Source organism: Antennarius striatus, chromosome 5 (assembly GCF_040054535.1).
Source record: "Antennarius striatus isolate MH-2024 chromosome 5, ASM4005453v1, whole genome shotgun sequence".
NCBI classification, from domain to species: Eukaryota; Metazoa; Chordata; class Actinopteri; order Lophiiformes; family Antennariidae; genus Antennarius; species Antennarius striatus.
In genome coordinates this window covers 20651181-20794587 of record NC_090780.1, presented here as the reverse complement: position 1 = coordinate 20794587, position 143407 = coordinate 20651181, and the positions used below count along the sequence as shown (strand labels likewise).

The 143407-nt window shown below is 41.9% G+C and overlaps 7 protein-coding genes across 8 annotated transcripts in view; 4 read left to right on the top strand and 3 right to left on the bottom strand.

Moving 5' to 3' along the window:
* Positions 1-76285, top strand: part of cdh4 (cadherin 4, type 1, R-cadherin (retinal)) — a 171966-nt gene extending 95681 nt beyond the window's left edge. Inside the window, exons 4-17 of the mRNA XM_068316285.1 lie at positions 13543-13769; positions 20434-20616; positions 37564-37719; positions 43858-44002; positions 50776-50948; positions 58258-58395; positions 62486-62671; positions 62892-63145; positions 66051-66202; positions 70197-70433; positions 71131-71364; positions 71917-72056; positions 74217-74381; positions 74674-76285. Of these exons, the coding sequence (XP_068172386.1) occupies positions 13543-13769; positions 20434-20616; positions 37564-37719; positions 43858-44002; positions 50776-50948; positions 58258-58395; positions 62486-62671; positions 62892-63145; positions 66051-66202; positions 70197-70433; positions 71131-71364; positions 71917-72056; positions 74217-74381; positions 74674-74880 (2597 nt within the window). The 3' untranslated portion in view covers positions 74881-76285. The remainder of the gene's footprint in view (positions 1-13542; positions 13770-20433; positions 20617-37563; positions 37720-43857; positions 44003-50775; positions 50949-58257; positions 58396-62485; positions 62672-62891; positions 63146-66050; positions 66203-70196; positions 70434-71130; positions 71365-71916; positions 72057-74216; positions 74382-74673) is intronic.
* Positions 76286-83559: 7274 nt separating this feature from the next.
* Positions 83560-92970, bottom strand: LOC137595700 (transcription initiation factor TFIID subunit 4-like). Its single transcript, XM_068315938.1, has 15 exons — positions 91133-92970; positions 90686-90813; positions 90103-90222; positions 89380-89460; positions 88937-89059; positions 88696-88785; positions 88427-88606; positions 88137-88263; positions 87812-87908; positions 87380-87546; positions 87155-87285; positions 86618-86743; positions 85966-86022; positions 85761-85880; positions 83560-84792 (listed from the first exon to the last, which is right to left on the bottom strand). Exons 1-15 carry the CDS (start codon positions 91803-91805, stop codon positions 84628-84630), a joined length of 2385 nt encoding a protein of 794 aa, XP_068172039.1. The 5' UTR covers positions 91806-92970; the 3' UTR covers positions 83560-84627.
* An 834-nt stretch (positions 92971-93804) lies between these two features.
* LOC137595701 (protein LSM14 homolog B-like) lies at positions 93805-96191 on the top strand. Its single transcript, XM_068315939.1, has 8 exons — positions 93805-94207; positions 94302-94465; positions 94556-94685; positions 94763-94948; positions 95023-95100; positions 95236-95376; positions 95460-95586; positions 95665-96191. The coding sequence occupies exons 1-8, from the start codon at positions 94081-94083 to the stop codon at positions 95819-95821; spliced, it is 1110 nt and encodes a 369-aa protein (XP_068172040.1). The 5' UTR covers positions 93805-94080; the 3' UTR covers positions 95822-96191.
* Positions 96192-97229: 1038 nt separating this feature from the next.
* Positions 97230-107018, bottom strand: si:ch211-253b8.5 (dysbindin). Its single transcript, XM_068315940.1, has 4 exons — positions 106700-107018; positions 98230-98382; positions 98008-98151; positions 97230-97932 (listed from the first exon to the last, which is right to left on the bottom strand). Exons 1-4 carry the CDS (start codon positions 106740-106742, stop codon positions 97760-97762), a joined length of 513 nt encoding a protein of 170 aa, XP_068172041.1. The 5' UTR covers positions 106743-107018; the 3' UTR covers positions 97230-97759.
* A 6991-nt stretch (positions 107019-114009) lies between these two features.
* On the bottom strand, positions 114010-123797 carry LOC137595209 (bone morphogenetic protein 7-like). The gene is made up of 7 exons (XM_068315135.1): positions 123277-123797; positions 118250-118439; positions 115917-116065; positions 115368-115574; positions 115221-115294; positions 115020-115130; positions 114010-114935 (listed from the first exon to the last, which is right to left on the bottom strand). Exons 1-7 carry the CDS (start codon positions 123668-123670, stop codon positions 114786-114788), a joined length of 1275 nt encoding a protein of 424 aa, XP_068171236.1. The 5' UTR covers positions 123671-123797; the 3' UTR covers positions 114010-114785.
* A 1948-nt stretch (positions 123798-125745) lies between these two features.
* rae1 (ribonucleic acid export 1) lies at positions 125746-132552 on the top strand. 2 transcript variants are annotated; one of them, XM_068314658.1, is made up of 13 exons: positions 125746-125847; positions 126438-126551; positions 128053-128157; positions 128311-128403; positions 128497-128583; positions 128668-128754; positions 128950-129021; positions 129126-129233; positions 129391-129497; positions 129726-129801; positions 130005-130199; positions 130277-130362; positions 130874-132552. In XM_068314658.1, coding segments are annotated over exons 2-13 (1107 nt in total). In that variant the 5' UTR covers positions 125746-125847; positions 126438-126461; the 3' UTR covers positions 130875-132552. The 2 variants fall into 2 exon arrangements, with proteins under 2 accessions (XP_068170759.1, XP_068170758.1); XM_068314657.1 differs by lacking the exon at positions 130874-132552 and having other exon boundaries at positions 130277-130366.
* Positions 132553-132812: 260 nt separating this feature from the next.
* Positions 132813-141657, top strand: LOC137594950 (RNA-binding protein 38-like). Its single transcript, XM_068314659.1, has 4 exons — positions 132813-133273; positions 135246-135369; positions 135750-135804; positions 139838-141657. The coding sequence occupies exons 1-4, from the start codon at positions 133061-133063 to the stop codon at positions 140178-140180; spliced, it is 735 nt and encodes a 244-aa protein (XP_068170760.1). The 5' UTR covers positions 132813-133060; the 3' UTR covers positions 140181-141657.
* Positions 141658-143407: the final 1750 nt, after the last annotated feature.

Genomic DNA, 143407 nt, shown 5'->3' with positions numbered 1-143407 from the left:
TAGCCACCTTGCAAACATGTGACTTATCAGATGAAGTACTTAAAACAGACTTTTTTTTTTGCGTGTAACTCTAAAGCTAACCACCCTGATTACCAAACTGTGAACCTGTGACTTCTACCCGTTGCCTCTTGGTGCCATTTTAAAAATACAGAGGATTTGAAGTGTTGAACACATGTACTCTTCCTGCCTCTGCACTTCAAGGCCTCTTCAGTGCAGAGGCCTTTGCTTTTAAACTCTGTACATTTTGTGCTTTCAAGTGCTATGACTCAGATCACGAGGAGCAGCTCGGGTGTCTGGTTTGTTCTTGCAGGAAAAATGGAGGAAAATCTGACATTTTTAAATCCCCCCAGTCATACTGTCCGCTGGAAAAAAAAAACATGTTTACACCAAACATGTTTAAATTTCCAACTGCTCGGAGCCGCTGCTTCTCTTCCGATGCCTCAGGAAGCTCCGGTGGAGAGAGCCACCGGTCGAGCTGGGGTTTATGGAGGACTTTACGACCACATTCTGCTCTCCTCTCGAGCTGTTTACTAGTGGGAAGAGAGTTTGCTTTTATAAAGTTTTTGAATTAACTTCAAAATATCTTCCCTCTCATTTCTCAACCTGTCTGCAGCAGCCAGCCCGAGCACTGACTGCAATTAGTCTCCCCTGATCCTGCTGCGTTTGCGTTATTCCTGGAACTATTTTTTTCTAACGGGACCTCTGAACTAGAGGAAATGCTTCAATAAGAAAGGAAGATCAACATTCAGGACCTGACTTGACCTGACCTGATTCTATTCATAATTCCAAAGGACTAGAAAGGGCAAAAAGTCTCTGGGTCCCTCCGACGTGACTTGAGAGATCAACGGCACAAGATATAAAATAGTGTACTTAGCGAATCACCTTAGGAGACAAACACTGGCTGTCTGCAGACAACGGTGCATTGCTCACACTCCCACCTGTGTAAATATATGAGTGGATTAGTAGAATTAAGTTTCCTTGAGGAGCACTTGGCAGGCGGAATAGGATAAACAGGTGCTCGTGTTTAGAGGTCTTTCTGCTTCCCCTGCCTGTCGGTAAACATTAATTTGCCTGAATCTTGACGCAATGAGAAATCTGAGAAGTAGTTCAGGAAATAGCAGGAATTTAGCCAATCTTGCACTCCCTACTTGGCTGCAGATTCATCAGTGTTTTTGCTTACTTTTTCCTGGGTTTTACCTCCTGGGTTTCTGACAGTGATCAGAAAAGTTTCTAGAAATGCACGGCCGAACAATGCTGACGACGTAGGAAGGATTTGCGCTTCAGAATCTTGAGTGGCTGGATCGATCCTGCGGCGTCACCATGGCCATGAGGAATGCCACCATCCTTCATCTCCCACCGGATATCCTCATCTCCTTTGTCACCTCGCTGCCTGCAGCGAGATGGAGGATTATGCATAGCGGACAAGTCAAGTCCAAGCAGAGTTATGGACTAGCGAGTTATAGCGCACAAAACTAGAAATGTAGTTGGCTACCCCTAAAAAGACCATTTTGAACGCCTAAACATCCACTGACAAATTGATGCTGGCAATAGAATCCGATCTCTGCCATGAATTTGGCGTGAAGATAAAACTCAGCAATTAATTGGATATTTTGGAGCCTGAAGCTGTGATTTCATCACAGCTGACTCTGTTGAACACATTTGTTCACCACAGCTTGTGTTTACCATGTTGATTCGCAGTTTCAAATAAAGTTCAGGAATAATAATACCTTTTCACCCTGAATGTTAATTAGCATTTGGAATGAACAGGTATATGAACACTGTAGAAAGTGTATATGTACCGCAATGTGTGTATTAACACATTATTATCGTCATCTGGCTGGCATTGTTGTTCCACCATTTACACTTGTACTCTCTATATATCTGTGTGTGTGTGTGTGTGTGTATATATATATATGTGTATATATGTATATACACACACAAAGACACAATAAAAAATAACACAATATTTATTTAACACTGACATCTCAGTGTGTGCCAGCTTTGTACATTTGCTGTAGATTAACTTGTGTGTTGTGCAGACATTCAGTGGCTTTTGCCTGCATCTGTTAACACTGTTAGACTGAATCTTCATTTTAAAGCTTTGTTTCATCTCCCACAAACACAGTCGATATGTTTTCATTTCACTTTTCGTCGGAATCTGAGCTACCTTAAGAAGTAGGAAAATCAAGTTAGCCAAAGAAAATGTATTAAACAGATATTGGTAGCTAATGGGGCCCAGAGACACCAAGATGGTTTTTTATCTTATTAAAATAAAGTGGGGCTGAGATGTGGCTCTTTTCATTGAGTTTTTATCTTGTTTATTTGTTCTGCCCATACAAGTGCAAAGCTCTTTTCCTTGTTTTATTCACTTTCCTGTGTTTTACTGTTTGCTGTGTAACTTGAATGCATTACACACATTTGTATTGGTCGCAAACATTAGACATTACAGTTGAGTGGACCATGGAGATCATCAGAGAAATAAGAAGATGTGGAGCTACTTTTTCTTCATTACACTCGCCAATAATCATTTAGAAGTGTAGATTTTTTTTTTTAGCATTTACACTCTTTAAAGACTTTTTTCTTTTTAAATTACACCTTGATCTTAAGTACCTGAATTTGTAGGAAGGTTTTTATTGAGATGAATCGTTGCCAGACTTCATTTAATATGAACCAAGATTACCAATCGGACCATAAACAAAACGTATAGAAGAAATTCTCTTGGCACCCATTAATTATCTGAATGTCAGCTGGCTGCAACAACCTGATGTGACGTACCCAACAAAGATCAAACCAAGCACTTATTACCTATTCTAGTCCTCCAGCTCACTCCTCCATTTTCCTATATGCATGTTTGCCCCGGCGGTCATGTCTAGCAAACAACCGCCACAATAAAAATCCAAGTTACCTCCTAAACCAACTCTTTTCCCTGACTACAGATGAGTGCTGAGAGTCTGTCGGAGTTCATTCAGACCTATTCGTCATAAAAGTGGCACTTCATTTAACAGCAGCATTCTTGCTTGCTTAGGCAGAAGATTGGTCGGTCTTTTTCTCGGAAGAGTTTCTGCAGAGACTGTTGAGGCTGAAGACATCATTAAGGAACCCTCACATTAGATGATGTAAACATGGAGCCTGCACTACAGAAGTCTGACATTCAGCTGTGACACAATCATCAGAGGGATCTGGAGCTCCTTGTCGTATCAACAAAGTCAGCGAAATTATTTTCAGTGATGGTAATTAAAGCGCAATACAGGATGAAGGTTTGCTTTATATTTACATAGTTTTTCTATGAGTGGATAAATTGTAAGATGGAGCTGTAAATACAGACAGTCTGTGGGTATCGGTTAAACCCTGCTCTTCATTAAAGCACACCAAACACCCAGCTGCAGTCTGGCCTTTATCTCTCAAACAAGCGGATCCTTCCTGTCCCATACTGGTCAGTCTTAAACCAAGGGCCAAATGTGATTAATTCCATTTTTTTCTCCCAAAGATGACACTTTATATAATGACTTGCTGAAGTGGAGCAATTAAAACCTATTCCCACTACTTTTGCAATAACACCTATACCTCCTTCTCACCCGATAACCTAAACAGCCTCATTCTTTATAAATGAATGGCTTGTCTCCAGCTAATGTATTTTTATCACAAGGTCATGAGTGATGTATTATCAGTTAATGAGAAATACAGAAATGTGTGCTGTGAGAGAGGCAGGAAGGAGGTAAATACACACACTGAGAGACACACTCATTTCACCTTTCAAAAGGCTTTCTTTTTTTCCTGTCCCGTGGTGAGTTGTCCTGCGTTGATAAGAATAATGGTTTTAGTGCCATGGCCCGCAGAGGCCGACCTCCCATTCCATCCCGGTAGATAGTTGAGCAGCCTCTCCTATTGTACCTCCTACATCCATAGCAGACAATGAGGCTTAGCATGGCCACTTAAGGGACAGAGGTACGCTCGTATTAAGGACCAGTGCAGATGTCTCTTATAACTGTCACTAGAGGAGAGTGGGAGGAGGTGGAATGAGACTTGCATTAGGTTATATACAAGTCATCTGATGATGAAAAAAAGTCATTTGAAGGCCTGGAAGACCGATAAAAAATTTAAAGTAAACTCACTTTTGAGCCGTGCGTTATTTCACGCTGTGAAAACATCACAGTCGGAGTTCACTGAAATTCAACGTCATTTCATTTGACTTCGGGTCGGAGCTTTATTTGAAGCAGAAAATAAGTATGAAAGGGTCCTTGTTGAAATTCTCCCATTACTATCTCTGTGATCTCAGCATTTACACAGTGTTCGGCGTTGGGGGAACATCAAACGCTCTAAAGAGGAAAAGTGAAAAATGTTAGGTGCAAAGGTATTAGTCATGTTTTTAATTGATTTTTCTGGAACAGGCAGGAGCGACTTCAAAGCAAACAGTGGTTGAGAGATACCCAGGTTTGTTGCTTTTAACGGAGGGCTGCACTCTGAAAGGCTCAAAGAGTTTCTTTAATACCAATGCATATCCACGCTCAGCCTGGAGGTGGGAAAGGGTAGCTTCACTGGAGGAAATGTTTTAGCTCCAGTATCATGTACTACAGAGATAATGAGAAGTGATCGCTGGTGTTGTCGGTTGTGTGTGTTGCTATTTTACACGGTCGTTGTGTTCTACCCAGAACAGAGCTCCAGAATGTCTTCTCCGTTATCTGTTGTATATAATATGTCTAGGTTAGAGAACCCACTGCTAATAAAAACCACACAGATATATTTTCTCTTTGCAACTTGTGGTCAGACGCTGTCCGAGCACAACAAAATTTTTGCAACCACAATCTTTATTTTTTTCTCTATTCATGCGTCACCATTTAGGCATCACAACAACTTGTCCCAGAAGTCCCTGAAGCTTTGGTCTTCACATCGACCTTATCTCTTTTGTGTTCTTTCCTCTCTGGAGGGAATAACCTATAAGCAACTGGCGTGTGCTGGTTGACAATAATGAGTCCAATTACTCCCATCGCTTGCTTTGCTGCTCAATCAGTAGCGTGACCTTTGCAGCCTCAGACGGCATTAGTCTTAGATCAGATGAGTAGAAAATGATCACCTCAGGGGAAGCCAAAGATCATTCTTGAAACAGCATGTCCATACCCAAATAGAAGCAAAAAAAAAAAAAGAAGCAGTGTTGCATTCTGGGTATGTGATAGCAGTTGGCGCACCTGACCCTTGACATTGCTTTGATCTACTAGTAAAAACATGGGAGAGTTTTGTCCCTAGTCTCAGGGCCTGCAGACTAATGGCTGGTTATGGCCTATCACTTGCCCCAGGGGGGGGCTTTGGAGTTGAGACAGGATTAGGAATAAAATGGATGAGTGCGATGGATAATGAGAGAAATCTGTCTTAAATCTAATCATTGGTTTTAGAAGACATGATCAGGGATGGAGAGGGCAAGAGCAGGGGAAGATAAGAGGTACCTTTCCTGTTGTGATTACACCTTTTATCATGATTGAGCATCCAATACCACACCATTGTCAGACACTGCTGTTTTAGTCAGTTAAAGCAAACAGTCCATTCATTGATTTGCATAAATGTGGAGAAAGTGCAGTTTCAGCAGGCTCAGAAAAGACGTGTTGTCATTGTGATACATCTTTTATCATTCAGATCTAGTGATGCATTTGGCTTCCATTCACTTGAATTACTCTGTTCTGTTTGTATATAAAGTCATACATGTAATACTAATTACAGAAAGAGAGAGAGAAGTTTGGGCTGCTGGTCGCTTCAGTCAACAAACGGGGGAAATGGAGAGTGAGATTTGAGTTGGTGAGAGATAAAATTGGAGAGCGTAAGAAGGGGATTAACAGCTGATGAGTTAGTCTTGTGTTTCTCTGAGGATGAGGAAGATAGATGAGGAGGAAGCCTAATCTAGTCTTATAATATACATAGTATTGTGTGTGCGTGTGTGTGTGTGCGTGCACATATCCATAGGGTCTCAGGTAATCAAGACAATCTAAAAATAACCTGGTAAGATGTGCTGCAGTCATAAACGCTGGACACAGGCTGAGTACTGCCTTATGTTCTAGAACTAAACCCATTTGCTTGCTCAGCCGTAATGTCTCTGCCTTTCAAATGGAAGTCATTTCTGCAGTGTCAGTTATTATTATAAAAGTGTAGCCGTTATCTTAAACCTGAGATTGTTCTCTACTTTGTGCAATATGTGCAGAAGAGGGAATGTGAATCAAACTTGAAAAGAGAAATCCCTTGCGGTCATTAGACGGTTGACTGAGAGTTGCTGTTATTTCCCAAGAGCCCCTTTTCGTCCCCCGATCCTTTGCCCCAGTTTGTTCATACTCCCCCTTTTTTTTTTTTTTTTTTTCATCGCTGGGCCCGGTTGAGGTCCCGCCACCTCACTTTGGACCATGTGAAATTATTACATTGTGCTGGGAGATAACAGACAGCACGCAGCCTTGAGGCAGTTTCTAGACTTCACCTCCTGAAAGAAAATCTGTGATAAAGCGAGGCGCCTTCTCTCCTCTCTGTAAAGTTGAAGGGGTGGCCTTGTAGACAAGGAGTCGGTGAGTGGGAGCCAGATAAAAGAAATGAAAGGAAAGAGTTAATATGTTTGGGCATCTTGTTGTGTATCATGAAGGTATATTTTCTCAGTAGAATTAAGGCTGGAAATGGCCACCAGTTCAACCTGTGGTGTTCGCCGTATTGGTGCAAGTCTCTCTAATGCAAATGATGGATATGGAGTCAGCGCTAACTGCTTCGGAATGTTCTGAAATTAGTTGGTTGCTTCTCATGAGATGATCAGCCGGAAGGCATGTTAAAAAAAAAACGAAGAAAAAAAACCATGGTGGATGGAAGGTAACAGCAGGGAATATTTATGTCGTATTTTAATCTAATCATGAATTACTAATCTCCCGAAGGTTTTGGAGCTGTCTTCCTTTCGTGCTTTTTTCTTATAAATTGGTACAATAAAAAAAAAAAAAAAAACAACTCTTAGATTGAAATTTTCTGACTTCCTTGTTTGATCACCAGAATTCCTGACCACCTTTTTTAAAAAAAAAAAAATCAAGATTCACCTGTAGAGAAAACACATTGAAACACAATGACACCCCCTAGCTGTGCTATGCCCAGAAGATAACACACACACACACACACACACACACACACACACACACACACACACACTGAAGCGGAGACGAGAAAAGCTCCTGGGCTGAATGGTGGTGTATTAATCACGCTGACGCTTAGCACTGCGATCTGTGACCCAGTCTTTTAATTGCATCCGCTCCGCTTTGCTCCCGCTCTCCCTCTTTATCTTGCCTCTTTCCCCTTTCTCATTCCTCAAGCCTCCCCGTGCCAGTGCCCATGAGAGGAGGCTAATGCGGAGATAAGAGCCAGAGCCCGGGATGTACGAAAAAACCCTAACGCCGTACCCAAAATGACATGGCCAAAACTCATGGGACACTGTTTGAAGCAGTAGCTTTTAACACCCTGAGATTTGAGCTATATAATGTGGAGTGAAGCTTACTATGTAATGCGATGATGTGCAGGAGAGGTGGTGCGCAAAGAAAAACAAATATCTGTGAAGGAATTTTCATAATCCATTGAAAAAGTGTGACAACCTTTTGAAAAAAAAAAAAAAAAAATCCCCATAAAGCATGAGGCCCACACGGCATCCAGTGGATGTGCTTTTCATTACAGACAGATCTGCAGTATAGAAACTCCAACGCAGGAAGGCCGCCTTTTAGTTACAGCCATACCTGCAGAACGAGGGAGGTGACGGAGGCAAAACAAAGAGGTGTCGATGAGGGTGGAGGCAGATATCGGCCTCAAGGTGTGACAGTGTGCTTCGAATTTGACAGGGTTTCGTCTCTTTTTTTTCATCCCCATATGCAGTATGTGCCAGATAACAAGAGGAGTTTATAAAGTGAAACATGAACACTGACGCACACAAACGCAAGTTGACAGCAACTTCTGTCCCACACCCACACACACACACACACACACACACGCATGCAAAAGTTCAGTGACTCGATGACACCCGTACCCATTTATCCATCAGCTGTAATAATCGCATATGTAAAGAGCTTGTGTCACACACTCCCACTCCAGCGTCCCTCTTCTCTCTTTCTTTTTTTTTTTAATCTCCATCACACACACACACATGCAATGACACACACACACACACACACACACACACACTTGAGTCACAGTGGTTTCCTTTTGAGAGCGTGAGCTGTCAGAGGGAACTGTGTGGGCTTTTGTTAAAACACAGAACTGCAGAGGCAGAGAAATTCATTTCCAACTGCGGCAAAAAGGGGAGTCTTTTCAGGAAAGTCACATTGTACCTGCAGTGTTTTAAAAATGGCAGCATGTAAATTGAATTAGTTGTAAGCTTTCCCGTGGGAGCAAAGTGGGCTAGATTTCAAAAGAGTTTTTCCAGGGGTTGAGGATGTACGGCACGGGGCGCCTCAGGTTCGACAAGAGCTTCGCTGGATGCTGCACTTCAGTTGATGTCAAACGAGGCATCAGAAAATTGATTTTTTTGCAACTTTACTTGCCAATCGCACCTGATAGATGTCGGATTTCTTCTGTTTATGTTTATTTCTTCTTAGCTTGAAAGAATATCACAAGTAAAATGTCTCTAAAGTAGATTTCCAGATGTCGTCGGGTGAAAGCTTCGTCTTTTTCACTGAAGGAGCACATTTACATTTAGGAATTATCTGAGATCATTCCAACATGCTAAACAGTCCAAGTGAAAAGGAGCTCAAGATGATATTTTGAGTTTTCACAGGTTTTTTTTTATTTGGGGAAGGGGGGGGTTGTTAGCTATTCAGGTTTTATTTTTGTGTTCGATTCAGGAGTTACTTCTTAACAAATTCAGCTTTTCCTATTTTTTGTTGCAGAGACATGTTTGATACAGCAGGTCATTAAAACTCAACCTACAAATTCCATTTTCAATACGTAATTTGTCATTTTGAATGAATGAATTCATTATTCTTTGTTAACTCACTCGAAAAATAAACTTTGACGCTATAATGACAAGCTTTCAGATGACTTTTAACACACACATGAATATACATATATAAAGCACACCGTGGATATTCCAGTGGACTTTGCATCCGTTTTTACCAGCAGTATTTTCTGTACCTTTGCAGTATTATTCTGTGCTGCTGTCTGTCACAGCTTCGGCTTGGCAAAAATCATCCATTTACGAAGTGAGTGGGTGGCGTTGTTTTTCCTGTTGGCTTGAGGAAAGCAGCAGGGTACCAGAGGGAATATTTATGTAGCACAGTGGCACGAGGCTGACGGATAGCACCCGAACAAAAAGAGCTCCATATGCTAAATCTGGATGGATTCACCAGCATCATTTATTCACCAAAAACAGAAAACTTTAAATGTAAACTTTTCTTTATGCATAAAGGATGATTGTACATCCTGCGCTGAGGCGTCAGACACTTTCAGCCATTCTCGATTCAATATTTATAGACCTCATTAAATGAAAATGCATCGGAACTCATTTAGATGAAATGAACAGGAAAGCGATAAACACAAATTGAGGAGTGCAAAAGGAAAGCAAAATATTTAAAGGGAGGCTAATAATAATAATAAAGCACATTTTTAAAAGCTCACCGTTACTCCTTTTCAACACTTGTAAAAACTGTGTGAAAGTTAACGTCAGACCCAAAGCGCTTGACCTTTACGTCTTTAGAGCCATTCTCTCAGCTCACTTTGCAACCGTCCTACAACGGTGTTCCTATTCGTCTCTGGCTGGACCATCAGTTCAGGCTGGCTGGCGTGGTTTGTAACAGGGAGAAACTGACTCAGTCTGCAGGTGACACCAGAGGAGGAAGAGGAGGAGAAGGAGGAGGAGGAGGAGGGATAAACAGGGAGGAAACAAGGACAGGAAGCAGCGTGGAGACCAGGGAGCTGTGAAAAGAGGGAAGTGAATGAGACGGGGAGGAGGAGGTGGTGACAGGGTGAAGAGTCAACACCAGGGAGGAGAGAGGGGGCGTGGACGGTCGACAGGTGAACACGGTGTAGATGGATGTGGTGTGTGTGTGTGTGTGTGGGGGGGGGGGGCAGGGTGTGCAGTTACTCCCAGCCATCTACATTATGCTCATGAAATGTTTCCACATAAGAGCTGTTTTAGCCTCCTCTGGGGTATTGTTTTGGACCTATGAGCAGGAAGAGACAAACAGTGTGTGTGAGTGTTTGTGTGTCTGTGTGTGTGTGTGTGTGTGTGTGTGTGTGTGTGTGTGTGTAGGACTCAGTGGTTGGCAGTCACGCCTGCTTGCCCGCTGTATTTTAGCGGCGTCCGTGCCGCGCTATCCGCTCTGTTGGACAGCATGTTCTCAGCCGTGCGAGTCCAGAGAAACATCCGAGCAGAATTCCATCAGCCTGTCACATGCCAGCGTGGACGGCAGGACACACCAAAATGTACCGGATACCCTCTGATGCACACACACACCCACGATCTTGCGTGTGATGGAGACATGATTGACGCATCAAAGATATCAGATTTTGAAAAAGCTATATCCAGTATAGAACTTGTTGGTTGTTCTCTTTCACCTCACACAATAGAACCAGCCTCTCTCTCTGGTCCACTCTGTCTAATAGTCTAGACAGTAATTCATCTCCAGTCCTCTCGATTTCTTCACTTGAATTAGAAATACCCAGATTGTGCTACAGGGATTTGACGGTCTGATTGCTGTGTCTAGTTATTTCATATTTTAAAGTAATCCTCCACCTACGGAAAAACCACGTCTTCATTCGACAGAGACAGAACTCTGTGACAGCGACGAGGAAAAACTGCCTTTTATCTGGCAGAAACCGCCAGCAGATCCAAGAGTCGAGGTGGGCAGAGATCGGGATGTACCATAACCTTGAAAACCGTTCGTTTTCCCATAATTCCACATCCAGGACATCCTTAATTTACTGTTTTTATTGCATGAGCAGCTCAGTCATTTTATTTTGTGTCAAATCAAGCAACTTCTGTGCATTCAGCAAGTCCTCCGTTTAAATTTTAACACTATAGAGGACTTGGTTCGAAACAGTGATGATTAATTCAGTTGAACTGAGATGCTTTTGTTCAGTTCAGTGAATCACCAACTTCCTTTCTGAGCATATTCTATGTTTTAACATTTCAATAAGCATATTTTCTGTTTGGTCCTGGAGCGTCAGCAGTAGAATCTAGTGTCGGGTATTCATCGAGCACGCTCAAACACTTTTTTCTTGATTGAAGGACTTTGGGTTGGTTTATTGACCTTCATAGCTGCCAGCATGGAAAATGCCCTGAGACCTCGTCTTTATTTATTCAACTTTTCTTACAAAAGAGATGCTGTATTTTTTCAAAGCGTCAGATGACAAAATGAATTACATGCACTGGGGAACAAAGACAACAAATAAGCCCACATGAGTTATCGGCGGTGTTAGTCTTCCTTCGCAGTGCCCGTCTTCGTATTTCACGACTGGAGTGAATAAACCCCATTGACGTATATTCAACGCAAGCACATCTTTTGTTCCGATGGCTGACTAAAAATTGTTCCAATTATATTAAATCTGATAGCGTCATTTAAGCTTTTTCCACCTGCTTGCGACAGAATCTAGAATCTCCTGCCAGCCCCCCTGTTTAGCCCCACATTGTTTCTTCATCAGAATCTAGTCTCAGCTTTCATCTCCATTTAACGGTTTAGCAGATCAGATCCCACCACCTGATTTGACTGCGCTTTGTGAGCTGAATTATTAACGAATAGCTCAGAATTAATGAATATCTTCACACTAAGTTGATGTTGAGAATCAGGGTCATGGTCCCGGCCCCTCATGGGTTTATACTAGTAGGCGGTGAATGTTAAACAGAGAGATACCCTCACAAAGAATCAAAGACGTTCTTCTGACGGCGCCGTACAATGACGACGCCTCGCAAACCACGTGTGTTCCCATGCCAACTGGCACCACCACGGCACACGAGGCAAGAGACGGGATCCTGCGAGACCTAGCTGGCTTTATTGTAGAATTAAGATTGAAATTAATATATGCGCCATCTGTGGACACACTTTCTCTCTCCCTAGCTGAACTCGCTCCTACATAGACGCACACACACACACACACACACACACACACACACACACACAGAACGGAACACGTATGGATTCATAAGCAGTCCTCTGCAGTCCGTGTGGCCTTAAGCCCCGGCTTCTCCCGACTGACATCACCAGAGACCTGTCAAAGTGACAACAATTAGCCGGCTCAGTTCAAGCTAATTGAAGTCATTTACATAATACACGCCCGCCATCACAATTCATCTGCGGACTGTTCAAAAAGGTCTGTGTCATACCGTCACAACCCCCGATGTTAATCCCCCGTCCGTCTTGATAGATGAACCCCAAAGTAAGCCGATCGCTTATCTCTCACACGGGCGTGTCGTCTGCTGGGCTTTGACATGAAGCTACTGTTCACATGTGCCAACACAGACAGACGCACAGGCGTCGTCCAAACTGCGGTTACCATCCGTCCCGTTATGCATTCAATTACCCCAGGTTGGAAACAAGCGGCCTAACGCGTCAGCCGATTGGATCTTTACGCTTTTATTGGCCTGTTGTTTGGAAGCCGCTTTTGACAGGGCGCTGAGCGATTAATTAAATAGATGGCGTGATAAAACGCTTGCAGTGCAGAATTCTTCATGCTGGATTTCTGAAAAATCATGCTGTCATAGCTCATAGCAGGCAATCTGATCCCCGTGTGATTAATGAAACTGGTTTGTCTTGTTATCAGCAGCCGGAGTTGGAGAGATAAGATCAAAGCACATACATTTCGAGTCTTAAGTGTAAGATATGGTGAGTGTGTGTGCATGTGTGTGTGTGTGTATGTTCATAGAACATGTTCTATGTGATGTCATGTCATATCCTTTTCCTTCTACCCTGGAGAATCTGCACTGATGCGCTCAACACGCCGACGACACCCTTCTTCTGTCCTGAACCCACGGTCCCATCAATTCATTCAGGTCTGCAGCAGAACCAGCACCACCCTATGACCACACTCTGCACCAGTACTCTGCATACACCCTGATAGCGTGTGTGTGTGTGTGTGTGTGTGTGTGTGTGTAAACATAATCCTTCTTCTTTTGTCTCAGTCAAGCAGATCCCTCCAAATGTCATTCAACTGTGTGCTTCATGCGTTTGGCAACAGAGCATGGAGCACAATCGACCCGGTCGGCCCTAATGTGCTTGAAAGCTTCTCCTCGTGTTTTCTCCGGAGGAGCCGAGGGGAATGCTGTTTTGACATTCCTATCTGCCTAGTTTGGGAAAAGAATGTTATGAAAAAGAATTACGTTCCCTCCTGTGTATTACGGTTCAATAACGGACGTGCGGTTTGTTTTGTGGACCACGTTGCGGCAGGGAATCAAATGTGACAGCAGGAAAAGTGAGATATTCCGAGATATTTTCTGATGGATACGGGTTAATCTTGAACCTGCCTGATGTGTCAAGGATTTGCGAATGCTCTGTGGAGTAAATGTCAGCGTGCCACCCTCTGATTCCGTGCCTGCTTTCTCCTTTCTGTCCGTCTCTGCAGTGAGGTTTGAGGATTGCCAGCGCAACAGAGAGGTGGGCTTTATCAGCAACGACCCCAACTTCAGCGTGAGGCCTGATGGAACGGTGTACACCGAACAGGAGGTGGCTAACCTGTCAGAGCCTGTCCAGTTCATGGTGACGGCCAAAGGGCTCCATGACCCACACATCTGGGAGACGACCGTCAAGTTGGCCCTGGCTGGACATCCACACGCTTTATCCCTGACAAAAGTAAGGAGGAAGGAACAATTGTGGAATATGAAAAAAGAGGGGCACTGAGAGCAAAGCAGTAAAGGAAACATTTTTTTTAATTAATTTTTGACTTCTAAGCATTTATAATTTGCAGGCTTTGTCCCTGAGTCCATCTTTACCGAGTCAGACTTTGATACACATGCACAATCGAACAGTAACTGAGACAACAATGACCGAAACCAACAAAAGATGGCTATCAAATGACTGCGGTTCTGAGAAACTGAAATATTTACGTTTTCCTTTAAGTGAGATAAGAATAACTTCACAGACGTTCAGCTCATGCAAATCTAAAACAGACCAAAAAGAGATCATTCTGAGCAATTACGACGAAATTAAAATAGATGGTATTGATATTGAGGGTTAAAAATGGCAAAATCAACATAATTCAGTATTTAAAGTTTCTTTAGGTAGCATTTCCTCATCGTATTTTGATGATTTAGCAACAGGTTGTGAAAAGGGATTTAAACAAATGGCGATTTCAGATTTTTGTCTTAATTATTTTCAAAATTCCCCGCATGACTTGCTACACTTGGCGTGTATGACTTTTGTACTTTCGAAGAACTGAGACGTGGTTCTGATTGCTAACAAGTTGTAGTTCATGATAAATATCGTAAAATTTCTACCCCTATAATTTTTACTAGTCCACTTGTTCAACACCAGTGGACTTAATGTTCAGTCATGGCTCTGATCATGAGAAAGAAAGAAAAAAAAATCATGTAACTAAAGCAATTGCAGAGTGGGGATTAAGATTCTGCCCACTCCTGACAGTCCAATAATGGAGAACGGGAAATAATTGACATTGATTGAGCTAATGTTCCACTCTGGCAGAGTCTGCGAGGACCAGGTGATGTCGTTTTAGTCTATAATTATGTTCTCTACATCGTGGAGATTCAATAACCGAACAGGAAATAAGTGTGTTTCCTGTAATCACGTGAAAATTTTAAAACTATTACATGTACAGTACAGAGTGCTTGTTTACAGCAAAAACCATTTACATGCATTCTTGTCACTTTTCCTTTGCTGTAGAAAAGATGCAGGCGCTGCAGTTGAATTTAGTCCAGTAGAATTTGGTCCTGAGGAGAGAGAAGACAAACTCCCAGTCCATTAAGAGCGGAACCATACAATTAGAGTGATTGGAACAATATGGTTAAGTAATATAGAATTGAAAATGTGAAAATGATTTGGTTCAAAAAAAATGTTTTTTTACTTATTTATGAACACAATGGTCAATACTTGGAAAAATTGATAAAATAGAAGAAACTGGGAAATATAGATGAGTAAAATTATGAGTCAGACATTTACCATTCATGACTTAGAGAACAAAACATTTAGTTTGGTTGGTTCATTTTCTGTTACGCTGTGTACCCTCCAGAATTGAAAATCCCTTTAACTGTCTCTATCCATCAAATGCTTTTGAATAATTAGTTTTTAAAACAACTTCCCTAATCATTCAAAAACTATTCAAAAATATTTCTTACTTCATGGATTGGTGGGCCAGGAGTTCCCAGCACGTTAAAAACAGACATGAGCAGGATTCTTCCACGTTGGCAGCATCGCAAGCGATCCGATTATTTTTTTAATCAGTTAATCCATTTTATTTTAGACTTCTAGCCGCTAGCATCTCCTCTCGGCATGGCTGTACTCAGGCTATTAGAAATAGAGAGTCCAAACATTGGGCTGATGCCCCCCCCCGAAAAAATAAACAAAACAAGATCCTTGATTTGCATTCAAAGACATTTGTTGGGCAAAAGTCAGTTAATAACAGCTTTTAAAGTGTGTCAGTGAGCAACAGCATAAATGAAGCAGTAGTGTGTGAGAACATGGTTTAATGTAGCAGAGAATGATCCATTTGTTCTCTCCTTGCCTCTGTTTTCACCTCCTCCTCCTCCTCCTCTTCCTCCTCCTCTTGTCTGTCCTGTCAAACTTTATTAGAAATTATGAAATCACAATTACATGCACCTTATGTATCTCGCCTTTTGTATTTGATCATTTAACTTTCATTTCTGTCTGACACGTGGATGAATGAATCATCGTTAGCTAACAAGTCCATTAATTAACCGGTGCTAACCAGCGGGCATCATGATCGACGGCCGCCGTTAGACGTAGCGCGACCACACAGGAACGCTTCCGTCAGCTCTCTGGAGAGAAACGTGATTGAACTAGCAGTGGACTAGTTCTCTGTGGTTACCTGTGTCACAACGGATTCAGCTACCTGTCAAGTTTGTTGAGCAAAGTCTCTGAGAAATGACAAGATCATTCATTCGGCCCACCGTGACACTCAGCAGCACAAGTCCCCAATCTCGCTAGATGTTATCATGAACTGAAATAAACTTGCAGGTTAGTTGAGACGCTTTCCTACCAGAGGTAAAAACTGAAGAACTGGAGAACTGAACTTTCCCGTATTTGTTCTCCATTGATAGATAACATTATAAACCAGAGAAGGCAGTAATTTGTTTAACGTGCGTGCTGCGTGCAGTTTATTGCAAATACTCTAAGTGATTTCTGACAATTCAAGTGTTATCAGTTCCACGCAGTGTTTTTCAACCGCGTCGTCCAATTTCCTTCACCACTTCAGCAAACACACACACACACACACCTGTTATCTGAACCCATCTCTTTGTTCTGAAAGTCAATAGTTATTTTAGAAAAGAGGTAATCGGGATCACATCACCGCGCCACAGCCTATCACCTTTGTGTAATCAACACGGCAAAAGCGGCATATATCCTCATCTTCTGATTGGTGGTTTAAAACGAGCTCAAATGCGTTAACTTGCATAGATAATGTGTGATTAAAAGATACGTGTTAAAGTGTATGTTTGCTTGAGCTTCCGTCAGGCAACTTCCTCTCTTCACCTGTGATTCTTTTTTTTTGCCGTCTAACATCTGAGAGTCGACTTTGATTCGCTCTAAATAACGGACTCAGTTTCTCACCGCGTTGTGTCAGTAGAAGAAATTAGCATACTTGCAATGTGCTCCCAATGATTAGCCTGCTAATTTTAGTATTTAATTTTCAGGTGTACAATACCACAGCAATTGAAGTGGAGAGCATCTTTGGCCTGAGTGCCTTTTTCTGCTTTGTTTGTGTGTTTGGACTATCACACCTCACGCAGGTAGAGCCTCTCGTTGAGTGCTCTCCAACTCGTGCTGATTTCATGGGACATTGGTTTGCCTTCTCCACCAGCTTAGAGCCCATCAGTTACGCACCACTGGATTTGGAGTCGACTGGTTCCCGGAGCGGGTTTTAGTGCTTACTTGATTTGCATTTTGACCGCACTCTCCCCCAAACAGCCTCACCTGTTCAAGGTAGATTAAAGCGAAGACCGGCAGTTGGGTGGAACGTGGGACCCCCGGGGGTCTGATGGTCATGGAAAAGCATCCCCCTTTGGGAGTGGATGGTGGGATTTTGCTGTGTGCTTTAACTTTGAGATTATATCCTAATCGTGTTTACAATCTGCATTGAAAATCCGCAAGTCTCTACAGGCAAAGAGCAATCAGAATTCAAATTTATACTTTTTATATGAACTGAACCTTTTTTTATTCAGTTTAATTTGCTGGGAGAACATTTTCTAAGAAGGACATTGGTCTAATGTCAGATAACAAAAGGAACTGTTAAATGAATATATCCAAAGACCCAAATCAAATGTCTCAGAGTCCCTCTGAACAATGGCAAGTGAGCACACATTGTCCCTGTTTGCTACGCTGATAACCTCCAGATGTCAGCTCCAGGGCTCGGGGGCTGCGGGCCTGGAAAATGCCCGAGCAATGTGCAAGCTGCCTGGGAGCAGAGGGAGGCCAGCTGGCCTTGGCTGCCTGAGGGTTTCAGAGATGCACTAACTGATTCCTTGTCATGTGTTCATGCACCCACACATATGTTGATGCATTATTTTTACACATTTGTGTGTGCCCACATACTTACAACAAGGAAAGAACACATGAGTTCCCATATGTTAATACAGGCATCGCTGAATACACTCAACATCCCCACACTGCGTTCAAACACTTCAGATCCCACAATCCCCAAACTCTTGTACCCACGTAGCTTCCAAGAGACCCATGGAGAGCCTCTCTTTCTTTCTTTTGCAACTCTCGGATGTACACAAGTCAGGTGTACACAAGTCCGATGTACACAAGTATGCAAATTTTAATTAAACAGTAATTGAACACATTAGCAGTTAATAACTGAAGAAAAATGAATGAGCCAAAACACTCACATTTTTAATTTTCTATTCAAAGGAATCTAACATCACATTACTAATGTGATTAGTTATGCGGTGGTTAGTAACAGAATGTGTGTATTAACATCTCTGTCTGCACAACAGTAAAGCCATTTGCAGGAAACGCAGACATGATGGTTTGTTGGGCCTTCTGTGTCCGTACTTTTCAGATGGAACAACATCGAAGCCGTACTTTAGCTGATTTTAAGACAGCGTCCAGATATTTTCAAATAATGTCCTGTTTTATTGGATGACACGGCGTGACAGAGTGTGGCTTGAGCCATGAAAGAAAAGCATTGGATATTAAATGCTGCTTTGTTGGTTGTTGTTTTTTTTAATATTGGAGTTAGTAAAGATTCCAGTGTGATTCCAAATTCCGGGTGTAAGGATTTATGGTCCTTTAACGACAACTATTAGAACTATAATAATTGATGTCTAAACTCTGCGTCGTCATTGTTGTTGTGATGTTTCCATGTGGATTCCTGATGTTGCAAGATGCTCATTTCTCTACGACCAATCAGATAACTCCGCCTCGTTATCTTCGGGATGCGCTTGCCTTCGTCAACGGGTTGATTTGTGTATAGAGCAACTATTCATTGTGTTTCCATTGTGTTTTTCTGCTGACAGCCAGGAAGGCAGATAAGGACTTTATCATGGTAGGAGCACATTGATTCAGCGTAGATGAGGGAGAACTGTGTTGTGGCATCATGTGTGTTACAAACCGGCCCATTTGCAGTAAAGCATAGACAGCCTGATGATTTATTGTCATCTGGAAGAGACTGCTGCGTGTTCCTTCCTCTGTGGCATGTTGTTTGTTTTTTTTCCCATCTTCTTTTGCTTGTTTTAAATGCTCAAACATTCACACACACTCACAGGCAGAGACTAATTCCTCCAGCTGTGTGTGTGTGTGGGGGGGGTGGGGCAATCCTCCCCCAGCGCCAGTTTGTACCTGTGAGTGTTTTGGATGAGCGGTGCTGGAACGAGGGGTTATCTTATCTGGGAAACACATCTGGTCCCCCTCGTTTGTCTTTCCGTCCTCTAACCATCCTCCCGGTCACGCCGGTCCCTCTACGTCAGCCTCCCGCCTCCCAAACCCCTCCGCCCTCGTCCGTCCAGAGGTCCACAGCCGGCAGCCCAGACCTGTGAGCTGTGAACGTGTGAAGTTAAAACAGAAGTGTGTTCTCAGGTGTAGCTTGCAGGCTGCATATCAATAGGATGAACTATCAGCCTGGCAGCGCGCACGTTGGTTTCCATTGTGTGTCTTTGCCTGCGTGGGGCGCAGCATTGTGTGTTTGGAAGGTGTGATGAGCAGGAGGATTTCCACAACGCTTCAGGTGACAGCTGCACACTGCCAGAGAGTGAACGAGTGTGTGTGTGTGTGTGTGTTTGTTTGTGTGTTCGCGAGGGGAAGGGGGGGGGGGGGCACATCGACAACAACAATAGGATTATGTAGATTACAGCAAAACAACTATTTTACACAGGAGGACACCACAGAGGATCAGGTGAAAAAACAAGTCGTTCACACACCCTTCTAACCCTTGTTTCACCAGGCAAGATGAGTAATAACACAATCTTCTTTCTGCAGCTGTAGCTGGAGGGGTTGTGTGTACACCCACATACAGTCCTGCCTGAGTTACCCCATAATGCTATGGTTTTGAATTATGTTCAAAGATACCACAGCTTCAGAAATAAGATGCGAGCACAAACGTGCTAACAAATCATTGATGGATCCGTTCTTAGGAGTACTTTAATAATTTAAAAAAAAATTGTGTACAATATGTTTTAATGAAAGAATAGCTCAGTTGGGTTGCTTGTCCTCTCAGAGATCGCTGAGTCGACGTAACTCCAGGGCGGATTCCCGTTGCTATCATCTCCTCCCCTGTTATTACACTGATATTTCATCATTATCTGCTTTTTTGATAATAGGCTCCTGTCAAGGCAGAAAGCATTACACCGTTGTCTTCAGCCGGTACAGAGACTGCCTGGATGGGATGATTTTGTCTGTCTGAAAATTCTGTGCAGGAATGCAGACAAAGCACAACACCTCATTGTATTTAAAAAAAAGAAGAAGGAGAAGGAAAAAAAAGCCCAGCCATATATCCCGGTGAGGTCTGGCTTTCTTCGACAGAAGCTAAAGGTTTCTGCAGGATAAGTGTGTTTTGCCAAGGGCCTCATGAAATTTGATGCAGCAGCAGCATTCAGGAAAAGGTTTTCATTTCCTTGTGTTTGCCCCTCTGTCACACTCTCAACGCGGCTTTATTGTGAGCTCGACCCAGTATTTTAGTTTCAATTTTTAGCAGGGGAGAATGCTTGTCATTTCATAGCATTTTGTAGATTCATTTTCCCACCTGATGTGGCAAAACAGCGCTCTTCAAATGATAACGTGAGCAAGTTGTTCAGTATAATGTGTTTTTTTATTCCCTTTTCAGGCTGGTATTGAAGAAATGCTGTCAAGGGTCTGGGACCCCCAACCCAGAGTTATCAGGTTTTCTCGAAAACATCAGAGGAGCTCTTCTGCCAATGGGCTGAGGCGACAGAAGCGAGATTGGGTCATCCCGCCTATCAACGTACCTGAAAACTCCAGGGGACCTTTCCCACACATGCTCGTCAGAGTGAGTCGCATTTTATTTGATTTCTGCAAAACGCAGTGTTTTCCTGATATGTGATGGTGTATACAATTTATACACACACGTACAATAATGATGTCGCTTACAATCACGGTGGGACCAAGGGAGTCAGCACTGTCTACAAAGAATGCCAAGCCTGCATAAAGTGCTGTTAGAAATCATATAAAAATACTCTTTATGCTCAGTTTCAGTGGAATAGATCTAAGAAATGTTTGGGATTGTTCTGTTTCTGTGGTGCTTTTGTTTTTCTTTATGTAGCTAGTGGAATATTTCTCACACTGCGTTACATTTATTTGAAATTACTGCACGTCTAACTGGTGAGTGGTTCTTGTTGTAAGTTAAGGGAGCAAAAAGTAAGTTTTTTTAAAGTACTTTTGAAAGCAAATGAGTTGATTTTGTTACAAATTTTCAAATTGCAAAGGATTTTTTTTTTTTTTTTTGTGGTTATGAGTCTGTTGAGTTCAATCTTGTGTGTAAAGAGAAAATAAACAGGAATAAAGCTTGGCTAGTGATGTTCCAGAATCACAGTGAAAGTAAATGTCACACGACAAGCGTCTTCATCACCCATCCGACAGGGCCTGAGGAATTGTTTTCTGTATATTCATGCTTAAAAAAGTCAGAGATCCTCACCGCTGTCTGCAGATAAATGAAAAAACAACAGAGAAAAAGAACAATTTTGCAAAATAGCATTTACAAGGTGTTACTCTATTCATAGGGCAGAGTCAATATCAATACACACTAAGGGACGAAGCTAAAGATTCAATCAGGCTTCTCCTTCTGAATTTTATAATGAATTATAAACATAATGGAAAAAGGGAAAATGTGAAAACCAAGTTAATGAAAAACCCACAACACTCATTTAAATGCTTATTTGATCACTATAATTAAAAAGAAACGGTTTTCCTGCAAGACTTAACGGCGGTTTTGGCTAAGATGGTAGAATGGTTCGTCCAGTAACCTCAAAGTTGGCGCCCAATCTCAGGCATTCTCCATCGTGTGCTTGGGCAAGACACTTCATCCACCTCCACCTCCACCTCCAGTGTCTCACACTGGTGCATGCATTTTAATGTATAGTGCCTTGCGAAAGCATTGCCCCCCCCCCCCCAAAAAAAAACAAAACTGTTTGACGTATTGCCACATTTCAGGCTTCAAACTTAAAGATAACAAACTGAAAATATTTTTCAAGAATCACCAACATGTGACACACAATTGTGAAGTGGAACCAAATTTATTCAACATTCAAAAAGTTCTTGTGGGGGGCCACTGCATGTTTAGTATTTTTTAGAGAGGCTGTTGGTGAAATTTGTCAACCATGTTGCCGTCAGTCTGCCCCAACATACTGTGATTACAGAAGTAGCTTAGAACAAATGTGGAGTGAAAGAATAATGGTTTCAGTGTGTAGTACTGTGAGTGTTTAAAAAAGCGCTATATAACTCCACTCCATCGTTATTTTTAAAAGAACTGAATATAAATAATTTCTTTTTTTCACCTCTACCCCTCAAAAAAGATTTGAACAAATGGTCAGTAGTTTTGCGTGAGGGGAACACATTTTTCTTTAATAAGAACCCGTTTTTAACATAACCATGGTTTGGTCCACATGCATTATTTATACACCTGACCCCAGCACACGAAGGCTGACATTTTTTCGTGCATCTCAGTTTCACAGTTAAAGAAGCTTTCGAGTCTTCACTCCTAAAATTACAACAATATAAAGAGTAAGCATGAAAGTAAATTGTTTTTAATTGCTACCTTTACAAAATCGAAAACTCAAGTTCTGGTGAAGACTGATAGACACACACACAAACACACACACATATACAGCATATACTGTTTGTATATATGACACGTAAATCCATAAGGGAGGACCACAAGTGGTGCAGCTTTGATGCAATTGATCTACCATTGTGCACGAATGGAATATGTCTCAGAGCTCTCGCTGAGAAATTGCCTGACATGACAGATATAAGTGTAGTGGAAATGTGAATTATCAGAGTTAAATAACTTTGAGGGAAGGCAATAAATGCTTCCTTTCAGAAAGCAGCGAGAGTAGGCGATGGAAAGGTGAGAAAATGGGGATGGGCTGATATTGAAAAATTGGAAAAAATAATAAAAATTGCCAAAATTTGCAAGGGGTGAGAGAGGCCGACATTAGTTTCAGGCCATTTGTGACATTCTCATCTCAAACGTCTCCTGCAGCACCTACACTGTGGCCAATGAGGCAAAACTGAAGGAAAACAATCTGAATATGGGAGAAAAAAAAAGACTCTTCTTTCATTTAACTGGCCCTAAAACACCGAATCCTTCTCTGATACACAGTTGGGACGGCAACACGAACAATATGAGCAGAAAATAATTGAGCACATTGTCGTGGGTTGTTTTAGTATTATGTGATTCTCCAGCCGAGGGAAAGACTTAAGAGAAATGTCCAAGTTAATGGTTCCTTTTCTTCTCTGCATGCATTCGTTTCCATGGAGGCAGTGAAACTGTAATGATATGTAGTCTTTATCACACATTCATGTTCTCGTAGGGGTATGAAGGTCTTAAGGTGAGGAGGTGAACCGGGATATTAGAGTGCACCTCACCATGATTTGTTTCACCTCATTATTTTGAATAGCCCATTAAAGTAGCGATCATAGGTAAAATAATATGGTACACTGAATGTGTCACAGATAGAACGGCTGGGGGCTCCTCATTTACTGGGATTTTTATCAAAAGCAAACAGACGCACACAAACAAAAACAAATTACTATGTTTGCCTAACATTCAACTTAACTTTCTACACTTTGGCAGAAGAAAACTTGATGCTTCCCTTTAGAAATACACAAAATATGTGACTTGTGATATTCTTTTTTTATTCTGTTTACTGTGCCAAAGCAGATGGAATATATGTGATATAGGTGTCCGTGGGGAAGCCAGTTAGCTCGCTGATATTGTAATGTGTGTGTAGCTGTTTGCTCAGTTCCCAAAATGAAAACACGCCGACTTATTTACAAACTCATATTGCACGGCGTATTTCATTACAGCTGGTAATGAGCTCATAATATGCTTTTTGGATACGGTCGCTTTGTTTGCAGTTTTATTACGTCTCTTGTGCGTTGAAATACATTGTGTCCATTGCATCTCATTTGTGTGTGTGTGTGTGTGTGTGTGTTTTCGCCAACAGGGGTTTGTGAGGCAGCGGGAGGAAATGCATACCAGTTCACTAGATTACTCCAGAACAACTTTATCCAAAATTAATACTTAACCAAATGTTTTGTGGAATTAGTTTTCACGTGTGTTCTGCGCTGCCGTCCAGCTGCCAGACGGTTAAAACACTTTTACTCGCATTTATTCTCCTCTGAGACACACGGTGTTCCTCCGTAATCCCTCCAGCATGTTCTTCGGTCGGGTTCTCCGCTCCAGGCTCTCCTCCTTGTTGGACTTGCCCAACAAGATCCCAAAGGTCAACCCTGGAGACTTCCCAACCAGATGCCCGACCCTCCTTTCCACATGATTAAGCAGTGTCTGTTTTACTTTCCACCTTATCTCTAAGGCTGAACCCAGCCGCCCGACTGAGGAGGCTCATTCTGGAGGCTCCACGTTCTGACTCAAAGATGTGATGTTTACAGGTGATGCGTCATATTGTTGTTAGTCTCATTCATATTCCTTGAGGTTGTGACAGTTCAGTAATTGATGATAATGGCCAACGCAGCGTAACATATGTAAAGAGATGTCAGTCTTCATTCTCTACGATATGAACCATGTCATTCCCGCTTGTTATTAACATCAAGTAAAAATTAGAATTTAACTAACCAGAACCATCAAAATGTATGCAATGACAATAATAGTAGAATCTATCATTATTACAGCAGCAGCTGTGATGGAAATACAAAGTTCAACTTTCAGCTTCAAGGAGCAGACAGAATGTGTTGACACATTTTTCAGGTTTAAATCAGGACATCCCTCTCTGCCTTTTCTCATGACACCATCCATGGTCTGTTTCCCAGAATCCCAGAGTTTCTCATTGCCGAGAAATCCACAGTAACAGGAAGGTCTCCAGGAGTAAAGTTCCCTTTAATCCTGTTCTATATATTTCCCCTTTTTCATAATGAAGTCCCATCTCCTCCAGAGGAGATCAGCTGGGTAGTAAACCAGACTCTTCCTTCAGGGTGTGTGACTACATGTTGGGAGTCGTCCAGAAGGCACGATGCAGATTGCACAAGTAGATGAATCAGTGTTGATGAGCAAGACTTTTCTGAATCAGGATCAACTTTATCGGCCGAGTGTGTGAACAGATACAAGGAATTGGACTTGGGAGGCGATCAAGCAGCTTATATCAGGGGTGAAACCAACCTGCAGAAAAGTTTCCTGTCCTTTTCTTTGGTTCCAAACACATACGAGTCCTAAATGGAGGTCAAGCCGGCGCCGATAAGTTTTCCAATGCACTCTGTTCCTATCTCGTTTGGAGTCTGATCTAAACCAGACAGTGATCGATGAGCAGAGAACAGACCGGACGATTGCAGCGTGAAACCGTGTCAGCAGCTCCATAGGCAGGTTGAACCTTCTGAGCTGATGCAGGAAGTATATCCTCCGCTGTGCCCTTTTTTATTATAGAGGCGTTATTGGAAACCCACTTTATGTACTGGAAAATTGAGGATTCTACTAAGGAAACCCATGTTGCTCAGTACGTTGATGTGGAGGTGTTCAAGGCTGTCCGTTTGTTCGTGTTGTCTTTGGTCTGTCAGTGAAGTCTGCCTCTACTTCACGTAAAGCTTTTTATCATGCAGAAGAGCATTATTTGAAGACTAATGATACTTCCGCACCGATTCATCTTTGGTTTATAGATCTGTCATTATCTGTACTTTACCGCTGAAGAATTTTCTATCTGTTTTCTTCTGACTTTATTCCATCCATCCATTTGCTCGAAGAAAATTGAGGTGAATATGCAGTAATTTTAACTAATCCCACTGACGTTTTAGTTTCATTTAATCTCATTAAAATGTGCATTTGGATACATTTGTATCCTTGAACAGTTGATACTTCAATTAAAACTACACACACAAGTACTCAAATGGAAATAATTCCAAATTTACTCCAGTTGTAAACCTTTTTTCCCATTTTCTGAACAGTCTGTGGTTTTTTCCAGATAGTTCAGTTCGTAACTATCCCTGCGGTGCAGTTTAACCTCCAAAACAAAACAGTAGTTTTGCAGAAGCAGTTTTAGTTTCTTTCATTCAAGCTTTCTGCAACCACGAAAACAGACAATTTATAATTTGAAAAAATCTTTTCAGCCGTCACCGGCCATATTTTGTTATATGGCCGGTGGATAAACTCACAAATCCAAAGTTTGCTGTTTGTTAGTTGTATGAACAAAGAAACACGTTTTTTCTAATGATCTTCTGTTAAACACCTTTTTATAACACGGAGGCATGTATGAGGTTCATTCCAGATTCCCTATCACTTAACTCTATTGAATGGTCATTAATTTTCAACATTTACTATCATAAATTTAAAATAAAAAAAAAATTGCTGAATTGACTTCCATTGAACACGTGGGCAAGTGGAGCACAGCTCAGGATACCAATTACAGACATGTAGAATATGAATTCCATTGTTGTATTGTTTATGTAGGAAACTGATATAATGGGGCAGGCTACATTTAAAACTTGAACTTGTGTTCAGCAAGTATCTTCAGGAACGATATATAAAGTAATGAATACGATCTGAACTATAAATTAGCCCCAGGCATTCCGTTACGATACGTAGGTAATTGCAGCTTTGTTATTCCTTCCTCCTTGTTTCCACAAGCACGATTCATTTGAATCATAAAGGAATTGTTTATCTCTAAACATGCATGTTGTCTTTTGTGAGCTGCTCTGTGCCTGTGGGGGCATGTGATTGTGTTGGTCCGTGCCTATCTGTGCTTTTGTGTGCACGTGTGTGTATTCTTTGTCGTTCCCAGCATCCCCAGTTCGACAATTAGAAGGTGACAGTCCCATTAGAGCTGGCCCGGCACTACAAAGGCTGGATCCCGTGGTAACTGACAACGAGCGCTGCCTCTCACTGAATAGCTGTCAGTCTGCCCCCCCTCCCCCCCTGTCCACTGCGACCCCTCTGGCAGCCTCCCCTCTAACCACTTGAACTCCCCTCTGGACTCTCATTGGCAGCCTTAGCAGGTCCCTGAGCCAAGCGCACCCATCCTTTCAAGCCTGGCCTCCACCTGATTGGTAGGACCCCCGCTAGCCTTGGGCATGCCAGAAGGGCTTTCAACTGGCCTCAGGGTGCTGCTGATTGGCCAGGATGTCAGGCCTGCATGTCCCCAATGGGAGCATGTGGCAGCAGCTCGGGTCGGAAGATGCAATTTGACAGTGGTGGTAGATGGATTGGAAAAGTGCAAGAGCAGCAGAAAGCTCTTCATTCCCACCACTACTCCCAACCCCCACCCTCTGTGTATTGCTCTATCTATAGCTATGTCAGTACTCCACCGCGATTTTCCCTTTAGTCAGCCTTCCAGCATCCAACCATGTCTCCTCTTTAATTATCTTGTGGGACATTTCTCTCTGCATGGAAGAACATGTAGTGTAGTTTACCTGTCACCATTGTGTTGGGAAGCCTTGGGATGAGCAGCAGAATGGTGATATTTAATGAATGGAGACTCTCCAGGGGTCTACGGACTGTTTGAAGAAGGAAGGACAAGATCATCAGCCTCTGCTTCCTCCATTCGCATCGCGGAGCCGGAGAATGTATCCCTCTTTTTAAAGAAGACACAATGCCTGTATTTGCTCTATTATTCTCCCCTCAGTGTGAATAACAGGAATTAATGCCATTGCTAATGCAGAGAGAGACCGCTTCTCCACATTTTAACAGGATTCCCAACTCTCGCAGAGCTCATTTAATTTGCATGGTTAATGCTGTAATTGGGTTTGTGAGTCACTTTCTTAAGTTTCATTAATATTTGTTCCCCTTCCAATTCTCTTAACAGCAACTCCTACATTTCATTTCTCAGTCTGGTTTGTAGTCGGAGGTGGAGGCAGTGAAATATCCCGTGAATGCATCTCATCTATGAATGAGCAGACGTAAACTCGTGAAGCCCCTCAGAGTTCTTTTTCTGATCGAGATAACAATGAATGACATTCAGCATCGAAGTCGAAGGATATATACGTTTTAGAGAGAAACATTAGAAAAGGTTTACGGTGAAAATTTGTGAGAATCCATTATCTATATGATCATACAGAAAACTCTTTCTTCCAAAGATGTCATATCAGCTTTAAAAGTGAGCCAAAGTTTTGTTTGAAGGTTATTTATTCAATACGCTGCCAGCATTCACAACACTTTCTGGTGTTGATTAAAAGAAAAAAACACATTGCAGTGCTTTGCTGCTGCTTTCTCAGATGTTTTCTCCTAAGCCACTTCTTTTCACACTCACCTATAACTGGATTGTCTTTTCTTCTGATACATCGCATTAAAACGGCTCTTCGGCGGGAAGAAAAAACATTGCCTGCGAAAGGTCTCTGCTTTGTTTCCTTAAATTGTCAAGAAAAAAAAACCCTCCAGTCTATTATCTTTAAATCCAAATCCACTTCACAGAAACATCACCTCAGGAAACCCAAGAAACTCGAAGGATTCCATTCAAACGATCGTGATAGAAAATGGAGAATAATGCCTGAATAACGGAGTCGGCGCCAGAGCAGGCAAACCTTCCTCGGGTGGTGAATCTTGCTCTTTTGTTTTGATGGGAATTTCATTGCTTCATTCCCACTGGGAGAAATGGGAGGAGAGTGAGCGACGAAAGGAGATATTACTGTAGACAAATTGTAATGGTAACGCAAAAACAGACAGAATGGGAGAAGACTGACAATGAAAAAAGAAGCATGTATGCGACAAAAAAAAACACAAAAAAAAACATATTTTAAAGTGGCATGGAGCTCGGCTCATTTCCCATTCTGTTTCAGATCCATAACGGACTAGCATGTCTACGCGCCAAGGCCCAGATACGACGATGACTGTCAGTGACTCTCATTTGAGATATATTAAATCCTGGCTCTCTGCAGCTTCTAATGGATCTCCTGTGACTGTTTTTAAACCAACCATACAATTCCCGTTTCACTGCAGTGCCAGGCTGACAGGTTTTACCCCTTTTTTCTTTTTTTTTTATCACCACACTTCCATTTAAAGTTGTTATTGTATTTCATGTGATAGAAAGTTTGAAGGCTGGTTTAAAAAAAAAAAAAAAAAAAGTAAGGTTTCACATTTTTCCATAATTGGAAATTTTGTTTCCGTTTAGTCAGCCCATCTCTCTCTTTCATCCTCTGCGTTCCTATTTTCTCCTCTGTCGTTTTGTTGGATGTTTGTGTGGATGGCCTATCAGACTATTTGAGTTCTTCTTCTCCATCAAAAGCAGGGCATATCAGCTTTGAAGAGTGACAGGCACACAGCAGGAGGGATCAAAGCAATGCAAAAATGAAATTTAAGAAGAAGTTAAAAAGCATGTAGTTTTTGCCATTTCCCTCATGTTGAACAAAAAGAAAACAGATACTGTATAACAGCAGGGGAAGATGAGACATTATCAAACACAGAGATTTTCAAGGATGCCAGTGTCATCGAGACGTGTTTGATAAAGCTTTTTACCGTAGCGATACTAGTGTTTGCTGCAACTCCGTCATTCACACAATTGCAAAATTTCTATTGTCAGATCTTAATATTCTAACCTCAGCGGTGACACTGAAGTCAGACTGCTCAAGACGGGAAAATCAATAGTCTATTCTGGAATGACAGTGTTATTTTCTGCCTTGAAAACCATCCTGTAAGGTGGCAAAACCTGCAACCATTCAAAAACCTGAGAACATATTTTAAATCCATTAAACAGCTTGTCAACAATTCCTCATGTGACAGACAGCAGTGTGAGAGACTATCTAAAGCAAACTGATTTTAAAAATAAGAGCTTCAGCTAAAATGACAGGAAAAGTACTATTATTAGATATTTATTTATTAATGGAAACTTTTCCATTTAAAGACAAAGAAGGATAAAAAGCAGTGAAGTACATGCAGAGTGGATTGCTGTTGTTTCAGGTAGGTGTTCATTTGCATAAAGAGTCACGTAGTTATTCGAGTTTTATAACAGTTTTGTGCATGTGAAAGGTGGGCCTGTTGCTATGAAAAAAAATTTGCATTACAGCAATTCTTTGTTATTGTATACAGGGTTATAACTTTATAGCACAAGCATTATGATGATGATCCTTTTTTGTAGTCCTTGGACACCATCATTGCAGTTCAACTTCTTCCAGTATGAAGTCATCAGTAACTGCTGTGTTGTCAAAGTAGTTTAGAGCTAAACCATCAAGAATCTCCTGATTGTTTTCTTCTTGCAATGAATCCACATATCCTTGTCTTGACCCGAAATACTTGACCTGTTTATTTTCATTTGAGCAATTATATTTCAGAGTCAATCCATTTTCTTGTAGACGATCGCAATCATCTTGCTGCAGAAGGGAATCAAACCCAGAATGTTTTTGCTGTGTCGTAACATTACTACCTACTCCACCCTCGTGCCGCCCTCCGTCCAATCCATCCAATGGGGTCTATAAGCAGAGCAGGCTTGTGGGTATGTGAGGTGTCATGTCTGAGCCTTCTATTAAAGGCATCAGATATTTGGCAGATGCTGTCTTAATTATGGTTGACAGCTACGACGGCTCAAGCGAGAAGGGCTCTGTGATCATCTGCTCCTGGAGCGTTTGATATCACTTCCTCCACTTTCATCAGCAAAGGAAATGACATTAACTTTTGATTTTTGTTGATTTTGACAGCTCCGGTGGACAAATATCATTTTATGAAGGTATATAGAGATTCTGATGCAGCAGCCACAACCGGGTGTTTGTGGTTACATAAGGTTAATAACTGGAATGTGATGATGGAGGAACAAAGTATTTTAGTATTGTTCCAATGCTTAGGTTTTATATTAGTTTACAAACTGAAGTATTTTGAGAAAACTGAAGTTGCTACCATTCCCCTGTATTGTATGTGTGCCAAGGACAAAGAGTCCAATATTCAGGATTAGTTTTTAAGCCTTTCAAATCCCCCAATTCTCTCCATTTGTTTAATAACCACAGTTTCTCCTAGTTGTTTTTTCCAAATAAAATGTCTTCCTGCTTCATTTTACCTGGCTGTATTACACGCTGTGAAAATAAAACTGGGGAAATGTGAACACAGTCTCCTCCGGTCTGTTTACCGGAGCTTTTTTTTTTTTTTTTGTGTCTAATTTCACAAAAATGTGACTGTCTGAGGGGTTAAAAATAATAGTGTTATAAAAAATAAAAACCTTCTTCTTGGCAGTCTGGTTTGCTTATGTAGGTTGGATTAAGGTGTCAGTATTAAACTGAGACTTTTTTATAGCCGGTTTAAGACTCCTTGTAGTACATTTACCATCCATCAAATGGGTGTCCTTACACCCCTCAAACCAAGCTGTTAAAAACTGCTGTGTTGTGGAAGTTTTTTAGGACTGGACTCATGGTGCCATCAGGGAAATTTACTTTTTCACTTAGTACAATCTAGATTGCTGACTTCTTCTTCTTTTCACTCTAAACAAATAGTTATTGTGTAAGGATTAAGCAAAAATTGTAATTAAAGCACAATTATATCCGCTAATTCTAATAAGTTAACAATAATAATGAAAGAGATGGAAAGATTTAAGTTACTGTCATCCAATCAGGATTTCATGGTTAAAAATAAAGCTATGACTTCAAAATCTGTCATTAAATTAACAAATTAATTGTTGTTTTATTGTTTTGTTGTGGCAAAGGAATTTTCAACTGGCAAATTACAAAATAACACACTTTTACTGTGAAATTCTTTCTACCAGCACGTTGAAAATCCCTCATGAAAAGCAAGACTTGATTTACGATGCAACCTCATATGCTTTCATTTCATGCCTCTGTTCCCAGGGAATACTCAATATGCAAAACCCACAATAAACCGGACCCAGAGATTACGCCGCTAAACAAATAGATTTTATCAATCATGAAAAATGAAAAACTCCATCCTGCTAAGTAACAGTGAGGGAATAAAAGGCCAAAATGCAGGCCTGAATAAAGAATGGAATGAGTAAAATGTACGGTGTGTACGCACAACAAACAACAATAAATAAACTAGTGAGAAGATAAGCAATGTGGACTAAAACTTAATTATCATAGAGGTATAGGAAAAGAATTGTCTGTAAAAACACGTTTTCGTCACAAAACATGTCAGCAGGCTAAAAGAAGAAGTTTCAGATGCATCTTAATACATTAAAAGATAAACTTTGCATGTAAAAAACATTCTTCCTTTTGCATTAAAGCTAGTGACTTTGTTTTAACAAAGCGTTCAAACTGCAGCTCTTGTCTGTCTGATCGTATGCTTTTTCCCTACAGCTCATGTATTTAATTCTTAATGTTACTGTACATTTATTATTTCCCTCTACTCCTACAGTTTTCATCTACATCTCCTCCAGCAATCGAGAGGAGGTGCTGGGAGACGAAAGTATGAATCAAAACTTTGGAGATGCAGAGGAAATATTTGGGTTTTTGAGCATTTGTAGACAAAAGTACTACAGCGGTTAGTCTCTATCCAGAGATTTTAAACCTTTGCGATGTACTTTAAATAGACAGGTCAAACTTGTTGCTGCTTACTGAGTGTCAAGAATGCTCTGGTATCAAACTAAATTAGCGACCCCAATTTCACATGCAATTCTGACATTTAAAGACGTTAGGTGGCAATAACAAAGAAAGTGTTTGTAAATTCATTCAGTCTTCTTATTGTGTTGTATTGATGTCGAGTATTGATTACCTTGTCCCGTGAGAGGTAGAGGGGGATTGTGTAATCGCCAGTGTTTGTTTGTTTATCTCTAAAACTCATAAATGGACTTTTAGCTGAAGGATAAATGATGGATATAAAACCAACGAAGATTTAATTAAAATTTGATCTTGGTATGGATGCAGTTTCTGACTTTCTTTCACTTTTTTCTTTTCAAATTATTAAGAAAGTATAGCTGGATATAAATTGAACCAGACTTTTCCATACTGACGATAAATAAATTATTACATATGGTAGGAGTAGGTTTCCAGGGTCATGGAATTTTATTTTTTAACTATTACTGATACACTTATGTTAAATAATAGTGACAAGATTAAATAGTTGAGGCTTTGGTGAAGATGGCTTTGGTGTTTCTGCGTTCTCTCTAGTGTCCTGCTGTGGCTCTTGGTCCAATGTAAACTGTGGGTGGGGTGGGTATTTCATGTGCCCTGAAGGCCGTGTGAGGTGACTGTGGCGTCAGAGAACTATAAAAGAAGGAGAGGGTGTGTGTGTGTGTGTGTGTGTGTGTGTGTGTGTGTGTGTGTGTGTGTGTGTGTGTGTGTGTGTGTGTGTGTGTGTGTGTGTGTGTGTGTGTGTGTGTGTGTGTGTGTGTGTGTGCTTGTGCGTCAAGCCAGAGGTCTGTAACACAAGAACCATTAATTGCAGACGAGACACAAAAGAGGCTATCAAAGAGTGTAAACCCCAGATTCCCATTATCATGCGACATTAGCCCATAGCACACAGTAGCCTCTTGTGATCCCATGTGAGCTTGCAGCACGCTGTCCTTTAATGACTTCCTAGTTGAATGATTGTTGTTTCCGACGAGGAAAATCGCTGCCAGGGAAAAGAACTACAGTACATGCTTTCCAACGCGCATAGCAGAACGTTACTTTATTCGCTATGCAGTGTTGCTAAATGAGTCAGACATGAAGTGAAAACGATGAAACATCAAAGTGTTTGTGTAACAGGGTGATCATACAGGGTTGGATCAATTAAAGCACATTTGGACAGACTGAAACTTCACAGTACGCTAATTGGACAGCCCGCCGCTATGCTCAATAAATGAAAATGTATTTGTTTCCATTCCTTTCTGTCTGTTTTGTGCGCCTCGTGTTACACCACGATGAGATTAGCAGAAACACCGATTCCTCATCTAATTTTCCCCCCAATTCCCCACTGCCTTCATTCTGTATGTCTCTCTGGCTCCATCTCTCTCCATCTTTCTTCTCATGCGATAGCTCATCCCACAGGATCCCAGCAGTTGTCAGTAATCAAGGAAATCACTCTCAAACAGCTACAAATAGGTCACTTATCTGATGTCTGATCTGGAAGAGACAGACAGCCAGTTAAGTCCCTTGAATCTGCCTCCCTCTGCTATTTGTAGCGTGATTAGCAGCAATTCTATCTGCCAGGAGGTACTGAAGTAAGAGAGACAAAGAAAGACAGTGAGAAAGAGCGAGAGAGAGAGAAAGAGGGGGAGAGGAGAATTGAAATTCCAGCTTACATCATTAGCATTCTGTCCAAATGGCTCAATTGTGTAGTTGTCATTCATGGGATTCCCAGGACTCGGAGGAACCATGCTTCTTCATTTATCCAATTTATTGATATAAAGGCTCTTCATTAAAAGATCTTGGTAAATGTGGCATCTGGTCTCGAGTGGCCTTAAGCTAGCGTGGAAACAAGAGGCCATGTGACATATAAGAGGCGCCGTCTCCTCGCAAACACGCCGGCTGCTTTAAAAGTTGCACTGAGGAGAGACACACTCAGACACGCAACCACACAGACATCCCAGATGAAGAAGCGCAGACTGTGGTGACAGGACAAACTTTCAAATGCATGCCCCCCCCCCCGCCCCACATGGTGGCTCTGTGAATTATTGATCTGAGATAGTCCTTCTGATCCAAGCTGTGGAGACCTCCTACCTGTCAAAGAACCCCGCTACACACACATGCGTGGTTACTGGCTTTATTTGTGTGTCGCTGCGTCTCCATTCTCAGCGGTGCAGCTCAGTTTGTTTCTTGTTGTCTTTTTTTTTTTTTTTTATGTTGTTGTTTTTTTCAACCGCAAGGCCACAACATGTTTGTCTCCTTCACCGAGACGAGATTTATTCGACACCGTGTCATTCCTGGAATGCGTAAATCCATTAGTCCTGCTACGCATCTGTTATCACAACAATTGACAGTGATGATGGGGCGAATGATCAAATTATGTCATTATTTATGCGATGATTTCCTCGTGCCTTGATTGGCAGATGATAGGCATCATGAATAAATGTAATTTGTCTTACAGGATTATTGTCACGTCACAGCGATTACACGTATAAGAGTGCACTAATTGATGGGAGTTCACACAATACTTTGCATTATATCTGAACCTGCAGGGAACTACAGATCTTTGGCAAAGTGAGCAGTGGAGACAAAAATTGCAGCTGTGAAAGCAGCAGCGTGTTTCACTGTGGATGTGGGAGGACTGGGCTGGAAATTAAGAGAGAGGGTATCATGTTCAAACAGAGAGATGTTTTATGCAGAAACCGCCGTCACTGCTGAACGGATGAAGTAATTTCATTTTCATGCATGATCTGCAACCCCGCAGACCAGGGAAATTGCATTGGAGGGGAAGGGAAAGATAGAGAGAAAAAGAATCAGGCTTTCATTTTTCACCATTGGGCTCTGAGATATTCACATGACTTGAAATCATGGTAATGCTTCAGTCCAAATTAGAATAAAAAAGAATCAGTGGAGTGATGTGTTCAGAGTGATGGTGCGATTATAGAAAAGATATGGTTTTATTTACAGACAAATCAAACTGAACCATAATTGATACCTTAATGAAATCAATCATTATTACAGGGTTTTAAAGTGATATAATGCTGTTTTAAAGAATCTTTACTGTTATTAGATTACAGGTGCAGTGTTGTATTGTGATGTCTCTGAGTAAAGTGGTTCTCAACATAGGGGTGGAGGACCCTTCAAATAGGCACAAAATGAATCACTTTGGTCCTGACATAAAACTGAAAACATAAAAAATCTTGTGTCCACACAAATGAAGAAGTCTGTGGAGAAAATATCACTCCTGCCTTTCAAACAAAAACACAGCGGATCTCAACATTTTTGAAAACCACAAGATTTCATGTTATTTTTTATGCCAGTGTTGCATGAGAATGAGGCCGGTGAGACGGTGATCAGCATATCCATCAGTCTGGAACAAAGGTTCACAGTATTTTAATAAATCTTCATACATGTCTCTCATGTTCTAAGGATGTCCACTGTGGAACGAATAAAGGTTTATCTTATATGCAGAGAATCAAATGTTTTTGTGCAATTGTTACCAATGAACTAAAAATGTACTTTTTTTTTTTTTTTTAATTCCAGGATCAACTAATTTAGACTTGATCCAAACTAAAAACAGGTTTTATTTACCAAACACACACATTGGGAAAACACCCAACGCTGCTGAACTATTAAGTGAGAGATAGTTTTCATTTATAATTACCAGTATCTGAAGGAAACAGACCTGTGGGGTGAAGCTGTTTGTGTCCCTTATGTGCAGGAGTGAGAGTGGAGTATCTCATGTTATATTCTACAGTGAATTAATGTGAGTAATGTAAAGTTTTTGTAGGGAAATCGTCATTTCCAAATAAAAACAATCTGCATTTGGTTCTCAGATCATCACTGAATCATAAATAAATGCTTGGAGCGTTCCCTGTAATTGCAGCCTGAATGCATTAATGCTGGTGTGTAGTAATTAGATGAAACCAGAATATGCTATACTGTTAATTTGTGCTAATGGTTTTGTTATTGGAATATGAGTCTCCACCTTTTTTCGGTTTGTTACATGATTAGAATAACACCACTCATTGGACTAGAAATAACATATAATTTGACCTAATTGTCTCAAGCATCACATTTATACACTGCTGTCCAATGTGACTTAACGTTACGGTTAGATGAGAGAGAATTCATACACTCATTAAATATGGAGCTTCCAACAGCAGGATGTGAACTCACCATAAAGCACGAAAATAAAAATATGTGGCGATGGCTTGCCTGGCATGTTTCAAAGAAATTAAAGCAGCGCCTCTGGTCTCATTTGTTAAGTCGGTCCAAAAATTCACACTTTTTGTTGTCATGCAGGTTTATGTTCAAGACTGCTTCTAGACCAATCTTTAAAAATAGCTCAAGTTTATGAAACCGGGCTTAGCTGTTTTCCCATGTTTCCTGTCTTTTATCTATGCTAAGCTAACTAGCTCTTGGCTAGTTAAAATTTATAGTCATCAGTTCAACTCGTTCAACTTTTTTGGCAACAAAACAAATATTACATTTTTCTTGGACTTTCATGCAAAACTGGTTTTTCTAAAGATATATATTGATATATAAATAATTCCAACTCTTTCTTTCACATATTCGAACCCACTGGTTTGAGTAAATCCCATTAACATGGCTGCATTATTTGATGTGACATTAGAATCCTTGAAGCTTATTGAAAATCAATTTTTACAGATAGAAGAGCTACAGTTCCATTCCCCTTTGTCTTTGCAGTCATCAAGGTGCTGAGCAAAAGTATTGATATTTTTATTGCTGTTGCTGAGGAGACACTCATAGGGAAACTTATTCAAATGTCACATTTTGATTTGTGTGTGTGAAGCAACAACAGAGGTGTTAAAGTCAGAACTGATATGTAAAAGAAGGTAGTCGAGAGAAATGACACGTATGCTTTTCACATCCAGGCTGGTAGCCGCTAGAATATTTATCACAGCAACACAAGGTGTACATAGAAGACAAAGCAAGCCAAAAACTAAAGGATTCAGTCACATTGTTCTAACACTCTGCAGATTGTTGAATTTTCAATGTTCACTTCAGGCTGGAAGTTCAAAGTTTAAATTAAAAGAAAATAAGATGCTTGGAGCGAAATGTTATTATCACTGCATCTATCAACATCCCACGCATTGTGTCTTTCTCACAAACTTTTTGGTTGTAATCCAAAATGTGTTTTTATTTGACAGTCAATGTCACAATGCTTGAAAAATTTTGTGATCTCTGTATGCTGGAAAAGAAAAAGACTGAAAAGCCAAAAGTTAAGAAATAAAACTTGTCCCTCAAATTGAATTTGTTTCTCCCGTTCTATCCACAGATCCGCTCGGATCAGGACAAAGACGTTGGCATCCGTTACAGCATCACGGGAGCGGGCGCCGATCAACCCCCCAGTGGGATCTACAATATAGACCCCGTCAGCGGCAACATGTTTGTCACCCAGCCCCTCGACAGAGAGGAAAGAGCCTCCTTCCATGTAAGGAAGAAATTAGTTTCTGCATTTAATGTGTCCATTTACCAAGAAATTATCCCTAAGAATTGTGTCTAATGTTGTCTGCCAACAACTTGCGAGTCAGAGAGTCGGAGTCAGAGTTTTAGCTGTCGAACAATACCCTCACACCAACCTCTCCAAGCTTGGATTGTTGCTGACAGCAACAGTTAATTGACAAATCCCTTGGCTACCACTTCAGCCGTCATTTAGATTGAAGTGTAGCTGCACAGAGTTGAGCAGGATGGATAGAATAAAGCCAAGCAGAGTGGAGGTAGAGTGCAGGAAAAGTGTTGCATGTGTTATTTCCATCAGGGGTAATGAGCAGGTGCACCTTTAATGTGTCTATGAGTGAATTTACGGAATGCTAATTGATATGACTTGTCTCTCCGAAAAAGACCAGTCTTTTCTTTTCCCTAGCTCATCTCTCTTTCTCTAAGTGGTTCTCACTTCTCCTCTGTGTAATGCCCCCCCATCCCATTTCACCGCCCTCAGACGTTCACCTCCTTCACCTTCCAGATGTGCTGTTCAAAGGTGCAGGCCCACAGCTGCACACTTGTCCTGCATTTGGCACTTAACATTCCCAGTCCTGCCAACCTCAGAAAGTATTATGAGAAGCGCAATAGTGTAACCACAACACTGAGTTCACATATTTTTGCACTGCTTCACTTTACACATGGTTGTTCACCAACGCAGGTATTCAATCCCTTGTTATTCGCAGTTAATGCGTTCCAGGAAACACACACGATAGAGCGACAAACTATTCATCTTATTATTTACGGTAATTTAAATGTTAATGACCCCTCCCCATACTGATATTAAACCACCTTCTATCTGTATTACCTTTTCCCACACTCTTATCCACTGTTTAAAGCACTTTTGTGTCTCCAGGAAGTCCAATACTCACAGAACCGAGCGCACTTCCGGATGACGGTAGCCAATAGAATGCGCGTACTGCATCACGTGACTGTCTACCAAAAAACCATGATGAGATGAAGTCACAAGTGTTAATGCGAGAATGCACGAGGGTGCACTGTACATATATACAGTATGTGTGTGTGTGTGTGTATATATACACACACACACAAAATAAATATACTGTGTATATATATATATATATATATATATATATATATATATATATATTTACATATATACATATATCTCTCATAGTAAACAAGCAAACTAGCTGCATATTACATAATGCCAGGCTAACATTCTGTTATATACGTTATTTTCCAAAAGTCGTCTGGAGGTTAAATCCTCATAATCCTCTTGGTCGTAACAAAGTCAGATAAAACTCGATGTGTGTTGCTGCCAACTAAATAAATGACATAATTTATTTGTCAATGTCGTTCCCCCTTGAAGCCAGCAGCAACCTAAACACTGCTGCCTCTAGAAAAAGAAGCAAGAATAAACTTTAGTTTTGCACATGAACTCTGAAGGCATCACCTTATTTTTTAATGTCAGTATGCGCAGTGGCTAGGAGGTTTGCTTTCCAGACACACACATACACACACAAGGGAAGTTCAGCATTTAATTTGTGAATCGAATGTGCATGTGTTCGGCCATTGCTTGGCATGCGCACATTACAGGTTTTAATGTATCAACAATGACTAACACCTTCACTCAAGGTAAGGTGTGCCTGGTGTCAGACACACGACGCTGCTAGCCTGTCAGCATGATGGATGGACTACGCTGCTGATAGAGCTTATCCAGTGGCATGCTGCTGTCTCACAGGAAAAGTGGAGTAAAGGACAGTCTCTTTCAGCGTGCGCTCTGGCGCATTATAAATTCTGATGCAAACACACACTATGTGCCGTGACAAACAGACACAAAGCTGTAGATGATTGTGTTTTTGATTGGTTTGTCTCCTACCGCTGCAGCTGCATCCCATTTAGTAGTTTCGGATTGACGATGTTACCTCACTTCGTACCTAGAGGAAATGCTGCGTCTCATTTTGTAGCTTTTCACTCCACACCGGCTCTTAAGCTAACCCTACAAATTGGGATCAATAAAGAAGCAAGGTTTCAGGTCCCTGGGATGGAGCAGGCATGCAGTAAACCGTTCACACTTGACACAGCTTGTAGTGAATTAGAGTGACTCGAGGGCACTTCAGATTTAATACGGTTTCTAGTTTGCTTCCCATGGATCCACGCTGCTTGCAATAAAATATATGATTCAGTGTACGTACTGTACTCCATGTTTTACCCAGGTGAAGTCCGTTGTTTCCTTTCTTTCAATTTGCCAGGAAGTTGTCAGCGCCGGTGTTCTCTCCTAGGCTAAACTTTGCTTATTAGTTTGGGCCTCAAGTGAAAATAGAGACGAGGATGCTGTTTCTGACAGTGGCGCCGGGAGGAAGTGATCTGTGAGGTGAGCAGCGTAGGTGATTTTTTGTTTTGTGTCAAACAGATCTATGAGTCAGGAGAGCACAAGGAGAAGTTAGCAAATAAAACAACATAGTGATCGCTTATGTGTCTGTTTACGTGACTGTTGTGTGTGTGTGTTCGACACCAACACACTGATCACCATTACTTGCTACTGTTTTTTGGGATGTTTTTGTGCATTTTGACAGGAAGACAGATTAATTGGACTTAGAGTTTTGGTTGCTTAATGTTGTCACAGAACTATATTCTTAATATGGGTTAACAATCTGGGTTTTATTCTAACATCCCATCAATTTCTCTTCTGTGCACTTGAACCCAGTTGCATCTCTATCCATCCTGAGGCAGACAGCTTTTTATGGGGTAGTATTTCCTGTCTAAATCAAGAGTCTAAGAATAGAGTGTGTCATACATTGTACAGCTTGTAAAGTGCCTTTAGCCAAATGTGTTATATTGGGCTGCGGCCTATATATAACATTGGTTTTACTTGACTTAATGTCAATCAAATCTGCTATTACTGCTAAACTTTAAAATATAGGATCTTGTTTCATTGTGAAACCGGACTGAGGGTCTGTAGCTAATGACTAGAGTAGAGCTGACTGAGCATCAGTTTGCCTGTACGCGTGAAGCATGTTAGCACAGTTAGCGTTAAGATAATATAACCTAAGGCTGAGGTTGATTGGAAAATAATTTGGTCATTAAAGAAGGTAGTGAATCATCAAAGTCATTAATATACTGTACATTGTCAGGGGATGACAAAGTCCTGTGGTAAATTTGATATATACTGATTGATTATTCATTTAATGAGTGAGCTTTCGGCTACTGATCAGACAATTATTTTCCCTAATTACAAATTTAGCCGACCTTTGCCACTTTTAATTCAGCCACTGATATATTTCCGTGTGGACTAGCAGACTGGTGATAGACCGACGATGCAAATGTGGAAACGGAATGATAATAAATAAGATTTGATATTTGTTAGGTTTGTTTGAGTGATGGCAAGAAAATTAATGTCCAGAGTTTAAGATGAATAAAAATAAAAAGAGTGACATTGAGGAAGTGGTCTTTGTGAGTTTTATTAAATGAGCACAAAGGAAAAAATAGAAGTCTGCAGAAAGGTCAAATGCACAGGTAGCTTCTGACCACTAGTGAAGAGTGTGTTCTAAAGTAGACATGTGATATGCTACAGGTACCAGACGCCTTAGAGCCCATAATATAGGGCAGAACACAGTGAGAATGTCAAGGTTTCATGATATTCAGCTGTGATGTCTACATTATTTTAGTCATTCATGCATTCATTCGCTACTGATTCTTCAGCTGTGCGGGTCACAGGGGTTACTGAAGCCTATCTCAGAGGACTTACCATGTACATTATTTTTTATAAATTATTAAATGATTATTTATGGTAAAATAATTAAGAATATTAAGTGGTAGTACCAATCACTAAATATGGAGTATCTGAGAAACGCCTCAAAATTCTGTGCATAAGAAATCACAGAAGGCACATGTCCTGAACCCAACATAGTGATTCCACGACCAGCTCTACTCTGATTGGCTCACCACAATTATGAAGTTCTTTCATTGAACTTTACTAAAAGAGCTTCAGTAGTGATGGCTTCATCACAATCATACCAAACCAGTGGTATGATGGAAGTAACGGCCCCATAGTTAGATTCGTAAATGTAAAAGTGAAGCAACATGCATGTAAAGATTTCCTGCTATCACTGGCGGAGGTAAACATCCACGTAAATATTTATGCATAGTTGGCACAAGCAACAGTAAGCTACGATATTTCAGCAGAGAAAGAAAAGGGCATTATATAAAAGGTTGTCAAGGATTTTTTGAGGTGTTGTTGTGGTTACACTATTGGGTTAGGGTCAAGTGAAACACATACAAATTGTATTTTTTCTCCTTGTTTTGTCCAATCATACTAAAGTTCACCCTTCAGTATACGTAAATGTCAGCTCACACACATGCATTTGCACTCAGTGGGCCACACACACACACACACACACACACACACACACACACACACACACACACACACACACACACACACACACACACTCATTGACTTTAGGGCACATTTTCAACTCCCCCACGCAGACACACCTAAAAAACATAAAGGTGGTAGGATGCATACATACATTACATGTGGAAATAGATATGATGTAGTGCACACATATACACAGTCGTTGAAAAAATTCTAGTTTGACAAAATATACACATAAAAACGCACAAAAATACACAGTTATGATCACACTGCTAAAGCGGTCATGCGTATCGCACATCCCTCTGTGTGCAGTGTTCACAGCTGAGAAAACAGATTGGTTTGGGGGGTTTTTTTCTGTGTTTGTTGGGTCTTTTCTGCATGTTTACTTGGTCTGCTTCAGCCAATGGAAAACCAGCATCTTGACGATCAATAAGTAGCTAAATCAGAGCTCTCTTGATTGGCTGCTTGTGTGTAACTACGGGGTTGTGTCGGGGACTGTGTTTGCATGCCTCAACACACATCCAAATTGGCTGATGCTCCGGCAGGCGTTTGTTTGGATCCTGAACCAGCGGAGACAAAAGCCAACGTGATTAGTTGTCTTTCTGAGTAGGGGAAGCCGCCATTCGATCTTTCATGTCAACCTGCAATACATCACTTCCAGCAAACAGGTTTGCAGACACATCTCCTGAAGTGTGTTGTGGCAGAGACAATATCTCGCATCCAGAGTGCCAACGTAGACAAAAAGAGACTTCATTCCTGCTCTTTACCAGCCAAACTGTGATTGAATAACATTTCTCCAAGGAATATGAGTTTCTGTGTAAGTCACAGAGAACAGTGCTAGTTGGGTTCCAGGGTTATTTCAAAGCTCTGCGTTACGTTAGATATCATTAGTGGGGAGAGTCGAGGGTGTGTAACAGCAGCACTGGAGATTAAGACGTCCCACTGTAGATGATGATTGCTTTTGTCAGTCTTTCCTGTTCAACCCTCCCCCTCCGCAAATACACACACACACACACACACACACACACACACACACACACACACACACACACACACACACACACACACACACACACAGTCTCTCTGTTTTCATCTCTCATTTACATGTACAAGGCTCAGTCACTTTCTTCCTCTCCTTCCCATCTCATTTGCCTTTTCCCCCATGTTGCGTTTCATTTCATTCACTTCATCTTTGCTCTCTCTCTCTCTCTCTCTCTCTCTCTCTCTCTCTCTCTCTCTCTCTCTCTCTCTCTCTCTCTCTCTCTCTCTCTCTCTCTCTCTCTCTCTCTCTCTCACACTGTGCATTGTCAGGGAGCAAGTCATCAGTCAGAGACAACCATCCAAATGGCTGACGTTGTCAAACCAAACCTAGGCAAACAATCTTCCCTCACAAAGAAAAGGCACAGCATGAGCCGCGACACCTCTCTGATATTTTTAGGCCTCTGGCTGTGCTAACAACAAAATAGGTGTTGTTTGTGTGTCTGGAACATTTCACTACACTTTTCCCCTTTCTCTATTGTTGTGGCCCATGCAAAAATACAAAGGGTATACTAATCCCCCAGTTGAAGACACAAACATTTGCTAATATAATGAAGTTTCCAGTTAACAAAGTCAAAGTTATGCTGTGTGAGTTTCTTCCAGTCCAGACAACCTGTATAGTTTCCAATAAATCAAGCCAGTGGCTCAGGTTCACCCAAGCTCACATTCGTAGCTGGCTGTTAATGGATCCTTTTGCTCTTTTACTTCCAGCTGCGAGCGCATGCGGTAGACATGAACGGTAACCAGGTGGAAAATCCAATCGACCTGTACATCTATGTGATCGACATGAACGACAACAGGCCGGAGTTCCAGAACCAAGTCTATAATGGCTCCGTGGCTGAAGGGTCCAAACCAGGTAAGAAGCTCATGGCCTGAAGGTTCTGGGTTCACCTCAGGGTTTGAATGCGTTTACAGGATGATTTCAGTTTGTATGTCGTCTCCGTGGGTTCCCTCCACGTCTTCTGGCTTCCTTTCAAAACCCCAAAAGACTAATTGTTTGTAAATGTGATTGTCTTTTGTTGTTTTTACATTCTGTTTCAAACTGGGGATGTATTGTAATTGATGTTGTTTCTGTTGTGTTGGCCCCGGTACCTCTCCAGGGGTTCTCCAGGGACTCTATCCTGGGATAGAGTCCAGCCCCCCCCCCCCCCTGACCCTACATAGTGGTTACAGAAAATGGATGGAAGAATGAATTGCATTACTAAGCAACAGATCACATACTGAGTTCCATTTTCAGAGAATTAAGGGGCTTTTTTCATGTGCATGATTATCCACTTGATATTCCATTGATAGCTGCCATTACAGCTAATGAACCCAATCAAAATCCACTTGCGTGTCATTTAGTTGGATTTATTGTATTGGTCTGAACAAAATTCCACTTCCATTCTAAGAAAACCTTAAAATTGAAATCATACTTATATTATTTTATGAATAAACATCATCAAAAGTATGAATCATGTGGTGTGAGTTTACTGTGACTCCTCATTTTGGTTGGGTCAGTCCAGGGCAAGTTCACAAATACTTGAGGTCCAGTGTCTTGACTGGATGGATCATTATCAGATTCTGCAGAGCATGGAGAGACGTAGGCTTTACCCCACAAACAGAGAGTTGTGGTCAATGCGAAGCCTGAAAGGAGGGCAGAATGTACAAGTAGCTTTCATGTCTTGACTGCAAGAACTCTTGTTCTAACAATGAGACCCAGAGGACCCATGTTTGTCTTCACAGCATTCAGATATTGTTCTGCTGCAAAAGTTTAATCTCAAGGGGATTTGTAAACAATATAGGAAAGTGTGTGGTGTGTCTGTGCATGGATGAGCAAGTATGGAATTTACTCTGTGTGTGTGTGTGTGTGTGTGTGTGTGTGTGTGTGTGTGTGTGTGTGTGTGTGTGTGTGTCTGTGCGTGCGTGCTTGTGCGTAGGGTTGACTACTGGTTACTCCTCAGTGGAGCATGGGTTTATATACAGAGCTTCTAATTAGTGAGGGCAACCAGACATTCTGAAAGCTGCTTTCTTCTTTTTTATTTTTTATTTTTACTCCGATACTCTCGACTTCATGTAAAATGAGTGTGCGGAATGGTAGTCGGAATTAAATTTTGTTTTGAAAGAAGAGAAATCTCTGATAGCAGTTAACAAAGACCGTACTACACAATGTAAAGTATAATTCAGTGGCGGGCCCTGCATTGCACACCTAGGCCTTCAGTGATGTTGTACTTTGTCAAGCAGAGTCTTGCTGGCCCTGACTGCCCACCACTGGTATAATTGCTCTGTTCTTTAATAAACATTCACAATTAAGGTTTGTTTATGGTGCACATACTGTAATGTTAGGTGCTGAGAGTTTTGTGTTTTAAAAAAGAAAAGCATCTTGCAAAGTGCGGCACTTTTTTTGTCTTCTGTTGCTAAGTCCTCGGTCTCGTAATTGATGAATTTTAAATTAGAAGTATAGGCTGCACAATTTGACTACCATAGCTGCCTGTTTAATCGAAGAAAGAAAGAATGACAGCGATTCATCTCCACTGTAGGTTTAAGAAGACGTTTAATGCTTTTCTGGCCCATTTAAGCTTTTAATATATATTCCACCAGTTACATAAATCTTTTACTCACTAAAAATGGACCCAGTTTAGACCTCAAGTGAAGTGCTGCGCAGTTTTGCTGAAGTCAGTTTTTATACCCAGCAGCATTCCCAAAAAGAGACACAGTAAGATTTAGGTAATGTACATTTATCAGTAACAACTTTGACTAAACTCTTTTGTATGCACTTTTGAAACCTCTGCTGCAGTGAATCAAAAAACCTGAGGCGATAGCCGAAAAAAATGAAGCTTCAACAAAAAAGGTCTCTCAAATATAATAGAAAGACACAGAGGCATGTAAAGCACGAATAGTTTTCTTTTTTTTATTATTAAAGTGTCTCACATTCTTTGTGTTTTTCACCTTCCTTTGAGGGTTCAACCTTCACCAAGCCAGAAAAATGCCTCAGCATCTGATATTTATTACTATTCTGATTCCATGCAGTTCTTCACTTCTCTTCTTTCCGAACCTTTTAGGACGCTGTGTACATGAAGTGGAATGGGAATAAATACTGATCTACTAACATAAGCAAAGAAGATATATTAAATGCTTCTTTTTTTAAATTTAAACTACACTTTTTTTAATGATAGAGAGCTTTCATTTATCTTTAACCTGTATGTCATTGGTCCAAGGAGCTGAGATCCTGAAAACCTTTTTAAAGACGGAAGTAATCTGGTAGGATATCATTAGTGTCTACGTGTAATTTCTTTAATCATCCACAGTTTTGTCAAGGAAAAAAATGTATAACCATTCCAAATTTTCATATCTCCATGCACTAATGGCTTGGGGGTGATTCAGAGCTCATGCTCCCTTATCCTAGGGGAAACTTAATTGAAGATATATTTATCTGCAGCGTCTCAGCATGAAGATGGAGCTAGATACCTAAAACGTAGAAAAGTTTCAGCCCGAAGAATGAATTAGATAGACCCAAGCATAAAGGAGCCCTCATTCTGTTCGTCGTATTCGTTGTGCGTGACAAATAATCCAACAGAGGAATGTGTCAGTTATGTTTGTAATATGCTTAAACATGTAGGGCTTAGCAGAAATAAAGAAAGGGGGATTTGTGTGCGGCTGCAGCAGCATTACAGTTGTATCTACGGATCCAGATATCAAATGTTCTCTGAAGCATGACCACACATCATTGCATCTAGCGCCGAAGAACTGTCATCAAAGAAGGAAAGAACCGCCTTTATCAAGATCATCGCGCGTTGACGTAGGGAGCGATTCGATCAAACCATAAGCTAGGAACTGTTTGAAGCCCCCGTTTCCAGTTTGAGTCACTTTCAGCTCTTGTTAGTGAGGACTGGATGGAATTAAAGCTGGACTCCAGAGATCACCCAAGAAAACCTCATAAACCTGAATGCAAAATGTTCTGGCAATGTTCTTCATTTAATAAAAAACATACTCATTTTTCAACAGAAGTTTTGTCTACATATATTCAGCACTATGATGTACACCTAAGAGTGTCTACAGGTGGTAATACTAGTCCATTTGACAGGATTTTGTCAAAAACTGAAGTTCAGTAGTTCCCTCACCCTTCACACAAACTCTGACAGAAAGTTTCTGGACCGACTTCCACATAAAATCCATCAGAAATGAGAACACAACACCAAAACTAGCGGTTGATGCCTTCTTCCAAGGAGCAATCTTGGTTCCTCTCTCTCTCTCTCTGTCCTCTCTTTGTCTCTTTTGTAGAGCCGGCCGACAGTTTTGAGATAGAAACTTCCTGTCTCAATCTTGCCTGGGGGCAGTAATTAGGCACTAGCAAAGGATGGACGCAGTGATGTTGTTGAGCAGAAGGGGGGGACAAATGAATGATGTTTCAGTCGGTGTTGGAGAAAGACTTTGTGGACATTAAGCACCGCTGTCCTCCTTACTGTTGGTCGAGGTATGTCATAGTGAGAACTCAGGAAACTCAACAAGGCTACAGGAAAAGTTGTCTGTGACACAAAAGGTCGGCGGACAACACGACTGCCTCAGTGTAAAGGATTGGTGGTTTTTAATGGTGTGTTTCTGTAGGAAAGCAGTGTCAGACAGAGGCTCTATCATACTTGTAGGTATGATAGAGACTTGTCACCGCTTCATTCTAGTACTATTCTGCACTGCTTTTCTGCATTGAAATACTGTCAAAACCTCATCAGTGCCTTTGTAGCCTCACCGCTAATAAAATAATCTTTACATGAAATTATAAGGTACTTAATTTTCCATATCAAACACATTAGCACATACCAATTTAGCTCCGAGTATAGACTTCAAAGCCTTTCTGAATAAATATACTGCAGATGCATAAGTAATGGAAAAGAGGACACGAACAGAAGGAAGGGCAGCACTTGGTTTTCTTTTGTGCTCTCAAGTTAGATTACCTGCCTTTTCTGGTTCTCTCTTTTAAATTGTGTCCTAATATTATAATACAGTATAACTTTAAGGTTAATCACAGTGTAAATATTTATACCTACTTCTCAGCTGGAGTTGGATCGTGGAGATGCTTGTTTTCATTAGATCAGTTGGATGGTCATTTTTGATGCCTTGGTACATTTGATAACTGAGTTTAACTTTCATTTGGTCTTGTTCACAAGTAATGCGAGGATTGTAGTAAAAGTGACCTTTGCATCAAATTTTGAACACTACCAATATCTCCCTCACACCTTCTGCTCGTAATTGAAAGGGTAAGTCAATGTACCTGTGTCAGCAGAAAGTTGATGGCTCCATTAGAGCGTTTCTTTGTTTGTTTGTTTGTTTGCTTGTTTGTGTGAATGATACTGTATGTGTCCTCTTAATAATTGGCCCCAAGATTCACCAGGTTTCAACCTTTTTTCCGAATCCCCTTTCCTCTCAACCTCTGTCTCCTCCCACATGTCTATTTCCTTCACCCCGGCCACTATTTCCACCTCTCTCTTCCCTCTATTGATGAAAGCTATCATCCAATTACACTGTCCATTCCATCTCACTCCCTACCTTCTCTTTATTGTTGCTGTCATGCAATCTTCGTAAACTTTTCTACCTCAGTCTTCACTTTTTTTTTTTGCTTTTTTTTTTTTTGCTTTTCAGTCTTCCTCTTTTACATATATTTGCATCACTCTATCTCACCACTTCGTGTCTTCTCCATCTTCAGTCTAATTTGAGGGCACATGTTGGCTCTGAGTTGCTAATATTTGGGCAGCGGATAGACCTCACCGGTGATCTCGAGTCACGTGAGCAAAATGGCCAACAATATGTCCGCCTGCCACCAGTTAGATTTTCAGCTCCAGCAATTTTGGCGGAAAAGCAATTAGGCTTTGGAATTAGTGTTCAAATTAAAGAGGAATTAATCAGGCTCAGAGATTAACCCTTTCAGGCATGGCTACCACCCTTTGGATCTCTAGCTGCAATCAACTTCACTGAATCCCCCTTACTGAAGGGAAAGGTAGCAGCACCGACTATGATTGAACACAGTCGGTATCTCCCTCCGTACTGGAACGAAATGGTTGATTATATATTGACGTTGCCCTCGGTGGAATAGCGGTAATTGTTTTTCTTCCTCTGTCTTTCCTTGGAGTCGTTTCATTTCCTTTATGGACAAAGTGACGAATCCTGCTTTGAAACTTAATGATGTTTGAAATAGAATCTGAGGCTACAATTATCCTGTCCATACAGGCTGTCACAGAAATTATGATGTCATCCTGTCTGGGCTATGGCAATACAAACTCCTGGAACTGCTCAAACCCACAAAAGCACACCGACCTGCCATTGGTGAAGTGGCTGTTTTGGCTTGGCTAAAATGTTAACATTGGTAATGCGGAAAGTCGTGAAACAAAAATTGACATTCATATTCTAGACTGATTTTGATTGCTTTTGATGTGATAATGAACATCGCTGGTTTATTGCCTGCCCTGCATGGCACCCACCACCCACCATCATTCCCACCGCATGACTAATTCAGAAGACTAATTCATTAGTCGTTAAGTCACGTTTTGGTCCCCACTGACTTGAAAACATGTCTCTTTTTTTTTTTTTAATCATCACAAATTTTAAGGTGTCCAATTATTTTTTAGCTTGAAATGAAGGCATTAAAAAATTGCTGCCATCTCCGTTTTCTACTTCAGGACCCATGTCCTTGTCTCCCTCATTATTTTTTTTTTTCACTCCACTTACAGTGTCTTCTCTTCCTGGCATGTTGGTGCTTCCGCCATCCCTTTCCTCTTCGTTCCCACTCCGGGGAGCTGCTGGTCTTTTTCACTCGGCAGCAGCAGCTGCCTGTAAACAGCTGTCTGATTGAAAGTGACATTTTCAGAGAACCCTGTGAGAGAGGTGATCTCTCCTCTTTCCAGAACAAAGTGCTCCTAATTGCCTGGTTGCATTTGCGAGCGTCAGCTGACAAAGTCGTGCAAATCAATAATTCTGCTGCCTGTATATGCAGGGACACAGGGCCTCTCACCATGAATCGTACTGTGAGGACACACACGCACACGCGTGTTCAGATGCACGCATGTAATGCCTCCAAGTCGCAGACATGCACACACTCTTCAGCCGCAGTCCAGCCGTCTCTGCTGTCTGCCTTAAATGGCGGTGTTTATCCGTGATTCTAAGACAAATAGGGAGAAAGCATCGGAGCATTAAGGGCAGTCACGGTGATACTGAAGGCTGAACTAATGGATGGTGGAAATCGCAGAAGACCTAGCGCTGCTCATTACTAAATGGACTCTGCAGATGTGGAAACTTTGCCCCTCTAGCTTGTTATAGAACAAAACAGCACAGCTTACAAAAGAGGCTTATTTAACAGATTTGTTTGTGTTTCTGTGCTTTCGCTCTAAAAGTTCCTTGACAAAGATAATGTCACAGCCATTTGTAAAGTGATTGAAATGTTGTTTTTAAACAACTTTCTTGTCTAGCTTTTAAAAAAAATATATTTTCTACTAACAGTAATAGGCCTACACGGAGCCTTTATTATTGAGCAAAATGCATGAGTACAAAGAACCTTGAAAACAAAGTCTTTTAATTAATGTCGCCTCTCATTTTGCTATCTTTTGTTTTGTTTCTTTACAAATTCATCTACTTTCACTTGACTAACAAATCGCTCCTCCACAGGCTCATCTGTGATGCAGGTGACAGCCGCCGATTCAGACGACTCCACCACAGCTAACGGCATGGTGCGCTACCGGATCCTCTCTCAGACGCCCCACAGCCCGATCCCCAACATGTTCACCATCAATAGTGAGACTGGAGACATAGTGACGGTCGCAGCGGGCCTGGACAGAGAGGTCAGTCTCAGTTGCATTCAATGCACTCACCTAGTTATAAAATTCCTTGTTGTGATTACACATTCTGATGTAGAACGCCATGACACTCTCCTCCGTGTTTTTTTACCGAGTGATGTTTGCTGCTCGTCGATCTGAAATGCAGTTTGTCTTTATGTATCACACAGTTAGTTCTCATCACCCTAAAGAGTGCCTGACAGTAAAATCCTAAGGATAAATTTAACAAGGCAGGTTCGACCAGTCCATTAAAATTCACATACCTCGAGCCAGTTTTTTCAGTTCCTGTTTGAAATGCTTGCATTGAATCTTTGTCAGAATTAAAGCTGAACCGCTGATCCTTGACATCCTCAGATACCAAAAGGAAATGAAGCAGATGATGACATTTGTGTTGAGTTTTGCAGCCAACAACAAAATTGATATTCAAGAACCCATTGGCCATTTCCTCCTGCACAGCTAAAGCAGCCTGTCTGCTTTTTATTTCATTGACTGTATATGATGACTCACATTAATAACACTGAATATGAGTCAGTTAATGCATTGGAAAATACATTCATGCCTAGTGTCCTGTGTAGCTTTTTCATACGTATTGGGGTTTCTGAGCAGCAACGTCGCCTCTGGCAGTGTCTGACTAAATTCAAGGTGAAATAACCTGTCATTCTCAACATCTGCGTCACTGTGTCAGAGGAATAGATTTTGCAGCTGGACAACGCAGCTTTCTCTACCCATATAAGCATGCACTAGGGAAAGCTTAGCTTTAATTTAATATTATTGCAATCAATAGTAATGGAATGTTCATGTAAAATTTGGTAAATTACTGTATTTAGCGCTATACAGAGAGGAACTGGAAGGAGAAAGGTTGGAGTAGCGTATGCAGTAAAGGTACAGCTCCAAAGCTGTTCACCCTGGTTCCCTTACGCTAAAATAATCTAGCTTGTTGACACCATTCTGTTTGAAAAGGTAATAGTCATCAATCATCACTTCTAAACTAACAACCTTGCTTTGACCACCCAGGCGTTTCTCTCATCACCAGCTTTGGAGTTACTCCACCATGTCTCGCCCACTCAAGGGACAACTGGTCAATAAACCCAATCCATGTGATCATCCATTATTTCAGCCTTTCTGCAGAGTGCCATACCACGTGAACACACATATAAAACACTGTGGCGGAGTGATTCACAGCACCTTGTGTATGTGTGGATGTGGTGATATCAAATTAATTATGTGTAGGTTCGCTGCAATATGGGCAAATCACTATTATAGGTGCTGAAATTACGGTTTGTTTATTTTTTTCAACATTGATGACATTGTGTTGAAAAATACAAGCTTCTTTGTGAATGCATTTTCTCTGCGTGCAATATGCTATTAAAAACCATGCCTTCCTGGATTTTTCCCTGAATGTATGTAAACCTTACAAATCCCTGCATGGTGCACAACCAGCAGCTTCTCAAATATGTATAGCATAAAAAACCATGAATTACATTATCAATAATTTGATTTATTATAGTGTATCAATATAAATTAGGGGCTAATCTCTGATGTTTGTGTGTTTGTGTTGCAGGGTTGATTTAAAGCTTGAGATCTGTGCCTCACACCCGTCTTGTGGTTCACTATTGCTGTGTGTATCTGTTGCTCGCTGTGGTTGTTAGCCAACCCACACACCACAACATTCAATATGCCTGCACCAGCTTCCGTCTTACTCTGCTAATGAGGAAAGTCATGTTTACCATCCTGATCATCCTGTCTGAGGCCTGCCTCCTTTCACGCACATGGACAAATAAATAATTCCTCTGCGGCGTAAGATTTTAAAAAAAGAATAAAGGGCAAGGCAGAATCAGAAAAATGTTTAAATTCAAACTTTTCCTCATAACTTAGTTGACTAATTTTACTGCAGGCATTTAAACACTTTTGACTGTTTCCCATAACGTTTATATTCTGAGAAGTCCCAATGGTCTCTCTCGGTATTAAACTCAGCCAGGCATCACTTCTGAAATTTAAAAAGGATTTCAGTGGTGCTAGATTAACTTATTTAGAGAACAAATATGGTTTAAATGTCAGAAACAATACCAGGTTTTGTTAAAAGCATAGAATACATCAGTGCCCAGTCAGATCTCGTACAAAGCTGGCACGGCATGATAGCGTGACACATTGGGACAATAAAAAAAATGAGTAATGAGTGTGAGCCAGCTCTGTGTCCCTGTTTCCAGCTTGGCCTGGGCAGCAGCAGTAGCAGCTGATGTGAGTGAGTGAAAGCTCATTAATCTGGACACATCAAGCCAGGAACAGTTCCACCTGCCTCTGATCCTCCCACTAAAACTGGGACACACCTGGGAGTTCACCCACCTGCTGTCAAGGTCATCAACACAAGCGCACAAACACACTCAGACGCATGGGTACGGGTGTGTGTACACTCCCGTGGCATTTAGAAGTAACCATAATAAAATATAAATAAATGCTTTTTGTGACATCATCCCCATCCACCTCGGTGTTGTCTAATTAGAATATTCATGAGCTAATTAAGGGGTGAAAAAGGTTCTATCATGTCGAGGATATTGGGGGTACATAGAGGTTAGCCTGGTATCGCTTACCTCTGACACCACTGAATACAAATTATTGTCGCTCGCTTACTGCCAGCCCCCCCCCCCCCCCCCATTCACATGACCTCACATGCCTCCCCCCTGCTCCTCATCACAGCCCTAACAAGCTGCATTATGCAGCGAATGTGCCTGACTCCATATTTCTTGCTCGTTGGGTATAACATGATGTTGTACGTAGGAGTTTTGGTGGGTTTTGTTTCATATTTGAGATGCGATGCCTCTAAGAGGTTCTGGGCAGAATGCAGATTAAAGCCTTTGATGGTTTGGGTTGGGTTTTATTCATTTATGTACAGAAATGCGACAGCCTGCTATTGAAAAAAACACATTCATAATGAAGCAGCAGGTAGCGAGCAGAGCGTTAGATGTCAGGGTACTGCAGCTGGCATGGATATTCTTCCTTTGTGCCCTCTCTCCATGGCTCCCATTCCACTGGCAGGCAAATCTGTTGTCTTTCATTACCCAGGGCTGTCCCAATCTTCCATGATTGTAATGGTCTGGCATGACATGATGTGGTGTGGCCCAGTGCCAGGGTGTCCACTAGGCTGACTCCAGCTCTACATTGGACTCTCTATTGCCATAGATACATTAGGATCTACAGAGCCTGAAGGAACATACTGAGAACAAACAGACATCCCAAATTGGCTTGAGGCCGACAAGACAGGTCATGCTACGCAAGAGGAGTTGTGCGCAGGTATAGATGACAATGGAAGCAGCAGTGATTTATTAGAGAGATCACTTACAGGCTGACTGGCAGGCAAGTATTCAGGTTTGCAGACAGACTAGAAGACTGTCACAGCCAGGCTCAAGGAGTTGAGAACACAAGCCAGTTGTACCTGAACGGGAATTTATTTCACGTAAAAGACAATCATAATGAAAAGAAAACTGAAACACCCTGATGACCCAACTCCACCAATCAGGGAAGCCGTAAAGATAAGCCCGATTGGGGTGTTGTCTCAAGGGTAGAGGTAGACGGGGCCAACAGGCTGTGAGGAGATGATGGCCATAACTGTGTTTGATGATATGGGAATGTTGCTGGGGGGTGGGGGTGGGACAGAGAGACGGACTGTGACAGGGTCTTAATCAAATTCTCTTCAAAACCCTGTGGGACCTATCTGAATTACCTGTAGTGCACAGTTTAATTTGTGTGGTGCAAATGTCTGAACGGTGGACCTAAAGGAAGGTACTAATAAGAATGGGATGTATTTTGTCATTTATTCAATCCTAGTTGTGCTTTGGGCATGAATTTAACCAATCTACTATTAATTTTAAAAGCCAGGTCAGCCTGCATGTGACATATTGCCATTTTAAAAGAAAGACCCTCAAAGGTTTCATTGAAGCAATTGGACTTCAAAATTCCAGTGGTTTTACTTCTCATCCAACACAGATCATCAAGCATCCTAACAACCTGTTATACTTCCACTGACAGCCCCCGATGTGTTCCCTACCTCACATAAGGTTAAATATCTGAAACTCCCTGTCAGTTAAAGAAGAGGAAGACCATTTCTTGTGAGGTGAAACACTTCAGAGCCTTCAGAAGTCTGGATGCTATAATGTGTAATCTTCCTCTGGCAAATCCCAGTCAAGTGTCCCATCAGCAAGTCAGTTTGACAGAACAAGTATTTAGGTCTGGAATCATCAAAACGATGGAGACCTGCTGTGTCTGCACTATATACTAATCTATTGTGGTAATGTCGCATCCTCTGATTTTGTGATCTGCTGTAGAACAAGCAATACCGGCCTCAATTTGGCATCATACGGTTTATCTGTTTGTCAAATGTGAGATCCAGCTCGTCTGGGAACAGCATGTTCATCATACTCATCACTGAGTAATCATGTCTCGTCTCTTACGTCAAAATGCTCACTTGGAGGATTAACCAAACTTCATGCCCAGTCGAGTTGTTAGCTTTGTTCTAGCAGCTTTCATATGAGAATCTCAGTCTTTGTTTCTCCAAAGTGAGACACTGAGCTGTTTGCATAAACGTGGAGACTAATCGATTGGATTCTGTTTCATTTTTTTGCGACTTGTCATGGCTGGCTTGTGTTGTTATTTATTCTGCATTTGTGTCCTCAAAGCAACCTGAAAGAAATAAAGATGCATCTAACGTATTTGATGTTATATTTGCAAAAATATGTAGAAATATGAAATTACATGCAGATATGACCTGCAGTTTATATTTGCTTATTGAACGCAAGTGCCAATCAGTTGATAATGAATTGCCTGGCAGCCATGAACTCAATCCACAAATGCCACCAGTAACAGTAAGTATTTCACTGATCCTGACTTTTTTCTCTTCGTCCTCCTTGAGTGGTCCATTATAGCCCACCAAGTGCAAACGTAATTCCAGTTTAGGTATATTTATTTTACCGCCATATGTGTTTCCCTTGTTTGACATCACCTTACACGTTTGGACAATTGCTTCTCCTACTTTGGTCTAGCTAACAAAGTCTCACCGGAGCACAGGTCCATTAGATTACAAACCATGAGTAGCCATTTTTTCCACCTGTCCTGCTTGCTCATTGGCTTGACTTGTCAAGCAGCTAACATTGGTAGCCTGGAGGTATTTTCCTATTTTTCCATTTTCTTCAGACTGCTGGGTGGTAAACTACCTAATTTGGTCTCTGTGTAAAAAGAGATTAGGTTTCATTGTTGGTGGGTCCCTGTGTACAGGTGTTTCTGTGGTCTCTGATGGCTTTCAGCCTCTACAGATTAAGGCTGTGAGGTTCGAGGCCTGTGGGGGACTCCAGGCAGTTCCAGTCGGTCACAAGACAAAGCCGTATTTCCTGCCAGGACTGGACTCCAATCTAACAGAGATTTTCTGTTCAGCACTTCTATAGGACTCATTAGAGAGCCTTTCACTGGCTTGTTCAGGCAGTTTTCGACAGCAGATTGAGTTTGACTCGGTGTATTTGTGTGTGCATTTGTGGTGTGCTTGTGCATGTATATCCCCGGTGTAACAGTCTGAGTGTCCCACCTGTTCCCACTCACTGAAGCGTTAAAGGATATGTATGTGTACACTAGAAGGCCAGTAACTCACAACTACCCTCAGATGACACAACCCCATAGGATGGGACAGCAACAGACACACCTCCTACTGTGTGACAGCTCCACCTGCTGGCCGAGATACAGACATTTTTCCTCACCTGACCAAAAAAAACCCTCCGTTAAGGCTGAAGTCTATTAGCTTCCTACAGCCTGGTGCTATTTCTACATTGATGTATGTGACCGGAACTAAATGAGTCTGCAGAGAGGCACATTAATTGGAAGCTCTATTTACTGATGCGCTCTATGAGGGGGAGATGGTATTGATATTTCATTATGAGTCTAATAAAGAGCAGCCAACATTGACTTTTCATTAATAAGGTTGGTTTGATGCAGATTAACATGTCTGTGCACTTCATAACAACTTGGAGAGACACTAAACGAGTCCAGCTGGGTGTCTTAACCAGCCTCAATGTTTGGCTGAACCAACAGTAGCGTGCATTCCTCACTGCTGAAAATAGAGAGGGAATGAAGAAGGGCAATGTAGAGAAGCACAAAGAGTGTCAGACATACAGACATAGACTTTTAGAGAACAGGAACGCTTCAAAATTTGAAGAGAAAGCTAACGAGAGATGAAAAGAAGCACAAAATCCAAGTTAGGGTAGAGAAATGAATAAATTGGAGTTTATAAAAGCTGCAGCTTAAAGAAATAAAGCAGCAAGCCACCAAAGGAGCAGGCAGTAACCTCCAATAGCCCTGGCTGGATTTGTTCTTGTTCCTGACATCAGTACCTCGTGTCCAAGCCTGGAGTGAATACGGCGCTACTGACATAGAGACCAACAACTCTAGACCATTCAAAATATGCTTTCTGGTTGCTGAAATCAACAGGCCCTGTTTGCACAAGGTTATCCTGTCCTTGATGCCCGTTTTCTTTCACCCTTTGGCTTTGCTCTGTCACAATGGAAGTTTGAGTCAAGTGGATTAATAGGAACTGAAAGAGACCACAAAGCACATAAGCTTGCGCTCAGAGAAAGTCCTCCCTCCAGTCGTGAGTCTGGGGACAGAATGAACTTTCAGAGCCATGGACAGAGCCCCACTTCTGTCACTATGCAGTATGTGGATGACATGTCTCTGCCTCTTTTTCTGCTCTGTCTAAACAAGGCAGAATGTTTGATGGTGCACCTTGTCAAAGCACTTTAATATGGTAGCGTGGGTTGCGGTACATTCTGGAGCGACTCAGCCTCACGTTAACTGGACTAAGTAAAGCCTGTCCACCTCGGGGTATTATCTGCAGCACTGTGGCACATCTTACAGTGATGGCACCTCCTTTAAAATGAAAGATGATCCAGATCTGTCCCCACAAAGGAAAGCCTGGACTTTAGAGGAATAATGGATGGGCCTTTTAGCAACTCATTGCTCCCTCCCTGCAACTCTGCGTATGTCTGTCAGTGTGTGTATATATATGTGTGTTTGTGTGACTGTTACTCAGCAAATATGGTGCTCTAACAGATGTCTTTTGTCTTCTGTGGAAGGAGGGAAGATGTATGTGTGCAGGGTTGATAGTTGGGTGAAATTTTCATTGATGCATGCACTTATTTATTAATTCACGTGGCTCACTTTGTCATTGTCACCAGGCAAATATTTTCATCTGCTGATTGATGCTTGCGCGATCGGGATTGTTGCTGCATTCAATCCAAATCCTGAGTAGGTTTTCTCTTTGTTGTTGGTCTGTTTGCAGAAAGTTTCCCAGTACACGATCATCGTCCAGGCAACGGACATGGAGGGCAACTTGAACTTCGGTTTATCCAACACAGCCACCGCCCTTATCAGCATTACTGACATTAACGACAATCCCCCAGAACTAACAGTCAGAACGGTAAGTCTTCAGCTCTTTTGAGAATGTTTGACTTAATAAATCCCTTGATCTGTGTGGTTTTTTTAATGACATGCAACAGAAAATAAAACTAATAATATTTAACAGGTATTTGGATGATGTTTTTTTATCGTCAACGAGTCAAAATCAAAGAGAAAATCCACTTATTTGGATGGGAAGCCACACTTTCTACCCCAGTAACCTTTCGACAGGCCCTATTAAGAATGCTTGAAAGCTGCTCTGCATCTGTCATTTCAAAAATTGCTAATTTAGTTGCTACAGTGCCTTGCTGTCCCATATAGTTGTTATGCTACATGCAGCACAAGAAACTGTATTATGAACGGGCTCTGGAGAGAGATTTCCCCTCAGGTATTACGAGAAAATACATTATCTAGTCCCGGACAAAGACAACAATCATGCAATAATAGCTCCTTTGCAATACTTTTTCATAAAACATTGAGAGGAAGATGGTGCAGGTAGAACATGTGATGCAGATGTAGGATAAGAGCATAGGAAGAATACAGACACCCATATGTATGCATAGATATAAAAAGAGAAACATAGATCAAAATCAGTTATGGGGACTGAAGGGTCCGTCCCTCCCACCCTTCCTCTCTTTTTTTTTTCCTGCCAACAGGCCCTCCGGTTGTTAGGGTTTGTCTGCAGGCATCTGGCCACGCTCCCTGATACCTCCACGTTTGTCTGACAGGAAGCCGCACTGCTGTACAGCTGGCAAAGTTAACCGTAGCAGTGTGGGTGGTTAGGTGGATTGTTTGCTTTTGAAAGGCAATTGATAAGGAATACTTGGGGGCATTTGCAGCTTCACAGATCTTTCCGCAAGCGTGCATGCGTGCGATTTGTTTGCCCCCCCCATAGCTTTTCCAGTGTATGATATCCCAGTCAGAGAGGGGAGAATCAAAACGCTGACCGCAGCTCGAACAGACCTACAGGATTGTTGCTGCTCTTTATGTGAGCGCTTGGATTTCTGAGATTCCTGAGAGAGACAGATGCTGTCTGCAATGGAGCTCAGAGGCAGAGCGAGCAATGTGTCAGCGTCACACACTGTGATCCCCGTCTCCTCGGCGGAGCCGTTGGCAGCGTGCAATGCCTGCGCAGTTCCAGCCTCATGCTCTGATAAGAGCTCCCAGCTGTCAGGGGTAGAGCTCACCAAACAAGGCGTCCGCTCTGCTCAGAATCGCTCTGTCCGCCGTCTGTGGTGGCGTCTCCGTCAGCTCCCCCCCCACCCCGGGGGAAGAGAGTCCTCCTATAGCCAGAAGGGAGTGTTTCAGCATCCATACAGTAACACATAAATGCAGTCCTTGACATTCATATGCATGTACACACACACACACACTCACACACAGAACTCGATTTGTGACTCAAAGAGGATGAGTGAAAAATTAATTATAAGTAAGTTTGTTTGTTTGTTTGTCCTTCCTTCCATTAGACACAAACAGGAGCACGTTCTCGTGTGAAACCTCCACAGCAAAGAAATTGCTCTTCACCAGATGCCGTTTTCCACTGCTTTGTCAATCTCTACTTTTTTAGCTTCCCACACAAACAACTAGACTCGGAGCGCTTCTGTAATTATTTGAGCATGACAGACATGGGAAGAATTCATCGCTCTCTACGGGAGGCATAGAGGAAACATAAGGACGCTAATTAAGTGAAATTGCTCGCAGGGGCTTAAACCAACCTGATATATAGCATCTTTTTTTTCTTCTTTTTTTTTGTATAAGGCTAATGTTTTATTCATATCTCCACATGGGTTTTTAAGGATGCTATGCTAGTGCTATGTTTTCATTTTGCAGTAACAAGAAGACAATCGCTCACTATCCATCTAATCAAACTGTCTAGTCAAGTCTATCAGGCTCATTCAGACGTGAGCCCAGTGGTTTCACGTTCACTGAACTGTGATGAGTAGCTGCAGGGTCGCTTGAAAGGTTTGAAAGCTTAAAATCCAAGACACACACAAGCTTACGGATCTGAATAAGTGTTATTTGTGAATCTCCTCCAGAGCTGCAGCCTCCAGCTCTAAATGCCTGAAAGCATTGGAGTGCCATTCAACGCTCTCCTCAGCTTTCCCCTCCTCAGATTTGATTTACCGCTATGTTCAGACAGCGTGGCGATAAAAGCAGCTTGATATGTATGTATGGCATAAAAAATGAGGGAAGGAAGATGCCAGCTGTTGCGTCTTTATTACACCTTAATGAAGACGTAACAGCTGTCTTAAGTGGGCCGATATTCCGTCTGATAGCAGTCTGATATTAGAAGGAGTCTGTTTTGGGGGCATTTATTCCTAAGTAATGCCATCATTACTGTTTGATGTTGTTTTTCAACAGCCTATGAAGGAAAGGAAGTGCTCCTTTGCTGTCTAAAATGGAAAATGTTCAGATTGCAGAGTCAGTTTTGGTGCAAAGGTAGTGGATTTCCCAATACTGAGAAGTTTAACTTGATGTGAATTCATTTTCTAAAAAGATTCAGGGAATGTGCAGAATTTTTGCCTCACCTGACGAGCTTCTCAGACATATGAAGGTTAGCCTTTATTATGTATTACATCAAAATCCTAATTTAATGACATTGAGAAGTGAGTGGCTAACAGGTTTATATTCTTTATTAAGCCTCTTCATCCCAGTTTATGTCCCTGCTTTCATCACTTGTTCCTTCTTTGCATCTTAATGTCAGTCTTTGTTTTCTCGTTTTCTTTCTTTCTTCTTCTCTTGTCGTCTCATTTTCCATTTTACTGTTTTCTTTACTTTCATAATGCCCTCTGAGGCTGGTATCTCTGTCTAGTTAAAGTCTAATGTAGTCCAGTCAGAAACCTTCAAATAAAATTAACATTTAATTCTCTATCATCGCTTTTTCCCCAATTTAATTCTTTATTCACTGCAGACTAAGTTCCCATCTGTTGAAGACCTGCAATTGACTGTTATTTGTCCCATTTGTTGTTTTTTTTTACCCCTCACTTCTTTGTTACTACAAAATCCTTCAGGAACTCTGTGTCTCTAGTGGCTTATCAATGAGCCCACATTGCAATTTAGTGAGAGTGGCTGTTTTGGAAGCATCCTCCCCGACAGTCGGCACCATTGTGTATGCCTCCGAGGGAGCGTTATTCCATTCAGCTGTCTGAAAGCATGGCCCAAACAAGCTTGGAAGGTTTGCAGTAGTTTTTGTGCTGAAGCTTTTGGGCAAAAATGAAATGGAGGAGCCCACACACCAGAGACTGAGAGTGCATATTTAATTTGTTCTGACCTTATCAGCCTGGTCTGCAGGGGAATGGAAAGGAGAGGGCAAGAAGGAAAAGACAAGGGCACAGAAAAGGTACAGAGGAATCAGTTTGGATGCTGTTTGTTTAGGGTGCTACCTCTGTGCCGTGATGATGAGGCTGTTGAGGTGAACAGCAGCTGGCGGACACGCACCATAAAGAAGTTAACACTTCACTAGAGGAAACACTGATTACTGTCTGACAATGGAAGCCCCTTACTGTCTGTGTGTGTGTGTGTGTGTGTGTGTCTATCTTTGAGTTCTCATACCTATACAGAAAATGTGTATCCTATTCCTTCTGGTTGTACAGCTGTTCCAGCACAGAGTTGTTCCAGATCAATATAATCAAGATATTTAGCTAAAGATTATTCCTACACTACTTTAATTACAGTTCTTACCTAAATGCTTATTAAGAGCTAGATTGGTTTAAATTACACGGATACACACTTAATTGAACAAATCCATTAGCTCAAATAATGAGTTTCATATGAGCAGACATGTAGTAAATAACATTAGCATAATGGATATGATTTTCTATTATCCACATTCAAACAATTAGGATTCTTTTTGAATGTTTACTTCCTCTCCTTCCTTTCTAGCTGGTTTTGCCATCACTTCCAGATCACGTTTTCCGAGTAATGACCCCAAAAGCAGTTACAGTCGTTTTAATCATAACAATTACACAAAAAGCTTCAAGATTGATGACGGCGCATGGACACAAAATAAATCAGCGTATTAATACGCATTAGCAGACTGGAGAAGTAGTGTCAGCATAATATCACCTTTACCCTTCTTCATCCTGCCTCCTCTCCCTCTCCTCTTTCCATAGTTTTCAGGGGAGGTGCCAGAGAACAAGGTGAATGTGGTGGTGACCAACCTGACGGTGGTGGACAGGGATCAGCCACACAGTCCCAACTGGAACGCTGTGTACCGCATCGTCAGCGGCGACCCGTCTGGACACTTCACCATTCGCACCAACCCCATCACCAACGATGGCATGCTGACAGTGGTGAAGGTAAAAGGAAGCCGTCTCACTCACGTCACTGACGTTAAGCTGTTTCATGATGAAAGTGTACAGTGGTAGTCCATCACTATTCAGGCCCTGCATCTATATTTACACCTGTTCTCAAGTGGCAGATGTTTCAGGCACAGTCGGGACTAGTCTCGCAATCAGCTACCCTCATTTCCCTCCCATCATTCTGAATCCGTATCCAACCTGATTGCTTCCTCTCCAGCCAGTTGATTTTGAGATGAATCGCGCCTTCATGTTGACCGTAGTGGTGTCCAACCAAGCCCACCTCGCGAGTGGCATCCAATCGTCGCTTCAGTCCACAGCGGGGGTCACCATTTCAGTTCAAGATGTGAACGAGCCTCCCGTCTTTCCCGCCAACCCCAAGACGATCCGCTTCGAGGAGGGGGTGCCGGCAGGGACGACTCTGACCGTGTTCTCAGCTCAAGACCCCGATCACTTCATCCATCAGACTGTCAGGTACATACTCACATATAAAAATGTGAAATCATTGTTAATTAAATGAACCATAAAGACCTTTTTTTTCAGTTTTATATTCAAACTTCATCTATGTAAATGAATATATATGGATTTGCTTGATTAAAAAAAAGTTAATCATGTAATTAAAAAAACTAAACAATTCAATACAACGTGTGACTTCATCATAAAATGTGACACATAAAAGATAACTTTTATGTTTTTCTTCTCTACTTCTTTAAAGATGTTGTGAATATGTATTTGGTTGGTTGGTTGATGGTTTGGTTGGTTGGTGGTTTGGTTGGTTGGTGGTTTGGTTGCTTGGTTGCTTGGTATTCAGATTAGCCGGGTAGTCATTGTATGTGTTACTCTTAGTTGTAATTTTAGGTTGATTATCATTGGTAAATGCTCTCTGTTGTGTAAATTTCGTTGCAGTCTCATAGCTACTTTTGCAAAAGTCAGAGGTAAGACCAAAACTCCGTTCGTAGGCAAAGATTACTTGATAGTAAGAGACTGTGACACATTTCCTGTGTTTTGTCTACCACTGAATCTATGGTCACAAGGTTTTAGTTGGAGGTTAGCACCTTCTCACATCTGCTGTGACATTCTCCACCAATCCTCACGCCCACATCCCAGGCTCTAGTTACCTTGACGTTGCCAGGAGACTGGTGTGAAGAGGTCATCCTGTATTGAGTCAGACATGGTCTGCCTGCCCTCTGAGGAACGCTATATATTCTTCTGCTCTTCCTCTTTCATTGATCCCTCCCGCCATACGTCTAACTGGGATGACACAGCGGGCATTGTTCCATCCAGACATCAACTCTGTGTGGTAGAGACTCCCACATGCACATAAAGGTCCAGCAGCACCATTCCTTGCCACAGCCAGCCCCAATGAGAGAGTCGGATTTTCCTTAATGTCAGTAAGACGGCCTCTATTCACAGAGGGAGCCAGCGGAAATGTTACTGAAATGTTAGCGCAGGGAGGCAGTGGGTGATAGGCTATGTATACACACACTGTACAGAAAAATGAGCAACTTCCATATCCGTGGTTCCTTCTCTTAAAATGACTTGCATGGCAAACTAAGTGGACGAAGCTCGTCTCCCCTTTGAGAGAAGTAACTCGTCTTTTACTCTTTTCTCTCATCCTTTCCTCCCTCTTTCTGCCACTGACCCTGTCACTTTCCTCTCTGTCAGCCTGTCGGTCTCTTATTGATGGGACCCCAGAGCAGCTGCCTCCTCCAGAGGAGCTCACCAGCAGATGCTCAGCTCGTGCTCAGACAGGCTCATCTCTACTGTTGATGTATTCTGGTGACCTCACATGAATTCTTGCTAAAGGACAGACAATAAGATCCACAAAATGCACACCCATACGCTCGCAGAGGCCCATGAACATGCAATAGGCTCTACTCTAGTCAAGGATGAGTAAAGATGGGAAAGAAGGACGATATGTGGCCAGACCTTTTTGCCAAAGCAGCACTGGCTGAGACTCCCTGACATTTACCAAAATATCCCTGCTGCCAAGCAAAGGCAGCACTACAATTCCCACAATACACTGCTTCATGAAATCCTATCCAAATATCTGTTTTCTTTCAAAAATCCACACCTCCTGTTTTTAAAGAAAAAGTCTTATGAGACGCACGATTGATTCACCACACATGCTCAGTCTCAGTTTCCAGCTTCATCAGCCTCTTCAACTTTATCAGTTTTCGACAGTCATCGGCCACCACCACCAGCAGCAATAAATAGTTATCCTTTATTTACCATTCTACAATTAGCGTTTCTGAAGAGTTTAAATAACTATTAAAGATCATTTTGAATGGGTTTTACCCACAAGATTTGTTGCTGTTGACTTCCTTGTTGCTCAGTTTTCCACAGGATTTCATGTGTATGTATATAAAACAAAAACGCAATGGTAATATCTACATATTTTTAAATTTTTCTGTTGTATATGTTTCTGATCTTATTTAATTTTGTAACGCAGAAGAGCGTTTGATTTGTAAACCCTCGCTTTGATTGTCGCTAAAAAAAAAAGAACAAAACCATTATTGCGAACAGATAAATGGTTTATAATAAGGTTACAGTCACATATGGATGCATTATTTCTGCTTATTGTTTTGCCATCTTACCAGAGTTTTCTCTGCCTTCAAGAAGTAGGAGATAAAATTGGCACAGAAATAAGTTCAAACCATCAATCATTTCACACAGTTACTGGACTGTAATGTGAACACCAGATAAATCAGACAAACAATGTTTTAGAACTTGATCACTGGTTAACCAGTGTATAGTAAGTATTTGATCATACTTAGATTTAGACCTTCTGTCACTGAGGCAACGTTCTGGTGTCATAACTACTGGTGAATCTTCTCCCTTGACGACACATAACTGTCTCTCCTCTGACCTGAGAGAGAAGCACTTCCTCCTTTTGGTCAGTTTAGACTTGTCAAAGTCGTTAATGGGATTTATAGACTTTAACTGCTGCTGTCATTTTCCACTATCGCATCATGACCAATGACGTGATGAGATCTGCTGTGGCGGCTGTGTGGGCCACAGAGAGTAGAGAGAGAGAGTTGTTGAGAGCGTTGTTTGACTTCTCCGCATATAGGTTCAGGTTTTCATCGGTCTTCATGCTAATGAGCCGCCGCTAATCTTGGTGAAAATATGCTCAGCTCTCTATGTATGCGGGAATATTTCAAAGGTGCTTGGCCAATATTGTTTATTATGGTAATTAGCATTCAAGATGATAATGCATACTTTGGATCTACAAATGAAAAATTCAAATTCAAGTAGCAGTTGATGATATTTGAAGTACGCTCTTGTATTTTTTGTTACTGTACATTTACTTTTAATGATATCTAGTCTTTTATCTGTCCCTCTGTGTGTGTGTGTTTGTGTGTGTGTTTGTATACAGGTATTCCAAGCTGTCAGATCCAGCTAACTGGCTGAAGATCAACAGGACCAACGGTCAGATCACCACCATGGCCTTGCTGGACCGAGAGTCCATGCACGTCAAAGACAATGTGTATGAAGCGACGTTCCTGGCATACGACAATGGTAAGTCTGGTAAGTCAGAATGACTGTGGGCGTTATGAGTGTTTTATGATCAGAACCAAGTGCAGAACAATGGAGGTTGTTGTTAGCCATGTCAGCAGCTAATGTACCAAGTACAGTGCGCCCTTGTTACTTGTGGTTTATGTGTTCCAGGAACCACACGCAAATACCGAATTCCATGATAGAGCAACAAGCTATTTATTTTATTATTTACGGTGATTTAAATGTTTATGAACCCTCCCCATACTGATATTAAACCACCTTCTATCTGTATTACCTTTTCCCACACTCTGATAGACTGTTTAAAGCACTTTTGTGTCTCACGGAAGTCCGAGACTCACGGAACGTAGCGCACTTCCAGATGCCATCAGCCAATCCATGAGATGAGGTGAAGTTGCGAGTATTAATGCACAAATGCACGAGGGCGCACTGTAATAACATAATTGTATAATTTGCAATAGGCTTGATATGCTGAAAATGTTTTTTTGTCGAATAAGAATTATAGTTAGTAGATTGTTGAAACATGTATTTTCTTCCTGACTCTTATGTTGTGAATCTATGCTTCAGATGTTATTAAGTTTAGGCTCTGGAAAAAAAAGTTTTGGGTTACAAAAGCAGATTATGGCTTGAGATATCTGCCTTTGTTCCCAAAACACAGCTGGAAACTTTCTTGATATCTTGGAACTGAATCAGTGTCTACAAACACATGTTGAAAAATCTCCAGATGTCTTGTAGAAAATCACTCCTTTAGTTGCATAAAACCACCTGAAATTGGTGCCAGGAGACAACTGATATGAGCCAACAGCAGTGTCATATCAACACCTCCATCTCCAGATGATACAGTCAGTGAAAACGAATTTAATCAGGGTGTGAAGTTACACAACTGTTGAATAGTAGCTGGGATTCTTATGAAACAGAAAAAAAACCTAACTTTGCAGTTTGCAGGAATGTGCAGTACATCTAATCCTACTGCCTGTGATGACATTGATAGACGTCCATGAAATTTGTTTCTCATGATCTTCCATACTTTGATGATCCCACAACGTTTTTATCTTTCATTTTAACTTTACTTTTTTTGTAGGCCCACCTTCACGGAGCACAAAATGTTAAAAGGTTTGAGCTGCAAGGATTTTTTTTTTCTCTGGCTACATTGCACCAATTTTAGATAGTGGTGGCAGTGAGACATTTCTGTTATCACCCCCTTGTAACATTAATCCAGGTATCAAATATAAATACAGTGTGTGTAGCGACAGAGTGGTCAATGCATGTGCTATGCCATAGATAGTATACAGTGTTTGTTCAGAATAAAAAAGATGATCAGTCAGAGTTCTTTAGCATTTGTCCTCAGGTGCTGTAACAGTGTACAAAGCTAAAGTACTAAAGCACAACAAATAGAGGCGCTTGCTCTGTCTGTTAGGAGGAGGTACCCAGGTGTTTCTTCCTCCAGTGCGAAATTAGGGATTTGCTGCCCCAAAGCACACCAACTTAAGCTCAAAGTGTTGACTGCCTATTGATTCTGGAGCCCGGTGTCAACAAGGGGATATATTCCACTTTGATTGAAATTCTCTTTACTCATTCTTTTCAAGTGAAGTGTAAGAAGCAACAAAGCATGCAGCCGATCATAACTGACAAGACGGTCGATGGCCCTTGGAGCCTCGGGCAACAGACCTTTACATAGTTGATGTACCAAGTTAGTGTTTGATAAGGGAAAAAGTTGAAATACAACTCTGATGAGCTGCTGGGATAAACTCTCTGTATGCTTTACTGCATCAGGAATTTTATTCAGCCTGCTGACAGTCTGTGCAGAGGGGGTTGTCAAGCGGATATCAAGGCCACAATATATCACTGTTCAACAGAGCGGCGCATGCGCTTCCATCATCTGGAGTTTAATTTGTTTCTTGTGTCACGGAAGTTTTCAAAATTGGATGTGTTTAATTACAGAAGTAGGATCAGTAAATTGTATCAAAAGTGAAAATACTCACTTTACAGAAAGGTCCATTTGATATACAGTAATCCTTTGCGCATTCGCGCAACAAAAGGTGTATTATGGAGGAGATGACCAGCTTCCCTGATGGTCATCTCCATGCAATACAAAGTTAAAGGAGTTTAAAAAAGAGGTTAAAAACATTTAAAGAGGTATATTTTCCTACAATACTGTTTCGATTGCCAACCATCATTCTTATTTTGCGGGAATAAAAATACAGAATACGTAGTTGTTTAACTCAAAAAATAGCATCCATCTCTGATTTGCCGTCATTGAAGTTTTCTGTTATGCAAATACAGCCCCCACCACCACCAACACACCAACACCAACACCCCCACATTCAGGAGGATTTGAAATGGCAAGTGACTCAAGTTTTTCATTGATTTGAACAGGAATGTAGAAAATAACACCACATGTTGTGCGTCATCAAATAGCAGTCATATACTTTAAGGAGCCAACTATTGAACTAAAATATACGATTACGTTTGCAGCTCATTTTTATATTCCCATGCAGAAAATTTGAAGTACATAAATATATGCTATGACTAATATTTAACGCGATTTTCCCACGCATAAAGTTTGCTCTGAAAAAAAACCTTTAAACCCCTTTAAACCCCTTTTCTGTTCCATTAAGAAAATCACAGCTTCTGCCCTCTGTCCTGTTTGTTGTTTGCTGTATGAAGGCATTCTTGTCTTTAATATTCTGTGGCTGTTAGTGAAGTTTTCCTGGGAAGTGGTTCTTTGGCATCAGTCACTTTTGAGTATAGAGGCTTAGCATATTATGTCACAGTTGGGCAAAGACACCAGGGTAACATTGGCAGTGTTTAGTGTTAGCATTCAGCTTGAGTGTGGTGAAAACACACACAGAAATACATCTGATAGGGGAAAAAGTGTTTTTGCAAAACTTTGAAATATTTATCAATGACATTAACTTTTAATCAGTTAAAAATTGTAAGCAGTGATCAAAGTTTCCGCCCATATATGAAGTATAATACGGTGTTCCCTCGTTACTCGCGGTTATTGCGTTCCAGTAACCACACGAGCTGTTATTTTTTTCTCATTTTCAGTCCAAGAGTGAAATATTTAAACTCTCCAGAGTTCATCATTGTTAGACGTTTTCATAATTCACGTTGCATCGACTTCAGATCCACCAGCTACACGACATGGATCACCAGCGGTGCACTTAAAACAGTTTTTATTTCCAGTGACGGAAACAGAGTGAGGGATAAACAGCATCTCACTTAAACTGCACTTCAGAGATGTTGTGCTCTGTCGTCAAAGCACATTAGAGGATTTGCTGTTGATGCATAAAACATAAATGTGTCCCCGAACCTGATGGTTTTGTTCGAGCCCCACGGTCATAAGTAAGACTAGATGTAGCCTTTGAGTCACTTCCTCCGTTTTTATGTGTTTCGCCCCGGAAGTTTGAGAAAGCAGCCAGCTCCAAACAATAAAACGGAAAAAAACTGCAGCTTCAGTGTTTTTCTTTCACCGAGTATAAACACCAGAAAATATTTCTAAAAAGTCTAACATCTCTGGAAAATGTGCAGTAGACCTAACAGATTGAAGAGGAGATACAACTCTTTTAAACGGGGGGAAAGAAAAAAAGGAAAGTGAATTGTGGAAAATTGCAGATGCTGCACTTTGCCTTTGCGTGGCAGATCTGCTCTTGCTGTTTTGTTTGCACGCTTCAGTACAAATGCACACAATATGGCTCCTCCACTTTCAGCTAATCAGCAAACAGAACCTTTTCCCTCTCTGCTGTTTGTCTCGCTGTACAACTCATTTTCTCTCCTCCTCACATGAATCAGTTGGAAGAATTGTTTGGCCTTCTTCTGAACCTTTATCATTAGGCTGTCTCTCAACTCTGCTTTCCTGGTTTTTACTCCAGCTCCACTCGTTTAATCTTCATTCCTCTGCCTCATCTCGGTTCATGTCTCTCTCTCCCGCTGTGTAATTATCTCGCCATCTCGTCCTTTTGATTTCTCCGTCTCCCTTTTCTTCTTCTCGCCATCCCCTCAGGCTCGCCTCAAGCCAGCGGGACGGGAACCCTCCAGATTTACCTGATTGACGTGAACGACAACGCGCCGGTGCTAATACCCCGTGAGGCCCAGGTGTGCGAGCGCGCCCGCCCCGACTCCTGGATCAAGATCACGGCCTCGGACGCCGACGCCGACCCCAACGCGGGGCCTTTCGTTTTCGAGCTGCCTTCTTTTCCCAGTAGCGTTCGTCGCAACTGGACTATTGCAAGACTCAGCGGTAATTTTTGTATTCGTAATGCTGCTCTGTGTGTAACATCGAGGTGGTTTTTGCGGAAATGACATCTTACCGTTCTGCATCCCCGTTGAATTAAATCATAAACTTAACAGATGGAGTGAAAAACCGCTCCGTGGTAGAAGCGTCGACATCAATCGGGGTGGGAGCAGGGATCGCTCTAAGCTGTAGGGAGAAGTCCAAGTTTAACAAAATGTTTCACAAAGCTCACAGTGAAAGACGTAGGTGCCATCTAGTGTTGGGGGACGATCGGTCGTTTGTGACAAATGAGATCCATTCATCTGTCTGTCCCCCGAGCAGCCGATCTGTCACCTCCTCCCCCCAGATGGATGCATCACAGCAGCTGTCTTAAGGACAAATCTGATCACATACCTGGATTTTTCTTCCACCGAGGCTCTTGTCTCAGCTTGACTGAGTGATAGATGCTGAGAGATGTTGTTGTTGTTTTCCCTCCTCCCGTAGGTGGAATGATGGGTGTGAGGTTTGTTTGGTCGTAGCGTTCATTCGGCGTGTCGTTCACTCATACATAAGCGTGATATCCTGCTGTAAAAAGCAGAATGTAATTCCACGTGCAGCGCATTGCGCATCCTTATTTTCCTTCTTCCCTCCTACTCAGCTCTAAACTTACCCTTTCACACTTGATTTTCTCCATCATCGACACGATTTCTCTCCCATTCTCTAGGTGACTATGCTCAAATGAGGCTGAGGATCTTTTATTTGGAAGCGGGCGTCTACGATATCCCCGTCATCGTGTCGGATTCGGGGAATCCTCCGCTGTCCAACCGCTCTGTGATTAGGGTGAAAGTTTGTCCCTGTGATGATAACGGGGACTGCAGCGCCACGGGGGCCGTGGCAGCCACTGGCCTCGGCACCGGAGCCATCATCGCTATACTCATCTGCATCATCATCCTGCTCAGTGAGTGCATCACGGCGGGATGAGATTAAATCGATTCAATTTGATCTGATGAATCCTGTTTTTTTAATTCAAAGGCTTTGTTGTGCAGTCCCCTGACCTGCATTTGCATGAAATTTGCTGCAAAAATACAGGATATTATTATAATTATTATTAGATGACATTCGATTTGACTTTACTTCCAATGCATAATGTATAATTTGGCATCTGAGCATCTGTGCAAAACAAATTAAGTATGTATATTTTATGTATAGACATGTGTAGGAAGGGGCAGATACAGTTATTAGAGATTTTTTAAATAGACTGGTATTAAATGTACAGTATGTAGATGTGAAACATTTATTATGTCAGCAGTGCCAACAAAAATAGTTCAAGAGATGCTAATAATGAACTGGAATAAACAGCTTGATGTATTATATCAATATGGCATATGAAATAGATCTGTCGTACGTAGTGTAGATGGGAGTAACACAGGGTTAGACTGCCCTGCAGACTGTTCGTGATGACTGTTGCGGGTGTCTGCTCTTGATTGAGACGACTGTTTGTTTTTCACAGGCATGGTTCTGCTGTTTGTAGTGTGGATGAAGCGCAGAGAGAAGGAGCGGCAGGCGAAGCCCCTGCTGATCGACCCCGAGGACGACGTCAGAGACAATATCCTCAAGTACGATGAGGAAGGCGGCGGAGAGGAAGACCAGGTAGGCTTACGTTTAAGAATTTAAACAGCTGGGTTAAACAGAAAATATGAATCTGTGCCAGATGATGCTTTGTTTAGTAGATCTTATGAGGATGTCATGGGGTCATGGCAGCATTAGCCACAAGACTACAAATCCTATAAGTAGCCCTGATCTTGCAACGGTAAATAAGCCGTCTGATGAGTAACAAAATAGACACAAGTCAAACAGACTCAGTCGTTAGGGACATCAGCATCATTCAAACGTCTGCCAAGCCACATGTCTGATAGGAAAGGTGATTAGGCTACAACAGACGATTTTCATGATCGATTTTTTTTTTATGGATTAAAATCATTTCACCAGTCTGGAAGCAAATGTGTTAAAATGATATCTTTAATTGGCCATCAGTTAAAATAAATAGTTGAACAAAATCTAACCCTAACCCTAACTAGAATGTTAAACATTTGTACAAATAAACAGTTTCATTAATAACATCATTTCATCCACCTCTATGAATTTTTCTTAAAGTTAACAGTGAAATCACGTGGATGTGGAAAAGGCTTGTTTGGCTGCAGCAGATGGAGTCCTCTGAGGACAAAATGTACTTTTCTAAAACTGAGTATGTTTGAAAGAGTTTGTGACAGTCTTTGAAAATGGTTGTCAGGGCACATACTGTCCTCTTCCTTACAAACACGTGCTTCGGCTGAAAATACAGCCTGGTTTGATGTCACCTCTTTGACTCCGTCTGTCTGTCCAGCCTCTTTTCCTGGCCAGATGTACACCCGCAGCTCATCAGAGCCTCTTGAGAAAAAGTATTTTCTTAAGGAATGCAAACCTTCAACACTTTTATGCACCGATGACTTTGATTAATTCACAAAAAGTATAATTATTTGTATCTTTTGTGATACTTGCTATTTTCCAACACCCACACATAGCAGCTGAGTCGAACTCAGGAACGCTCTCCGATCAGACCGCTGCTGCGTCTGAAAACTATTAAGCACCCATCTGAGCTTTTTATTCGGTTTATTTACGATGTGCGGTTACACGTTAAACCTCGTGGGTCCGCGTAGCGTTGGGTGACTACGTTCCATTTAGTTTACACTCAGCCCGGAATATACATGTAAACAGGAAGTCATGTAGTTAGAATAAGTAGTGGATGAATCTGAGAAAAAGAGCGTGGCGGGGTTTCCTGTGACATGCACGAATATCTAATTATTATTATCAATGCGTACAGGCGCGGCATTGATAGCACAGATGCTCAGTAGATGGTTGCCACTGATGTTCTGGGCGGTTTTAATCACCTGCTGTCCTGGGCCCGTGCACAAACCGTACCGGTTTGTGATGTTTTCCATGCAGGAGTCTTTCCGCCGCTCCTCGGTGAAAGTTAACAAGAGCTTGGCACGGGATGCTTCAGCTTCTTTTAGAAGTGCACTTGTTTCTGCGCTTTCTTTACCAGGGTGGGAATGACCGTGATGAGTTCTTTGTGATGCTGTAAAAATCTGTCCACCTGCTCCACCTCATCTCCAGCTCATCTTTGATTCCTTTTTTTTTTTTTTTTTTTTTTTATCAACAATCATCTCCTTGGTTTTATTCCTGACATTGAGAAACGGCTTGTTGTCTGTTCATTCCTCTGCAGGATCGTTGATTTCCTCTCGCTATGAACTTACTGTTTGTAATCTGTTTTACGATGACGGTGTTGACTGCATATGTTACATGACTGATTCCTCCCCACGTCTGTGATTTGCATTCACGGGTGTGTACAGAGAGAACAGGAGGAGGCTCAGCATTTGAATGAGCCCCGTTCATATTAAGAATTTAACAATTAGTCACACTACATATAATGATGATTATTAAACCACAGCTGCGCCATTATTTTTTTTATTGCTTCAGACTTCGCTTGTCTGTCTTTATAACAGGAGAGCACTATGAATTGTGGGTAATTCTTCAGCTGTAGTCGTACAAACTAGCCCATGGAAGCATTGATTTGGAGGAAAAAGTTTCTCTGCAGGTCATTCTTGATTTGAGAAGAACTTAAAAAACCCAAATGTATTCGTCGTGTAACAGATAGGTTAAAGATGGAGTCATTAAATGTGTGTAAAATATGTCATAAAAACAACAACAATCAGATTGTGATGAAGTGTTTCTGATCTGCTCCACACACCCCCCCCCAACCCCCCCGTCCAGGACTACGACCTGAGTCAGCTGCAGCAGCCGGAGTCTCTGGACCACATCATCAATAAGCCCACAGGGGTCCGCAGGGTGGATGAGAGACCAGTGATTGCTGAGTCACAGTACCCCGTCAGACCCAGTCTGCCCCACCCTGGAGACATAGGGGACTTCATCAACGATGTGAGTTCAAGAGTATTTTTTTTATTTTTTTTATTTTTTTTCCAATTTCCACATAAAATGCACTGATTTATTTGGACAGACTGCAGCATCTCTGACAGCGTTCACACCTTAATGGAGCAATAAAAAAGTGAATGGGAGGGCGAGCGAGATGAGACAGTTTATTGCAACTTAATGAAGTGAAAAATTTCTGCTTCATTATTTCGTTGGTAGACAACCATGATTGGCCAGCGTCCGTTTTGGAAGCAAACATTTCTGAGATGTTTCACTATTCGTCAACTTTTTACATCTTCAGGGTCTGCGGGCAGCGGACAACGACCCCACGGCTCCCCCTTATGACTCCCTGCTGGTGTTTGACTACGAGGGCAGCGGTTCGACCGCCGGCTCCGTCAGCTCGCTCAACTCCATCAGCTCAGGCGACCAGGACTACGACTACCTCAACGACTGGGGCCCTCGCTTCAAGAAGCTGGCCGACCTCTACGGAGGAGGGGACGACGACTGAGAGCGGAGAAAAGGGGGGAGGGTGGGAAAGGCGGGGCTGCGGGGGGTTGGATTTGATGGATGCTCCTAAGAACACGATGCAGGCTCCTGCGTTGGACATGTGAGGAGGAACAGACCCTTACACGGGGCCGCGTTCATTCGCTCACGGCGAACCGAGCCCCAAAAAACATGAATTCTGCTGCAATGCAACTGTATTCTGGCTTTATATTTTTTAATGGCGAATTTGTAGTGTGATGTTCTGTCTTTCTTTTTTTATTCTTTTCATTTTTTTATTTTTTTTTTGTTGTTCTCTCCCTGTGCTGGACCCGGAGCCCTCACCTCCGGGGATGAATCAAGACGGTCGTGAGAGACACGAGTTGTGAATTTGTGCTTCGATCGATTGTTAAAAAAAACAAAACCCATTTCTTGCTTTAGTCTCAACGCTGAAGAGAATGTTTTCGGGGGACGATGTTCTCCGAATCTCTCTTTCACTCTGTCAACTTGAATTTCCTTAGAACAGAAGCACTGTCATTTTATAAAGTGCCTTTTGTGGTGTGTTTTTGTATCAGACTCCTGCTATCTCAGGATCGGTTGCCATTTGTGTAGTCCAGTGGAGACGCGTTTTCCGTCGTCCCTCCCCTCCCATCACCCCCACCCCCCATGTGCTCCTGAAACCAGCCCTGTCTGTCACTCTCCTCTCCCATTCAAACTGGTGCAGATGAACAATCCCAGCAATCCAGTCCCAGGAGTGAAGGACACATCCAGGGGGCAGAATATCACAACCCAACGAGTTATCGCCCAAAAAGAAGCCAATACGCCTGTTCTCCAAGGACCTGCTCAGTTTGACTTTTCACGTGCATCACCTGTCGACACACTGACCATTTGTAAGACCATTTTTATACATGTGGGGGTTTTCTAATTTCGGAGAATGCCTGCCTTTCTTCTTTGGACCGAGTCCAGGAGCCTCTATCTCAAGACGCCTGCCTGCCCCGTACGGTTTTGTGTTGCTTTCCTCACAGTGTAAAGCTTATGTAGGCATGATCTGATTAGGCAGTGCAAGTAAGTAGAACCTGGAACGAAGGCATCCGAGAAAGATTTTTTTTTTTTTGGTTTGGGGTGTTTTTTCTCTTCTTTTGGGGTTTTTTTTTTGTTTGTTTGTTTTTTGGTCGCCTTGAACATTCCTGTTTTTTATAGGCCAACAAAACTATTAAAAGGTGCATGATTTTTTTTTTTTCTTAAAAGGTTTTACTTAAAGCACTCTGTGGTGAGAATGTGAAAATAGTTAACAAAAACTATATAAATATACTCTGTATAAAGACATTGAGAAAACAAGAATACTGTAAGATACCTATTTTTGAAGTATTAATGACATAAAGCTGCTGCTCTTTCCCTCGCTCTTCAGTGGGATTTGGGGATTTTTTTTAACATATATATATATATATATATATATATATATATATATATATATATATATATATATATATATATATATATATATATATATATATATATATATATATTCATATATATATTCATATATATATATTCATATATATATACATATATGTATGTGTGTGGGTGTATATATATATATATACACACACATACACACACATATATGTTGATGTTTCGGTTTCTTTGTCTTCTGTTGAAGCATAGTTCCATTTAAAAGATGCCCGCTTGTATATTATTTGCTCTTTTATCTTTCTTTTGAGCTTGTTTGATTTATTTTTTGTCAAAGCTTTGTTATAGACCCCTTTTCTATAGCAGCCTTTTACTCTGTAATTTCTCGGACAGACGTGTCCCTCCTGTCGGCCTCCTGCCTCTGGACAGCAGAAAGGTCTTTAGCCATGCCTGCTGATAGTTGTTCAATTAATCAGTGTCCTGGAATTCTTTTATTCATTCATCTAGATATGGATGTGTGCTTCAGAAAATAAAGACATGTTTTGAAAATGCCTGTCTTTTTTGAATATTCTTTTACGTTATTACGTTCCACTCTATGCTGGACTGTGTTAGCAGTCGTTTAATGTCACATTTAACATTTCTTATTTCTTTGATTAGGTTTAATAGTGCTGTGTTTCAAACTTGAACGTGAACACGGGTCCATTTCCTCCAGGACTGTATTTCAAAATATGACACACATAGTGACTTTAATTTCGCTGCTTTTTCACTTTATTTGTCCATGAACTGATTCGTTTCAACTGACAGGCTGAATAATTGCACACTCTTTTTTTTTTTTTTTTTTTACAGACTCCTGTAATTTTAAGTGATGGAAAGAAACATGAAGCGGAACAGACTCACTCCCTCATTAATTACACCATTAACCTTTGACCCTGGAGTTGGATACGGCTTCATTTTCTAATAAAACACTCGCTGTTTGTCGTTTTATTGCCTCTCAGAAGAAGGAGGGGGAGAGCTGCGTATAGGTCAGGAAGTATATTTGTGTCCATTCCTGTGATTTCAATTAGTCAGCTGAAGCGCCAAAAAACCCACTGGGGATTTAAAGGGATTTAATCCTCTCCGGCTGTGTGTCTATCAATTAGCCACACCATTAATCCCCATGGCGTAATCTCATTAGATAGAGCTCCTCTAATGAGAAACCGGGAGAGAAAGCAGAGAGGCAGGCAGGAAGAGAGAGGGAGAAAAATGAGGCTGGGTTCTCATCCAGGTAGAGGAGATGATTAGTAGGACGGAAGGGGGGGTCCAAGCACAGCAGAGACAATAGATAATGTTTAGAGGATGGTTTATAATAAAAAAAAAAGAGGTTAAGTATGAGGAAGGGGAAATAGGGTGCTGCTAAATTATAGGAAGAGGGAGAGGTGAGCTGGCCAGAGCTGATGGAGTATCCTCATCTACTCTGGAGCATCCCAGTGATTAAAGCATCCAGTAATAAACCTGAATTAACCTTTAACTGTAGTACAATAATGTACTATAGACCCATCTACATGGAGGACCCACGTTATTAAGATAGCCATCAGAGGTGGGCCGCACTGCTCTGAAATAATAATCTTGATGGTAAAAGGTCATTTCAGTCACAGCCAGTGGAGCAGATTAGCTTCAAGGAAGACTTTAATTGGTTTAGCTGAACTCGTGGCAAATTAAAAGACCAAAACAAATTCTACTTACCCTCCTGATAGATGACACATACACCGTGTGCTGAAAGCGTTGCTGCTGGCGTCCAGCCACTGTTTGGGTGTTGTAAATGAAGTTCTCCTTTTCCAACACGTCTAAGCCTGGTTCCTTTCTTTTTCTCTACATATAGTTGGAGAGTCTCTTGGGTTTGGAGCTGGGAGCAGTCCAATATGAAAGCACAAGCTGCCATGAAACAGGTCTTGAACCGACAACTTTCGCACTAGTGGAATGTCATTTTCATTTTAGATCTTTATTAATGTATATCTCTGAATACGAGAGGGAGACCAAAGAGAGGATGAAGAATAAAAAGCTGTAGAGATGAAAAATAACAGAGGAGACAAAATGCATGAGAACTTAATGTTGGGCTGAATCTTATGTGCTGGAATGGATCAAGGGCATCAACCCACACACGGCTTCTCATTGTGACTTCAGCAGCACCGCTGACAAGCTGAAGGCAGAATATATAAAAAATTCAGCCACTAATAAAAGTGAAATAATTCGTAATTAAATGCCATTACACACATGATGAAAGAATCCAAAATCGTGTCAAAAAATCCATCAAATATGAAATCTGCGACATCTTCCACTATCTCAACAATTTGACACTTTTCTTCATGAATATCTGCAACAGACTGTAATTTTTAATATCGCAAAAACCTGTCTGAATTGTTCATTGAGGACAGTCTGTAGATATATTGAAGAAAATCTTGTGTTGATTGAACTTATAAATTACATATTTATAAGTAAGCTTAATAAGTTTTACAGCTTCTGTAAAACTTCAAAAATATTGACAGATTGAAACATGGAGTTTCTGCTCCGGTTTGGCAACTTTTGGGGAAAGTTGCAGAGTTGTAGTGCATGTGATTGATTTTAGAAGCTGAGCACCAGCATCAGGAGAATTGGTACAAAAATCCATGATTTCCCATGATCCATTGGAAGACAGATTTCCTTGGAAGAAGAAGAAGGAGGAGCAGAAAAAGCAATCGGATACCCTGAACGATTTTGTTTTGAATCACAACTTTTTATCCACTTCAGGGTGCAGCCAAGAGATCCTGGCCATCGGAAACAAAGGACAACTGATTTCATCACTGAACATTAGATCCTTACAGACTGATTGTGTCACAGATTGGACCCAGAGTGGAAAATGTTTTTCATCACTCAAATTTCATGAGACTAATTCTGTGTTTGTGGCACGGTGAAGCTAATTTCTCATTTCAGTTCAATAAATAAACGAACACCAGAACAGGACGAACTCATGCAGGTTCAGATCTCTGGGGGGAGGCAGGAATTCAATTGTTTTTTGTTTTTACTTTTAATTTGATGCAGATCTCCGTCCATCTAGAGGTAGGATCTGCTTGGAGGTTTCTCCCTGTTAAAGTCAGTTCAACCACCTCAGTCTAGACCTTTTCTTTTGGAACGTGTCACCAGATTTTGTTGCGCTTTGGTGCTGTATAAATAATTTGACTCCACTTGATAAACTTGCCATCATGAGCGTATTAGCATGATGATGGTTTCCTGATGAGCGTTTAGCTCACAGCTGTGCCGAAGCACAGCCGCTAATGTGGCTCTAGGCTCTGTAGACTTGTTTTATTGTGTTCTCATGTTAAACTCTATTAAATCAAAACATAACATAATCACTGATACACCATAAAACAGGATCAGATGCTGTTGTTCCAGTACACGAGGGCTGGTTAAGTTGTGGGTCTCTAAGAAAAAGTAGGGGGGAAAAAAACGAGCTGCTTACGACACGTATCAATAATTCATAACGCTGAAAGAATCTGTGATGGCAACTCATGAAAACAAGTCTGTAAACGACTTCTGTGGCTCCCTCCTGTGAGCGCCGCTGCTTTCTGGAGTTGCAAAACTTAATAGTTGAAATATCACTGGAAATGCAGGAGTTTTTACTTACTTGGGCTTGAAACTGTTATTGAGCATTTCCACTGGGATATTGGTTATCTTACTTATGTAGATGGTACTTATGGATCATATACAGTGTACTCGTGCAAAACTGAACCCTATAATTATGAGTGGAGTTGGAAATTGGAGATCCTCAAGCAGAGCGGCTTCTCTAATCAACCAGCTGTAATTCCTCAATTTAGTTACAGTTAAAGTGTCTTCACTGAGACCGTGGCTTATATACCTAAATCATTGGAGATGATTCCTTCACAGTCAAGTCAGTCCCTGGTGTCCTTAATGGTACAATCTTGCTTCCATTCCCATCTGCTCCTGTGTTTCCCTCTATCAGCATCACTCTGGGAAGAGAGACCAACACTTAACCATGAATAATGGATGTGCAGCACAGTCACTGTTATAAATAAATAATTGACCTCCACACATGTCTACAGAATTACTCTTGTAAATGTAATGATGATATTACAATAACACGACAGAGAGGAACGGCGCCCTATGCAGCCAGGTGTCCATTGTAAGCTGATTAGTCACAGCTTGATGACTGGTCTTATATGTGTCTGTCGTACGTACATAAGCTCCTTTCTCATTTCAAGAGCAATTTAATTTGCATATGTTTCTTGGTGATTACCCACAAATGACACTTTCATACATAATTTGCTCATAAAGGCTGCTTCAAGGTCAGGTCATTTTCTAAGTCTAAAGGTATCTTGCCTTTCCGCCTGCAGGCATATGAGCAGGGCATAAGTCACCAACGTATCACATCAAACACAGGCTGGGTTGGTGCATTTTGTTTTTATTGATTTTTACTAACACCGTGTAATACCAGGAGCAACAGCTTGCCTTTTTAAATATTTAAATGTTCCACATCCTGGGAAGATTATGAATTTTATTTAACAGTTGTTTAGCAGTTACATGTGATTTTTACATGTGACTGATGTGCATGGAATTGTAGAAGGAAATTTAGATGCTTTCCTATTCCTGACGGACATTCAGACCATGACATTCTTATTATTACTCTTCTATTCTTATTATTTGTTATTCTTATCTTTTTCTCTTGCAGTTGGTTTTGCTTTATGGATTGCAATTTAATTAAATTGAGACTGAAATTTCCCAAAATGGGTGAACTTTTGATGGATTGTCATTAAAAAACTTTTACCGACGTTAATAACACTGGTTTATAGCATCGTCTCTCTCTCTTAGTGTTACAATGATGGAATATTTAGACATCATTGACACCCAGGAAATAAATCAGTCAGAATGGTATTGATAAATGTATGTACTTCTCAAGATGTGCATTCAGTTCAGCATCATCAGTTTATCTATTTAATATGATGAACCACCTCCTAACAAATGACCTTCACATAAGTCCTTTATCATAAATGTGAGTATGCTAAGACTCTTGTGAGTATTTTGTCGTTGTGTACATGTTGCGATGTTATAGAATTAGCATTTACCTAAAAGCTGCTGTGTTCACAGCACAGCTTCACAAATCTGTTATCATGGTTGCAGCATCTTTCTTCTGTTTTTTTGTCCCAGTATCTGTTGGTACACTTATGCTAGATTTGTGCTTCAGACATCACAGCAAAGAGCTGTTTTTCCTTTGTCATCTAGAGTGCAGCACCTAATCCAGCTCCATTAAAAAGGGCAACAGGCTATTAACCCCAACATCAATACCTCACAGGTTCAGCCACGCTTACAAACCTATTTCAGCAGCGGTCATAAATGCTGATCTTATTGTAGTGTCGCTGGGCCTGAACAGAGCGCCACAGATGAGGCCGTTACAAAAAGGTCCTAAAGTCAACGCTAAGTCGGGTGGAACAAGGGCATGGACGCACAGGAAATGGTCTTGTAAGAGCAAGTAAACTAGTGAACTGCTGTTGTGTGTCATATTTCAGGGTCCAATTCCTCAGGAAAGGCTCAAATCCATTCACTTTCATTGAGGATATGAATGGCTACAGGCTACAGCAATTACTCATGTCATTAAAGGATGACAGGGCGCAGTGAATGGTTCAAGGTTCATCCTGATCGGATTTTCATGTCCCTCCTAGGACATAGTTTCATTCATAAATTCAAAGTTAAATTAACAACATCCAAAAACATTGAAATAATGCGATTTTTTTTTAAAGTTTTTCTTACAGAATTGCACATCTGATAAATTTACACAGTGGGATTTTGAGTGGAATTTTGAATTTGCAAAGTAATATAAATGGAAAAATATTATTACAGCCTTTTTATTCAATAAGGCCTCAATAAGGACTCTAATAACTCTAAAATTCATCTAAGTACTGGAGGCTGGAGGGAGGTTTTCATCAGCCTCTAACCATCATTAAAACTCAACCCTTCAGTGGGTGTAAACAAAGAATTCATCATGTGTTCTGAGAATCAGTATGAGAGCAGACAGATCCATCTTGAGATCACAAAGCGGCACCCATAGCGAGTTCAGGTATAAAACGCGTCTGCATACACTTTACACTAACACAAACGTGAAGATGTGTTTTATAATATAGACTCGCCCTGAGGTGAAAGCAGCCGCATGTAACAAATTAATAACAGGCCCCTTTAATAAATATCATGGAAGAAAGCAGTGATGTTACTCCAATCCTCTTGCCTCTGGCAAGCTCAGGGTGTTTATTTCACCCTCAGGTATGGTGACTGAGATGTCGCTAGGCAACCGTACCATCCCTGTTGTTGCTCTGCCTCTGGCACTCAAGTGGTAGCTTATGGGGACTTAACTCTGAAAGAGTAGTGGTGTTGAGGAGTGGAAGGAGGATTTGCCATGAAGAATATTCGAATGGGCTGAGGCAGAAGGTGCTCGGCCTAACCCGGATCACCACTGCCACCATAAGGCACACACATTGGGGGGGGGGGGGCTGTACTCTCTTGAAAAGCCTGGATTATGTCTGGTGCTGCTTGTTCACTGCAACACAATCGTGTGATGTCATTTAAAAATCCAATTTTGTGTGCCAAATTTAGTGAAAAATTGCCCGGCAGGTTTCCAACGCAGTGGGTGTCGAGCAGAGCATCAACGTGAAAGATGAAGTCGACCAGCGCAGGCACATGCTGCACCTGCAGCTTCAGTCCATGTGACCTAAACAACAATCTGTAATTTGGTCAGATTTGCGGCTCACAATCACGCCTTCATTTTGGGAAAACAAAAATTGTTGCTTATCACCATCGATGGCCCCAAATATATACGTATTGTTCTCTCTTTGCTCGATTCAGTGATAAAAGCTGCTCCCAATCACTGAAACACCAGTGGCACAATGGCCTGATTACTTCCAATCCATGGCTGTGGTGGATGTTGGGATCTGATGTTGTTCTGATAACAGAGACGGACTCAAACAAGACAAAGACGTCTATTAGGCTGCATGTGAGTGGGTTTCTGTGAGTGGTGTGGTCAAATTATGCCAACATGGACTCAAGGGCCACTCGGGTGTCTACATGTGGCCTTACAGATGTGAGAGGATTAAGGGGAATTATCATGAGCAGGTAGCGGAAGAAGGACTTCATTCAGCTTGTTCAAGCAGAAAGTCAAAATATTTGGAGCCTCAGACCCAGCAAACATCAAATGGAATAATAATACAATGCTGCCCTCTGCTGCACTGCAATGAAACACTGAAATGATCACTAGATGAGGCTAAACAAATTAGTGTAAAATTGTTATTTATTCAAACTTTTCAATAAAGAAAACACACATTTTTAAACTGTATAGTAAATTATCAATTCTATACAAAACTGTAAATCTTCTGCATGTAAAATATACAAATACACAAGAAAAGGCTCCAGTTTGTTCGACCAGAGGACAGTCAGTCGCTACTAAAAGTGTTATCAAAAATGTGTTTTTTAAAAATAGAAATCACTTCTCCAGTGCATACGTGTTTGGTTCAGCAACACATGTGATAAGCTGTCAGGAAACCAATTCAATCTAAGGAATCAATACGAGAGATTTGACGGAAACGCGAACTTCTCTTTGCCCCTTGAAAACAATACACCCCACAAAACAACAAAAAAAAACTGGTTTTAAACACGTTCCAATCAAGAACAAGTGCATTACATTTTTGAATTAAAGCAACAAGAGACAAAAGAAATTAAATAAATAACTAAACATTTTAAGCTCCAGTTTTAGTTAATAAATACACAAGAAAATCAAATAGTGGAAAAAAACAGACAGGTTAAGCTATGGTGCGTGAAGTGTTAATGGCTATATGGCTTATCCTCAGTTAGGAAGGCAACTCAGTATGTGACCTGTAAACTACTTCACACTTCAGTTCAGCTGACGGGAGAGAGGTATAGAATTATTAGAACTATGCACTAACATCATTTGGTGGTCTATTGAGTCAAATGTGTTTATTACTTAAAAGTCTGAGACACACACAAAAAAACCAGAGGAGAAAACTGTGCCAGGTAACGTGTGCATTGCTTGTACACAAAAAAAAAACAACTTCCTATGAAACATACAATCGTTTTTCACTTCCTGAAAAAAGGAGTTGTGAGGAGTAAATAAAGGAACATTAGTCTAAAACTGCTCTGAAATAAAACTATATTCATCTGAGGAGAGGTAGAAAGACCATCCACTATGGCTCCTACTGTATTTCAGGTTCATGTCTATCTCCTCCTCATCACATATAAGAGTCTATTTTTGCTCTCTCTGTGGTGGGAGCAGTTGCTCTTTCCACGCACTTCATTCGCTCCCTCCCCTCCTCCCATGCCCTCTCTGACAACAAGCCTATTTGAGAAAGCCCTTGTAGAGGAGATGGGAGTGACTGGTAAATCTCTCGTTCTCCAAGCAGAAGAGCAGATCCCTGAGATTGACGCGTGTGATGCGCTGCCGTGTGGGCCTGGAGCCCGATGAAGCCGCCCCACCGGACAGAGAGGGACCTGATCCTGATCCCTGGGGGGTGAGAGAAAGGGAGAAAGAGGGAAGTGACATTAGAAGTGAGAAGTTCAAATACGTAAAAAGTACAAGTCTGTCTGTGTGGCAGACTCGTAAAGTTGTGAATGGATATTAATGAAGGCGTTTAGAGGTCAGTTAAAGCTAAAGGAGCAATCCATTAGATTTTGGTGGTAGGTCCAGGAATCAAACCCATGTCGCTGTTGAAGAACCTGCATCCTTTGGCAGAATGGAAACAACAGACATTGGCAAGGTTTTCCGGAGGTAACAGGGTTAAAGGTTAGTTTCCTCAGGCAGAGAGGAAAGCGGTAGTAAATGGAAGCGATGATCTTTGTTTGTTTGGGGTAGGGCAGTATCCATGGAAACCAAAGGGTTGTGTAGGATTGTAAAATTGTCAGAGGTATCTTGTCAATACCCCAGTGTGTGACAAGTGAGAGAGTAAAGGCCAAGAAATCTAGACAGAAGCTGATTATTTTATTTTAGTTTCTATCTTACTTGGATTTCTCTCAGTTCATCCTCTTTCTTTTTTTTTAAACATACAACAATCTTTTTCAAACTGTCTCTATGTCACTCTGCAGGCTGGTCCCTTAATGCTGAGGCGTTATTATTATCACTTCTTCATAAAACCCCCAGAGATGATGTTGGGCCACCTTTATATATGATTTCAACAAATGGAATCTAACTGCAAATAGAATAACAACAATCTCAGTTTAGCCTCACCTTTATTTGTAACTGAAAATAGAAATGTAAAAAAGCTCCACAGTGACACAATATTGATTCAGAATTAGAATGTAAAAATTCATGATGGACGGTTTGAAGCTTTAAAATATTTCTATTTACCTTGGTGTGCCAATGTGTGTTTTTGTCAGCTGTGATTCATTTAAAAAAGGCAGATGGTGCTTTACCTGACAGCTATCCCATATTAAACAACAGCGAATAAGAGATTGGGCCTCACTGAAAAATGTTACCTCAGCAGAAGTGGGTGAGGACTTGGAACCCAGAAACCTCTTTTTCCTGGGGCCGATGGCTGCCAGAGCCGTCAGGTTGGCCTCCCTCTGTCTAATCTGCGCCAGCTCCTGCTGCTGCATCTGGACACAGCATGAATGAAATCAAGCGCACTCAGTCCATTCATACAGAGCCAGAGAAGTACTGACGGCCCGCCTCTTATCTTACTTCTTTTGCCTTCTGTTTCAGACGCAGCTGCTCCGGGTCTTCTTGTCGAGCTCGAGACTGCAAAGCCAAAAAAAACAAGACACATTGATAAGACGGAAAATTGAACTTTTATGGTGGGAAACGATGATTCTGGAGAATCAATTTCTCATTGTTCAGCTCTCCCTGGCTCCTCCTTTGAGTATTTTACCACTGACAAATAGCGCAGTTTGCCTGTAACTTCTATTGCTCTGTCAAAATCCTTTTTTCAATCTGTGCCTCATTTTGTTTCTAATGTCACAAACCTGCTGAGATTTAATTAACTTTAATAAATTTGCTGCCACGGCATTAATATATCACGCAGGACATTTGTTAGCTGCTGCTTGAGTTGCATCCTGACAGGAGTCAAAATGATTAACAGCAGGAGAACATTTGTCAAACCCAATAGGGTAAATCCAGGCCTGCGCATTTAATCTAAAGATAAAGTTAACAGATGCCAAAGTGCGTCTTTGGAAGAAATTAACATCAAAGTCTCCATCAAAGTCTAAGAACAAGTTATTGATTTACACGTATTTGAGATCAGGTATAAATGTAGAACAAAGCTTTACATTTTAACACAAATAAACCAGGAAACTGCTTCGGGGCTTATTATTTCCGTCTCTCACAGATGATGTACCTTCGCTGCCTTGAGGAGGATCTCTCTCTCCTGCTCCTCCTTCCGTTGTTTCTCTAACTGGTCCAGCTGCTCAAAGAACTTGAGCTGAGAGCGAATGTCACTGCTCTGCTGGTAGGTGTCCTCCTCCTGGAGACAGACAGCAGTGTTTCAATGCCTTCCCGTTAAAGGTCAAAAGATTACAGCGGAAATTATAATATATTTATGTGACCTTAAAATGCTGTAAGGCTGCTCAATTATGCACTGACATCACTATACAGAGGTCTTTTTGGGGTTGTTGTTGTTTTTTTCAGACTTATCAACAAGTTTTTGAATTTCCACCAGGCTCAAAAACCCTTCCAGCTATCCCATAATAAGTATGGCCATGTGTGGTTGTTAAAACGTTTTTGCGTTTGTGCTGCTATAAGCAAAAATGATGCTAAATTGATTGATCACCCGGCCATAAAATTATTATTAAAATATTTCATGCAAAAATCAAATCATGATGGGATTTTTATACATATACTAATAATAATCTCTACAGACGTGTTATAAATTAACCTTGAGGCTGGCATTTTTCTGTTGGGCCACATGGGAAACTTTTTCCAGCAGGTTCTGGAGCCGCTGCTGAGTCGCATGGGAGACGTAGTCCACAACCTCAGGACCCATCTCTGTCACGCCAAACCTCCTGCCTGGAAAAAAGAAAAAGGCGAGATATCTTTTGTGACTTCAGGAGGTGACGAAATCGGCGTGGTCCAGTCCATAATAACGTCACACGTGTCTCACCGATCTCCAGCATTCGTCTATGCAGAATGAGGCAGGAGAGGAAAGCCTCATCGTTGCAGGAATGTGTCACGACTCCCACGACTGTAGAATCGGTTTCTACAATATGAGTTTCCTCTGTCAGGTTGACTCCGGCCATGGACGCCACGTCTAAGATGTCCTCATTGTCTCTGCAGAGGGACAAACCAGAACGCCACGCTAAAGGTCGTGAGTCTAGGTACATTTTGAGACGCTTAAAATGTAGAATATAAACACTTTGAATGTTAGTATTTATCCATCATTATACAAATTATTACATTAACAGAAACTGTCATTGAGATAAGTTAAACATATACATGTCTCTGGGTTTGTAAGAAACATGTACAACATGAAATTATCTTCTATAAACAACATTTATGACAGATATCATGTGAATTCTGTAATTTGTGTTCTTACTTGAGACCCGCCTCTTTCAGGTTTTTATTTGGAGCCGAGGTAGAGGCTACGGCAGAGACTTGTTGAGAAACAGTCTGCACCCCCGGCCTTATGAGAGCTGGCAGAGAAAGTTACAATTCACACTATATTAAAATTTATTTTAAAAATTACATTAAAATAAAATAGAATAAAGTAAAGCTTAATTTAATTTAATTTAATTTAATTTAATTTAATTTAATTTAATTTAATTTAATTTAATTTAATTTAATTTAATTTTAAATTATATGTCACACAAGGAATGACACACACGCACTGACGGAGGGTGCTATTCGCTGGACCTCCTCACCTCGCTGTTGACATTGCTGCTGTCCCATCACGATGCACCCAGGGGCCTGATTCCTGAGCGCTACCATGTGGGTCACAGGTAAGGTCACCTGAGGTCTCAACATTGCTCTTTGCTGCTGAGGAGTAACCTGCAAATGTAGATGATGTCATTGTTACCAGAGGTGTGCACCTTCGTGTTTACGCTCTTACGTCACATGTTCTGGATGCACAAACAGCTGTGGTGATATTTTACTGACTTATTTGGTTGGTCAGTCAGTTTATCAGCTGGGAGGTCAGTGCGGCTTTGCTTACTACTGGCTGGAGATGTGGCCTGTTGACTGGGACAGGGAGACGTGGGGCTGGGCTGCCAAGGACCACCGTGCTGTGAGTGGGGGTGGTGGGGACTGGAGCTGAGGCCAGCTGGGGGAGCTGACTCTGCTGGATGAAGGCAGATGAGTCTGGCGTGAGCTGCCTTAAGGCTGCGATGCTTCTCTACAGAAGACAAACAGAAAGACGACTGATCAATACCGTGTTAATCAACATCACAACATTTTCACACCTAGTACTTTTGGCTAACTCACCTTAAGGAAAGGCAAAAGGAAGGGTTGGGGTGCGGATTTTAGCTCTGTGTATAATTTTGTGGTGAATTCCTCAGCTTCCAGTTTGCCTTCCTAGTAGAATATAAAAGGCCGGGTATAAGAGCTGCCGCATTTGCTTTGGCTGAAGGTTTTTCAGAGCTTTAATTTTTTTTTTTAAGATCATTTTTGAAATGTGAAATTTGTGTTTGTAGTAGCTGCTGGCGTGTTCATGCCTGTCACTCACCAGCAGTTCCCTGACCAACTGTTTCACATTCTCCGCCGTCACCATTGACTGCTTTCCACTGGTCGCCAACTTGATCAATGTCGACAAGAAACTCTTACATTTCCTCACATTCTCCAACGTCTCCTACGACAAAAACATAAATCATTCAGATCAGACACACGTCTAAGTCCCATTTGCAAATAACCACGTCAACCATTCCATTCCATCCATTTTTCTTTTAACGTTTTTCTGTTGAGCCATCTAGTACACTGAACTGAGACTAATCCGCAGACCAGCGATTGGTCAGTAACAGTGAGAAGAATCATCTCTTCATCTGCATCTCAACATAAGATTTGCATGTGTGTAAAATGTGTGCAGACTCAGTCAGAGAGGGACGTGCGAGCAGTTTGCATAAGTCAGAGTGACGATAACGTAGCCATCAGCAGGCTGTAGACTTTGCTTACTGTTGCTGAGGTGACTGTGGTCCCAGCCGTGGGGCTGATGGTCCTGGGCATCATTCCCGGTACTGAAGCCCCAAATGAGCTCTGGGAAAACAAACGTAATCAAAGCGTCACTTAACTTGTTCAAAAAACACAGAAAATTCTCAAGTTGTCAGCGGAGCGCTGGTTTCAGAGCTGCGGTAGAGTTCTGATGGAACGGATCAACCTTCATCTTCAGGAGAGGAAGCAGGTGCATGTTTCATTGGGAAACTTTCCCTTAAAAAAAAAGTTCAATATGTTTGATGTTGCACTCTAAATGAAAGTGGACCCGTCAGTAAAAAAGCTATAAACCTGTGGTTCTGTTTGCAGCCAATATGTTATATATATACTTTAAAATAATGAATACATAATAAAGTACATTCTAAACATTATCTACAAACAGGTAAAATAATTTTTGTGCAACCAAATAACTTAACAGTGTTTTAACAGAGAAGTCTGAAGCACACAGCAAAAACACATCCCCACACCCCAAACACTACATTGTTTGAGAATGAGTTTGTGTCCTCTTCATTATAAGAAGTGTACAAGATACAACTTGGTGATTTAAAAATACACTAAAATATCATGCACACCCGAATTCAAACACTGAGTAAAGCTCGTCATCTCATTCTTCAGTCTGCAGCTCATCCAAGTCAAGCAGCCAATAATCGTTAACAGGAATGACGTTCCACCAACAGGAAGTGTTACCTGAAAGGCAGGAGCTCTGTGAAGGGCTGTGGTCGGAGACCGCCATACTGGACCTGGAGAACGCTGACGGGTGAAATAACTGGGAGTCACATGTGGGTTGATCATGGCATTTCCAAAAGCCTGAGAGAGAGCATGATGTCAGGGTCAAAAAATAATTTTTTAATATATTTTTTGGAGGGGGGGAATTGACACTCTGCTAAGACACACTAAATTCTTCTATCTTCTCAAAAAATTGGATTGAAACTGATCGACGTTACAGGGGTTAGCCAGCAAATGTTCACTAACTACCAGTGAATAACCTGCGGTGAAAATTCAGACTGTTGCTGCGATTAAACCATGATAAGGCAATTAGAGGGGGTCAAAATATTCTCGAAATACGAGCAATCACACGTCTAAAAATCTGTGTTTTCCTTGCATATTATTTTGTGCGAAAGCAGAAGTATTAAAAATAGTGTTGACCATAAAATTTTGAGTTGATATAAAAGCCACACGGCTTTGCATAGAATTGAACTCATATTTTATTTAATCGTGATTTCCCTCCGCTGCAGTGTCAGACATCATACGGTAGTTACTGTGAACTCACCTGGCCGGTAGGATAGCCTGGTGGGACAGTGTAATGTGGCAGCGTGAGCCTGTGCGCCTGCATCTGGGCCAGGGTCTGCTGGGACATCATCAGCAGCTGTCCAACGTCGTTCCTCACAATCACCATCCCTGAAGAAGACATGATACAAGATACGATTTGAATGTAATCATCCTAGACACCCAAAATCAAGAAATCTAACGAATTGAAGGAAGTGTGCGGTGATTGTATTTGATTTCATGTAAATCACAGAGTAATCACTAATTTAATTATAACACTCATTACTCATAGCTCTAGACGTCATAAGACAAACAGTAACTACAAAGTCATTCACTTTACTTTAGTTTTATTATCAGTAATCATTCAAAATTAGCTTGTTTGTTAAATAAATAAATAAATAAATAAATAAATAAATAAATAAAAAAAAAGTAAAAGTTGTGCCTCACTCACCAGGCGGGACCTGGAAGTTTTGCATACTGGGCTGTCCCATGGGTGTCTGGGGGGGCCTGGGATACAACATCTGATGCTGCATGGGTCGAGCCCTCCCCGGACCGACGCCCGGCATCCGGGGAGGGCTCGGCCTGCGGGCGATCTGCGGGACCGGCTGGATGATCGTCCCCGGCAGCTCCGGGTGTACCTGCGATCCTGCGCTGGCAAACCCGGAGCCGAACGGGGTTCTCTCGGCGATCCCTGCCGGGTAACCGCCACCAACGACCCCGGTGGGGTTGGCGTTATTGCTCCCATTCAAAGTTACCCCTGATCCGGGTTGCATAGGCGGCCGGGTGAGCGTCACAGTGGCCCCTGTTGCGTTGCCGGCTTGCAGGTGTGGAGGTACGGAACTGTGGCGGTGGACGTGAGGCGCCTGGATCCCACCGCTGGACGTTGCGGGGACGAACGCAGCCCCGATCGGCGCTTGTGACATCGCGGTGCCGCCGTTGGAGCCGAATCCACTTGTCACATCGGCGCTTCCTGAACGACGACAGTTCACAGTTTCTCTGCCGTTGACAGTCCGGTGCGGGCTGGAGGCGGTTGCCCCCTGCTCGCCAGCCCGACGGTTACCGACAAGTGTTCTCTCGGGGTCGGCTGCCGAGGCGGAGTCCGAGCTAACCGTCGCCGTGTCCATAGTGGAAACATAGGGAGCTCGTCAGGATGAGACCCCCCGCACTTCAACTTGTTGAGGCGCTCAAACAATCCCGAATGTGATGCTTCCAGACTCCGACACATCTGCCAATCTCTCTGTCGGCTGTTTGGCGCTTGCTTTTACGTGAACACTCGGAGAGAGGACGAAGGAGGACCGGCGGTGTCAGCAACAGTTACCTGCCTCGGGGATCGTCCTGACCAAGTCCCAGCTTGGACATTAGCTTGCGTTACCCCCTTGTCACGGGAACTATACACATGTAATAACCGGGTGTCTGACGTCTAACCCCGTGGTTACTGTGACACAAGAAAGACAGGTGTGACTCTAGAGACTGTTCACAATGACAAACTACCGCTTTATTCGTCTCTCTACTTGAATTAGGCTCAGCCTGCAGTAGTCCTTCACCGAGCGCCATCTTCGTATCCCTGCGAGTTTATGAGAAGTGAGGCAGTTCCCAAGTGAGACGCGCATGCGCACAGCGACTGAACGTCTGGCTACAGCGAGCTGTGATTGGCTGCTTCGGAGGGTATAAAAAGGTACCAATGGCTTCAGTTGTCATTCCAGCGGACTGCGTGAGGTGGACGGACGTCGCTCTGTTGTAGGAATTCTTTCGTCAATTGTGACATTATCGCCGGTGTTTGTAACGTAACCTGGAGAATTATATCGCTTCAGATTTGTACCGTGCGACTTTTGGTGTGTTGATAACGCAGTTTACAACTAATTTGCAAACGGAATTCCCGAGATAAATCACTCTGGATTACTGCTCAAGATGGCTGCGCTGTTTTGGCCGGCGAGTAGAGCTGAAAGAATAAAAAAAATAAAAACACAATAAGTGAAGCATATAAAGATAACGGAGGATTAACATAAACTACACAATTATTAAAGTTGGGTGTAGAATAGCATGTGATAAAATGGAATAAAACAACATTTCAAATGAGTTTCAATCCATTCTTTTGAAAATGATGAGAATTTAAGAGAAGTTTTGAGCTTTACAGTCAGCTGGTCTGATATCTCTGCATCGTCTTTTTAAAAAGCAGTCTGTCTTTCCGGGCCACAAAACAACGAGAGCATCCCAACCTTTGAATAAGTAAATAATATCGTTTTCAGCTGCCAGGGATTTTGCATGTGCCATTTGTATGGAATCCACATCTAAAATAGCAACGACCCGACTGGTCTGACTGAGTGAATGATAGTGAAAGGTGTTCAACAGAGGGAGATAACAAGGACAATATTTAGAAATGGTAGTTTGAAAAAGATGGAAAATAAAACGAAGAACCCGTTCAAAAAAGTAATTTCATAATATTTTTCTAATTTCCTGGTTAGTTTCTGTGAAATATGTTTAGCAACCTTAGCGCAAATTATGTAATCCTATATATCTGTAGGTCTAATAATTTATTTTCTAATTCCTGGGTAAAATTCACTCATACAACCTGAATGGGACAGGTAGGTAGTTTTCAGGATATATTAAATAAATTCTCTCTGGATTTGGATTACATGTACTGAAAATGTGAATGTTGGTGTTTTTATTCATCAAGGCCATGATAATGAGGCTGTGGTAATCCTAAAATCTTCAGATTCAACCTTCAAGGACGGATCTGCGGCTAAAGCTTTTGAGCAAAGGTTTTAGGAAAATCCACATGCAAATATTTGTTTTAAATGAAGCCCACGGGTAGAGCATTTGGAGCAACGGATACACACTTGTCAGTACATCTTTTATTAAATCTGTAGTTTTCTGCATGATATTGCTGCTTAAGTTTGATCAAGAGGGTCATTTTCATGCTTGAAATATATTCAGTAGACCTTTCTCTCCTAACGCTACATGTGACTTACTGTATGAATAAATAGTTTGGTATCCACACAAACAGGAAGCGCAACGCCTCACTTCCTCCCCTGGTACAGGTAACGCACGTCTGTTAACGCTGATAAAGGCTGGAAAATTAAAATAATTAATTAAATGTATGTTACAAATATCATATATTGCCCATTTCTTTTTATTTTAGTATGTGACCCTTTTAGTGACTGCCAGGAACAAATAAGGACACTTGAATTTTGTCAGCAGGCAGAGCGCGCCTCACGTGGTGCACGCCGGCGTCCCAAACAAACGAAGCCTGGTTGAATCACGTGACCCTGGAGCTGAGAAGCGCGTCTCAGGTGATCCTATAAATCGCGCAGGTGTTTTCTATTTGTGAGAGGTATTGATTTGTTGTGAGTTAAAGCTTTGGTCGCTTGCTTTTCGTTTTGGCTCGTCCGAACTGTGAAAATGAGCGCTGGAGGAGGAACTCCTTACATTGGGAGTAAAATAAGTTTGATATCCAAGGCGCAGATCCGGTATGAGGGAATATTATCATCTGTCGACACTGACAGGTCTACGGTTGCTTTAGCTAAAGGTAGGTGGATAGGTGAACACGTGTTTTGTCTTGATTCCGTTACAGATGCACCACAACAAATTGTGTTTAATGTACGTACTATATTTCCTGACAGTTAAATCCTATGGAACGGAGGACAGACACACAGACAGGCCTGTGCCACCCAAAGATGAAACCTATGAGTACATTATCTTCAGGGGAAGTGACATAAAAGACATTACTGTGTCTGAACCACCAAAGCCACATCACGGGCTTCCTTGTGACCCTGCTATTGTTCAGGTGTGTGTTGCTAAATTAGGTGACTATTTAGATAATCAGCATTTATGCAGATACTGACAGGTTTTTCTAACCTGTTTTGTGGTTTTTAAGTCTTCCATTGGCAGCTCCTCTGCTGGGTATCACCCACGCTGGAGTCCATACAGAGACATGATGCCCACCTACAACCAGCTGGCTGCTACTTCTCTACTGAACCAGCAGTACAATGCAGCTCTGGGCCAAGGTAGAGTACATGTCTTTGCAGTCACATGCATGAGACATATGTAGGCTGTGTTCAGCACAGGACTTCTATCTGTGCAGGACTTCACAACGTTGCAGCCAGAAGAGCTCCGATGGTCGAACAGGCTGTCCAGACGGTACCGCAGGCCGGCACTGCTCAGAGAAGGGGGAAAGGTCCAACTCAGGCGCAGGCCAAACCACCGATTCATGCAGCCCAGCACTCTGGCAGGAATGTTTCTCAGGTTCAGAAGGAGAACATGCCCACCAGTAAGAGGATGTGACACTAGATCGTGAAAGATTCTTACTGCTGTTGTTTTTTTATAATAAAAAATTTTGTTTAGGCCAGGCTCCTGCACAGCAGGTCGCTGCCAAGAATCAAACTCAAGGCACTGGGAACCAGAAACAAAGGCAAAAACAAGGTAATAAAATAGGAAAAATATACCGAACAGCAATGTTTGTTGGCTTTGACTTAAAGGAAACAAGTTTAAACTGGATCAGTTTGACCAAAGGTCTCTGGTCTATTGGTCCGAACTTGATTTGGTGCCTCTATTCAGGAAATCGCAGATCCAGGAACAGAAGCAGAGGCCAGCTCCTGGTGAAAAATGCAAACGCCACAACCCTGCAGTTCGAGTCGGATTTTGATTTTGAAACCGCAAACGCTCAGTTTAAAGATGATCTTACAAAGGAGGTTGTAGGTAAGTTTTGTTATAGAAAACGCAAGTCAGCAACGTTTTGGCACACATTTCAGTCAGTTCTGTAATTTTTTGTGTCGCTGCAGTTGAAAAGATTGAGGCTTGTGAGGTCCAAGACAAACAGGGTTTGCCGGAGGAGGAAAATCACGGAGACAAATATTACGACAAGTCCAAGTGCTTCTTTGACAACGTCTCCTCAGACCTGAAGCCCAGGTGATGGTTTGACTACAGTGATCTTCACATCGGGTGTTGGTGTTGCTCAACAATGTGTTCTATTGTTTTTATCCTCAGGAGAACCTCCTGGGCGGAGGAGAAAAAGCTGAACATGGAAACCTTTGGAGTGCCAGGCCGTTTCCTGAGAGGCAGAGGCTTCAGGGGCCGAGGACGTGGAGGGCAGGTCGCTACCGACCAGCAACCCCTCCCAAAAATTGGTAGTGGGAGGGTGTGAAAACTTCTGTGCAATTTTGTTAAAATTTTCTGTAAATATTGTAGTTTTCTAGTTATTTAAAAAGTCCCTCCCTTTTTCCCCCGTTTGAAGGACATGGACGTTTTTGTTTTTCTTTATCCCAGATATGCATTTAGGGAACTTGAAACCCATTAATGCGACACGGGAGAGCAGTTTCCTTTAATCAAGCAGCTGTATGCTAGAAACGTTTATTTGGCAGTTTAGTAAACTGCTCTGAAGGTTTGTCGTTTGAAAAAAGTCGTGTTTGGATTTTTTTGTTTTCTCAATGAATTTAATCCTTCATCTACTTGTTTGTGTAAATATAACTCCAAACAGCTGTACTTTATTTTTTCACCCCCTATTTGTAAAGTTAAAAAGGTGAAGGACTTGAATGGTTGCTATTAAATAACGTAAATGGACTGGTGGTCATCTCTGCTCCATCGTAAGAAAAAGCTGCAAAAGCCTGTTAAAATGTTCATTTCTTTCTTTGGTGTTTGATTTAAGAACAGCATCCGTAGTTACAAAATGGTTTCCTGCTTTTAAAAAAAAAAATTAAGACTGGCAAATGGAAATCTGTTGTTTGAACCAGGGAATGGGATTACTGTCGAGACTGGTGCTGTTCTGTCTCGGAACTCCATTTCATTTGCATGGGGAAGAGGCTGATGTTCTCTAGATCTTCCTCTGGTAAGGAAAGGGAACCTCAGAAGGAGAAAAGGAGTCACTTAAAGCACTTCATTTTTTTTTTGGTGGAGGAAATGTCTTCAGCTTACCGGATATTCAACTTTCACACTTCCTCAGAACTGATTGTATACAGATCCTTCGAATTGTGGTGGGATTTCATGGCTGCTCTTTCTTAGTTGTGAAGGAATCCTTGATCCCAGACAGTCCGACGGCTCAGTCCTTCTGAACATACTCCTCTTGACAAATATGAAAGTTGAGCATCCAATTGAACTTAAGAGCACAGTCTTGGTCTGCAGATGTATGAATATTTGAGGCTGAGATCCATAATTCTATTTTATCCATGAATTGTTTTAAAGGAATGTGCTGTATAATAGGTGATCCAGTTTTGACTTAAAACATCTCTACAGAAGCTAAATCACAATAGCAATCACAGTATTTGATGTATGCTTTTAAATGGTAGATTTTAGGGCTTAATATTGAAGGCACTGATTTGACAGATTATCAATAGTGTACATCCTATTTATTGTGCTGAACATTTATTTCCAAATAAGGATAAAAACAATACTTTTAACATAGAGCAATCCATAAACTCGATATTTCACCTTAAAATCATTTCGGAAATGTTAAAAATCACTTTCCATACAAGAGGATGTTTATGCATATAATGGTGTAAGTTTGAAAACTGCCCTTGAGATTCATGCGGTAGGCTCTACCAGATGTATTTTACCAGAAGCAGCCAAGTACTTGTGATCAAAGTATGAAAAATAACCAACAGCTGATGTATTCATTATTTTTATTTTCACCTTTTATTATTAAAACAGGAAATCTTATGAGACATTTTAAAAATTAGAGCTAATAAAAAAAATTTCTTTTGCAAGGGGACAGTGTGTTGCTTTCAAGGGCAGTGCGTGATCTCTGTCCTGTTAAATCTATCTTCAGTCACAGTTCATCCAATGATTCCTTGTTGATCAGGTCACAGATTTACTCTTTACGGTTGTGTTAATACTGTACAAAGTCAGCATTCATCAGCTACAAGTACTGTTGGGTCAGAAATAGGACGGCCAATTGTTGTCCCTCAAAACATGCCAGAAGAAGAACAGAAACAGCTGAGAATGAGTGGTTATCATCCATATTTACAGTTCATGGTCCGTACCTCCTAAAAACAGTGAGACCCCGACTTACAAATCCTATGAAGACAATGATGGAGTCTGATTTCTTCTTTGTCTCTGGAGTAGCAGGTGCAACTCCTCACATTCCTTCTTATTGTCTAACTGTCGGGACTCCATGGGCGTCTCCATTGGTGTTTGTGGTCTGGCTATCTGAAGAAGAGGATGAAGATGTGGAGGACATGCGTGACTTGGCCTCAAGACCCTCAAGGACATGTCGGAAGAGTCCATTACTGATTACGTCCTCGTTGTTGTTGTTTCCTTGGACTGGAAAGCAGACCGAAAGTTTTGTCAGGGATGTGACTGTGTGTGTTATAACTGTTCCATTTACAGTCTCCATACCTGGCAAAGGGGAAGTTAGCACCCCCTCTTCTCCCCCAGAGCTGAAGAACACATCCAAAGCATCCTGGTCAGAAATATCGATCAGCTCCATCTGGTCCAATAAGTCCACGTTTACCTCCATGGACGAGATACTGCCAATCGGAGCTGCAGGAGGGTAAAGACATGCATTATGTATATGAACCCCTGTTCATGTGTATGAGTTTGCAAAAAAGTGAAACTCACGTCTCTTGTAGTCACGGATACAAAGGTGTGCCGAGGACAGGTAGGCATCTACGTCGTGCTGGAAGACCTCCTCAAAGAAACGCTGCCTCTCTCTCATCTTGAGCTGCTGGGTTGTGTCCACGTCTGGGATTCTCTGCCCACGCTCGGACTCCGCTGGCAATCACAGCAGGAGGACCAGGGGTTAAATACCAGCACAGGTTTATATATCTGTATCATTGAAGTTCAAGGCCTCAGAACGCATGGAGCTCCATTCCAACCAATCACTTATGGGTAAACTGTTGGTTAGCCAGAAGGGGGAAGCATTGAGTTGAAAGAGAGGTAAACTCTCCATTGATCGGCTGTTGAGTCCTGAAAGACTAGACAGGCCAGAAAGAGAGGTGAAAGTTGAAAGAACACATAAAGGATAATGTTGAGAGCTTTGTAAAGAAAACCTTTCCGTTTCCCTTTGCCACACAGCTTTGATTCCTATGGCCAGAATATCATTCTGACACTGTTGAATCTGATATCACCAAACATCCAAATACACCTGAGGCTTTCATAAATCAGCAGTTATCATATAAATCTACAATCAAGTCTTTTAGTTAGCCTTATTTGAGACACCAAGTTTAGTCCGAATTAAACACAATATGAAATCAAAACAGGCGAGCTTTGGACCTGATGCCAGGTGGACAACTCTAAGATATCTGTTTGCTTCTCTTTCCTACATTTGTGCTCATTTTAGCTCCATATCACAGCCTTAGCTTTGTGTCTCAGCATCTATTACAACAGTCAGTCAGGGTTTGAGCTAATTGGATGAGGATTTCTAGCAATGTCTCTACTGGGAGTTATGTCAAGATTAGCCTGCGTTGAAAGCTTCAGTCTATAAATATAACACTTGGTGATGAGACACGAAAATTCAGGTCAAGATGTTTACGATAAAGGGGAAAGGATTTCGTCTCTGACGCTATGAAGAGCTTCCTGTAGACACTGTCGCTCTCCTAATCAATTATCAAAACTTGAAAAGCCAGACTTTCGGATTTCATAGTATCGAATGCTAACATTGAAAACAGTAACAGGCCTGATCCATCCTCGCCTGCCTCTTGGAACCTCAAAGGTTCCATTTAAGGCCAGATAAACTTTGGGATAAAGCAATCAATCCAGAAAATGTAGATGTTTCCCGACAGCATCAACAGGTTGTCATCCCCATAATGCTGCATTAGCATGATCCTCCACCCAGACACACATAGGTGTTGACAGACGGACGCCAGCCTATCGCTGCAGGTCTGCTCATCCATGTTTGACATGCCTCTGGGGGGCAGGGACATCAGTGGCTCCCAGGTCAGACAGACAGACTGCTTTAAAGGGAAGGGAATTAGAGAACAACTCGAAAATATAAAAACAAAGAACAAAAACTGATGACGTGACATTATCTGTGTGATCAATCTGTTTCTGTATGTCCTTATTTTGACATGACGGAGCAAAAATAATTAATGAGCAGTGAATGAGGCATGTCTATAGTTTGCTTTTCTCATTACAATAATTACTTCCGTCAACATCATGATCTCTAATGTTATCCAGACAATTGCATGATATTTTTATTATGAATAATTTATCTATCCTCATATTCTTCCATTCTCTGTGACTACTGCTGCTGTTGCTGTGATCGTGGAAATTTCCCCACTTATCTTGTCTTAATTTACTTTTCAAAATGATATACAACAACAGCTTTCCTTTAGGATACACTGACATGGTATAAATAGTGTTCTGACCTCCTAAGTGATTGGTTTTCATTTTAATCAGCAGAGAAATAAACATTATCTGACAAGCTGATGTCATGTGGATTTCAGATAAGAGCCTTCTCTGTATCACGCTGCTCCTTTTGTTCATCGTTCGCTTACACTCCATTTCGTCCTGGTTGCCTCAGCAATCTGTCTTCTATTTACATTTCTCCTCTTGTTGTTTGTAAGTGCTACCTCCAAGACAGTTGATCTTAGAAGAAAAATTTAAGAAATAGTGACACATAGACTGAAATATCTTGTTTTCTGCCTCTAGTGAGGTTGAAGTTACAGACATTCCAGATATGATTCACATAATTCTGATCAAAAAAGCCTTTCAGCTGAATTTCCCTGCCTAAAATAGTCCTGCATCATTCAAACTGGTTAAAAAAAAGTTGTCCTTTAACATTTGTAATCTCTAACCCAAGGTTAACCCTGCTTTCATCATCAAAAACATTCAGATATATTACAATTATTTTCTTCTAAATTAAAGATTATGTCATTTTATCTTTACTTTCATACAAAAACATTTCAGGTTAATGACGAAGTGTTTAAAAAATGAATGAAAAATGAGATCTATTTTCATGATGCATTCATTATCCACAATACAACTCAACAAACTGTGAACTGAGGGTGTCGCCAGCGGGGTAAAACCACCTTCTTTCCAAGAAACATGACGCCCTTGGATGGCGTGTGAATTATTCTAATCATCAGTCAGCTTCATACCATTTCGCTATAGCAGCACTTCTGTCCTTGTATATACGTCTGAGGTTGTGATTCCTCTCCTCGGGCTGTTACGCAATCAACGGCACGACTGCTGGAGGGGCCAGTGCTGACAGAGCAAGATGTCGTTCACGGTCAGGAGCTGCAAGTTTGACACGTATGTTTAGCTGGAAGGTGCTGCTTGTTTGATATGCAGTCAGAGGCCATAATATCAGAGTAGACTGGATTTATAACGGATGGAAAACTTTGCTTTCTTCTCTTTTAGAAAGGAAACAGACTCTGAGAAAATTATGCTTTTCATCACAGAGTTTAAACAAAATGCCCAAGTGATGATTGACGATCGCATTGATGTTTAAAGACCTCAGCAAGTGGAGAGCTTAGGTTCGCTACATCGATTTAGTTTCCCCATCCAGTTCTGTTTTCCATTGACCCACCTTGATCAATACATCATCCCTGACCACAGGTGACCCCTGCAACCTCTAATCAGTGCAACCAATCAGGTAGTAGAATCCTCTGGCACCAGAACCAGCCCAGTCACAGTGTCCATGTGAGACCACGTGTTCGGTCGGCTTTATCAAAACACAAATTGATCAATTTCACAAAGCAAGAAGCTGCTCCCAACAGAGAGCCGAGATGATTCATTATTTAAGCTCTCAGTTATTTCTGATTTGTTGAATTTACTTCTGTCATTTGTTCTGTCTCATGCTGTATTTTCATGATCACTTTTCTTTCTTTCTGTATTATTATTATTAGTAGTAGTAGTAGTAGTAGTAGTAGTAGTAGTATTAGTATTATTATTATTATCTAATTTCATCAGTCTATTATCTGTCTGTCTCCTTTTCTCTTTCTGTCTGTATTCCATTTTCTTTCTGTTTCTCTGTCCATTCCTCTTTATATCTGTTTCTGTCATTTTATATCTGCACTTCTTCGTATTTTTTTGTCACTGTCTCCCTTTTCTGTTTGTCGTCTAGCTCTAGTTACATCCCTCTCTCTTTGAGTTTCTATATATCTCTCTATTTCATTCCCCATCCTTCTCTCTCCCTACTCCTTCCTTCCTCATAGATTTGAAGAAAGGACCATAGGTCACAGATCATGGCCCAGGACCAGCTGGGCATGCAGAATGACAGAACAGGCGGAGGGATGGAGGAAGTGAGGGCTGACCGGACGTGTCAGAATGCTACTTTGCCTCTCCACATAAAGACAAGTCCAGATCCTCGGATTAGGGGGGCCGAAGGAGAAAGGGTCCATTCACAGCTGGACAAAAGAGGGATGAAGGGGAACAGGACTGGCCTGCACTCCCCATTCATGATGCTGCTTATAGGAAGTGTGAATATAGCCGTCAGTAAGAAACTGACAGGAAACTAATGATGTCTTGTAATAAGAGTGAGACATTCAAGTCCTCAGTTTCTGCACTTCTTTACTTTCCTGCGAGCGCAGCCATTTCTCAGATGATGACACAAAAATCTTTCCTTGTTCAAAAACGTACACACACACAACAAGGTCACTGTCTTTATCTGTTTAGTTCTGTCCTTCAGTCCACTGTCACGTTATAAAAAACCAACACCCTTAAAACAGAGCCAACAGACAACCAACATAGATCACACATTGATTTGGAGGCTAAATGAAGCGATAAGACAGTTCAGTGGTGCCCACAGGCTGCCATTAGTCCATCACTGCACCGAATGACCACTGATGTCACCAACAGTCTTCCCTGTGATGAGATAAATGAAGGTCAGGGTGGGAGAAAGAGGCATGGGCTAATTGAGAGGCAAATTGCCAGCTTGACATTGGGAGATGTTCTTTTAGTGATGTTGATTGTTTCCTGTTCTTGGAGGTTGGTGTGTTTAACTTCAGGACAAACAGACGCCAACAAATCAAAACAGACACACTGGAAAATAAATTGGAAAGTTCTCAATTTTTACATACACTCCATCTTTTTATATTCCAATGACTATAAATGGTATTTAACTCAAGGCCGACCACCAACACCACTCCTAACCCTCTGGTCTGACCTGAAACTTTGAGGTTACACATGTTTGGGTGGGTGTTTGATCCACCCACACATTTGTGTCAGAGGAGAGAGATTTTATTTCACAACCCTGACAAGAAAGAATCCATAATGATAATATTATTCATTCGCAAATGATTGGACAATTATAATGGCAACTAGAAGTGTGAAGGAGAAAAAAGGCCGGGGAAGATGAGAAAGACTAAAAATGAGGAAGAGGATGTTAAAAAAAAATTGAGCTTGATTGGACAGAGAGAAGGAAGCCAAGAGTGAGTCAACACGAGGTTGTGGGTTGTAGAGGAGGAAGAGAGAGGGAAATTCTGCAATTTATCATTGATTCAAGAGGATGTCTTGTTATTTTTAGAGAGTGTCTTTCCAGTGCTTGAATGACCTTGACAGCAGCAGCCCGCTGTTAGCTGTCTGCAGCCGGTCATTAGTGGATCAGGACTGTTACAGTAATGAATGGTGGTGGAGGAACGGTGGTGGGCCTGGTTGACTGAAGGTTAAAGATTTATTAAAGCAGAGTCCAAAACTATGTGCACATTTATCAGAACACTATGAAGTCATCAAACATCCTGGGAGCTCTTGGTAAAGTCATTCCAGTTCTGTTTAATGACTGAAACCATCACACTGACTCTCATCCCTATGAATAGAAGCCAGTTTTGAGCCAAAGTGGAACAGACAGGTGGCCTGTAAACAGGACAATAGTGTCTCTGGAAGCTTTGCTCTCGCTCTTCTTACCGTTTTATTTTTGGTTTCTCCCACTCACTATTTTCTCTCCCAAATGCTGCCATTTACTCGGCTCCAGTTTCAAGGACTGTAAATAATTAATGTGAGCTGTTGAGGTGTTTTTGTGTTTCTGTCTGGTCTTCGTTTCAGTGCCTGCAATGTCTGTGTTGTCTTTCTCATGCTGGATCTGGCCATTCTCTCTGGGACAAAGCGGTGTCCATCACCATCAGACCAGTCCGTCAGGACAATAATGGCATCAGTGTTAACCCTCTCCTTCCTTCACTCCCGCTGGGATTGCTCCCAGGCTCACAATAGGGCTATTTGTAGGTCAGTGTCTCTTCCTATTGTCCTCTATGAACCCACAAGCAGACTGTCATGTGTTGTCGTGAACGCAACTGGATTCACCAGATGACAAAGTAGACACATGTCAATCCTTTTTATCCTGGACTGACTAATCCTCTTATTCAGAATGATTATTACCAGTAGATTAAAATTATGAACTCTTACTGAAGCAACGCAACCACCCAGCAGGCTTTAGTACATCTGCAGGGGTTGTGAGGATGTGACAAAACAGCTGTGCTCCAAAGATTCCATCACATGTGTTCCAGATACATTAGTCAGATGAATCTGGAAAGGCTTGACCAAGTTCCTCCCCATCCAAGAGTGTCTTAACAAGAAAATAATCCAACTGTGAAAGCTTTTCCCATGTTACGTCCATTTAATACTGGGTTCACTCATGGGAATCGTCAACATTCACCCGCTCAGCTACATATTTGTCACGCAGATTGGAAGCTGGTAGAAGCACTGGAATGTTTCATCAAACTCACAAACAGTCTTTCAGAACTGCCTCCATTATTTGCTTAGGCTAGATCTGTTTTATCATGTGTGGTAGTGTTGATTCTATTATATACTGCCTGGTTTGTTTGTTTTTCTGTGTATTTATTGTTAGAAATTAAAATACTGAAGTGAAAATCATTCAAATATTCCATAGAGCTGAGCGAAAACTGCAAAGAATGAAAAAAGAAATCGCTGCAAGCAGTCCTCTTCACGTCCAGTGCAGTAGTCTTGTGATTGCTTGTAAATTGAGTGTTAATATTAAGGTCATAGCTTTAATATTGAACCCTATTTTCCCCCGGTGGGAATAATAAATCTTTTCCACCCAGCAAAGTCAGCGGCTCAGTGAACATATTCCAAGTCATTACTATTCCAAATATCCGCTGTGTAGTTTACACGTTTAGAAAAGTGTTCACATGATTAATTGTTCTTCTGAACGAGACTCAGAACTCTTAAGTAAACGCCTGGGGGCCTCGGCTCTGTGTGGAATCAGATGAATTCAGGTGAACATTGATTGTTAGAAAACCAATCACCCTGAGGCAGAACGGTCTGGATCGCTGATGGAAATCTTAATCATCCATCCATGTAAGACTGTTATACTACCACCTTAAATACACACTTTAAGCACTGCCGTAGATGCAGCCATTACCATATTGACCACCTGGTGAACGTAGTGGTTCATGTAGAAGTTAAATTCCTCAGGAGTTAGTAGACAATGAAATGAAAAGAGAGCTAAAAGACAAGTCAATACTGCCTTTATATGGTATTGACTTCACAACTTTATAAGGTGATATTATGATAATGTTGTGTCTGCTGACCCTGAGGTGAAAAGGTTTGTTGTTAAAAGTTAAAAAAAATGTCTTCTGCCTTCCGGATATTTTTCACATATTTTACATATTTCTCTACTTTCCCTGTAAATCTGCGTCTTTAAACTTTTTTTTAAAATAAATGACAGCACTGGTAAACATCACCATCTCTTTCATGTGTTTTCCACATATCCCATGGGGTCATTTATAACAGTTATTCAGAAAAACCGTCCAATCAGAAAACACCATTGACAGCCACTTCCAATAAAACGAAGGAAAAGTGATACTGGGATTCAAACGTGCAAAAAGTTTGGATCTACTCTGTGTTTGATAAATAACTATATAATTATCATGAGTAGTAGTAGAAGTAGTAGTAATAGTATCATAAATGTGTTTTCATTCATAGAATACAGGTATTTGAGTCTGATCGCTGATGAAGAGTCATCAGTGATCAGAATTTTCGCTTTACTCAACAAAGTGAAAATTAATTAGGCTGAGTTACTTTTATGAAGTTCAGATTAGGTGAAATAGGTTTTTGTACCATCTGAATGACCTGGAACTCTAGACATTAAGAGCCAATGAGTGCCATAGCAGAGAACCAAACTGCAAGTATCTCTCATAGTGTGATCAATCATAATGTGATCAATCATAGTGTGATCAATAAAAGAGATGGGACATGATTTGTTCATTAAACAGAATTAAGTCCTCATTCCTTTCTGGTTCATGTCCGAAGTGACTAACCTAAGAATATACGGAGAATAGAACCCACTCGGAGCGTGGAACACACTTCCAACAGCTGGTCAGTCCTTGACCCCACAGCGCGCCAATGTGCTGCTTCCTGGCACCCCCACCACCCCCCACCCAATGAAAACTCAACTGAGCCTGGCGTGGAGAGGAAAAGGGTGCAGGACAGAGCAACAGATGGGACACGTCTTCCCTGGAGTCACGTCCCTGATCCTTTCTAGCCTCATGAAATCACACAGTGATCTCACTGGGACTAATTCAGTATCGGATCTGCAGCCACAATCCCATTACAAATAAGAGATCATTGTCTAGAGCACCGCAATGGCCCCAATCCCAGGCTGCCTCAGTGTGTGTGTGTGTGTGTGTGTGTGTGTGTGTGTGTGTGTGTGTGTGTGTGTGTGTGTGTGTGTGTTGTGTGTGTGTGTGTGTGTGTGTGTGTGTGTGTGTGTGTGTGTGTGTGTGTGTGACATAGTCACTTTGCTTTAGTAGGATTACTCAGGGTGATGATTCAACATTCCAGTCTGATTTCTTTCTTCTGTCTTTTGGCCTGAACAGAACTTCAGGCGACATTACCACACTGGCTCAGATGGCCTCATTCCTTTAACAGCGTTTATTAAAATATAGACACTGGGTTTCATGATACAATTGATTCATGATATGTTATGAAAAGTGATACATAAAATGTGATGTTGGGGTTTAAATCTTCAGTCTGTGACTATGTTCTCCTTCTAAGGAGGAACTATTTCACTGTGTTTACATCATCATCATCATCATCTCCATACTGACCTGCTCTACTTCTAAAAATAAAATCTGTGTTAATGGCTAATCCCCCAAATTACGCAGCGGGAGTAAGAAAGGTTTTAGAGACTTACAGGGCAGGCGTTTGCTGTGCAGGTTGGCTGATGAGGAGCTCATGCTGCTGCTGGAGAAACTGAAGATCTGTCAGATGATGAAGAGCGTGTGATGGTCGGTCAGTGGTGAGGGGTGAGCAGAGAGACTGCTGATCATCTCCCACCTCCTCTGCTCCCAAAGGCGGTTGGAAACTGTCCCAGCGATGCTCCTCTCCGTCTCGGTGGACTCTGGGCCACTTGGATGAGGAGAGAACAAGTTTGTGGCTTTGTGGAGCAGCTGACCGGCGATAGGCAGGAGGGAGGAGCTGAGGGAGGGAGAGCGACGGACAGAAAAGAGGGAAGGAGGGAGTTTATGTAACAGAGTGGAAAATACCAAGGAGAGACAGGAACATGCCTTTGTTATTTTTGTCTCCTTACACCCCTCTTGTCTCCTCCTCCTCCTCCTTTATGTTGGAGCTTCTCTCCTCTGTGTCACCTTCAGTGTTAAGTGGTGTCACATGAACACACAGAAAATGTCTCTACGATTGTTGTGATTGTATTTTCATAACCTTTAAATAATAACTGGACGCATTGATTGACTTTTTTCTCAAAAAAGAAATTTAGTTCTGCAAAATAACCGACTACTGTTACATCCAAATGCAACATAAGCCTAATTCTTCAATGCAAATACATTCATTAAATTCACTAGACAGCTTATCGGCGGTTGTAAACTGACTTCACTTATCTAATGTGTGCAAAATGTAAAAGTGAGTTTCACTTTCAAATGTTATTTGTTATTCAATTGTTCAAATAATTTATTAAAAGTGAACATCCTTGTTCCTCAGATCCAGTCTGTGCACGTCAACAAGCCAAGATCGACCTCTAGCATACACATTATTTCAATATAATACATATTTAATCAAAAAAATGTAAGTCTGTATATATATTATATATATTATAAAGTTAAAAGTACATTTACTGAAAGCAGAGAAAACAGTTCTTATTTAAATTATTTAAGTCAATATTTATTTAGCATATTATTCAAACACAATGCTTATGTGAACCCACAGCTACAATCAACAAAATCCGTGCATTTTCATGAGAATAGATGTATATAGATGATTTTAATTTAATTTGGAGTGAATTCAGGTCTAATGGGACATTGTACAACTGGGGACAAAAATTAGTTGGTCTGAATAGAAACAATGAAATAAACGTTATTTGTCTTTTCATTTGAAAGTAATTTGAAATAATTTCAAAAATCTAATTTTGACATAAAACAATAAAACGCATCTGAATATGACCCCGATGCTGTATTTAAAAATAGTGGCCTTCGGGCGATTGGATTCATTTGAAATCTGCGTGTGCAGAGCGCCACCTAGTGGACAACAGGTGACACTTCCACTTCTCCTAATCTGTAACGACAGAAGACAAGAGTCACGACACATTTAAGAGGAGCTGCGCTTTGGTGACTTGTGGGAAAAGGATCTGTGAGAATAAGCTCAAAGTACACCAACAAATCATCCTGCTTGTAGAGAAAGTGTATAAATGTGTTAGGAAAAACGACTTTATAGAAACCATAGTGCTGATTTTTCTTTCCCCAAGTTATAAATTAATAGCAAACCTGTATATATACACTAATGTCTGCAAGTGCATGAGCATCAAAACTCTCTGCTGAGACTCACATTTGGCATTTGTGACAAACCAAAAAACTAAACCTATATACAGGATGTAATTGAGCAGTAGGGAAGTGGTGGGAGGCGCTGGTGATTTCTATCAATAAAATGTACCCTTTGTAAATGTCAGCGGTTGTGGTGGTTAAAGCATGAATGTGCTACTTGTGGCAAAGACTGAAACGCAGTGCCTTACCATGCCGTGACCTCTGTCCTGTTTGTGTGTGTGTGTGTGTGTGTGGTGTGTGTGTGTGTGTGTGTGTGTGTGTGTGTGTGTGTGTGTGTGTGTGTGTGTGTGTGTGTGTGTGTGTGTGTGTGTGTGTGTGTGTGTGTGTGTGTGTGTGCGTGTGTGTCTACATTAAAAAAAAACAAAAAAGGAGAACAGTGAGATAGATAAAGAGCAAGCGAGTGGGCAGAGGAAGTACGTTGTGACTCAAAGTGAGAGATTGTCTTCACCTCAGACTAAATTCTGCGTGGGCCGTCTCATAACTGGGGGTTCACCTGCCCTCGAAAATCAATAGCTGAGACCTGAGCTGCAGTGTTGCTGATGCAGCGGTGAACACAAAGGCCGAGTGCTTTTTTTTTGCCTGTGTTTTAAAATGAGATGCAAGAAGACAGTGAATAAAAATCAGTCTATATACACAGTGAGCTTGCAGCAAGGCGTGGGTGAGGGGACATTGCTTACGGAACGTCTTCTGAACAACAATAAAAGGCCTTCTTTTGCTGCGTAGCTTCACCACTTAATGCTGACCTTTGAGCGATTAGCAATTACAGGCTGTTTCTGTCCATTCAAACCTTTTGATGCATCCCTGATGATGAGACGTGATCAGGTAAGATATTTTCCTTGAGGTGGGAAATGCTCTTCTCCAGCAGACTGCAGAGGTTTGTGTTCTTCTGTCCAGGAGAACCTAAAGCGACCGTTTTCCCTCATCAGGCAAAGAGCCGAAGCCATCAGCAGCCCTACGCCTACCATCAGCTGAGGAGTTGCACAGCCGTCTCATTTCTAAGTATACATCCAACAATAAAAGAGCTATGGAGTCGGGTGGGAGTAGAATATGGAAAGAGGCAGGGGAGGGTGTGTGTGATTGCGAATGGAAGAGTGGCTGAGAGAGAGCTACTCAGGGGTGGAAAATACAAGGTGAGCAACTTCACATGTTAAAGTAAGAGAAGGTGAGAGACATCAAATCTGTCTGAGAAGGTTAACAGGACTGACTAAGTAAGTGGAGTGGGAGTGTAAAATGTAAAAGCAAGTAGGAGGGAAGAGAAGTGGAAAGGAGGTCTGTAGTGCTCGTCTGATCACTCTGCTGGGTTTGTCTTTCGCACCTTGTAGGACGACAGGAAGGCAGACGGACGTGAGCGTGGATGTGTCTGCTATGTGAATGTTGGTGCAGACAGACGGGTAGATGGATGGCTGGAGGAACATATAGGTAAGTACCCATTAAAAAAAACTTTTAAAAAAAAGTGTTTATTTTACATTTTGCAGTAAAAGAAGATGTCCTTTGTTGGTTTGACTCTAAAAGCACCTTTGAGAAAAGATCCAAGCCCTGGAGGTTAAATGTATTTGATCTCGGAAAACATAAACCTGACTCTATGCAATGTCTTAACTACTAATATGCAAATAATCTTCGCCTTTATTGCAATGACACCAAACAGACTTCACACACTGCCGCGCGTGCATTTCCATCTGCAGATCAGCATCCTGCAGAGAAACCATCTCCTCATAAGGTTATTGCTCCTGCATTCAGCCCCGGCGTGCGCTCGTCTGCGTCATGATCTCATCAGACCCACTGAGTCAGACAGCAGCGCCTCCAAATTATTTGAATGCATTTACATTTACACTGCAGACATTTAGCTAACAAATAGACTATTTATTTACCCTGAAAACAGTGTAATGCCGAGTTTTGAATTTTATGTCACCTGATGTAATGCTCACATACAGACCTGTCACATAGAGGAACGGCTCACATGAGAGACAAGCTTGTCAGGCGGGGTGAAAGACGTCCATTCAGCAGCAGTGCAAAGTGATGATGATGATGATGACATAACACAGGGAATTTAGATGAGCTTTGCATTGAAGGGCTATAAAGTCCCACACTCTCCTAGTGTGTCTGAACAAGAGGCATGAAACAGTCGCAGGGCGAGTGCAGTGAGTGTAGTGAATGCACTCAGACACCCCCTATTCACCGCCTGCACTTATCTGAGGAGGAAGATCATGATTCAATAGGTGTGTGAAGGAGTTGTGTGTCCATCCCTGCACAAAATGCACCACAAGAAGTTTGCAACTTGACAGCAAAGATGAAAGTTAATAAGCTACATTTTACTTTCAATTGTCCTTGTTACAATGTTTCTGTAATCAACCTCAGGTAACTTTTGTTACCATAGTAACTTTTTTTTCCCTCAAGGAGTCGGTTAATGTCCATCACATTAAAGCCACATCAGTATGTCTAGCTGGAGAATAGCAGTATAATCATCTCAGTAGGCGGTGCGTTCAGAAATCAGAAAGGGAAATTGTTCCTTCTTTGAAATGAAAAATGATGAAGTGGAAAAAAAAAAAAGTGAAAATTTTTCATCTTCTCCAGCTCAGTTGCTTTATTTTCAACGTCTTGTGACACAGAGCTCTGTTTTTCAGATTATTCTGACCTTGGAGAGGACGACCAATCTGGATTGCATAGAAATCATCTGTTAATTTCCTCTCCTGGATGTCAAACAGCACCAGCGTGACTGACACAAAACTTCAGCCGATGAGCTTCGCACCAAACCCAGACATGGAAAACCTGCCCCTCAAAAAGAGGGACCAAAGATGGATTCCTCCTCCACGGCAGCTGCAGCAGCAGAGTAATGCGACGTTTAAGGCCCCCTACCCTTATAAGAGTCACACCGAGTTTAAGACTAAACAACCAGGGTCTTTCCAGCCCCTACCCAAATGGGTTCCTGCACTGTATCACCCCTGGACTCAGGCATCCACCCAGGTCAAACCTCAGGTCCTGACAGCATTGGGGAAGCATCACAACTGGGACGAGTGGAGAGAGTCCAGTCCTCTTTGCTTAAAATGGGACGTTTCTCACCACAGTCACTTGTCTGGAACGGCCACGTTTCCCTCCAGATTGGGCCCTGGCTCCCTGGTGGAGGGCTTCCACACTGTGGGTGGGGGATACGGATACGATCACCTCAAGTCAGTAGTGGACAAGAGATTCAGCGCAGAGCCGCCGAGCAGAAGGAGGAATGAAGGTCCGTATGTGAGGAGAGCAGACAGGAATTCAGGCGGTTTTGAGAAGACGGCAGCTCAACGCAACGGGCTGCACAAATCCTCACAGCTGGTCAGGTGTCCCGTGATTGGACGGTCCCTCACAACACATGATAAATCGAGGAACACGTGCTCCTCCAGGAAGGAGGACACATCAGGTTCTCCTGCTCTGCAGGCTCCTTCCTCTTCATCTCCCAACCGTTTCCCCTGGCTGCTTCCTCATTTTGTGGCGGGTTCCCTCATCGAGCTGCGGGACGGGCGGCTGAGGAAGGTGGAGCACCTGCAGATGGAGGATTTCCTCATGGGATCGCTGGCCTGCCCGGACCTCCATCTGAGCAGCTGCACAGTGAAAAACATCTTTCCCTCCTCTTCCTCTTCCCACTCATCCTCCTTCTCCTCGCGTCTCCTCATCCTACTTCACAATCAGCGGTCCCAGGTGAAGAGGAGTCACTTCGTGGCGCATCGTTCATTCCTTTACACATAGCTGGGATTATTCTTCCCACATAGTTCTCTCCCAAAGAAACATCAAGGAGAACCGATATCGAATCCTTACAGGGATCAATTATCAGTGTTAATTATTCAGGATTGAATTATGAATATATACAAATTCTTAAATCCCCTTAAATCCTTACTTTAATCCTTACCTAAAGATTATACTATTATGACATTTACATAACTTCAGACTGAGTTATTTCATTATAGGAGAACTGCAAAGTTTGGTACAGCCAGAGGTGTTGAAAATCAAAAGTATTGAAATATTTGAGATCAGCCTGATGTCCCACTAATTTAAAAAAAAAAAAATCATTAGTTTCTCTCACTCTGTTGCTGTTCCTGTGTTTGGATAAATGATAAGACATATACAGTATTTTCGGAACTATAAAGCGCATCTAAAACCTTCTCAAAAACCGACAGTGCGTATTATCCAGTGCGCCTTATATATGAAAAAGATATAAAATAGGCCATTCATTGAAGGTGCGCCTTATAGTGTGGAAAATACTGTAATGTGATTAAAACCTGGTGATTGAATCTGCAGACTGCATCTGTGTGTCTAAACACTGACCATGTGGGTCCTGCCCGGAGTTTCTTCCTCAATGAGGGAGTTTTTCCCCAACGCTATGGCTTATGCTTGTTCTGGAGGGTTCAGTTGGGTAACTCTGTCTGTTAAAGCTTTGAAATGTCTGCTGATGTGATTCAGCGCTATATAAATTAAAGGTTGAGTGATTGATTGATTGATTGATTGATGTGTAACATCCTCCTACAGGAGTTGGTGGACGTCTACGACGAGTACCCGTTCTTCGTGCGTGGACAGGGATGGTCCTCCTGCAGCCCTGAGAGGACCGCCCGTCTCTGTGGGCTTCAGTGCCGTCAGCTCAGCGTGGGGGACGTCTGTCTTGCTCTCACTCCAGTGTCAGTCCCTCAGTGTTTACCGTCTGAGCCAAAAACCAGGAATGCAATGTCCAGGAGCCCCGAAGCAGGGAATGAGTCCCCAAACGCAACACAACCTCAAATTCCCACAAGGCCAGAGCGTCCAGCGGGAAAGCAGGCAGTCCGGAGGCGACGCTATTCGGCCCCGGAGTTGAGAGTTCCAGGGACTCATTGCATGAAATGAGAGCTCCTGTTTTATAAACTAGGAAAAACGTCCTTTTACTTGTTGTCTTTCTACCTCTGGAATCATTGTTCTGTGCTTGATGGACATTTTAGTCATGTGTCAGTAATAAAATCTAAAAGTCAACTTCTCAGGATAAATTCTGAAGTTAAAAATCCTTAAAGTAATTCTGGGATCAAACACTAAACAATGTGAGTCAGATATGTGTTACACTTCTTGTGTCTGATCAGAGTGCATTAAAATGAAGAATCAGACTCTAGGTTCCCAGAATTCGTATTATTATATTATTATGAAAATAGAAAAAAAAGAAATTCCCTCGGGTGCTTCACAGTTGATCATCTCATCTGAAGTTTAATAACTATTTGATAATAAATCATCCATAATAACTGCATATCCTTTGCTGTTAGAGGAACCTTTTCTGGAAAAAGTGAAGAGTGAAGTTTTGCTTTTGACAATCAACACCATGTTTTTTTCATTCAGTTTTCTGTTTCTACCTCTATTGTCTGACAATCTGGTACAATCTGTGATTTTAACAGCAGGCTTGTTGTGATTTGCGATGTTGCTGTGTGCTGTTTTTAATTTTTCTGTTTTAAATGTCTGCTCAGATGTCAAGAGTGAGTGTGTTTCTACTCATCAAAGCACACAGACCGGCTCTTAAACCTTATATAAAAAAATTTAAAAAAAGTTTGTCAGTGTTAAATAAATGTTAAGCGTAAAAAGTTTTCCATTAATCACTCAGAAAGCATCGATTTCATTTTAAAAAAAAGTGCTCGGAGCAACAACTTTTGGGGTCAAATGAGGCGAAAACACACACCTGCTTCTTGTTTGATAGTTTCCATTTAATCTAACAGAGTGAAATTACAACTTCCCTTTGCCCACCTGCTGCTCTGGTCCGACAGCAGAAGGCAGCTGCGCTCAGGATGATGCTGATTCCTCTTGCAGATGGATCACAGACATATATTGTGATATATCACAGACCTGGTGATGATTCCAGGCCCACGCCGCCACAGTCGTCGTCATTGACAGTCTTTGGGCTGTCGTGAGCTTCAGCCTGAGCTTGCCAGATGTTTTTACACCTGACTGGGACCAAATGTTTCCCCCTCGGAAAAAAAAACCCGTTCTACACCAGCGAAGACTATCAAAGAACAGATTTTTTTTTTCTTCCAACCGTAACATAAGCTCATACAGACTGCTCCGATAAACGAGGTGCAGCGAGAACATGTAGATTTTGAGTTTTATGAGCTGTGAAATCCATTATATAAGGTTCATTTCAACCCGGGCGGCGTTTAATATTCTGATGTCTCCCGGTGTAGACGAGTATGCGTTGCAAATTAGTAATCAGTAAGTAATTCCTTTAAGTGTCCCTTTTCCAAACCCTCTAGTTCAACCTTTGTCTGTGCTTTCTGGTCCTTTGGGGTTCTTGGAGGGTCTTGAGGGTTCTCGATGGTCCTCTGCAACGTGACACCAGGTCAGAGCTCCTTCTGAGGCTCCCTGACGAACCGGCTCGCTCATTCATCTCTTGTCACTTGTTCCTTTAAACTGAAATGGACCTCCGGAGATGCTGAGCTCCCAGGAGAGAGGGGGGGGGCAGGGGGGTGCAATCAGTTAGTGGCAACCGCAGGCTCTGACCACCATGTTGCGATACTTCTTCAGAATGACGTTGGAGCTGTCGTCGAAGTAGAGCACCGAGATGCCGTGGAGCTGAGTGGGTGCGCAGCAGGGCTTGGGAACCGTCTCTGGGTTGATAAAGTGCACCTGTGGTTAACAAAAAAAAAAAGAGGTATAAATCAATCCTCACTGAAAGGAGTCAGTGGGGGGGGGGCGGTCTCTGAGGCTTACCAGAGTTTGCACAATGGCGTGATTGGTGGCATTCATGTATGAGTTGAGAGGAAAGGCACATTCTCCCTCACAGTAGTACGCTGCATAACCCTCTGGCGCTATGATCCAATCCTGATTGTAGTTGAAACCACAGGTATAGTTTATTTAATACGCTGGAAAACAGTTCTTCAACATGAGATTAAACAAATGTTCTGAAAATACCTGCCAGCCCAAATCTCTGAAACTGACGTACAGTTCGTGCTTTTTGCATCCCTCTTTGGAGAAGCCAAGGTTATCTGGAATTAAAAACATTCATATGTGATTATTAAAGGCCTGGAAGTCAAAGCAACGACGCCCAGGTTATGGTACCTGTTGCGGCCTCCACTGCCTTCAGCGCATCTTGTACAGTTCTCTGGGGCTTGGAGCGGTTATTCTGACGCCCTTTTTGGCCGTGAGTGGAGCGGATGCCGCGGAAGCGCACCTCGTTGGCTCTGAAGAAGGCAACCATGAACGGCTGCTTGTCCTCAGGACCGCTGCCCATCACCAGTCCGGCCAGTCTGGGGTTCCTCCTCTGGCCTGCAGGGGGAGACAGCGAGTGAGTGTTCAGGAGAATCTCAACTCGCTGCTAAATCTGTGCTAAACAATACAGTACTTTACGCACTATAAAGCGCACCTAAAAGCTTATAATTTTCTCATTAACCTACAGTGTGCCTTATAATCTGGTGTGTCTTATACAGTATATGGAATAAATTATAAAATAAACAATTCATTAAGGGTGCGCCTTATAATCCAGTGCGCCTTATAGTGCAGTAAATTCTGTAATTGGTTTATCTCAATGTAAGCTCAACATGCACAGACATAACTTCTCACTTTATTTTTTCTGTTATTAGTACTGTAAATTAAATGGCGCAGACCGACCATGGCAGTCCTCCACGACGAGGTGCAACCCTAGATTCTGCTCCACGCGGCCCAGCCAGAGGTTACTGGTGGCGGTCAGGTCAAAGGCCAACCAGCCCTCCTCTGCAGGCCAAACGTCACGCTGCTCCATTAAGAAGAGCTCCACTTCCCTGAGGGGAGAGACAGAACAGGCATTTAAAAGCTAAAAAGGCACTGACATCAAAATAAAGGTTTTTCAGCTCAGCATCCGAAGATTTCATTTCAGTCACTTTGTGCAAAAATGAAAATGGAAGTTTGTTCAAATGCTGTAGCGATAAGATGTTCACTTTCACTGAAATGAATGGAAAACAACAGCTGTCTGCAATGTGTGAGAGCGATCTTCAAAAACATGTGGTATGCTCAGCGAAATGTTAGTTGTCATTCAAATAACATAAAATGAGCTTTTAAAAACTCTTAAAATACTAAACCCCATATGTGGTCCAGCGATAGTGCAGTTAGAGTGTTGGGATATTTGGTTTTATGATATTTGGCGATGTGAACCAGTACATTGAAATGACTTTGAGGTCGAAGTGCTTATTTTAAACCTTGTCTTTAAAGGTGTTTACGTGCATGTTTGGAACAGTCTTAAAATCATAACCCGTTTTATCCATGATGCACCAGGAAAATAACAGCCTAACAGCTACCAGATGGTTTCATGTCCAAACACAGGACTGGAGTCGATTAGGGAAAAGCACCTGAATGCTTTTTATTTGCAGTGAAACAGATTGAAAACAAAAATATAGGCAAACAAGCATGAATAGTTCAGGCTCTCCCCCTGTTATGGGTGAATTTCATAGAAGAATCATACTGAGACAGACGTTATTGAAGCGGGTCGGAGAAAGTTCACGTCGGAGAAACACTTCAGGTTATTTTTTTTATTTATTTATTTATTGTATAAAACGATTTAACAGATTTTTTAAATAATTCTGCTCAGGAAACTAAACACGACAGACTTTTTAGTTTAGTGGGATAAAAGTGTTGAAAGCAAAGGCGCCGCCATGTATTCACCCACAGTAAATAACTATTGTCACTTTCTCAGCATCTCAGATGCAGACTCCTGCACTGATATGTATGATCTCAGGGGCTGATAGTCCAGACAATAGGTGTGTTGACAGGTTGGGTTTCAGACCCTCAGGCAGACGTCTGCCGCCTGCTCGTCTGCATGGACGGGCCTTCGTGTGTCTGTGAATGACAATGGCGTTGCCCTTAACACCATCATTACCCCTGCAGTCACCAATGAAAGGCTTAAATCTACCGCCAACCAAGGGACGACCAACTGTGTTTGAGAGAGTGAACCGGGATGAGAGGGTTGTTTGTGGTTCAGGGCGTCTGTTCTAAACGCAGATCTCCTGAGAAACGTTCTGTTCTGTCCGTGTGAGGGTAACTGTACTCTGAGAGAACCACTGCGTTTTCTCTAACTGATGCCTCACGTCTCTCTGAGCTGCATCGCTGCCGACACAAATGTCTATCAACCTGACGTCCAGTTAGGATGTCCTGTTTCTCAAGCACCACCGGCTGTCAGGTTGGGGGTTTTTTTGTTCTATATATCTCCACAAATATTGTATTGATTGTCATAAATTTTGGTAAATAAAATATCTCAAAGCTTGGTGGACTGACAAAAATGTGTGTTCTTGGTCCCATATGATACATCTCAGTGATTTCCCTCAGTTTGGTGGTTGGATAGTTACTGGATTTGCCTGTTTGAGAAAAAAATAAATAAATCTTGATTTACAAATCTTGGCTGATGTTTGATTTTAACTTTTGAGGATGTTTACTACTTCCTTAACTCTTGTTGCTATTTCTCAACCCATCTCACTTCACTCTGTGTTTCTTAATAAAAGACGACCAGTATCATAGCTTAAAGACCTGCTTTCAACATGAGATCAGAAAATTAACCCACTCTTTTCAAAATGAGCGGCACACTTGTAATGATTTTTAACCAGTTTTTAATGTCATGCTGCTAATTTAATGACACTCTGTTTGGCTCATAAATATGTAAAACTGAATTTAACGTCAGTGCCTCACCGGCTATGAACCTCACTGCAAGTCATCGGTTTTTATTCACCATGAAAACACACAAAAATGTATGGATCACGTAGGTGTAAATATGTTTAAATGTCTTATTAGTAGACCAAAATGATTGTAAAATAAATGGTACCACCTCCATCACATCACAGCAGTTGCATAACCCACAATAATTGATAGAGAGATGACCCAAACAATAAGTGAAGAGATCCCATTCTTTTTTTTCTTTTCTTTTTTTTGTCATTTGAATGAAGTGATTCCTAAATTCTAAAAACAGAAAACACACAAACCTGTTTGGAGTTTCCTGCAGGACCTGGTAGACACTGACTCTGAATGTTCTGTTCTCGGAGCGATCCTGAATTAGATCTTTATAAATCCTAAACTCTGCTGCGGTGATGGACTCTCCCTCTGGAATTCGGGAAAGGTCAAATCGAAATTCTTTTACGTGTTTCTGGTGGGAAGGGTCTTGATCCTGATCGACTGTAAGGGAAAAAAGAGGAAGAAAAAAACAACATTTTTGTACAGATAATATAACTGATAGAAAGTTTATAGCCTTCTGCCTCACACTCTCACATGCATTAACATACTTACAAACACATTCAAATCAGACTTGTGAACCCCAGTGTGAAAGTTTTGTGCATCTGAAATACAAGCTGACAAATGCAAGTAAAACAAGACGATAAACCGAGGTTGCATATCTGTGAAACGTGTTGCTGAATCAAACGACTCTGATCTGCGACATTTCTGCCCACATTTCGGAGGCAGTTATTCCCAAATCGGAAAAGTGGGAGAAAAACTTCAAGAGGAAAGCGATTGAACTCAACATCTCTTATATCGTGTCTGCTCCGAGTGCCAATGTGGGGGAGAAAAAACACACCCTGGGCTCAGTTTGGCTTCCCTGTTTAAATTGCACACATGTGCTGACCACAAGAAAAGGCCTGTTATGGCACTGCCCGGAAAACCACGGAAGCCAGTGTGCTTTTATAAACACACTCACATAAAGTATAGGGAGAAACTCATGTGACTGTACCACCCGCACCTCCCTGATCATTTTGCCATGTATCACCGGCCGGTGATTTCATTCTGATTGTAGAGGAGGGAGTAAGGAGCTGCTGAGTTTCCAGGAGAAGGGCCAATCACAAAGACCTCAACGGCCTCCTGAAGCTTTCCAGCAGCGTGTTTTCACAGCGTTAGTCAATATGTTTGTCCTTGGAAAGTCTAGTAGGGGAGGTCTCACACCTTAAACACATCCGGCCCGACTGGCACACACCATGACATCACCATCATGACATCACCCTCTGCTACCATGTGACGGTTCCACCGGTGTGTTTCATCACACGGGCGATCGTACAGATGGCGTTCCAATAACAGAAACGGAACATTTTTCACAAACGACGTTTTCTCACTGACTCACAATGTTCTGAAAACATCCAAAATGACACACGAGCACACACACACACACACACACACACACACACACACACACACACACACACACACACACACACAAGTCATTTGTCGTTTAAGAAGCAACGCATTCTGAACTCTGCTGGTGACTCGTTTGACCGCAATTAACTGCTGGAAGTGAACCAGGGGTGTTTTTTTTTTAAAGCAGTAATTGCTTGTAAGGACTCGGTGTGTTTATGTTAGGGACCATTAGCTGCAGAGATCAGACCTCAGATATGCAAACTTCCCTCTGGGAGACGTTTTCAACACTTCAGATGACTGCTCACACTGAATGGGCAAGAAATCAGCATGGGTGGCTTTTAAAAATATCTGGCTGTCTGCATTGAAAAGAAAAAAAAAATTGTCCTGTCAATCATGAAAGATTTTAATTGGATTAATCACATTAATCCATTGCACTCGTATTTTCCACGCGTTTTTTGGGGGTTTATCTGCCACTCTTGCTCCATTCAATCTATTTTTTTTAAATGACGTATATAAATAATGAACAACATTACAGACATTTCATGACTGACTTTGAAATTCACCTTGTTAAAGCTGCTAAAACTGTTTCATCTTTGATCTTACTTCGGCTGTTTCATTACACATAGAGGACATCAATACATGACACACATGTGCAGAATGTAAGCAATGCCTGCGAGGGACTGTAAAGACTCTGGACCGAGTGACAGTTTACTTTTGGCTTCTTTCTGCTCTTTTTCGGGGTCTTCCTCATTTCCTGCCTCCTCCATCCTGCTTTGATGATCAGCGTTACCTGCTGACGGCCTTTATAACCTGGGTGGTTCAAAGGTTGCCTCTCCTCCATCCTAGAACACCGGTGCCTTTCCTATCCCCAGGTTGCTTTTATTTGTATTTGAATAGCCTCACACTGAACACACACTTCCTTGCTATTTTATTGCTACATTACAACCTTATTGTTTCACTTTAGTTAGACTTAATAAATTATTCAGTCCTGAATGAACCGGATGGGCATAACAAGACTAAAAAGAATGGCCTCACTTTGCACATGAATGTTTAAGTGAGACGGTTAATGAGATTTTCTGGGGAGGAGAAAGAATTTCTTAACATGTTTTTCTTATGCTTCCCACAGATCAGATTAGTAGGATAAATGTATTTCTTGTTGCTTTTTCTAAAAAAACAAAAAAAAACAAAACACTATATGCCTTCTGTTCTTCTGCAACATGGTCATTCCTCCAGATGTTGGAGGAACATTTTGCATTCTTTTTATTTTAATGAAAGCCAGTGACATTTTAAGCAATTAAGCCTTTTCTCATGCTCTGCAGGTGTGTTTTAAGTTCCATACTGAACACATGTGTTTACAACTCCAGGCGAAGAAGTATAAAAGCTAACCGGCATGATGGGTTGCAGAGCAGAGAACAGCAGAACGGGCCTCTGCATTGCATTTAATCTCGTTATTTAGAAATCGGTATAAACGATGAAAGCTGTCAGAATTAAGACAACCCTCCATCAATGCTGATTGTTCTATGCATCAGGTCCCGTATCCATGCGTATCCATACATTCCAATTTATATAAAACACCTCAAACTTGGATGAGTCCATAATCAGAATCAGAGTATTTTATATCTAAACCATTTGCCATAAAGACAAACAGCTGTTCCAAACACGTCAGAATGGATTATTCTGCTAGGAGGAGTCTTCCCAAAATATAATCTACTTTTCCCATTTAGGTTTTACATCAATTTCTCAGTCTTATTCTAACATATGTGCGTGGTTTAAGCACATGAACAAAAAAACATCAAAAAGCCCCAGAATGCTCCAAAAGTTGAATAAAACCAAAAATATTTTTGCTCTCATGAAAATTTGAAATCATAGATCTGAAAATATGACATAATTGTTCTGTTTTAAAACCTAGCTGTTTCTAATCCACTTTTATTTCCAGTCAAATATTGAGATTTTATAACCAGCAGAACCGTCTTGCTGCACGGAGGGATTTCTCTGTGGGTGTTCAGCTATTTTCTCCTCACATTCAGAGCTTATTTCTTGTATTTTTACCACTCCTTTTCTCAGTATATCCAGATTCAGGTTTTGTTCTTTTTTTATCTTGCCGTATTTCATCAAAATCAGTTTGTGATTTGTTTGTAAAAGACATAAATGTCAAAACAGTCCTAAAAACATGAACTCCTTCAGTGGAATCTATTCCAAGATTTAATAAATTTTCACTGCCAGACCTTCTGATCCTGCCAACAAATTTCAAGAGTTGTTTTTGTGCCATCCTGCTAACAAGACAGACATAATAAACACGCTTCCTTGTCTGTGAAGAAGTAAAACATGAAGTACTTCGGATCCTCCATGACAGGTGTATTTCAGTGAAGAAATAGTTAGAAATTATTAATTTAAGGAAAATTTTCTAAAAACAAAAATCAAAAGGTACCTTCTTCAATTCATGGAGAAAAATGTGTTGAGAAAAAAATATATCTGTGCCTGAGATAAAAACCACCACACCAGTATGAACCTAAGTCCAACCTGGAACCATGGAGATGGAAAAAAAATTAACACACTAAAACAGATAAAATAAAATAAAATTATAGAAATACTATATAATATAATATACTACGTAAAAAATGATCCATCACTTATCTCTGTCCTTCTTGTAGGATATACCCGGGTGCACTATGAGATGGGGTAGGACAGCTCCACAGCTGTGGGTCTATGTAGGGGTAACACTATAATCCAGTTTCCTGAATTTCCCTTGGATCATTAAAGTATATATCTATCTATCTATCAGTTCTGAAGTGATCCTCCTGAGACCACCAGGACAGTCGGCTTCAGATCAGCGTCTCAACTCAAAATACGGATCATCAACACAAAGAGGAAGAGACGTGTCTTCCTCCCTCCTTCCTCTTTTCTCATTATCCTTTGATTTCCTAACAGTCTTCAAACGTTTTGTGTTAATTGTATGACGGAAAAATGAACTCTAAGCTTTATACAAAAAAGGTTTTCACTTCAATCTCGACAAAATGTGAGAAAAGCGGAAAACTTCTCTCCCTCTCTTGGTCTGCGTATTGATTGGCTCAGAAACCCTGGGGCAGCAGAGGGGCATAAAGAAGACGAGGGTTGATTCTGGATGTAAACCAGCCACAGGCACCAAGGCGTCTGCTGTTTCACCACCGTCACAACTGCCCCAGGATCTGAAGCAAAGGCATGATTTGTCTTCTATACATTCAGTAAACAGCTGAGTGACCCCCCCACCTCATATCTGTGACCCCTGTGATTTATGCCTCTCCAAAAAAAAAAAAAAAGAAAAGAAAAGAAAAGAAAAAACACCAAACAGACTCCTGAAGGAAGACATGCACCCAAGCACCTGCACTAACATACACAGCAAATGTAGGTTGGATGCTGTTTGTTCCACTTTCCAAATGCTGGTCTGGTTCTAAGTCATGTGAAACAAAGCCAGGCTGAAGTCTTCGCCTAATTACTCCCAAATCCTAAAGGGATCCTGGTGTAATCGGACACAGGCATGTTGTCAAAACATTTACAGCTAGGAATGCATAATGCTGGATTCTAAGAGAAGTAACTGACCTACAAGCCACAAAGTCAGAGCCACAATGAGGCACACACACACACACACACACACACACACACACACACACACACACACACACACACACACACACACACACACACACACACACACACACACACACACACACACACGCAAATCTCTGTGGATCTATTGCTGGACACTGGTGATGGTTCTTCTAGGACTTTATTCTAGGACTTTATTCTGCAGTTTGACCACAGGTACTTGTGACATACGACTAAATAAAATTAAATCAATCCTTGCATCATTCTGAGTTGATATATTAATATAGTGTTCAGTCGGTAAACTTACCCAGATTGACAAAACTCATCACCATGTCTGCGTCATCCAGGAAGCGGTTGTCTTGCGAGGTCACCATGGGGGAGACCTGACTCGCTAAAACCGGCTTGTAGTAGGAATATCCGACCCGGTGAGCGTCTGAGGAGATCGTGTTGTACAGATCCAGCATGAACATCGGTGCGGCGTTGTGTTTCGTGTGAACGTGCGGTCGCGGACGGTGCGGCAGCCCCAGGATGGAGAGGATCTCCCGCTGCATCTCTCTGCGCTCATGGTTCCGCAGCCGCCGATGGATGAAACTGGATCGCGCGTCGTTGTCGGTGGAGAAGTTGGAGAAGGTGATCTGGGTGGTCAGGACGCAGTGAGCGCACATCGAGAGGATCAGTGTAATCACTGAGGAGATATTCATTATTTAGTTCCACAGTTTTACGCGCCACTCTGAGCAAGTTGGGGAAATTTTCTACTTGTGGTTTTTTAAATAGAAGTCATAATTTGCATGTCCACTGAGGTAGCGCGCTATCTTGTTGGGATGTGGCCCTCTGTGGCAACTCTGGAAGGGATCTTATTGAGGCGCTGCTGTAAGGGGAGGGGCAGGAGGGTTTGGAAAACGGGATACAGTAAACCAAATCTGGGAAGATTGGGAGAATGTGGGAGGGCGACTAGAAGACCGGTGTCGCGTCATAAAGGTCATTTCTTCATGTCTGTCAGGAGATTGGAGGATTGTGACCTCCCAAACCGAAGCACCCCGTCACTGCGCGCTTTGTCCGGTCATGTTTGTGGGTCACTGAGGAAAGCGGAGTGTCATTATAAATACCAGAGCAGCACCTTTACCCTATTGTTGTGTCTCCTTTATTGTTTCTGTATTGTTTCTTCTTTTTTTTTAGGCATAACCCAAAACCCTTTCAACATTTTTCATGATATTTTGGGGTTTCAATAGCTTCAACTTCCCACGGTTGACACAGATAATAAAGTGTTGTTCCCCAGGAAAAAATAATCAAGTTTCCCTTCTACATTATTTTTCCAAAGTCACACAAGCCCATTTACTGTCCTCCACCTGGTGAAATTGCTGTCATTTTCCAGTTTCCATTGATATTGCTGCTCCCGCCACTATCATGTTATAAACGATATAATAATAATTTTAACCCTGTAAAAAATTTTTAAACTGAAATGTTTATTTTACCTGATGACAAAGTAAAAAAAAATCAATTTACATGTTTGAGTTTTAATTTGTACATTTGATACATTTCTGTGCAGTTTGTTGTTCACAGTTTGTTTATCTTAAATAACTTGGAATATTTAAAATAATATTTTCTATATATTAAACTTTGAGCTTCCTTTTGAATTTTCTTCAACAAATTTCAAACATACAACTTTTTTTTTTCATTTTAAATAACAATGTCACCCATATTCATGAGCTGCTACGATGAAACTTTCACGCACCAATGACAAGCAAAAATGGAAATGGCGTTGCCATACAAAATACAAACCAAAAATAAAAATAAAAAGTGTATTTCTTCTCTAAATTGTTAGAGAAGTTTTAGTAGAAATCTACAGGAAAAAAAGAATTTCTACAACAAAATTGCAAGGTTGGAGAGTTGGTTCCTCTGCACTCTGCACCACCTCTTCGGGCCAACAACTCTATACAGAAAGGCCATAATGGAAATGCTGGGGTTTGACCCCGTCACCTTCTTCAGTCACCACTATGCCACCCTAGCCTTCCCCCTCTGATTTACATCCAGACTTGCTTCCTTACTTTGCCCGTCTCCTCAACCATGAGAGGTCTTCCAGGTCATAGGAGCTTGGATGGATGGATGGATGGATGGATGGATGGATGGATGGATGGATGGATGATAGATAGATAGATAGATAGATAGATAGATAGATAGATAGATAGATAGATAGATAGATAGATAGATAGATAGATAGATAGATAGATAGATAGATAGATAGATAGATAGATAGATAGATAGATAGATAGATAGATAGATAGATAGATAGATAGATAGATACCATAGTGTAACTACATCATGTCATATATGGCATCCTTTAAAAAAAAAAAAACACTTCGCACCCCCTTCTACGAGGACAGGGCACCCTGTGTTTCTGTTTATTCGTTATACTTTCAAGAGTGGGCGTTTCATGATGGCGCATTGGAGAGCGCAGTCGCCTCACAGTAAGAAGGTTCGAGTTCCAGTCCTGTGCGGAGTTAGTACGTTCTCACCTACATGCTGCCACCTAGTGGTAAGAAAGAGCATTGCATTACCATTCCAGACACTAAAATTTAGATTACAGTGCAGATTCTCAGCAATGGTGTTTTTTTAGACCAATAAAGTATTTGTTTCCCGCTGCACACTTGGCATTATTTTTGTTATCTTCTTTGGTTGTGTTGCTTAGGCTACGGATATCAAAGTAATATGAACCAATTAGACGAGTGCGGGTGGCAGTAGTCGCCACCCTACGGCAGAACAAAGTAATTGATCCGTGACGTCACAAAACCGCGACAGACTAAACAAGCGCCACATTTTGCTGCGGCAAATCCTGTTGTTGCCTTTTTTAAATTCATCGGCATAGTTTGAGACATCTTGGGTACGTATATTTATCTGTATATGAAAAGATACTGCAGCGATGCGGTGTTTAAATGTGGAGTTTTAAAATAAACAGGAAAGTTTTTATTTTAGTAGTCAACGTGACAGCTAACAGTAAGGCTAAACGGTCTAAAACACGCTACGAGAATCAACGTTGAATGATTTAACTTCAGTTGAATTCATTTTCAAATAGTAGCTCATCAAATTTCCATGTAATTCATGTCAACGTGTAATCTTTAGCGGCGATGTAGCATCAAGTTAGCTTTGATGATATCGTTAGCTTTCCGGCTACACCTTGTCAGTGTCAACAGATGGAATAAAACGTAAATCGAGTTGAATCCAAAAATCGTTTCCATGTCTTTAGTGGTAGGTTTTCCAGAATGAATGACTTTTTGTGATGAAGTTTTAGTAATTTAGTGTGTTTTTACAGTACGACGCAGGCTACCTAGCGCCACACGCCTGTTGTCGTTTTAGATTCGAAGCTGGATCCAAATTTGTTGACATCATCCATAGTTTCACGTTTTAGCTTTTATCATGGTAATCTAACAGAAGTTTAGAAGTAGATGTTTCGGTATATTTCTTATCTTGCAGACGTACATCCGGATTGAAAGTGCTATGAGTTTGTTTGGAACCACCACTGGGTTTGGAACCGGGGGGACAGGTGTCTTCGGAAGCACAACAACAGACAGCCATAATCCCATGAAGGTAAAGCAGTGGAATGTTCAGGTGTCGATGCCCCTAAACGCTGGATTAACTTCATTAAGGCTATTGTGTTATTTGGCCAAATCTGTCTAGTTTTGTCATACAGCTGATTCAACTCAGTCTGATGCTGGATTTGTATTCTGTGTGATTTTGCCTGGTCGAAAAAGACATTTTATATCTGTAATCTTTTAGACCTGTAAAGGTGGTTAGAGTAAAGTATGTCATAATTCTGTTTCTGAATGGCTGAAAGATGTTCCTTCATACATGTAAAGTGAGTTTAAAAAATTGTTATTAGTTTAAGAAAAAGGTAATAAAAACAATGTAAGCATTTACTATATTTAACAATCACAAGTATGGTAACTGTCCTATGGCTATGTCATAGAATGCCAAGTCTGGGAAGGCATTCCAATGCTACTTGGATATTCCCATTTCTGCAAATGGGGTGTCAGTTTCCTTGGTGTGATGTGCACACGAGCTTCTAATGCACATGTGTCAAACTCAAGGCCTGGGGGCCAAATGTGGCCCGCCACATCATTTTATGTGACCCGCAAGAGTATAAAAGGTCAGTGTCTAAAAATAAATAGGTCAAAAGTGTGCTTTAAGCGAAACTACATTTCCCACAATACAGTAATCAAGGCCATTTTAATTTTGACAAAACCATGTGAACAAAGTTAACGTCCTAACTTGTGTTTTATGTTATTATTCATTATTCTCTTGTGTAGTTTGATCCTTGATTGATGGAGTTATGTGGGTTTCATAACTTGGCAAATTAAAAGGATTTATGTTATAACAGAAACAAACAAACTTGGAAACAAAAATGATGATTCTTCTGATAACTGGTTGAAGTTTTAAAGTTGACATTAAATGGAATGTTGAAGAAAGCTGGAGGAAAGTGAAAACTCACACTTGTGATTTTTTTGTAGAGCTGGACACAAAAAGGATTGAACGCATCATTTGACTGGAGAAATGTGAACAGTACTAGGTTATTTCAGTTGATACCTGAAAACTGCCAAGTAAAGATACCCATCTTTATTGTGATCATACAGATTCTACATCATTATTTCAAGGAACTTAGCCCCTCATTTTTTAAAAATGTGTTAATGGCTTCAGTCTGAAATATCATACTCTCAACCCAAACAACGCTCCACCATATAGCTCATAACTTGAAGGGACAGGAAAGTCAAAATTAACCAGGTGTATTATTTTAAGTACATAATTAAACAAATCTTTTGGTGGCATTATTATTTTTTTATGGTCAATGGGAGCCTTGGCCAAACAAAATATATCATAAGTTACGATGCGCTCCATGACAGCGGAAGTGAAACAATTATAGACATCAGGTTGAATCCATATCAGCACCATTATATAAATATACAGCAAGCGACAACAAAACAAGCCAACATTATCACATTTATTTATCATGAAATCATCTCAAATCATGTCATCATGACTTTTATTTTAATATCTGATGGCTTTCTTTATGTGTTCCTGACATGTCTTACAGGATGTTGAAGTGACGTCACCTCCAGATGACAGCATTAGCTGTCTGGCATTCAGTCCCCCCTCTATGCCAGCAAACTTCCTTATTGGAGGATCATGGGCTTTTGATGTGAGTTTTCTTGTCACTACTGTATACATGTAGATAGATTTAATAAACCCACAGTTATGATTGGAAGGTTTTATTTGGGATTTAAATATAGTTTATTCAGCAAGTCAGATATAAGTCAACATATTTTAACTAAGCTGTGCCATCTGACCTCAGGTCCGGTGCTGGGAAGTGCAGGACAATGGACAGACGGTGCCTAAAGCACAGCAGACACACACAGCTGCAGTCTTAGATGTCTGCTGGAGTGATGTAGGTCTCATCCTTGGAAGTAATCAAACCCTGCAATTGATACCATCTGCTGGGCCTCACAATAATTTATGATGTGCTATTCTCTTCAACTAGGATGGGAGTAAAGTCTTCACTGCTTCCTGTGACAAAACAGCCAAGATGTGGGATCTTAACAGTAATCAAGCCATGCAGATTGCACAGGTCGAAAGAGAACCCCTGTATCAGCTTGGTGGTTGTAAGAGAAGCAGAATTATTTATCACATATTCACTTCTCTCTCTTCACAGCATGACGGTCCTATCAGGACAATCCACTGGATCAATGCTCCTAACTACAGCTGTGTCATGACCGGCAGCTGGGACAAAACACTGAAGGTATAGTATTCTGTTTTTTGTATGCCCCTCCAAAGGGAACACATGGTATTCCCTTTGTGTGTACATTTGCATGTAAAAGGTTTGATAAGGGCCATGACTCGTCCACATTTTCTAAAAAGAAAAAGGAAAAATCACTCAATACAATTCTGTGGAATTATAGCAGATGGTACAGTTCTTTTTGTGTGTCCCCTTCAGTTCTGGGACACTCGCTCTCCCAATCCCATGTTGACGCTGCAGATGCCAGAGAGATGCTATTGTGCAGATGTTGTAAGTTCTCTACAAGGGAAATGATCCAAATTTCATTGGGTGCTGTGTAGATAATGTATTTTTTTTTGTGATGATTTTGGAATTGTCCTGACTGTTTAATGTAGGTCTATCCCATGGCGGTGGTTGCCACAGCTGAGAGGGGCCTCATAGTGTATCAGCTGGAGAACCAGCCTTCTGAGTTTCGCAGAATAGACTCTCCTCTCAAGCATCAGGTGAACCGTCCACCTCCATTAAGTGTTTTCCTCTTCTGTTAAAATGATTCTGTATATGTGGTGCCACTTTCTTCGACTTCATGCTACATAGAATGCAAAGATTTTCACATATGACTTCTCTTTTAATCCATTGTTCTTTTCTATCATGGTCCTGTAGCATCGCTGTGTTGCTATATTCAAGGACAAGCAAAACAAACCCACAGGATTTGCACTGGGAAGCATTGAGGGTCGAGTGGCCATCCACTATATAAACCCCCCAAACCCGTGAGTGTCTAAATCTGTTGCCACAACAGTTGCATTAAAATTTTTCGGCAAACAGTGATAAAGCGCACACTCAGTGGCTGTGAAAAGACTTTCCAAGCCTTGCTACAAGTGTTTCTGACATCCACTGAGTGTAACGACAGACATGTTGGTTTGGTTTTTCTTTTGTTATCCTATCCTTTCAAAGAAACTGCTCCTGTAATTGAAATCTGATTATCTGATCCCTTTTAGAGCCAAAGACAACTTCACCTTTAAGTGCCACAGGTCCAATGGAACCAACACGACCACTCCACAGGACATCTATGCTGTAAGTTGCTCTTAATTTCCAAACATTGTTGTGGTCGTGGTAGGTCTATATTTAGCTGCTTTAAATTTTTAAAAAAATGTCTGAACACATTTTTATTGGAATATAAACAAACATTCTAGATTTTAGTCACTTTCAAACACTGTGCCTGCCTAGTTTTCATCTGTCTCTTTGCTCAACCTACTTATTTACATTCCTTCCATCAGGTGAATGCTATCTCCTTCCATCCTGTCCATGGTACACTGGCTACCGTGGGCTCAGATGGGCGATTCAGCTTCTGGGACAAAGACGCTCGCACCAAGTTGAAGACCTCAGAACAGCTGGACATGCCCATCACAGCTTGTTGCTTCAACCACAATGGCAACATCTTTGCGTATTCTTCCAGTTACGACTGGTCGAAGGTACGGCAGATGTTTGCAGTTTGTTAGAATGCATGTCATGCTGCTTTCTCTCACAGATTGTAATCTGACTTCCTCAGGGCCATGAGTACTACAATCCCCAGAAAAAGAACTACATCTTCTTGAGAAATGCTGCCGAGGAGCTGAAGCCTCGGAACAAGAAATGGTGAGAGAAGGGCAGCCACCATCTGTAAACCCGGAGACGGTGGTCGTCGGAGGGGGCTGCCCCACTTCCTCAGTGCCATTTTAAAGGCGCTCTATGATCCCAGTAACACTGGTGATCTTAAATACTGCTGCATGCTGCTACAAGTAGTCATTTATCAAGGGAATGGTACTGACCCGAGTGGTCAGTTTCAGGGCTTGTTTTTCTGCTTTTATTAACAGTTTTTAAAAGCAGTTTGTGTAATTTTACAATCAGAATAATTTTGCATAAGTTGTGTTCAGTTGTGCAAAGAGGTGTTTTAAGATTGTTGTTTACAAAATTGCATAGGTGATAATGAAATGATGGAAATGTTGAAAACAGGCAGACAATAATTTAATAATTTATCTTGCATGAATTTATTTCTCTCTGGTGAAGATATTGTACTGTTTGCTCTGTGCAAAAAAAGGGATAAAGTAAATAAATAAACAAAGCAAAATTTAAGAAAAATGTTCTGACTGCTCCTTCCTGTCTTTAGATTCGCCGTGCCAAGTCGCAACTCTCGTGGGAAAATGCAGAAGTCCTGCTGCATTATTGTGTTTATACGGTCGAGACAGACCCCCGCTCCCCTCCCCACACCCCCTTCTTTCGGCAAACATCTGGACCAAAGCCATGATGCTGCACGTTGCGGACCAAAACAGAGGGACCTTCCCGACCCTTGATGACAGCTGTATGAAAATTGGTCCTAGATGTTGTCATAGAAACAAGCTCATTTCTCCTTCTTGATGTTTAGATTTTTTTTATGTGTTCACGTCCTCATTTTTTTTTGGTTTTTTACAGCTTTCCAAAGACGTTTAATTCTAATGATTTGTTGTTAGCCCCATAAATAAAACCGGGATGTAGAATAAATAAGTACATATGAGATTTCACCATGTTTATTCCAGTCTGACAAAGTATGTCGGCTAACTGTAACTTGTTTTTGCTTTATAAAACTGGGGGAATTCACGAAACTGTGTTTTTGCATGCAAAATTGAGAACTTTGAGAACCACTGTCTCATATATAACCTGTAAATCATTTCATCATTGGAAACTTCACCAAATTGGAAGATAAACTTTGGACCACATCTGCATCATGATGAGCGATCTGGTCTGCTTGTTTTATGTTAACCTGCAGGTGGAGCTTTTTTTCCATCCAGTAAATAGCAGTTCTAGTGGGACTATTTCTAGAGCTAAGTGGACTTCTAAATCAAACTTAGGGGTTCAAAGCAGGACAGTGGGGTTTTTGCATCCTGGTTGAGGCCTTTTGACAGGGATACACAGCTGGAAATTGGGGATTTCTCAAGTGGATACGAACGAGGTAGCATGTGGCAGCGTCAAAGACCACTTGTGGAAAGTAAACCAGTTCATAGAAGACAAGGTGTGACTTAAATGTTTTTTTATTGAGACCATTAGAGTGTCACCTCTCTGTTAAGCATGTCCTGAGATACTTAGCAGTGGAACTCCAAGGGAAGATCTGCGGTCACAGTTCACTGATTTTCTTGGGGTGATGCTGGTATCACTCCTGCAGGCCACTGTCTCCTGTCCTGCTCAGTCAAGCTGCACCAAGTTGCAACAAGCAGAGGCCTTGAGTTTGATTGCACTCGTGATTGTAAATATAAGTGACAGTCAAACAATTAGATCACATGTTGGAGTGACCTGTTGCTGTAGATGCTTGGATCCTCCTTATCCTGCATATAGAAGTTAGTATTATCGAGTAGCATGTAGACACATGTTTGCATTGCAAAAATAAAAAAGGCTTTGAGCTAAAGTGCACAACATTTGCCCCCCTTTTGTTGATGTGCCAATCATTTGCTTTTATGATGCATCGATAAGAGATGACTTTGGAATGAGTCATTCTGAACATGCACCAGTCTGTCTCCTTTAAGGATATACAGCTGTGTATTCATGAAAACATGCTGAAGCTGTTGAAAAAAAAATTCACTTATATTGAATTACTATATAATTCATTCAAGAACATAATCGCGGAATAATACAGGGGAGATAACGAAAATAAAATCTAATGTCCTCCTTTGTGATGTAATTTCAATAAGTTGTAAGTCATTAACCCAGCGCGATCAGACGAGACACAAGTTTGTTGTTTAATCTTTTATATCTACATGTACGAATAGATGAGCGTGTTGTTTAATAAAGTCAAACAGCATACGTTAACCGTTCTATATTAATAAAAATTATACGTGTCATTCATGCTGGAAAACGGTTACTTCCTTATTACAGTGGAACAAATCTCCATGTGGCGGAACCGCGCTTTATTGTGTTTCTTTGTGTTGTAAAGGACAAAAGCAGGTGCAACTCCGCGCCGGACGACGCGGTCAAATGGGAGGAGCCATGACCAAAATGTAGACTCGCTGCTCAAGCTGATTGGCCAGTTGCACCGAGTGGGCGTGGCTTTACACTCGGAGTATAAAGACTCCCGGCACTTTTCTCCCAGCGGCTTTGAGAGCAACCAGTGTGGGTACGGCTTGAGTCTCCGCCGCGCCGCGACTCTTAGTTGAGCTAGCGCTCTACTTCCAACTTCCAGAGGGAAACGAACACATAATATAACGGAGACGGTAACTTTTTGTGTTCCTCCAAACCGATGCTGTGACGTGGTTAACCGCTTTCGTTTTTCTTTTTTTTTTTTTTTCTCTCGGTAAATCGAAAGCGACACCCTGCGGTCTCGTCTCCAATGCTTCTGCATCAGTTCATGAACGGAGCTCTGGAAGTCATGCATCCCACGTCGCTTCAGAAAGACACGACTTTCACCAAAATCTTCGTCGGGGGGCTACCTTACCACACCAACGATGCCTCCCTTCGCAAATACTTCGAGGCCTTCGGGGACATTGACGAGGCTGTGGTGATCACAGACAGACAGACCGGTAAATCCAGAGGATACGGCTTTGTGAGTACCAACCTGCAGCGCATTCACAACAGACATCATCACAGACTAGTTTCTGTACTTCCTGTATTGTCAGATTCAGATTTCTGTCTGAGGTAATCCTCCACTGGAGCATCTTTGTGTGGTTTTTTTTTTGGGGGGGGGGGTTTTACCGCCTGGCTGGGCTGTTGGTTCAGCTTAATGAGGATGAGGGATCACACAAGTTGATGGATAACTAAGAAGATTATATTTCAACATATGTCTGATGTACACCCCCTCACCTAAAAGAAAACCCATCCCCACACTGAAGTCATCCCCCACCCTCTGTACTCACTCCTGAGCAGCCCCAGCTTCTGACTTTGCAAGTGTGTGTGTGTGTGTGTGTGTGTGTGTGTGTGTGTGTGTGTGTGTGTGTGTGTGTGTGTGTGTGTGTGTGTGTTGCTGCCTGCACTGCTTGCTTGCTTTATATGGTTATTATGGAGCTATGGGGAGGCTGACCTCGCCTGCACACCCCGCACTCTATTGTCAAGGTCTGGAGCCGTCTCATGTGATTTATACAGACAGATCGGCTGCTGGGAGATAATTCTAACATCTCTGTCTTGTGTTAAAGTTGATTTCGCCTCCGAACTGCAGGAAACATTTTGCAACTTTCGTAATTGAAGCTCAAGGGTAGAGAAAAGTGCATTGATCCTAACTTCAGTGCAGAGTTGCTGTAAGTCTAGTTATTGAAAACCACCCAGAGACTGTTGTGTTGTCTCATTGAAATCTGCACTAATAGGTTACTTATCCGCTTCCAGGCTGACACAGATACTCATTCTCTCTCTTTGACACAAAGAACAGAAGCAGCACCAGAAATGCAAATATTTACCAGAACCTTGGAAACGCGTATCGGTTGTAACGTACCGCGAGGCCAAAGAAGGACTGGAAACCTGTTATGTGTGCATGTTTACTTCTAAAGGCGGAATCCTAAGACAATTGCTCTCATTGTTTATACATCAGCTCCCGAGCTCAGCGGAAAGCCATCCTGGGAGCCCGACTGGTATCAAACGGTCGTGTGCTGAAGCGGGTGTTTCAGGTTAGACTGGCTCGGGTTGACGTTGGTCCGCACGGGATGAAACACCCAACATGAGGCAACTCTTTCCTCTTTATTTTTAAAATTTTTTTCCTCATGTCAGAGTCAGTTGGCGAGAAGGAGCTGCCCCATAGTTGAGTGCATCATTTTTCTTCTAAACACACTTCAGAGGTGGATTAGTGGAACCCCCCTCAGACACACACACACACACACACACACACACACACACACACACACATGCTCACAGACAGTAAAGCTCTTCCAAGTGTAAACACAGCTTTGCTGCTTAGCGTGTGTTCACAACACCGACGCTGGAGTGTGCTTTGTTCCGCATCCTTCCACCACAAAGAGCCTTTTTAAAAAAAAAATTTCAACCAAAAACAAAAAAAAAACAAACCAAAAAAACATCTTTTTGAAAACCACCATCCGTGTCCTACATTCACCGCTCGGTCCTCACAACAAGACGGCTGAACCGTCTGAGTTGGCAGAACGTGGCAATAAAAACAGAAGGGCTGGGGTAATGCCAGGAGAGAGAGAGAGGGGAGGGGTGGTGGATAATGGCAATCTCCTTAATATTTCGTTCCTAATTGGATAAGCTCCTTGTTGCTCTTTCCAGATTTCTGCAGGTCTGTCTGTGGCTGAGTGGAGCTGGAGCGGCTGCTGCTGTGGGCAGCTTTCAAAGCCTGTCATTGTGCTTTGTTTTGTAGCTTCCATTCTCTGGAGAAACACAACCTCAACAATAGAAAGCCAGTGTGTGTGTGTGTGTGTGTGCGGGGATGTCTGTATAGACCAAGAAATAGAATCAATACCAATATTTTTACCCGTGTTGGGTAAAGACGCTATCCTTGGCGTCTGTCTGTTGCCCGTTAGGATGTGAAGATTTACAAAACAGTATTTTGCTGACGCGTCTGTTTCTGTGGTCAGGTGACGATGACCGACCGAGGAGCGGCGGAGAGAGCCTGCAAGGACCCCAACCCCATCATCGACGGCAGGAAAGCCAACGTCAACCTGGCCTATCTGGGCGCCAAACCCCGTAGCATACAGACAGGTGAGGTCGGCTCAGAGGTTTAGGTGTAAAAATACATGATCGGTGAAAGGAAAAGGCGCTTTTGAGAAGGAGGACATCGATGAAACAAAGTAAACCATTAAATAAGTGTTTATTTGTGTCCTCACAAATGATTTTGTCACGTTTGACCGGCGTTGGTTGAATAAGGCCACTGCAGCAGATTATTTTCTTCTACCAGATAAAGCTCTGTGTCTGAAACTTGTGTTTTACTGCACATTGCACATTAGAAATTGTTGTTCCAATTGTGGTCGGTTTGAAACAGGCAATGCCTCTGTCTCCCCAGTGCCCTCTGTGTATTGTTCTCTGGACCTCCTCTGTAAATGCTAATGTGTGTGTCTAACAGCCGGCCTCCTATCTTCCAGGCATATCCATCGGAGTACAGCCCATTCACCCCGCGCTCATCCAGAGGCAGTATGGGTAAGTGAGCAGCAGTGGGCGCTTGTTTTATTCCCTGAGGGACACCACTAAGTTACAATCTCTCTGACAAGCATCGCCTATAGAAAGCACATGTCGGTTTCTGGGTCTGCTCACAACTCCAGAAGTCGTGCGTTTGCATATTTGAGTTTTGCGGGCCTGGGAGGGCTGGGAGATAGTTCACATATCTGTGGTAATAGATGAACATTCCAGAGGTGAATGTGTGACTCGGTTGTTGGCTTCTAATGTGGAGGCTGTTGACTCGTGTGCCATCCTGGTCGCGTTCGGTCACTGAAGGTTAACAGAGAGACGCCAACGAACTTTTCAACGCACCGGTGACTCCTGAACTGCCTCGATGATCGGATCATTTTTTAAAACATTCAATTTAGATATGAATTAATAATCTTACTAATCCTTTTGGTCAAAATAACTAAATAATACATAAATAAAGACATAAATGAAACAAGAGACTATATCTTCACTGCAGGAATGAGACGCCGTCCTAAAAGACCAACGGCTGCCATAAGTGACAGAACCTGTTTGGTTCACGTTCATAATGTAATAATAATTATCTGGGTGTGATGTGACAGCCACTGACGACAAAATATAATGACTTTATTAAAGAGTCAAATCTGATCCGGTCAAAAGATTTAATGGAGTCAGATTATCAACAATTATACAGTGAAAGTTGTCATATTCTAAAGTTAGAAGGGAAACGATTAACTGACAGTAAATTCATCGCACAGTTTGCTTCATTTTCATATAAAAACAAACACAACATGTTAGAGATTCTTGGCTGAACTCGAACAAAGCGCTCCATAGACGGGCAGAATTATGTATCTGGTAGAGAACCTCTTATCTAAATGTCACCGGGGGAATCGTCCAATCACGTTCCAGCATCCATCCTTGCGTGGACGATGCCCAAATCCAGAGGGGCTTGAACGCTTGTGCTCAAATTGCCGACTTTTTACAACCTCCCCATGATCCTTCAATATCATGGCCTCGTACATCCAGAGAGGTGTGTGTATGGGGGGGGGGGGACCTGTCACCTCCTCTGACGTCTTTCTGTGTGGTGGCTGACATACACAGACGACTGGAGTGGACGAGTGGCTTGTCTGTCCACCCCCACACCCCTTGACAGTAGGTGGTGGCGAGGGGGTGTGTGCTTCGAGCTGCGGTCAGCAGATGCTGTGGACTGTGAGTGCCAGGGGGGTGGAGTGGTGGTGGTGGGGGAGGGGGGGCCACCAGGCCAGGAACAGTTGTTTTGATGGGGGTGAAGGAGGAGTTATCTCCTCCGGCATCACCATTACGTGAGTTTTTCCAACCAGCAACCCTTTTTTTTTTTTTACACAGCACGGCAACATAAACCCCCCCCCCCCCCTTTCCGATCACACCTTTGTCATCTTTCCATTCAAAACATGGAGGAGCAATAAAGACGCACCGACCTCCAACCGACTGGGTAAAAGAGGCAAAGCTTGTCAGAGAGAGACCCTGAAAACTGACACCTCTGTGAGACCCGGGTGGAGGAGAAGGGGGGGGGGGGGTGTTAAATAGAGATTAGAAGCGAGGAGGGGGGTGGGGGCATTCTGCCACGAAAGCTTTTAATGAAGCTGTGCTCCCTAAGAAACCGACCTCCACAGGTGCCAAACAAAACACCTTCTTCTCCCTGCTGCTTTCAGACGACATTCATGATCTCCTCAGACAAAGAAGGAGGAAAGGGAGGAATATCAAACCCTCTAATCACACTTTGTAAGGCGTTGTTGAATATCCCCGCGCTCAGAATCGGCCCCATCTGCTTTCACCTTCTGTGTATGTGTGTGTGTGTGTGTGTCATGCGCTGAAGGTCATTCGTGTTATCGTGGAGAAATATTTTTGCTGCTGGGTGTGATATTGCCCCGGCTTTTTCACGTTAGCTCTTCAGCTATAGCCATGAGCTCATTTAGCGGCCCGCAGGACGGTGACAATTACTTCAGACTGTATTTATAATGTGGAGGAGAATCGAGTGTCTCCATCTATGTCCTGCCAAGGCCACAGAGAAGACGAGCGAAAGCGTATTTGCCCTCAGCATTAATGTAGCGTCACGTTTGAAAGCCGTGCGTGCACAAATGTTCCACTTTTTATGTCTCTGTGAACTCCTGTTAACTTGTTGTTATAATGAAGTATTCTGGAAAAAAAAATATTTTCTGAATGAAATGAAATTTCAAAATGTCCTTTCATGTTGTTGGGTTTGATTCTAACTTTTGGGGGATTTATTTGCAACTCAAAACACTTACAGCGGTTAGATTGATCACTTTTTTTTTGTTGCCCTTTTTCTGCTTTGTGATCGTATCTCTAGGTGAAACACCAGGACCTTAATGACCCCATTCAAGGCGGGAGGGGTTGTGCACTTAATTTGTGTCTCATCTTTCTGAATGAACTTCACATAGGCTAGTAAAACCCCCCCGTTATTCAGTTATCAAGCGATCTATGTGTGAGAAGGGAAAATGTTGCTTCTGATAATAACGCTATTCCCACCTTGGTTGCTCTCTGCTGCCAGCTGACCCCCGTGTACCAGCAGAGGATCAGAAGATGCCCCCCTCCCCCAAGTACAGGACTAGTCCCGCCAGAGGATGGGGTTTGACAGGAAATGTCTACCCGTCCCCTAACCACCCCCCCACCCCCACTCTCTCTTCAATCCAGCCTCTCTACAAGGTGCCATGATGGCTTGAGAGTGCAGTGTGTGCTGTGATGGATTGGAGTGGCTTGTTTTTATTTTATTCTTTTGTCTTTTCCTTTTCATACGATATGAAGTGAGAAGCTCATCCTGATTGCAGTGTGACTCTTCTGCTATTATGGCATGGTTTGGGGTTTGCAGTGTTAACTGGTGTGTGGGAGAGTGGATGGGGCTAAATGGGGATGGGGGTGGCAGAGGATGCGTGTGTGTGTGTGTGTGTGTGTGGGAGGCTTTTTTTTTTTTTTTGAAAGGGTGATAACATCCATATTCATGCATGCTTCCATCATTTTGCTGTGTTAACTTCATGGCTGCCTCTCATTGCTGATCTTCTTCTTCTCCGCCGTTGAATCTGTAAAACAAACGCGACTCCATCAGGACTGAGACGCAGCCAACAAACCGACACACATGTTAGTGTGTGTGTGTGTGTGTGTGTGTGTGTCTGGATGTTGTCCCCAAAAGGATATTATCCAAACAAAAAAAAGTAAGTTACATCATCCTGTAAGCAAAGGAGTGGGGGGGGGGGTCTCCCAGTAGACAGCAAACCCAGGGATCCCTCAAGCCCAGACTAAAATTAGACTCCTCCAAATCTCTCCTCTCTGTTTAAAGCGTCAAAGCAATGGATCCAACGACACGGGCCCCAGATCCCCCCCCCCCAGCTCTAATCAGCTGCATGTGACCCCCCCCCCCCGGGGGGGGCCCGGCATAGCCTGGCGCCCGACCCTGATGAGCTCCCCTGCTACCACTTCCTCACCTGAGATCGTCCGTGTGAGATTCACACACCAAACGAGAAACAGGAGATCTGCAAATTCTCCCCAGCCTTTCTTCAACTTCCCCTTTTTTGTGTGTGTGTGTGTTTGTGTGTGTGTGTTGGTGTGTGTGTGTTTCGGTGTGTTTTAGTGTGTTCAGTAAGGGGAAGAGTAGCAGCTGTTAAAACACTGCTGATGCCTGGGCTTGAAAACCTGCCAGTAACGGCTGACTCTATCGGTCAGGCCCTCCTCGCACACACACACACACACGCAGATGCTCCTCCCCCTCGCATCTTCCTCAGGAGGCACAACTAACAGGTTTGGTCGGTTTTAGTAACCGACGCAGACGGAGGTTTGAGTCACCTTCACCTCCTCTGTCTCTCGTCTCTTTAATGTTTTAATAACAAGAGCGAATACTTCCTGTCGGAACGCCTACAAAGAGTCGATGTCGCTAATGTTGCGAACGCTCATCCTCTGGAAGAAGCGTTAACAAGACAAAACCAGGGACGTGTGTGCTCTGATGCTTCACACTGTTCTCCTCATAACCCCCCCTTCCTCCTCCTCCATTTGTGTGCAGGATGGCCCAGCCGTACATCTACCCACAAGCCTTTGTGCAGCCCAGCCTGGTGCTGCCCACTCAGGTGTCCACGTCCGTCAGCACCAGCCCGTACCTGGACTACAGCGCCGCCTACAGCCAGTACGCTCAGGCCGCCTTCGAGCAGCAGTACCCTTACGCCGCCTCCCCCGCCGGTTTCCTGGGCTACAGCTACGCCACCAGCCCCTCAGCCTCCGCCGGACCGGCCGTCGCCGCCACAGCCCCGGCCACCGTCCACCCCACCCTGCCCTCCGCCGCCGGACCGGGTCAGGCTTTCCTCCACTACGCCCCACAGCAGCACATCCAGCCAGACAGGATGCAGTGATCCGATGAAAGACGCGCAGAAGAATGTTCATGTGGAGGAAGAGGAAGAAGAAGAAGAGGAGGAGGAAGTGGTGGTCTGGACCTTTGGACAGAAGAGTCACCCTTCAGGGTGACTCGGCTATCGTCAGTGGAGGGGGGGGACTTTCAGGAAAAAAGGGTGGGACTATTGCACTAAATGATCAGGATGAGTGGTTTCCTCATTGGTTAAAGGGTATAAAGGGGGCGGGGTTACTGTCGAGGTTCAGGTCGGGAAGCCAAACGGCATCAAGAACGTGGTTTGCTTCCAAGGGCTTCCAGAAGCTGACACTTCTTTTTTTTTTTTTTAATTCTAATTGTTCTTTTTTTCGCTGTCATATTATTATTATTATTATTAATGTCATTGTCAATGTTTGTATGCCATTATTACCAATGTTATGTCGTATCAGCGGAAGTTACGCGTGTCCAGGGTGCATGTTGATGATCGAGAGCTGTCATGTAACACCCCACCTCCACCCGTCTTGGGGTGGATATGAAGGGCACCGCTGCTTTAGGACACCAGGGAAGGGTAAGGGGCGGGGGGGTGGCAGTAGTCACGTATGTAGAGCCACCCACCCCATCGACGGTCTGCCTCATGAACAAACCTCCATCGTTCATCGTCATGGAGGAGGAAGAGGAGGAGGACGGGAGATTTCACCTCAAAGACAAAACCGAAAGTATCGGTACAAAAGAAAGTGGGAGATGTTTTTTTTGTTTTTTGTGACTGTTATGTCAGGATTACACCTTTTACATCTTTTAAATTAAAGAGGCCTTAATAAAAAATAAGAAACTTTCTTTTTCGATTTTCATGTTTTGTTTTTTTTAATTTTTGTTAACACCCCCACCACAGAGGGCCCTAACTTTCCGACTGGCCTTTATCTCCCAGTGACCTCACTTGTGTCTCGCTGATTTCAGACGGATGTAGACGATGACATGCAGTATGTGGGTGACGGGGACCAGGAGCACTGTGTATAGATATTAAAAAGGTAGCTGACACTGAGCTCGAGGAGCAGTGTATTTTTTTTTTTTCCTCACTGAGATTGTCAAACTGTTGCTCTCAAAAGGACATTCATGTACAGCATTTAAAAATGTTTCAGTTACCAAGTACATTTACATATTTATATGTAGGTATTTATAAGAGTTACTAAGTTATAATTGCTTTTTTTTTTTTTTTTTTATTACCATAGTTGTGGCACTGATGTCATTTAACATGCAGAGGCGTCCCTGCAGATCCAAAGGTGTTGTACTTGTTAAATTTGTTTCCTGTTTTGTCACCATGTTGGTGGATTTACCCAGGTGCACAGCTACTGCAGTAGATGCTTGTTTGTAGATCCTTGACAGGTTGAACGAGAAATTATTTCAATTTTTTTTTTTTTTTTAATTAAAATGTCTTTTACAGTTCCTTCGAATAAGCCATACAAAAAAAAATGTGTAAAAAATAAAAACTTTGTACTTTAAGTCCATTTTGGGGTCTTTTTTTTTATTATTGAAGTGAAGCACAGAACATAAATTATACCAAAAAAAACCCTTTTCACACAGTGTTGACAATGTATGCTAGAGTGGATTAATAATTTCCCTCCTACGGGGGAATCAGTTAAGTTAATTAAAATAAAAAAAATTAAAATAAAAGAATGATGTTATATGTGTTAACTATTCATTTTTGCAACGTCGACATTAACAACTCAACTGAAACCCTGGTGTAGGAGAGCATTCAGTTGTTATCAAGGCTATGCTGTGAGGTCCTGTGTGTGTGTGTGTGTGTGGGGGGGGGTGAGGAGGCCCAGACTTGTTTTTTTTTTTTTTATCAAGCCACAACACCCCCACCTGCCAGGGGATGCTGGGTGTTTCCTCGGGTCGACATGCTTTCGTTCTTCTCACCGAGAGCAAAAAGAAGAAGGAAAAAAAAACAGTTTGTCAGAAGTGGTTTGGAGCTCCTCTGCCAGAGCTGCGAGTTAACAGTAATTTCTTACTCTGTCAAACCGGCTGGGCTGGTTCTGTTTCCCAGCAGCTCTACATGTTTGTGCTTACATCAACTACTTTGAGATGTGTCACCTCTAAACCCCAGAAAGGCCCTGAGAACAAAACACCGGCGACGCCGTTACGAAACAATCTTTTCTGTCTGCACCTAGGGAACAAATCAAGAAAATCTGCACTAAATTACTTCGAGTGTTCCTTTTTTTTTTTTTTAAACATTTCACTGATGGTTCCTTCTCTCCAAACAGTTAAAATGTTTGGAGGCTAATATCATCATTCCACAAAGATGACAACACAAAGAACAAGTCCTGATTCATGACATTATGTTTAAACAGTCAAAATTAATGCTGTGAGTTGTTCTGGTCCCCCCACCCCCCACTCCGTCTCTTCACTTGTCACTGTTTATCTCCCCCTATCTCACCTCCCTGTTCTCTCTCTGTGATCTCAACCACATTTATTTACCCAACTTTTACCATTTGTCCCCCCCCCCTCTTATCTCCCTCTTTCCCCCCCCCCCCCCCCCCGTCCTGTTCCTCCTCACATGCCATTGTTCTTCTTTCCCCCCCTTTTCTCCCCTCTTTCTCTCTGTATTTTCCTCCTTCTTGCATTCTCTGCATGAGTCACACCCGAGCAGAGCAGAAACGGAGACGGTTGTCAGCGTGATGAACGAGGTCATGCAGGCCCCACGGACCTCTTCGCTCCGTCTCTCCTTCGTCATCTCCTTCACGTGCACGTACAAAGTGGGATCAGGCAGATCCCCCCCCTCCCACCTCCACACGCTTATCACCCCACCGTGCACCGCTGACGTCAAGGGATTCCTCAGATCTGTCACAAAAATCTCATCGGACCTGAAAGTGACATTGATCCCTAAGAAGCGATGACATCTCTTGTTTCAACGTGATGCAGGACAAACCTGAGTTCAAGCAAGTCATTCATGCTGATGTGTGATTAGAAAGATGGGAAAAACTGATGTTTTTGGGTTTAAAACACATCATCATCACCAACAGCATCATTTATTTATGCATCAGCTCTGACTACAACGATGCAACACATTTAAACATCACGAAACCAGTGAACCAGGCGGTATTGATGTATTGATTCATAAAGTGAGGCTTGAAGTTTACACAAAATGAAATTAACATATTTTAAACATAATCCCACAAAATTAAACCTCAAGTTAGATATTTGTAGAACATTTCTTTTTAGGTTTTACTCTAAAAATGTTACAACCATTCAATC

Coding starts and splice junctions, on each gene's coding strand:
- LOC137595700 (XM_068315938.1), bottom strand. CDS start 91,805: ATGGACACGGCGACGGTTAGCTCGGACTCCGCCTCGGCAGCCGACCCC. Junction 86,023..86,617: donor TCCTCCTCAAGGCAGCGAAG/GTACATCATCTG, acceptor TTGGCTTTGCAG/TCTCGAGCTCGACAAGAAGA. Junction 84,793..85,760: donor CCTCACCCACTTCTGCTGAG/GTAACATTTTTC, acceptor CTCACCCCCCAG/GGATCAGGATCAGGTCCCTC.
- LOC137595701 (XM_068315939.1), top strand. CDS start 94,081: ATGAGCGCTGGAGGAGGAACTCCTTACATTGGGAGTAAAATAAGTTTG. Junction 94,686..94,762: donor CAATGCAGCTCTGGGCCAAG/GTAGAGTACATG, acceptor CTATCTGTGCAG/GACTTCACAACGTTGCAGCC. Junction 95,101..95,235: donor GAAACAAAGGCAAAAACAAG/GTAATAAAATAG, acceptor GCCTCTATTCAG/GAAATCGCAGATCCAGGAAC.
- si:ch211-253b8.5 (XM_068315940.1), bottom strand. CDS start 106,742: ATGAGCTCCTCATCAGCCAACCTGCACAGCAAACGCCTGCCCT. Junction 98,383..106,699: donor GCACAGCAAACGCCTGCCCT/GTAAGTCTCTAA, acceptor TGTGATTGCCAG/CGGAGTCCGAGCGTGGGCAG. Junction 97,933..98,007: donor GCTAACTTCCCCTTTGCCAG/GTATGGAGACTG, acceptor TCTGCTTTCCAG/TCCAAGGAAACAACAACAAC.
- LOC137595209 (XM_068315135.1), bottom strand. CDS start 123,670: ATGAATATCTCCTCAGTGATTACACTGATCCTCTCGATGTGCGCTCAC. Junction 118,440..123,276: donor GATGAGTTTTGTCAATCTGG/GTAAGTTTACCG, acceptor TTTCCCTTACAG/TCGATCAGGATCAAGACCCT. Junction 115,295..115,367: donor GGCAGTGGAGGCCGCAACAG/GTACCATAACCT, acceptor TTTTAATTCCAG/ATAACCTTGGCTTCTCCAAA.
- rae1 (XM_068314657.1), top strand. CDS start 126,462: ATGAGTTTGTTTGGAACCACCACTGGGTTTGGAACCGGGGGGACAGGT. Junction 128,404..128,496: donor TAGATGTCTGCTGGAGTGAT/GTAGGTCTCATC, acceptor CTCTTCAACTAG/GATGGGAGTAAAGTCTTCAC. Junction 128,584..128,667: donor AAGCCATGCAGATTGCACAG/GTCGAAAGAGAA, acceptor CTCTCTTCACAG/CATGACGGTCCTATCAGGAC.
- LOC137594950 (XM_068314659.1), top strand. CDS start 133,061: ATGCTTCTGCATCAGTTCATGAACGGAGCTCTGGAAGTCATGCATCCC. Junction 133,274..135,245: donor AATCCAGAGGATACGGCTTT/GTGAGTACCAAC, acceptor TTCTGTGGTCAG/GTGACGATGACCGACCGAGG. Junction 135,805..139,837: donor CTCATCCAGAGGCAGTATGG/GTAAGTGAGCAG, acceptor ATTTGTGTGCAG/GATGGCCCAGCCGTACATCT.